The sequence below is a fragment of the Aphelocoma coerulescens genome, chromosome 3 (genome assembly GCF_041296385.1).
Source record: "Aphelocoma coerulescens isolate FSJ_1873_10779 chromosome 3, UR_Acoe_1.0, whole genome shotgun sequence".
Lineage (NCBI taxonomy): Eukaryota > Metazoa > Chordata > Aves > Passeriformes > Corvidae > Aphelocoma > Aphelocoma coerulescens.
Window position 1 is genome coordinate 17257257 of NC_091016.1, and position 144179 is coordinate 17401435.

Below are 144179 nucleotides of genomic sequence, written 5' to 3' on the forward strand. Positions count from 1 at the left end.
TAGTCCTTTAAGGCACAACAAGGGAAAAAAGCAACAAACAAAATGCAGTCAATCAAACCAGACATAAACTGAGAACTCTGTGTGTGTGTGTTTGTGTGTGTGTGTGTTTAGACGGGTTTGACAAAGGGAGAGAAAGGACAAGGATGAAAAGGAATGTGGCCTAAAAGCTTAACAGCACTCAAGCTTAACAGTAGTTAAACTGGAGCCGTGAGGAGTGGGGGGATTGGCCCAGGATCCATTGTTGATCGACGATCCTGTGAGTACAGGAAACTTGAGCTCGCTGGCTCTGAGAGGCCCCACTGGAGGTTGCCAGTGGCAGCTGCTGTGGTCCAGGAGAGCTTCGAGGGCTTCCTTTTGGGCCGCTGTTGATGGGCCACAAGACAGTGGGCTTCAGTCATAAAATGCTTCCTCATGGCCGCACTTTGGGTCCGCACCCTGTCTTTGGAAGTGCGAGAAGAAGGATGTTATGGCATTCAGGCAAGAAAAGTAGTTTCCAAGACTGTTCATAGAAAACCCCAGGATCTGGTTAGACAGCACAAGTTCCTGGGAGCACTCAGTGTTTTGGGCAAGCTCAAGAGGAGCTTAGTCCAGGGGCTGTTCATCAAGGCTGAGGCCTAACAAGCATTTCTGAGATCACAGTGTGGCCTGACAAGGCCAGGGAAGATTCACCACCCCAGTGTGAAGCATGAAGTTTTGATGTAGAGTAAAAAGCCATGGCCCAGTGGAACCCCGGGGCAGTTTCCTCAGGCCTGTGGGAGAATCCTACTGCAGATCCTTGTGCCACTGATTCCATCTCTCCCCACTTTTCTAAGTTCTTGGTGGCAAGGTCACTTAGGTTAGACACACAGCTCACAAGAAGTGCTCCTGTATTTCTCTATACAATGAATTAAAGTGCGATTACACATCCCAAATCTGCGTTTTCTTTCTGGCAATCTGACTGATTGGAGGAATTTCTGGAACAACAAACTTGCTTCCTCAAATATTTACTGTGCATGGTAATGAGCACAGAGAAAAGATTTAATGTTAAAAGCTTTGCCCAGGCAATGCTCCTTTGACAAGTTCCCTCCTTAGTTCTCCTTGGGAAGATCTGAAAGGTTCAATGACCCCAGCAAAAGCTCCTGCAGTGGCTGCCCGCCAGCAGAGCAGGGCTGTCAGCTGTGAACCAAGTGTTGCCACAGGCAGCAGCTTAGCCAGGGCAGCAAATCAGGAGCTAGGAAGGAGCTGATCTGAAGGCCAAACCTCCTTAGCTCCTTCCAAGAGCACTGCAACAATTCCTCATTCCAAGGAGGTGCAGTGCTGGACACCAGAGCTCTGTGTGAGGACTGGACACAAGTTTGCTCCCACGGAGTGCCGTGATGGTTTCTGCAGGAGCTGTGGGCTCCTGTGCCTGCTGGACACCATGAGGAGAGAAGGAGCCGAGTACACTGACACACCTTTGCCTTGAGCATAGCCCGGCCTTGACCAAACACACTGAAAGGTTTCCCTGAGGAGATTTACAGCCAGACGGACAATCTCACAAAGTCAGACCCGAAACCAGTCAGAATTTACCCGTGAGAATATTACAGTGAAATTTTGCAGCTTTAGTGAAACCCACAGAGAAGGCCAAGAAGATAATCAATGAGAGAAGATGTTCTGGACACAAGGGGAGGATGTTCTTGTTATGGGACATTAAGAGTGTACAAGGACGAACTTGTGGATAATATGTAGCAACTCTAGCTTTGCTTGTATAGCTAATTGTTTTACTGCCTGAATGGTCATTGTTTGTTAGACAGCCTTGTTGTTTGCTAAGCACCCAATCTTAGTTAGGCCACAGCATTTGTGAGGAGGTTTAAGAATAGCAATAGAGAAAATAAAAAATCTTTCTACCTCTCTCGACTATGGATTACGACTAGTGTGTGCTTTTATGTCCACCTCAACAACAGCCACATATGGTGACCCCAAGACGTGATCCGAAGAGCCTGCCTGGAGAGCAGGAAGCCTCCACGGAGAACAGGGGAGGCGGATTCAATGGGAAGGAGAGTAGCAAGGAGAGCTACCAAGATTCAGATCGGACTGCAACCTTTTAAAGGTGAGCCTGTTGATGACAGAATGGGAGCAACTACATCCCAAGAGGACAATTCAATAGTTAATATACAGACATCGATGTTAAAATGACGTGGCATAAATTATGATGAGCTGATATTGCAAAGACTGTTACTTTGGAGCAAAATCAAGGAATTGAGACCACATGTGTCAATGCTTTTAGTATACGGACATGGGAAGCAGTAGTATGGAATATTTTGGATCTTGCTTCTCAGGGGGATTATACTGTTAAAGAATTTATGATGACAAGGAGGTTAGTTTTAGACACTTTGAAAGAACTGAAAAAAGAGCAAGACGCTGCAGCAGCTGGCCCGGCAGAGAGAACAGACACAGATAGTGCTGGTGAGACTGGTAACATTGCAGTGGGAGGGGGTGGCAGGGCACAGGCTGGCAAAGACAGACCTGTATTGTTTCCAATACCCAAGTGCAGAGGGCTTTGCCTCCTCCCTTTGCACATTCTGCTTCTCGCTCCGCTTCTCCCCCCCGTCCCTACAAAACCCTTTGATCTATCTTTACCACCCGCCGGAAGGGGAGACATTGATGGAAAAGGTGAAAAAGGAGGGTGTGCCATCAGCACCCCCACTGCCCACTGCTGCATCCCCGCTGTTTGCTGCTACTAATCCTTTTATACAAGGAACAAAAGAATCCGTGCCAGAAAATCCAAATGATATCTTGCTTTATAGAGATACTTTAACTCTGCCACCCGTATCTGTAGCTCGGGGTATGCGAGATTCTGCCGCTGTTTGGAGAGTTATCAGACTCCAAGTGTTATCTGATAGAGATTTTGAAGCAGCAGTAAAGATCATTCGGCAGTCACCAGAGTCAAAAGAGCCACAAGACTCTGTAATTTCTGCTTTCCCGGTTATCAGAGGCAGGGGTCAAGCGCCCGATCAGCATGTTCCATTTAACTGGCAGGTATTATCTGAGCAACGCCAGCTTGCTACTAACTACGGTTTGGGATCCCCTGCTGTGACAAAAATGCTGAAATTCATAACAAGGGAAGAGTTAACTCCCTTTGATTTAAAGCAGATTGCTAGATTGGTTTGCACGCCAGTTCAGTATATGGTGTTTGAGACTGAGCAGAGGGCTTCTTGTGAAGAGACTGCTCTAAATAATATGCGATTGCCAATGGCTGATCCTCGGTTTGGCGCAGGTTTGCCTCAATTAATGGGGTTGCACCCTGTGGAGGAGCCTCAGCTGCAGGCTCGCCTGCACCCTTTGATCCTAGCGCAATCCCGTGATCATGCTTTGCAAGCTTTGTTTAAAGTAGCAAGTATGTCAGCTCCTGGGAAAAGCTACACAGCTATTAAACAGAGCCCCAATGAGACTTTTATAGCCTTTTTAGACCGCCTTCAGGATGCGATAGAAAAACAAATTGTAGATGCAGATGTAAAAGAAGCTTTAATTTTGCAAATGGCGCAAGACAATGCAAATGAGGAATGCAGGAAAGCTATTGATTTGCTGCCTATGAAAAAGTCCTCATTGAATGATACGATTAATGCACATGCAAAACTTGGGACTACACCACATCAAATGGCTATGCTAACCGAGTCTGTTACTACGGCTGTCACAGCAGCTATTAAATGACACATAACTGTTATAGCTGTGGACAGCCGGGCCATTTTAAATCTCAGTGTCCACACAGAACTCCATCCTCCAGAGCAACTGCAACTAACAACAACAAAGTAGCTCCGGGAGCAGTTCTGTGTAACCGATGTGGTAAACCAGGACATTATGTGAAACAACGTAAATCTCATTTCCAAGCCAATGGGCAGCCTCTCAAAAATCAGGGAAACTGCCAACGGAACGCAAGGGGACAGCGCGTGCAGACAAAAATGCTTCGCCAGGAACTGCTGCGCCCGGCACAGGTTTATGTGACAGGCCTGCCAGCGGAACAAAAGGCTCAGCAGGGATGGATGTTTGCACCACCAGCACGATGATTATAGACTCTCCTGAAGTTCAAAAAGTGCCTTTGGATGCACATGGACCTATAGGGCAAAACTTAAGTGCTTTGCTAATAGGAAGATCCAGTGCTACTTTGCAAGGGATTTTTGTGTATCCGGGAGTAACTGATGCAGACTTTACAGGACAAATATGTGCAATGGTTTCTACACCCACTCCTTCTGCAGTCAGACCTGCTCATACTCATATTGCTCAACTTGTACCTTTCAAGTCTTGTGTTCCCAGGACCGGACTTACAGAGAGAGGAGACCAAGGCTTCGGTTCTACTGGCGCGCCTCAGGTTTTCTGGACTCAACAACTTTCCGAGCAGAGACCGCAACTGATTTGTGAGCTAACACTGAAAGGGGCACAGCCACAGACTGTTAAGATCAAGATACAGGAGCAGATGCCACAGTGATCTCATTTCACGACTGGCCAAACTCATGTCCTGTCACTGCAGTGGGAAATTCAATTGCAGGTCTTGGGGGAATGACACAAAGTTATTTAAGTACACATTTTGTGCTTATAAAAACTCCAGACAACCAGGTTGCTACAGTTCACCATGTATGGGGACGTGATGTTTTGGCCACTTGGGGAGTTAAAACTGGACAAGTTTTTAATAGGGGTCATTGTGCAGGGCGGTTGCCACCCAGTAACACCTCTACGATGGTTAACTGACCGATCTCTGTGCAGGCACAATGGCCTTTAACACAACAGAAACTTGTCGTCCTGAACGATTTAGTTGATGAGCAGTTATCGCAAGGGTACACAGAGCCATCTGTCAGCCCTTGGAATACTTCTGTATTTGTGTGTAGATACAAAAATGCTGCTAGCAAGGATTTTCTTGCTATTTTCTAAGTCCGTGAGAGACTTTTCTCTCTCACAGAAGAGGTAGCAGGGAATGTAAACACCCAAGACACCTGCAACCTTGAAAAGTCTTGTTTGTGGTATAGTAGAAAAATATTTTGACAATGGATGTTTTAGGATTTTAGCCAATCACCCCAAGGGGTGGCTGATCCTTTGTCCAATTAGACTATGAAGAAAAAAGTCTATAAAAGAGTTTGTAAAATAATTAAATAAATCAATCTTGCTGCGCAGTTCCTGCCTGCTGGATCTTCTCTCCTCCTCCTCCCTATGGCTGCGGGACACAGTGATATACCCTAGGGCCCAGGCCTGCGGTAATATTTGTGATTCAAAAGAAATCAGGCAAACGGAGATTGGTGCACGATCCAAGATGCATTAATGCAGTCATGGAAAGTACGGGTGCACTGCAACCAGGCGTGCCATCTCCTACTATGACTCCTGCAACAGGGGACATTTTAGTTGTTGAAAGATTGCTTCTTTACAATTCCCTTACATCCTGATGATAGACCAAAATTTGCATTTTCAGTACCAGCTGTTAACAATGCTGAACCTGTAAAACAATATCAATGGAAAGTTTTACCACAAGGTATGAAAAACAGTCCAACTATCTGTCAAATGTATGTGGCCCAAGCTCGATCGCCTATCAGAGAACAATTCCCTAACAGTTATTGCTATCACTATATGGATGACATATTGATAACATCTCCTTGCAAACAGGATTTGCAATACATACAGCCAGAGCTTTTAAAGGCTCTGCACAAATATGGATTACAGATTGCACCTGAAAAAATCCAAACAGAAGCACCCTGGAAATATTTGGGATTAAAAATATTTGAACGTACCATATGCCCTCAAACTGTTCAATTTGACACTACAGTGCACACTCTAAATGACGCACAGAAATTGTTAGGAACCATTAATTGGCTGCGTCCCTATTTAGAACTCACTACTGCACAACTTTCTCCTCTGTTTAATATATTAGCAGGAGATTCAAATTTAAACTCACCAAGACAGATTACCCCTGAAGCTCAACAAGCCTTAGATAAGGTGCAACAAACTATTTCCAATTGCCATGTGTACCACCATGTGGACTCTGGCATTGATATCATTGTTTTTGTTGTAACTCCAGAATTTCATCCGACTATTTATTGCACAGTGTATTATTGTACCTATTGCACAGGTATTATTGCACAGTGGTCTGATCATTGGTCCCCTGACCCATTGCATATTCTCGAATGGATGTTTTTACCTCACAAACCTAAAAAACAGTCACTACAATTTTTGAATTGATTGCTCAGTTAATTATTAAGTGTAGACACTGATGCCTGCAAATTGCTGCCAAAGATCCTGCTATTCCTATTCAGCAAGATTATTTTGAGTGGTCCTTGGCCAATAGTTCTGCACTGCAGAACCCACTGCAGAGCTACACAGGACAAATGGATTACCCTTTTCCTAGTCATAGATTATTACAATCACTGAATACCACCCCATTATCAGCAAAACCTAAATTAAGTCGTACTCCTGTAGATGAACCTACAGTATTTACAGACGGGTCAGGAAAAACAAAAACAGCAATTGTCACCTGGAAAAATGAAGACAGATGGACGGATGGCAGACTTTGCAGGGTCAGGGTACTGGATCCGCACAATTGGTTGAATTAAAAGCAGTAACTAAGGCCTTTCATCATTTCAGTGAGCCTTTTAACCTAATTGTTGACTCAGCTTATGTTGCAGATGTTGTACAACGAGTAGATTGTTCCCTTTTAAAAGAAGTTAATAATGCTGATTTGTTTCTTTTGCTAAAGGCTTTATGGACAGCTGTTTTGGAACGCATGTATCCTTTTTATGTTTTGCATATTAGAAGCCATATAAACCTACCAGGATTTCTTGCAGAAGGTAATGCCTGTGCTGATGCATTAGCTGATTCTGTTTGGGCAGTTCCTCAGCCAGATGAACTAGCCCAGGCTAAAATATCTCATACCTTTTTTCATCAAAATGCATGCACATTGTGTAAACAGTTTTCACTAACGCCTACAGAAGCTCATGCTATTGTTAGTGCTTGCCCAGATTATCATAACTTTAGTGGACCTTTACCCTTAGGAGTAAATCCCCGTGGTCTTTTGGCCCTACAGCTTTGGCAGACTGATGTTACACACATTTCAGAATTTGGTCATCTTAAATATGTACATGTATCTATTGACACCTTTCCTCTGTTATATGGGCTTCTGCTCATGTTGGAGAAAAGGCCCGTGATGCAATTTTGCACCGGCAGCAAGCCTTTGCTGCTTCAGGCATACCTGCCTGTGTGAAAACTGACAATGGGCCAGCCTACGCCTCTCAGAAAGTTAGGAATTTTTTATGTTTGTGGGGTATCTCTCACAAATATGGTATTCCTCATTCTCCCACTGGTCAGGCTGTCGTGGAATGTGCTCATCACACACTTAAAACTGTTTTAGAAAAAACAAAAAGGGAGAATCCAAGGGGAAACCCCACTTTTGAAAGCTGTATATACCATAAATCACTTGACCAAACCGGATCATTCAAACAATCCCTCAATTTTAAATCATTTTTATTCCTTGCAGTCCACCAGTGAAACACATTTGCCTCAAGCTAAAGTATGGGTAAGGAATTTGCTTACCAGCCAGTGGGAAGGGCCCTGGGACCTTGTCACTTAGGGGCGTGGATACACTTGTGTTTCCACAGATACTGGACCTTGGTGAGTGCCAGAAAGGTGTGTGTGTCCTGATGTGTGGCAGAATATCCCACCACCTGTTAGGCCAGATCCCGAGGATAACAGCAACACAGGCTGATGACCTTGGCAGCGTAGTTTGAGCTACCTCCGACCAGAGAAAGCATCGAGCACCCATGACCAAGGAGGACTCTATTGCACTGTATATCCCTGTGATCAAGGGGTATTGGCTTGCATTGGGACGTACTAGAGTGCAAATGGCAACGAATAACAGAAAAATGCAGGTACCAATATGGTACTTGTCATTTTGCTGAGCTTAGTGCCTGCTATTTCTGCTTGGCCTGTCAGTCAGCCCAAATGTGGGTTACCCTGGCCAATGCGGCAGGGCAAGATACTCCCTGCTTAGCCACTGCTACTCCTGACAGTCCTTTTTCTACCTGCCTTGTTGGCTTGCCATTAGATGACTGACCAAAGCCTAGGACAGTTAGCAAGCTTTTACAATCACGCAATCACGCTGATGCTTGGGATCAATGGGTTTCATACCTTCCCCGTACAACTCTTGAGCCACAAGAAATAGAGCTTTTAGGATCCGTGAAAATGGACCATTGTGTTAAGTTTAATTACTCTGGATCTGTTCAGTCCAAAGTATGGGACCAAACACACTGAAAGGTTTCCTCCTTGGCCCATGTCTCGAAACGTCAGGCCAGCTGTGTGAGGGACAAAATGATGTTTTCGTTCAGGCATTGCAGGTAGCCATGAGAAGGAGTGCTCCTGTCACACAGGCAAAGATGGAACGAGCAGGAGGCCAGGCCTGCTGAGTGTGGGCGGGAGGAAAAGGGGAGTGAACCCACGCTTGTTACCGGCAGAGAAAGGGGAGGGGAAAGGAGCTGTTGCTTGGAGCCTGGTGGGCAGTGGGAAAGAATGTAAGTTCCTGAGCAGCCAGCACGTGGGAAAGGGGACAGGCAGCCCCACGGGCCGGGCAAAGGCATAAAGGTTTGTGCATTTGAGGGGGAGCTGTGCCTCATCAGGGAGATGCACGCAACTCAGCTGACTTGTTTATACTCATAAAGAGTTTTGCTTAGATGACTTTCTCCTCTTTCAGCCTTATGGGTGAGTGAATATTTCTCACAGCTGTTTGACAGCTCAGGTTGGTTTGTTGTCAGAGAATTTCCCTCAGAAATAGGAGGGTTATCTTCCTCTGTGCCTTCCTCTCAGCAGCCTTGGGGCTGTTGCTGTGTGAAGCCATCATAGGGGACTACTAAAATATGATCGCTGGCCAGCATTTTTCTCCTAGGAGAGCCCTGCATACTGTTCCACACATCTTTCCTAAAGGCCCAAACTAACTCCAGACTGCCTACAGCAGGTTTCCACAAAGGGCTGCAGAAATCCAGGACAGCTCCAAGTGAGTGTGGGAAGGGTTTTGTCCTGGTCCTGACAGAATTCTTAGTGATCTGAAGCAATTTCATTCAGATGTAGCATATGATCTATTCTATGGATATGTTTCAGGATGAGTTACAAGCTTTGGGAGCATGAGGTACAAGGCTGACAGGCAAAAGCAGGAGCATGTCCTCCAAAGTGATCAAATTAATTGTCTATTTTACTATTCTTGTATTTATTCCACATTAATTGCCAAGCCAAGCTTTTCCTGGAAATAGAACATGTGTGGGATCAACTGTGGTCCCTCACAGGGTCACCAGGGCTGGCAGTGACAAAGCAGGCAATCTGCTTCATTGGGAACCACTACAGAGCTATATCCCAGTGTGGGTTTCAGTAGCAGGGTATTATTAAGAGCTCCTTTCCTGCATGAGATACAAAAAGGAGGTCCCAAATGATCTTCATGCAAGCATGCAGTAAAGAACTGATCCTGCTGTCCTAATGAAGCTAATGCCTATAATGTGGAGCCTCCCAGGAGGCTGCTCTGCAGAGGTTCGGATGCGCCGGTGTCCCTTCATGCCAACAGCAAAGCTATTCATTTGGGAAGTCAAATGGGGACCAGGCAAACTCCAAACATCCCTTTGGCCCTGAATTCCAGCAAAGCTGTAGTCCAGCACTTCCTCTTCAGACAAGCAGCACAGAGCCAAGGGCTCCTGGGACTTTTGGGAAATGCCGATGCACATTCAGGCCTGTTGGGGGACTGGTGCGTAAGGACTGCACCTGCACAGCTTCTGGTGGATGTCAGCTGGAGGTTTCCACAGACAACAACAGCTGTCAAGGCACTCAGCGTTCTCTTGACTTGCAGAGGCAGAGACACAGTTGAGGAGAGTCCATGCCAGGGCTCAGCCTTACCTAAGTGAGCCATGGATGCTTCCAGCGCTTTCACAGCTGCGGCATAAACCCCGGGGTCCTTTGAGTTTAGGTTGTTTGTTATTCCTTCAACCAAACAGATGATCACCGGGTTTAAGGCATCTTTCAGGACGCCTATGATTTCAGCCAGCATGTCCAGCACCTTCTGCTTCACTTTCTTGTGCGTATCACCAAGTCTCGGGACAAAATCAATGTTGATGTGGACTCAGACGCTGTCCAGAGCTTGGTGCCCTTCATGAAGCCTTTGCCTTCTTTCTCTGGGTTGTTGATGCAGACTCCGAAGAAGCTGTAGAGAGTGCACAGAGCCTGTTGCACTCCATGAACCACTTGACTTCTTCCTCTGAGTTCCTGATAGGGAATCAGAAGTTATAGATCAGGTAAAAGGGAAGAAGTGAACAAGGTGAACTCATACCTTTACAATCAACCCATCTAATGGTTGAGGCATTCACCAGCAGAGAGCAGCAAGTCCAGGCGCCTGTGGCCGGGAGTGATCTGCTGCCTCCCAAAATTGCGAATGGCACAGGATTTCTCCCGGACCAAAGCTGCCAGCAACTAGGACTCTGGCTGCCCTTGGAGTGCCAGACACCACATCCAAACTGACATCAACAAACTCGGGAGCTGAGTTTGGTTTCCCATAGAAAAGGGCCAGCACTTGCCTCCAGGTGCCTTTGGCCGGTCCAGGTGCCTGCAGCTGGGAATGGGCTGCCACCTCCTAAATATATGAATGGCGCAGGATTTCTCCCAGACCAAAGCTGCCAGCAACTAGGACTCTGGCTGCCCTTGGAGTGCCGGATGCCACCTCCAAACTGACATCAAGAAAGTGGGGGGCTGAGGTTTTTTTTTCCATGGAAAAGGGCCAGCGTTTGCCTCCAGATGCCTGTGGTGGGGAGTGGCATGCCACCTCCTGAAATTGCAAATGGCATAGGATTTCTCCCAGACCAAAGGTGCCAGCAACTCGACTCTGGTTGCCCTTGGAATGCCAAACATCACCTCCAAACTGACATCAAGGAACTGGGGTGTAGGGAAAAGAAAACAATTGTAATTGATAGAACAAAGAGTATTTAGTTAGAAGGAAAAGACTTTTTAGTCGCGGCAGCAAAGATGCAACAAAGTTTTAAAAAATGTAACAAGTAGCAGGTGCACACTAGTTTGTAGAAAGAACCATTATATAAGCATTTATCTATGAGAGAAAAGTCTGATGTTGCTGTTTAGGGAATTGATCATGAGTATTTGTGGTTAGCAAGCTTGTTAACAATTCTACTATTGGCTATCCAGGCTCATGCTATTCTAACCCAATGGCAAAAATACTACAAAAGCTATGTACACTTTTAATAAACGTCTCTGGTTATACCACGACTGGGGACTGTGTTTCTTTTATGCACGTGCAAATGGCTCCCTGAACAGGGACAAACAATCTCCTGGGCAATCCTGGACTTGCAGCATATCTCGACTGTAGCGACGGTGAGCTTCAAGGATCGCCGAGGATGTCCTTTTAATCTCTGGCCAAGAAACACGTTAGCTTGTGACATGGTTTGGCAATCCCCACATAAAATGAACAACAATATATCTGAATTAGAAGCTTTTCATAAAGACTGCTTATTACATATAGCAAAAGAACAAAATCATAAAATTCAGGAAAAGAAACTAATACAACTCCTTATATGGTTGAAAACCTATTGTCCCTGGTACCCCCCTGACAGCTCCTATGACCTCGATCACTGGAAGTGAGTGGGGGATGCTTTAAAAGTACGTCAAACAGAGATGCCTGAGATTAACTCAGATGAATTTTTAACATGGAAAATTATATATTCTACATTACAAGCTTTTCACGATTCAGAAGATATAGTACTCCCAGCTGTAAATTCTCCTGCAGTCACTTCCCCCGCACTCACAGCACCACTTTCTTGTTCCGATTCACTTGCTTTGTGTGTGGAGGAGGGGACCCACGGAGAGGAAAAAGAAGGTGAACTTACAGAAAGAGTCTGTGATTCAGATTCTAAAATAGCGCCGCAACGGCTAAAAATTATGGCTGCAGCACCATCTACTGACACAAAGGTGCTAAAGCAGCCCTTCGTGACTGAATTTTCGCTGCTCCCTGAGCCAAGAGACTTTTTAGATACATGTAGAAAAACAGCTTTGCTTCAAGGGGATGTTGAATTGCTCCGTGCTTTGCCTGTGATCTATCAAGGCAATCAGCCTCATCACGAGCAAATTTCTTATGAAATGGCTAAAGAATTAAGAAAATCTATGAAAGAGAATGGTTTGAAATCTTCCGATACCTTGAGACTCATAGAAGCTATCTCAGAAAGCTATGTTATGTTACCTGCTGACTGGAAAGCTTTATGTAAATCAAATATGACAGCAGCACAATATTCTATATGGTGGATAGAGTATGGTGGGCTTTGTGAAAATCAAGCTCAGGCTAACATAAATACTGCTAATGCTGTGACAACAAGGGATCATTTGACGGAGCTCAGACAATGATAAGAGAACAGTTAAGAATGCCCCCAGAAGCTTTTAGCCAAGCAAGGGAGCTGGCCATAAGAGCTCTGAAAAGAGTACCGGATGTTAATAAAACTGAACCTGGCTTCTCTGCTATAGGGACCTCAAGGGCCCTACATTACTTCTACTGATTGTCTGCAAAAGCTGTGACAAGGCAAATTGATTTATCAGCTGCAGCAGAAGTTTTACTGAAATCCTTAGCTTATGAAAATGCTAATCCTGACTGTTGTAAGGCACTTGATCAAGACAGAAACAAACCTGTTGTTTCCTTAAATGATTTTATCAAAGCTTGTGCACATGTTGGTACAGAACAGTACAAAGCAGATTTACTAGCAACTGCCTTAGCTCAACAGCTACAGGTTGCTAAGGCAACAGTCAAATTTGGACAGGAGAGGAAGGTCATATGAGAAAGCAATGCTCAAAGAATAAACAAGGGAAGAAAAAAACTAGTAAACCGCATCCCAGATGCCAGAAAGGGTACCACTGGAGTAATGAATGTCATTCTAAATATGACAAAGATGGTAAACCTCTGCCACAGCAGGGAAACTCGAAGAGGGGCTCTGGATCCTGTGCCCCACAACAAAACAGGATCCAGCCACAGCAAACCCACACAGCTCAAGCTCAAGGTGCATCGGGGGACCCCAGGCAGTGCCAGGATGGATTTGGCAGTTTCCACCACAACAATAAATGACACATCAGCTCATCTAATCCCTACAGGTTTAAATGGATCCCTTCCTTTTAAATGTCATGTATTGTTCCTCTGGAGATCATCATCATCTAAAAGCAGACTTTTTATTTTACCAGGAATCATTGACTCTGATTCTAGGGGTGAAATAAAAATCATGGCTTGGACTCCTAATCCACCTTGTACTATTCCAGCACGATCATGCATTGCTCAACTAATACCACTCCCTATATTACTGGACACGCAGTCGATACCATCTGTCAGTGCTGACAGAGACACTGGAGGTTTTGGGATCACAGGCACTCCTAACATTTATTGGTCTAAACTTATTTCCGTACAGCACCCTTTTCTAACTTGTGTTACAGATGGCAAGTCTTTTAGAGGATTGACAGATACCAGAGCTGACCATCATCTGTGAATGGCCATCTATTGGCCCTTGACAACTCTATCAGCGATTTGTCACAGGCATCGGAGGTCAGCAGATGCCACAGCAGTCAGCTAAAGAACTCACGGTATATGGGCCAGAAGGGAAACAAACATGTCTTAAACCATATGTACTTTCTACTGCATTCTCACTGAGGGGAAGAGATCTGTTATCACAGTGGGGACTGACACTGACAACAAATTTTTAAAAGGGGTCACTGATGTGCAGCTGAGACTTAAACTCACGTGGAACACAAATACTCCTGTGTGGGTGGATCAGTTGCCCCTCAGAGGGAAACGGCTGCAACAAGCACAAAAGTTGCTCAAAGAACAATTAGATCTGAGAAAGGTAGTTCCTTCTACAAGCCCGTGGAACACCCCAATATTTGTGATTCCAAAAAAGATTGCCAAAATGAAGACTCTCACAAGATCTGAGAGCCATCAATGCACTAATAGCCCCGATGGGCGCTCAGCAACCCAGAATTCCTAATCCAGCAATGATTCCTGAAACACGGGAATTGTTAATCATGGACTTAAAAGATTGTTTATTGTCACAATTGCATTACACCCTGATGATGAACCTCATTTTGCTTTTTCATTACCATTTTTGAGCAACAGTGAACCCATGCAAAGGTATCACTGGGTTGTGTTACCACAAGGGATGAAAAACAGTCCTACAATATGCCAATTTGTGGTAGCATGTGCTTTACAACCGATGTGGTGACAATTTTCAAAGGTTTTGTTCTATCATTACATGGATGAGATACTGCTAGCAGCAGATGATCCTGTTGTATTGCAAAACTGGTTTGCCTTTTTGCGCCTTTCTCTTGACAGGTTTGGTCTTTGTATTGCAGCAGACAAGGTTCAAACTGTCCCACCATGGAAGTACCTAGGGTTTCTATTATTTGAACATAAAATGATTCCTCAGCCCATTGTGCTGAAGACCTCTATTAAAACACTAAATGATTTGCAAAAATTATTAGGAACTGTTAATTGGCTCAGACCTACCCTTGGTATCTCCACTGAGGAATTGTCATCCTTGTTTAATTTACTTAAGGGAGACACATTTCAACTTAATATCAGATTCTTTGTATGTAGTAATTATTTTAAATTGTATAGAACATTCCTTTTTAAAGCAAGTACACAACAAGGATTTGTTTATGCTGTTATCTACTCTGTAGGATTATGGTCAATGCCGATCTCACTGTTTTTATGTTATGCATCTCAGGTCTCACTCATCTTTGCCTGGACCTCTGGTGGAAGGCAATGCTGATGCTCTGACAGTGATGGCAACAGTTCCAAATCAAATAACACAAGCAAAGTTGTCTATTTTTATCACCAGAATGCAAAAGCTTTGCGTAAACAATTTGATCTTACCCTTTCTCAAGCCAGAAAAATTGTTCATTCTTGCCCTTGTGCAAGATTAACACCCTTTTGTGCTCGTTTAACGCCCTTACCTACTACAGTAGGTACAAACCCAAGAGGTTTGGGTGTCAATGAAGTCTGGCAGATGGATGTTACACACATTTTCTCTTTTGGCACTTTAAAATATGTGCATGTATCAGTTGACACATATTCCAAATTTTCTGTTGCCTCTGTTCATAAAGGGGAAAAGACAATACATGTCATTAAACACATGTTGCGAGCTATTGCTATCTTAGGTGTCCCAAAAGTAGTGAAAACTGATAATGGTCCAGCATATGTTTCACAACCAATGAAACCTTTTTTCATTCTTGGGGCATACGTCACTTAACTGGTATACCTCATTCCTCAACAGCTCAAGCTGTTGTGGAACAAACACATGCCCTTTTAAAGAATATGCATCTTAAACAAAAGAGGGGGAATCCCCTTGGTATAACACCTCAGGAACAATTGGACAAGGCAACATTTGTTTTAAATTTTTTAAATATTTCCAGATTTGATAACACAACAGCAAGAGGAAAAAAAGGCTTTCTCATTAATCTTAACAGATTCTCAGCCACCTGTCTATTCTAAAGACTTGCAGAGTGGACAATGGCTAGGCCCTATGTCTTTGCTAACATGGGGACATGGTATGGCTGTGTTTCTCTATCTACAGGACCCTATTGGCTACTTGTGAAGAACATCAAGCCCACCATAGAAGGGATGAAGACTTGAAGGCATCACAATTTTAGTTTGGTAATCAGTTGCAATGGGTTTGGGCACAACTTTTTGTCATCCTCAGCGTATTCTCGATGAATATGAACAAAGTATGGGTCCCACAACCAAAGATCAATGCTTGGCTCACATTGGCCAAAGCAATTAACCAATCTACCCTTTGTCAATCCATGACTAGTCCCAGTGATCCATTTCAGACATGTCTGGTCGGCATTCCTTTGTCGGAGAATGAATGGAACAAATTATACAATCAAACAGTACAAGATTGTACAATTTTAGGTAAGTGTAGATCACCGTGGTCATATTTGGGATCACAGCAATCTAATGCTGACCAATCTGTGGGATGGCATATGGGCAACACTGATGGAAGCATGAAAAAAGTAACTTCCCTGCTCTCTCACTGCAGCCTCAAGAGTTGGACATTTTAGGCTCTATAAAAGCTTCTGTGTGTTTTTACTTTAGTTATGCTAATGATCCTAAGGCAGTCAACAGAGGAGTTGATGTAAGTGGCACTGGCATTTATTGTAATGCTTCTGCCTGATGCAATTTTACTACTCCCTCACAAATCGCAACAGAGATCAATGCAATAAGCCTGCCTGATAACATATTTTTAATATGCAGCAACAGAGCATGGAAAGGCATTCCAAGTAACACAGTGGGACGTCCATGTACTTTTGGTCGTTTAACTGTGTTTCATCCCAGTCTGGAAACTTTAACTAATGACACTATGTCATAGGCAAAATAAACGTGATGCTAAGTCATTTGGTCCTGACTGCAATTCGGAGGTTGATTTCTGGAATCCTGCAAAGATTTTTTAGTTCCTTAGTTGCCTCTACTGGTACTGCACACTCCTTAAACACAATTAATGAACTAGGTTGTTGGCTTGCAAAAGAAAGTAATGCTACTAGTAATGTGTTAACAGGATTGTTAACAGATGTCAACTCAGTACGTCATGCAACACTGCAAAATAGAGCAGCAATAGACTTTTTACTGTTAGCCCAAGGACATGGATGTGAAGACTTTGACAGAATATGCTATATGAACCTGAGTGACCACTCCAAATCCATTCACAAAAGCATCCAGGAATTGAAGGAGCTGTTTGGAAAACTGCAGCAAAACCAGGGATGGGATCCTTTCGGCCTATTCTCCTGGCTGGAAAGATTTAATTTTGGACGTTGGGTCAAACACATAGTTGGTTTCGCTGTAGTAGGATTCATAGCACTTTTAATGATTATGTTATACCTACCATGTGTATTTTCTTGTATTCAATGGCTTATCAATCTGAATATAGAGCAGGTAATGCTTGCACAGACACTGTACTTGCTTTGCAATGCTTAGTAAAAAAGAAAGGGGGAGATGTAGGGAAAGAAAACAAAGGGATCTTGTAATTGATAGAACAAAGAGTATTTAGTTAGAAAGAAAAGACTTTTTAGTCAGGGCAGGAGAGATGCAACAAAGTTTTAAAAAATGTAACAAGTAGCAGGTGCACACTAGTTTGTAGAAAGAACCATTATATAAGCATTTATCTATGAGAGGAAAGTCTGATGTTGTTGTTTAGAGAATTGATCATGAATATTATTGGTAGCAAGCTTATTAACACTTACACTATTGGCTATCAGGCAGACGATTCCAGTGACCAATCACTCTTTCAGTGAACAATTTTTTCCTGATGTCTAACATAAACTTCCCCTGGCACAGCTTAAGACTGTGTCCTCTTCTTCTGTCAGTGGTTGCCTGGGAGAAGAAATGGACCCCCACCTGACCACAACCTCATTTCAGGTAGTTGCAGTGAATGATGAGGTCTCCCCTGAGCCTCCTTTTTTCCAGGCTAAACAACCCCAGTTCCCTCAACTGTTCTTCATAGGGCTTGTGTTCCAGGCCCTTCACCAGCCTTGTTGACCTCCTCTGGATGTGTTCAAGCATCTCAACGTCCTTCCTAAATTGAGGGGCTCAGAACTGGACACAGTACTTGTGGTGCTGCCTCACCAGTGCTGAGCACAGGGGAAGAATGATTTCCCTGGTCCTGCTGGTATTTCTGATACAGGCCAGCATGTCATTGGCCTTCTTGGTCACCTGGGCACACTGCTGGCTTATGTTCAGTCAGCTGTCAACCAGTGTCCCCAAGTGCCCCCCTTTCTGCCTGGCCACTGTCCAGCCACTCTGTCCCCAGCCTGTTGCACTGCAGGGGGTTGTTGTGGCCGAAGTGTAGGACTCCACACTTGGATTTGTTGAACCTCATATTGTTGGATTCGGCCCATCTAGCCTGTCCAGGTCCCTATGCAGAGGCCTCCTACCCTCCAGCAGATGGACACACGCTCCCAGCTTGGTGTTATCTGCAAATTTACTGATGGGGGACTCAGTCCCCTTATCCAGATCATCAATAAAGATGTTAAACAGGACTGGTCCCAGCACAGATCCCTGGGGGACACCACTAGTGACTGGCTACCAACTGGATGCAGCACCATTTGCCACCACTCCTTGGGCCCAGCCATCCAGCCAGTTCTTAACTCAGCATAGAGTGCCCCTGTCCAAGCTGTGGGCTGCCAGCTCTTCCAGGAGGATGCTGTGGGAGACCGTGTCAAAGGCCTTGCTGAAGTTCAGGTAGGCAACATCCACAGCCTTCCCTGAAGTCACCAGGTGGGTCACTTAGTCATAAAAGGAGATCAGGTTGGTCAGGCATGACCTGCCTCTCCATGCTGCGTGGGTCTGATCCCCTGGCCATCCTGTAGGCACCATGTGATGGCACCCAATATGATCTGTTCCATAATCTTACGGGGCACCGAGGTCAGGCTGACAGCCCTATAGTTTCCCAGATCCTCTTTCCAGCCCTTCTTGTGGATGGGTGTCACACTTGCCAGCTTCCAGTCATCTTGGACCTCCCCAGTGAGCCAGGACTGATGAAATGAGGTACAGCAGATCTGCAAGCTCATCTGCCAGCTCCCTCATCACCCTAGGATGGACTCCATCTGGTACCATAGACTTGTGAGCATCTAAGTGGCTCAGCAGGTCTCTGACTGCTTCCTCCTGGATAACAGGGGGCTATTCTGCTCTGTGGCACCATCTACCAGCCCAGGAGGCCAGTTGTCCTGAGGACAACCTGTCTTTCTGTTGAAAATTGAGGCAAAGAAGGTGTTAAGTACCTTTGCCTTTTCCTCATCTTCAGTTACTGAATTCCCTCCTGCATCTAATAGAGAATGCCATTAACGTATTTATAAAAATATTTTTTATTATCCTTCACAGAAGTGGCCAGATTGAGTTCTAATTGGGCTTTTTCCTCTCTATTTTTTTTCCTCTCTATTTTTTTTCCTACATGCCCTAGCAACTCCCTTAAACATTTCCTGAGATACCTGACCCTGCTTCCAAAGGTAATACACCCTCTTTTTTTTTCCTTAGTTGCTTCAAAAGCTCCTTGCCTACCCGGTCATTTTCCTCCTCAGCTTATCTTTCAGCACATAGGGACAGTCTGTGTCCGTGCCTTCAAGATTTCTGTTTTGAAGGAAGCCCATCCTTCCTGGACTCCTTTGTTTTTAAGGCCTGCTTCCCGAAGTAGTCTCCGAATAAGTCTCTTGAATATGCCAAAGTCTGCCCTCTGGAAAACCAGTGTGGAAGTTTTATTGATGCTCCTCCTTGTTTCATCAAATATTGAAAACTCTGTAATTCCATGATCATGATCACTGTGCCCCAGCCAGCCTCTAACCACCACATCTCCCACCAGCCCTTCTCTGTTTGCAAACAGCAGGTCTAGCGTAATCCCTCCCCTGGTAGGCTCACTCACCAGCTGTGACAAGAAGCTGTCCTCCATACACTCTAAGAACCTCCTAGACTGCCTCTTCTCTGCTGTGCTGGGTTCCCAGAAGGTATCTGGCAGGTTAAAGTCACCTACAAGAACAAGGGCTGTTGATCTTGAAACATCCTCCAGCTGCTTGTAGAATAAGTCATCCACCTCTTTATCCTGGTTGGGTGGTCTATAACAGACTTCCATCAGGGTGTCGTTGGCCTTCCCCCTGATTCTTACCCCTAGGCAATCGACCTTATCATCATTCATCTCAATTTCCATGGCATCAACAGCCTCCCTAACATACACAGCCACCCCTCCACCTTTTCTCCCTCACCTGTCTCTTCTGAAGAGTTTGTGGCCATCCAGTTCTGTGAGTTATCCCACCACCTTTCCATGATGGCAACTATGTCATTGCTTTCTTGCTGTACCATGGCTTCCAGCTCTTGTTTGTTACCCATGCTGTGTGCATTAGTGTACATGCACTTCAGCAGGGCTACAGATTTCACCCCTGACTCTGGCTTAACCTCCTTGGGTTTGTTTCTGGAGAGCCTACCTGCACCCCCTTCAAACCTAGTTTAAAGCCCTCTCAATCAGCTCACACATGGGCTAGAATCCTTTTGCCCTTATTAGTTAGATGGAGCCTGTCTGGCTCCAGCAGGCCAGGTGCCATGAAAATTGCCCCATCATCAAAGAACCCAAAGTTCTGCCAATGGCACCAGCCCATAATCCACTTGTCAATAATGTGGGTTCTCCTGTTCCTTTCATCATTTGTCCCTGCTACTGAAGAGACTGAGCAGAACAGCACCTGTGCTCCTGCCCCATCAGCCAATCAACCCAGAGCTCTGAAATCCCTTTTAATTGCCCTGGTACTCTTCTTTTCAATCCCATCACTGCCAGCCTGGTGTATCAGCAGTGGGCAATCATCAGAGGGCTGAATCAGCTCAGGAAGTCTCCTGGTGATATCCCATACCCAGGCTCCAGGGAGGCAGTAGACTTCCCTGTGGGATGGGTTTAGTTGACATATGGGGCCCTCTGTTTCCCTCAGAAAGGAGTCACCTACTACAACTACCCTCCTTTTCTTTTTAATGCTAGAGGTAGTGATCTGTCTGACAGACAAAGTGTAATTGGGAGGCTCTATGGGCAGATTGTTTTCTTCTGTGTCATCTGGCTGACCCTCTGAATCCAGGGCCTCATACCTATTCTGAAGGTAGGTGATGGGGGTCAGGAGGAATTTTTTATTAACTCCCCAAGTAGGTACCCATTTCCCCCCCCCCCCCGCTTCATCTACTGGATGGTAGGAAGGTCTCATCCTTCTGCCTGATGGTAGGAGGCATGCGAGTCCTCTGACTCCTGGTGGGCTTCTCTCAGGGATGGAAAGGTGAAACTCCACCAGTCTATTTCCCTTTCATTTTCCCTAATATTCCTTAGTCTTTCTACTTTCTCCTTAAGCTTTCCACCAGACAGAGGAGATCATTCACCTGTCCGCACCACACGCAGGCATCTTTTGCACCATCCCCTGGTACTACTGACAGCCTCAAACACTCCTTACAGGAAGGGATCCAGACAGACACACCCTTCTTGGGGGGTTCTGTTTTACTAGCTATAGCTTTTGATCACTTGGAGACCACTGCTGAAAAAAAACCCAAAAACAAACAAACAACCCCCCAGCACAAAATAAAAACCTCACAACCAGGAGAATGACTGTAACCCAGCCTGCTTACCCTGGCAGTGTAAACTGCCATGCCACAACCCTATATGCCCACTCCTGGTCACTGCCCTCCCTAGAGCCTTCTTTAAAGCACCTCCCTGTGCCTGAGTGGCTAACAAGAGGATGAGAACCGCCTGCTCAGTCCCTTTTGAAAACACCTCCGATGGCATGGATTGGGATGAAATGAGGTGCAGTGAAAAGCATAGAACTTTGCAAAAGTTATGCTCATTGAAATCAAGGAATGAAGTGAATTGAAGAGACAGGAGCAGTAATTGAGGAAATGAAATTGTGTTAATGCACCTCTCTGGTTGCCTGGGAAATATTATACTTAGATTAAATGAGGTGAGAGATCTAGCACTGAAACAGTTCTAAGGCCACAGAAAATGGGACCTTGAAGACAAGTAATTTTGCTAAATTTGGAACATTATGTTTAAACAAAACACAGGGAATTGAAGAGAGCCAAATATAGGAAAAGTCCTATACAATTCTTTGAGGACACATGGGATATTAGAGAAGTACCTGGAAGCACCCACTGTTTTGTGCAAATTTACAGTGTGAGGAAATGGTTGTGGTACTTGTGCTCAAAAATATAACTTATTTTCTTTTTGGTCCTGGTTCTCCCTTTTATAGTTGAATAGATGGAACTGGATACTTTAAGTTCTGAATATTTTCAGGATTACTCGTAGCTGTAAATAATAGGAAAAGACAGTAAGCCTGTAGTAAATCCCTTTTCTAAGAGTAAGTCTCTGAGTCAACCACCACAGAACCTCTTTTTATGTGCTGACAGTAAGAACCAGCATCAACATCTAACCACGTTTGCCCCCAGTTCACATGCCACAAACATCTGTTTGATGTAGATACTTATAATCCTGTTATTGCAGCTTGTTGATGCAGGTGGGAAGCACCTCGGTTTTTGTGGATCCTGTCACCTTGGGCCTTCAACTGTTTGCCCATATACCTAAAAGGCTGATATATTTTATATTGAAGTTACTAAAACAAGGTCTGGAATGCTGTGACTGTTTAGGTGCCAGCTAAGCCAGTTTCAGTTTGTGAATAAAAAACTTCAGATGTGGCTGAAGCAGCAGGTAAGCAGGACTTTTATCCTTTCATGGCTATAGTTTTATGAGAATCTTTTTGTTTAATACATGAGGTACATTTCAGCATGGAAGCAATGTATTCACTGCTGCTTGCTGTACACTCACCTGCTGCTAACAAGTGGTCATGAATTTACAGGAATGTTTCTTTGCAAAATCTCTTGCGAAGTTACAGTTGCAAATCCAACCTGTAACTTTTTTGGGGTTGGTGCATTGGCTGATTTGTCACTGAGCAAGGCTTGCACACCATTATTACAACTGAAGACTTACTTCTGGATTAAATCTCTTTGATCCAGTTATTAAAAACCTCCAGGCTTCACATGCATAAATCACAGGAGTCTATAATAAAGATGCCAAAGTATTCAGCCACTGTGGTTGTTCTCTCTCTCAGAGAGAAAAGAAACAGCCAAGTTGTTTGTTAATGCAGCTGTATTCTCTGTAGCAGTGTGCTGACACCTTTCAGTGCCTTCTAGCACAGAGGAAGTAATGCAATTCCAAATGATGCAGATGAGCATGTCCTGCATGTTACATTTTGATGACAAAAGGCACACCTACACAGCCCTCTCATGCTGCTCTGTCACTTGAAAGAAACGATGGAAACTAAAACAAAAGTTGTCTTCCTGCCAAGGTGTCTGTGTTAAGCACAGCCATGTTTCTTGCTCCTCCCTTGTCTTATGCAAGTCATATACACACGGTGAGCTAGACACCTAGCAGGCACCAAAAGGGATTACAATGGAGGGGGAAAAGAAACTATGTCCTCTGTAATCTGAACAGGGAAACACCAAAAATTAGGAACAATTACTTACAGAATTTTACTGTCTCCTAGATTTATGCAGCTTCTTGAAATTAAGAATGGAGAGACCTAATTTTAAGCATGTTACTAATTTCAAGAAAATATCATATATGAAGGTTCATTTATAAAAGATCACTAAATGCTCTAACAGGTTTTATAGTCATTTGTCTCACATTTTGATAAAGACTGCAACAGGTTAATAGGCTGTTTATTGCCATGGTTTATCACCAGCTATGATGTCTTCTACTGACATGCTTGTAACATTTCCAGTGTATCCCACACCATTTTAAGTATGTTAATAAAATACATTAATAACATGCAATCTTTATAAGCCCCCTCAAAAATGCAGCCAGGATATAGTCTTTATTGAAATAAGACCCAAATAGATGCTCTCTCTTGTATTTAATGGAGTGGATTTAATACAGAAAAAATTATGCTTCCAGCCAAAACCAGCCCCCTGTGTGTGCTGCTTGTGCAAATGACATTTGCCAGTTGTAATGTACTCAGCCTGTGAAATTCTAATAGCCACAGAAGGTTATCTATGGTGAGTGACTAATACCTTCTAAATTAAGGCCTGTAATTGCACTCCAGTGATTAATGCATTAAATTACCCATTTCTTATATGTACGACACTTACCAAATGTGTATCTTACTGTACCTCTGAGATCACCTATAATGTACAATAGGCAGGTGAAATACATGAGCATTTCCCCCAGGCTCCTTCTAAACCAGGCTTCCACCCACACAAGATCAACTCTGTAATAAGGTCATTATTTCTGGAGACACACATTCTCAGATCTTGCATAGGTAATGCCATTAAGTTCCTTTACCTTATGAGTCCCAGTTAAAATTATCATAATAAATGCCAAGAATGATTTGAGTTTTTTTCCCCTATGGATTTCACAACTAACATAGGAAAATCTATGATCTCTTTAATAAACCTCTAACTTAAAAAAAAAAAAAAAAAAAAAAAAAAGGACAGGGGAAAAAAAAAAACCAACAGTATTTTGGGAATAATTAAAGTGTTCTACAGAAAGATTTTTATCAAAGCAGTGAACTCAGCAGTTTGTCCACATAATGGAGAGAATAAGAAAGGATAAAATTCTACATGTACAAAGTTAATTATTCTCTCTTTATGACCGTAGAAGAATCCAAAATGAGCCTCTGCAAATTTTTTTCCTGGGTTAGGTAGCACTGATTTTGATCTCAGTCTGCTTCTGTGAGCTTTTTTCTTAGTGAGACTAAAGACTTTGGAGAGGCAGGTTTTTGCATTCATCTGCCTTTATAGCCTTGGCTACCACTGAGTTCAGTTACAAGTATGACTGTGTTAATTTGAGCACAGGATAGAAAAGCAAGATCAGTAAAGGCTAACTGAGAAAAGCCTGATCAACTGAATAAAGTGCTCTATCCATCTCAACAGAAGAATAATTCAACATATTACATTTTAGCTTGAAAATTATGATACTTTCATTTTAGCACACACTGAAACCGAAGTTTCTCTGTTGAAATTAACATAGTCAGATCTTGGCAAAAAGAAACCCTCAGAGCTGTGCTTACCCTGCTTTAGATTCTTAAAGCCAAAGTAAAAATAAGCAAAAGGATTGTGATGGAGAACTGATTCAGCTTGCTCTGCTTCTCTCCCAGATCTGAGTAGGCTGAAGGAGAAAAACATCCTTCCACAGTTTAATATGGATAAAATACAGCCCTGGGTTGTCTGACCTCCACAGCTGTACAGGACAAATCCCTGGTTTGGGCCTTGCTATCAAGCTAGCCAGATGTAGCAGCAGCTTCCCCCCGAGGCCACTTGGAGTAGAAGGAGACCTTTGTTCAGGCAGCGTCCACCAGCCAGCTGTTCCCTATATCCTGCAAAAAAAGGCTGACTGGGGATGAAACCTGGTTTTAACTCTAACCTAAATACCTTTCAAATGTTGGGGCTGTAGCAAAATGACCTGTGACAGCTTTTGTGTTACTGACTTGTCTGGCATCGGGATGCGAGTGTACACATGAAGCATTTTTGCAAGCTCAGGTTCTGCCATGGAAACCCCCTGGGAATCACACAGTGCATGTGGGATCGGGAAAGACAGGAGAGAGCCTCAAGACATAAGTTTGTGCAGTGTTAACAAAAAGGGGAGATAAAGGCAAAACAAAATCCACTGGTAACACCGTAAGGAATGTCCCATGAAACTGAAAACTGTACATGCTGACAATATGCCCGAATTGTGCATGCAGCTGGGATATAAAAGCTAGCACATCCATGACAGCCTTGTGTCCTTGTGACTCCAGTGGCACTCAAGACATCCGTCAGTTAATAGCATACTCACCCAGGATAGCGGCCTTGCTCCATCCTGGCCACTTCTCCAAACGTAAAAATTACACATGAATTGCGACAAGTCATGTTGTGCCACTCAAAAACACAACAGATGAGGGGAGTGTAAAACCAGCACATCACTTCTTGCACTCCCAGAACATTATTCTTTTAAGGATCTTCAGAGTGCTTCAGTTGCAAAGCATGTAACATCCTAGAGAAAAAGTCCTTAACATTTTTTCACATGGAAAGATTCCTGCAGGCATTAGAATAATAACCTGAAGTCTCAATACTAGATCACATTTTTGCCAAGAAGCAGGTGGAAGTAATCTTCTGTTCAAGAGGAAGGACTGCTGGGTGGCCACGTGAATTCCCAAGCTGGGAGGCAACCCATCAGGGTTTGATGTTGGCTAAGTGCCAGGCACCCACCAAAAAACTATTCACTCATTTTCCTCTGCTATAGCTAAGCAGACGAGGGGAAATTAAAATGAAAGCTTCGTGAGATAAGGATTGGGGGAAAAACATTTTAAGGGCAAAACAGGCTCAAAATTTAAACACTATAAAGAAAATGTATTATTAATAAAATTAAAAGTAAAAAGGGTAATGAGAACTAAAATAAAACTTTAGAACACCTATTTTCTTCCCAGCGCCTGTCTCTTTTTCCACCGACCGCACAAGGAGACAAACCATGGGGTTTTTAGTCAGTTTGTCACTTCTAAAAATCTTTCTTCAGTTCACTTAGGGAAAAGAGTTTCTTTCTTCTGCTGTTCTGTGGGATCCTTCCCACAGGAGATAGTTCTCTGCAAAATTTTCCAGAGTGGTTTTAACTTTCACAAACAGCAGCCCACCCGACCTGCTGTAACATGAGTCCCTCCCATGAACGGTGCAGTCTTCCCAAAACTGCCTAGCCTGGGTCATTTTAGTTCATGAGGTTTAGTCTTTTAAGGATAAGCTGTTCTAGTTTGGAAGAAAGGGTTCTGTGTCTCTGGAAGCAAGGCTCTTCTCTCTCTGTTCGAGTTCCTCACTAGATTTCAGCTTTTCAGCATCCACCTGCTCCAGCGTGAGCACTCTTTCTCATGGGCTGTGAGTGATCTCTGCCTCCTCCCATGCACCTCATGAATTACAGGAAAGTAATTTGTTGTATTATAGTCCTCACCACAGCTTGCAGAGAGATCTCAGCTCCAATGCTTGGAGCACCTCCTCCCTCTCCTTCTTTTCTGACCTCAGTGCTGCTATGTTGGTTTTCCTCATGTGTCCTCCCTTTTTTTCCATTTCTCTGACTCGGAAGAAAATTGTTGCCCGTAGGTATTATTGTTCTCAAGTTCTGTTAATTGAAAAGTTCTAATAGAGCTTCGCTGCGCTGAAAAGGTTGATCTCATCTGTGTTCCGTGTCGGGCAATTGTTCACCATGTTTTTGTCGCTGGCCATGTGGTCCCTACTGGCACCACACAGGCTGCGCTGGCCACTGGCTCCACTCAGTGCCTCTTCTCATGTGGGGCGCTGAAAAGGAAAAGCTGCTGCCGCCCCTGCCCTTCTGCCTGCAGCACAGCTGGTTAAAAGCAGCTAAGTGAGTACAGTTCATTGAGAGCCTTGCTGAGATGGCAGCGGTGCTGGTCTCGGCCGCGCGGCTGCCTGCAGCACTGGGATGGCCCAGCGACCCCCTCGCCACCCCTCAGAGGGTAGCAAGACAGAGAGCTTCCTATGCTTTTTCCTTTCTCAAATATGTCATCACAGAGGCGTTACCAACTTCTCTAATTGGGCCAGCCAATACGTCCATCGTTAGAGATTTCAGGGATTGGCTCTGCTGGGCATAGTGGAAGTTTCGAGGACCTTCTCTCTCCGAAGTAGCCTCAGTGTCTTCCTCTGCCCCCACTACAAGTCCAGGTTGTGTTAAACTAACACACAGCCCCTTTGCTGCTGCCTCTGGCTCACCAGAGAGCTGTGCCGGAGGCTGTGCTTCCCATGGCTACCATAGCCCTCTCCAGAGCCCATCCACTCCAGCTCCTGCCCCACAGCAGGGAATCACACTGATGGGGTGAATACAGAATAGAAAAATACAGCAATTGTGCTGCAGTGCCTTTCACCTCACCCAGTGCTCGGTTTAGCCAAACTCCACTAAGTGGTGCTTTGCCCTCCTGCTCTTATGCCAACAGCACCTGCCAGCCAGGAGTAACTGAAAAAAGTGCTTGGAGCAGGATGCCACGTCACTTCTGGCTTCATCCACACCTGAAAGTCCAACCTTTCAGGCATGAAATGTGTTTCACTTTTGTATGGCCTCTTCCTGTGTTTTTTCTGCCTGTTTTGATGTGACAGCAGTTTCTGCTCATTTTGTGCTATCAGCACAAGCCCTAAAACACTGCTCTTATCTACACCTGTTCCTGCCATGGAATGTTGCTGCCTAAAGAGAAGAGAGATGCTGCAGATGCCAAGAAGCTTCTGTGACTCATTGCCTGTGAAGGAACCATCACCTCACAAATCATTTTTGCCTGAAAACAGCATGCTTGCCATTTTCAGTAACATTGCTGATACTGTTTTCTTTGTACATTTGAGAGAATTTGGTGTCTGGTCACCTTTGCTCCTGCCTTTCCTGGCCAGTGCACCAGTACTGATGGAGCTGCCTGGGTCAAGGCCCAGCACAGATGGGCTACAACAGATAAACCTGTGTCTCTTTTGCCCTAATGTAAATGGCTCAAATCGGGAAATAGCCTTCAGCAGTGAACAGCTGTTGTTTTTAAGAGACCAGAATAAATTCTCTATGACCATGCCAAGGGGTAAAGCAGTTGCTTAACTGGAGCATTTCCCAGTTATCACAAATTTGTGCTTTTCAGGGTTTCTTGCATTTGCTACCTTCTTCAAGTTATATAGAAATAGTTGTGTTTGGCATCTGCACATGTGAGTCCATCTAGATTTGGAATTTAAAATTTATCACAACCTGCTTGGCAGCAGTTTCCCTGTAAGCTTTCAGCACATACTTCCAGCTCTCCACAGCCATTCTTTATTTCTTTTTCTGTGGCTCTGCTAATCAAAGCCTCAGCTCACTTCCCTTTTAAGGTCCAAACTCTCTTCACTCTGTAAAAGAGACAAATACTCATCAAATGTCAAAGGTATTTGAACTGTTGTGTTGGTGTAATCCTGATGATTACATAGGACTCTTTCTGACCAGCAGCTTGGGATTTGTGCCTTTCTCACTTAGTAAACAAATAATTTCCACAGAGCTCAAATATGTAATTGCAGGGCAGAGGCTGTTGCTTTCTAAGAAAAGCACTTATGAACACATCTTGCACTAAGTGTTGAGATTTCAGTGCAATCACGGGCTAACATTTTTCTGGTTTACAGGCTGGATTTCTTTCCAGGGTCCTAATTATGAGCATGAGATTTGGCTTCCCTATTGTGAACTTCCTGTTCCTCAAGTGCATGACTAATCTGAAGAGAAAAATGAATGCATGGGGACAACACAATGACAAGGCTACTCCTAAGCTTGATTTACTTATTTATTTATTAAAACTTTTGTTTAGTTTTCAATGGCACTCACTTTGGAGCTGATAGGACTTGAAAATATTCACTACTTCACAGAGCTGGGCCTGAAGTACATCCTGATGCAAAGATCTGACAGTGCTGAATGCTGCTGAGGCAAAAACTAAGAGGACTTGCAACCATTTCTAATAGGTCCAGCCTTGGCCAGCAGTAGGTCCATCTTTGGAGTCACCAGGAATTGGCTCTGCTATTCATGGAAAAAACTTCTAGCAACTTCTCACAGAAGCCATTCCTGTAGTCCCACCAGCTACCAAAACCAGGCAATACTAAACCAATACAATTTCATTGCACTTCATTTCATTCCATTCCAATTCATTTCATTGTTTTCAATTAATTTCAGAATGTTATATTTTATCAATTACATTTAATTTAATTCAATTTCCTTCCCTTTCTATCCATTACATTTCATTTCTTGATTTGTCATTTCATTTCCTTTAGTGAAATGAAAATTCTTCATTTCATGCAAGGAAATGAAATATCAAGATTTCAATGAGTATCATTTCAGTACATTTCACTGCACTTCTGTTCATTCCATTCCCTTTCATTGTTTTCACGTAATTTCACAATTTTCTTTTCTTTGCATTTCATTACATTAATTATATTTCCTTTCCCATCTTTTCATTTCACTTCATTTCTTGATTTCTCATTTCATTTCCTTTCATGAAATGAAATCTCAAGATTTGAATGAGTATCACTTCATTATGTTTTAATTCATTTCACTACACTTCAGTTCATTCCATTCCATGATTTCCTCTTCAATTCAGTATTTTCATTTTTTTTAATATGTATTTAATTTCATTTTGTTCTATTTCATCTCCTGTCTTTTCATTTCACTTCATTCCTTGAATTCTCATTTCATTTCCTCCCTTTTTATATATTCTAGAGGAGGCAGATTTTGATTTATATCTACTATCTCCTAGTGACATAAAATATGGTTTGGTGACACAGCTTCAATGAAGAAACTGAAGGTCAGGGGACAATTAATCACATTCTTGCCCATAATTTAATATGAAGATATGTAGGCATATCTAGGACACTTAGGCGCCCAAAAGTGAAGGCAGTGCCATTCTGGATTTATAAGTATCTCAGCGGGAAACTGTCTTAGTTTCACTTGCTTGTGTTTGCCTAGTGCAGCCAAAGGCTGTCGAGGATCTGTTGCACAGCCCTGTGTTGTGAAGGCTCAAGTGAATCCACACTACCACAGTGCATCCAGTCAGCCTCGAGTCACTGCAAATACTGTAATGCAAGTAAAATCAGAAGTCTGGGTACATTTTCCAGAGTCCAGTTTTGCTCTAAAGAAGTGTAATGATAAACCCCACCTTCGCTTGGAAGGCAGCACATGGCCTTTCTTCTTCTCCTGGGAATGAGATGGGGACTCCTGACGGCACAGTCAGAAAGAGCTCACTGCTAAAAGGGGCCCCAGCTCTCATCCACTTCACTGGAAACTGAGAGCAGTGTGTATATTCAGAGCCTTCTGTCTGAACAGCTCCTAGATTCAAAAATTCAGAGAACAGGAGCCTCCCAGACCAGAGAAAACTGAAAGAGGCATCATTACCTTTAATGATGCTTCTTGGAAATTTTTTCCCCCCACTTTTTCCATAAACCAGAGAGAAGGCTATCATCTAAGCCTTATTGTAGGTATGCCTATCCCCAGTAAGATGTATTTGTGATAGATCAGCCCAGCACCCTAAGCCTAATTGAAAAGCTGGACTCTTTACAGCTGTTACGATGTCTTTTTTAATGCCAGGCTTCAGCACTTCTGTAGCTCTGTCTACACTTGCACGCTGTTACAATGGGAATGGATAAGTAAGAAAACCTGCTAAGTTATTGTGGCAGTTCTCTTCCCAAGTGGTTGCCCAAAATCCAATGGAAAACCAAGCAGGAGGTGTACAAGCAGACAGCTCCCTTTTCCAGTTGGACTAACCCTCATTTTTGCTGCAGCACTTCAGTAAAAGCCAATTATACCGAACTCCAGTAATGGCTCTATCAGTGATAGACTGCAGACATTTATAGTCTTCATCAATGAACAGGCTAAGTGAAGCTAAATTGTTCTGCTAAACTTTTCAGTAAGTAATTAACCCTGAATTATTAACAACAGGCAGCTATGGTAATGGTTATGAAAGAAATAACAACTGGTTGCACAGTTATTAGCACGAGAGCACTGAACAAGGCAGGCGAGCAGCATGTGCTGCCATGGAATTAATAGAAGGGACAATGGTGGCAAATGTGATCCCCTGCAGGGCAGTACAGTTCCAGGGGTTCACAGAGCTGCTCAAAGATACTTGCTTTGGCAAGAGCAGCATGTACTCAGCAGTAGATGGATGGAAGTCAGAAGACTATGGTAATAAGGAACGTTAAAAATAAATCCAGCCTCATTAAGTTAAAAAAAAAAAAAAAAAAGGGAAAAAAGAAAGTATCTGAACCTGACAGCTCAGCAACTGGTAACTCTTTAGTTCAAGCAGTTATCCAGGGGCCAAGAAATTCATACTGGAGCACCAGGAAGCAGACAGATGAAGTGACCTGCTGTGCAGCCTGTGCTCCCGAACTGGACTGTATCAGTGCCAATTTTCTGAAGCTGTGAGCTTACCAGTTTCAGAAAGGAGGCAGTCTTTATAAAGGTCTTACCTTGAAACACCCTAAAATATTAGCAGATCCTTAAAACCCTTGGCTAGTGTGTTTGTATAGGAGCGTTCTCATGCACCTGCGAATACAGGGACTGTGAAAGCTGGCGAGCTGACAGTCCTGGGACCAAGGCATAGACACAGCACTCATGGAGCAGTGTGGACTCCCCTCACTGCCCCTCTCCACCCATATTCATGGACCATTTGCCAGCAGAGTGAGGAGCTCCATATCCCTTCTTATCCTCTCTGCTGAGAACTTAAATGAGCAAGGCAAATAAGAGCAACCTCTTATGAGGGAGGGAAAGTGTCCTGCTGGGTACTGCACTGCAATTAAGCAACTTGTTTTGCTTCTCAGCATGACTGGGGTGGCAGAATGAAACTGGAACAACAGTATTAGTGTCATGGTTTAGTATAGGTAAAGAAGGCTCCATTAGCCACGGAAGTGATTCTCTTGCAAAGAGGTGCTTACAGCTTCCTCTATGACCTGACAGAACCAATCAACTGGCTAGTTTGAATATCGGCCACTTTTTAAGCCCCTTAAGAAGCTCGACACGCCTCTGTGATCCACATTTAAGAACGAACAAACGCCGGGAAACCTCTGTTGCTTCCGGCCTTCGGGCAGGTCCCTGGGCCCGCGCGGCGCAGAGGGCCCGGGCCGGGGGCGGCCATGCCGGAGCCGCGCGGCCCCGCTCCCCCCGCAGCCCTCAGCGCGGGCAGCCCCGCAGCCCCGCTCCGTGCGGGCAGCGCGGCCCGGGCCCCGCCAGCCCCTCCTGGGCGGCCGGAGAGTCATCTGAGGCCGCTGCCCGGCAGAGATGTGACCAACAGCGAGAGGCGACTTCCAGCTGCGGGGCCGGGTGACAGTGATCCTTTCAGTGCTGTGAGTTTCCTCCAGAACAGGTGGAGCCTGCAGACATCAATCCTCTCCCGAGTCAGAGGAAAGGTGGAAGCAAGTGAAGGAAACACCATAGAGACACCAAAGTCAGTGAAGAAGGAAGAGCTGAAACCCTGAGGGAGGAGAAAGAGGAGGTGCTTCAAGCTTAGAAGCTGAAATTCTGTTGTAAAGCTATGGTGGTGATGGACTATGATACATCAGAGTACCCACTGTAATTTCATGAGAGCATGGGGGGTGGAGCGTTCAAATTGCGATTGTGAGCAAAAGTATCTGTGCTGAAACAAGCAAATGTTGAAGTAGCTGTGATTTGATGAGAAGCATGAACAGAGAGAGATGAAAGAGGAGGACCCTTGTGGGAAGGAGAAGACCTCTGTTCCTAGAGATGAAGATGCTCCCAGAGATAGGTGAAGAGAACCTTTGCTTCTGAACAGCTCAACCTTAAAATGGTACCCCATTAACAGAGATTGGACCCTTGAAAACAGTTGTGGGGAAAGCTGTAAGTTGGGGGAAGGGACTCTCACATGTGAGCAGAGAACCAATGCGGGCGGCTGGCTCGCTGTGACATTGAAGCCATGAGAGAACTGTTTCATGTGGAGATGTCTCCATAGCATGAGCAAGAGAGACTCCTCTCCCTAAGTGAACTGAACAAGGTTATTATAGAGGTGGTAAACAGACTGAACATCTCAAGGGTTGTCTTTTTACACTGTCACTGGGAGAAGGGAGAAAGGTGGGGGGAGAAGTGTTCTGAAGGTTTAGTCTGACTTTTTCTTTCTTTTAGGTCTGTTAATAAACTTAATTATATTCTTTTAAGTTTTGTGCCTGCTTTGCTTTCTCCTAATTCTTATCTCACAGAAGGAAAATAAGTAATGGATATTTTGAACCAAACCACTACACTTAGTTACCAAAAAACCCTGAGAGAGTAGAAGGATAAGCAGAGGAGAAATGAAGGCACAGTAAAATGGAAAAAGTGGATCCAAACCAAAACCAAGGCCCTTATTTTAAGCAGAATCAGTCTGATGACAGAAATGCAGAGGGGAAGGAAAAGAGCTGCTAGAGCCCCAAAACCAGGAAGCTTGTCCTTACCTCTTGACTTTCTTTTGAACCAGTTGTATTAAACGAACAGCTCCCTCTGTTCTTACTGGAGAACATGGGGAATTTATCCATGTCCCCTGGACTTTATTAAAATTTAAATCTTTTCTTCCTTCTCCAAGTTTCTGCTTAATATATTTTAGGAGGTGAATGCAATTTTCCTGGGTTATAAAATGTCCTCACATAGCAGCTGCCCCTGCCCTGCAGGGCAGCCCCTTTGCCTTGCTGAGGAAAGGTGCCTCAAGAATCCCAGACAGCCTCATCCATCCAACTTCTTTATGGGGTCTCTGTGAATTATTGAAAGTCTGCTCCGACACCTGGACAGAAGATAAGTCAATCTCAGCCCTTTCTGTTGCTGTTAAATAACCTATCTTCCTGTCCTAGAAAATGTAGGGCTGGAAGAACAGGCCGTGTGCCACTATATAATAGTAGTGAGGAGAGAAATCTCTAATGCATGAAGTGGGTCATATACATTATATGGGGAGAGAAGGATTAGTCTGCCTATTCTGGCTGCACACCCTGGCCTGGGAGTGATAGGCAAAGCAGGGCCCACGTCCTCTCCGCCACAGGGCTTCCCCTCCAGTGTAGTGGAATTCCTTTGGGAACTGTGTCGAAGGGACTGGATGTGTCCTTGACTATGGGAGATCCCCCTGGGCTTGGGGAAGATGTTTACTTGCCTTCTGATTCTTTCTGCCCCTGAGTCCTGCCTGGGCACCCACAGGAGATCAAGAACAGGAGCTTGAGACGTGCTTCTCTCATCTGTGCTGCTCCCCCTCTGACAGCTGACGTGCTAAGCTGTGCTGCCATCCGCAGCACAGAGCAGGGAGGAACAAACAGCTTTTGGGTATGGGAAGCAAGTTTTGCATAAACACAACAATGGACTCTGTGCTCCAACTGCCTGAGCTGCTGTTTCTCATTGAACTCAATAGGTGTCTTCAGATAACTGCCAAGAGAGGATTTACTTCACCTAATGCACAGGGAGTATTAGAAGGGCTGCATTCATTTAGCTGCCTAAGATAGACATGAAGACCAGAAAATCCCAAGTTTGGATTTGTCACAGAACAAAATTCTGAAATCAATGTCACTTTAATGCAACAGGGTTTAATTCACAGGATTTTACTGGAGTTCAGCCCACGCTACATGAAAGCTTCTGTTGGTGGAATAGAGAGTATTTCTGGCTGTGGTTTTGATGAGCACTGACCAGTGTGCCCAGTACCATCAGTTTGGAATTAGTCTATGGGCAAAACTGGGCATCAGCCAAGTTTAGTTTTCACAAGCTGGGAATTACGTAGAAACAGAGTGAGAAGGGGCCCCAAAGCTCACACTGTGCATCTCCCTCCAATGTTTTACTGGCCTCTGTTTATTTAAAACAGTCTTAAAAAACCTCTCAGTGGTTTTTACAGCATCTTCAGACCATCTTTCTCCTTGTAACCATCCCTGTGACTAGAATGTTTTTCCTAATATCTAACCTAATTCTCTCAAGCTTCAATTAAGTCTATTATTCTTGTCCTACTTATATGGATAAATTCCTTCTTTTTTGCAAAATATGCTTCTTACAGAAAACTGAATTTCTGTGTTCCCTTTGGTCTTCTGTTGTTCACACTGAACACTACATAATCTGTGACCTGTGGGGACAGGACAAGTTTTTCCAATTCTCTTTGCTTGATTCTCTCTGCTTGGCTGCCCTCCAGCTACACCACTTTTCCCTTGAAGAGGAAAAAAATTGCTCAACATTTGACACACTGCTCTAGCTGAGGCCTTACTAGTGCTGAGTGCAGCTGAAGGATTGCTTCATGCATTTAATAAGTTACAGTTCTGTGTAAACACCCCTGTGTTGACATTTAACATTTTCACAACAGTCAGGTTCTGTTGACTCATGCTCAGGTTGTGATTCACTCCCTGCAGAGCTCCTTGGATCTGCAGACCTTGGATCCCCACCCTTCACCCAGCACTCTGCAGGTCGAGCCCCCATTCATCAGTCAGTGTTGGATGCTGACACGTTGCTCACTTCTGCTCTTCTTTCTCATTTTTAGAAATACTGGCAGGGTGAAGCCAGTTATTGTTTTTCTTTCCTGGAGTTCTCAGGACACACCCTTCTTCTCTCTGCTGAAGGCACAAGGGTTGTCCATCTTCACTAACATGCTACTTCTCCCCTCACCAACAAGGGTTTTCCTGGATCTGGTTGAATTCACATCCAGTTAGCTCAAGGGAAAATAGCTTATGATCTGTGTAAGATGTGCTCATCCTCCCATCTGGTCTCATTTACACAGTGAACATCCTGCCATGATCATAGCACCCCTCTTGTCTCTTGAGGCCCTAAAAACATCCTGAGGTCTTAGGCCAGGGAGCTGTGGAGTTCTCCGGGATGTCCAGGTTGCTGGGCAGGCTGGGGGCACCTGGGGGCAGCCCCCAGCCCAGGGTGTCACCTTGTGGGTCGGGACACAGGTGTGGATCCAGGAGGAGGCAGTCCTCTCATGAGAATTCAAGCCCTATGTGGAAAAAAAATAGCATGAGAAAAAATCCTCTCTTTCTCCCCAAATATTCAAGCATGCAAAACCCCCAAACTCAACCACACAAACCATCCCTCCAAAACAACCTTTCAGGAAGTCTTATCCAACATAAGCAAAAAATGGTAAAACTCTCTTCCCTTTACAAACTGTATTTAACACAGTGTTATCAAAAGGCTATCAAGCAAAATTAATACATTCACATTTTCTGGTGTATTTGCAGTTCTGCACTTCTTAAAAAAAAATGGTCTAATAAGTCGTAAATTTACATTTCTTAAGTTACCCTGTCTGGCTCCCTTAATGAAATGACTGCAATACAGTACACACAACAGTGTAAATCCATAAAACCTCAGAGCTCCAAATATTAATCAAGAAGCTTTCATAACAGAAATTAATAATCGGAAGCAAAAAAATTTAATAAGGAATGAAATTTCACAATCCGCTAAAAGACCAGCAAAGATGGATTTCATAACATTTTTATAAGGCATTTAAAGTAAATTCAATACTTTTCAGTGGCATTATGAAACAGAAATCACATAACTGACTGGGGCCTTGGGATGTGCTTCAGTTCAGGGTTGGTTTTACAGCACTCCTGTCTTGTTTGACAGAGCGATAATTCCAAACATCAGCTGGTCGTGCAAGCACCTCTGGAAAGCTTGGTATCTAAAAAGGAAGAAGTAGCCAAGAAAGTACTAGCACACCTGATAGATACCTCTGGGATAAACCTGAAGATACAGCTGCAACTGGGACAATTCAGCAGAAAAAAATAACGCAAATATTGTGTAAGCAAGAATGGAGGATAATATGGAATATGTCTTATCTTTCAATACCAATCGCTGTGTTCTCATCAATCTTACCATAGGATAATTGACATAATTACTTCTGCTTGAAACAGTTTTTGGTCTACTATTGCTTCCTGCTGTCATGTAGAGTTGCTGACAGGATGCTAATAAACACTTTCCTTGAATGGTTGCAGCACATCTATTATTCCACTAGCCTGATTCATGAGTGGGGCCACTATATGCTACCACAATACAAATAAATCATTAAACAATCATGAAAAAATAACAGAGCAGCTTTCACTGATCCTCTAATTAGGGCAATAGAGATATTATTAATCTACTTTGTACATAAAATCAGAATTCAGTCATATTTTTCCCTTTGGTTTGGATTAGCCCACACGATGGCAGTCTCTGTCATTAACACACAGTGAGTTATTCCTTCAAACACTGCCAGTTTAACGTGTTTCATCTGCACAATACGAAAAATAACACAAGAAAATCTGCTTGAATTTCAGTAAGTACATGAAACAGCCAGGAATTTTCCTGACAAAAAACAAATAGCCTGTAACACCACGGAGTGAACCCCTCATACAGGTTTTAGCACAATGCTCTGGCACAGCCTGCAGAGCAGAGAAAGCCCTCAACAAAACCCACACTGCATCTGCAGAAGCTGCGCCCCTGCTGCAGCCATTCCGTGTGCCCTGCTTAACCAAAACCACTCTCTCATTTCCAGCTGTATAATGGATGTAAAGCTGAAAATGCCACAGGGCAGGTGTTCTGCTGCCTTCTCAGCCTTCAGGTACGAGCTGGCGAAAGAAGTGAGGAAGGGGAAAAAAAGGCCAACTACACAATAGTCAAAAGAACTGAAACTCAGCTTTATTGTTCTTTTTCTTAAAAAGTATCTACAATAATGGCTCAGAATACTACCACAATGTACAGGGACAAGGCAGTGCTCTGGGCTATGACTGTAGATTACTCTCATATATATATATTTAAGAGCTTAAGAAAGGTTGAAGCACGGCAGTTCAACATTTCTTAAGCATGTATTTCATAATTTTAACATCTTCTAGATCTCTCATATTACAGCAGGATTTATCAAATGCAATGTAGTCACAGAAGTCTTGCATAAATACAAATATTGATACTTTACTTTGAATATTGTCTATGATATAAATTCTGCCTTACCTTTAAAAAAAAATCTCCAGATCATTATGTGACCTGGGAGTCTTTCCTTTTCTTTCTCTTTAAGAGTTTTTAAATATATATATATATTTGTATATATTTGCTATCATACATCAAAGTATATATGAATCCCATCATTTCTGTTATATTTTCTGCAGACATGGTCTGAAGCAAAATCACCAACAACTAAATCAAAAACTTCCTGGTTATCATAGGAAAGCCAAAGAGGATCTTTCCTATTTTTTGTGTTTGTTTCAGTACTGGTATTTTTTTAAACTTGTAAGGATTCTTCATAAACTAGAGGTCCATAGATCACTTAAAGCAGTCTTTATAAGCAAATTTACATATTTTGACATGCTTTTGTGAGGCAGTTAGTATCAAAATCCAATAGCATTTCTTACAGAGCCGTATGACTTTCTGCGATGCAGATACACATTTCATTTCTAAAAAGCCACAGTTCTTTTTCTACATCTGCTCTCATCAAATCCCCAGGATTCATTCATAAAACTGCTGCTGTCCCAAATGCTGATGCTGTTATCCCTGCTGTGGATTAAGACATACACCCAACCTGGTGACATCACTGCGTGGAAGATTGATAAGTAGGAAAACACCCTCCCCAATTCCACAGAGAGTCTTCTCTATCTCTGAATCCTCATGATTCATGTCAACCCACAGTACAATGTGACGAAGACTCAACTCAGTGCAGGCTAAGGGTCTTCTTCCATCAAAGGAATCTCTAGGAGAAACAAAGAAATAGCATTGACTGCTGATTGCAATTTCCCTTTATGCTTTTGCAGAGTATTATGGTTAGCAATTCTACAAAACCAGAAACGGACATTGCAAATATCTGAACAAGATGTGGGGTATTGACAATTCTAGACCCACTCAGGCTCTAACACCTCTATGAAAATTAGATAACTAAAACTACACAGATTTTCTCCAACAAATTAGGGCCACAAAAACCTAAATGCAAACATCCTTGTTACTACATTAATCACTGAAACAGCATTCAGAAGTGGCAGGCACTTTTACTGGCAGTACTGTAATTTCTTCCTCTCCTCCTGGATGTCCTGTCCGCCTTGTGATACCAGTAAAATTATCCAAACCCCTCTGAAGCAGGATGACTTCCTCCACCCAGACCTCCACCCACACTGAATTTAGGACACTGGGCTTCAGCTCAGTGACTGTGGAGAGTGGGATATGAGCCTCTCCCTCTACATGTCTCAAGGAAAGCCATCTAGTTTCCTTAACAGGCTGAGCAGCACCACTCAGAACTCCATGAAATCACATCAGTACATGCCCATGTTTAACTTAAAGGCAGGCAGTAATACAGGGCAAGCTCCCTTCTGGCACCTGGACCTCTGGGTACATTCCCCTTATGCTGTGACTTCCATGTCCATGGCTTAAGGCTCATTTGCCTCAAATGGAAGGAACACTTTGCTGGATGCACAGACATGATGAGTTTGTTCATAAAGGCTGCTAATTTTGGCCAAGTATGAAAATATGATTTCTTTTCTCTTTCAAGGAGAAAATCCTGTTATTGGCTGTGAAAGCCAGGGTATGTGAGGGAGTTGTGAGCGTAGGAGTTGAGGAGCAGATGAACAAACCAGCACAGGCAAGATGAGGGTTGGCTTTGCTGCTGTATACAGGTGCTTGCTGACATCCCTGTTGATGAGACTGAGGTCTGGACAGGAGCCTTCTGGCCTGGCATTCAAATCACATGCACCACAGCTAGCAAGGATATATGACAGACATGAAACTCTATAACCATGGAGTTGTCAGATTAAAAAAAAAATTCCAAATTAAGGTGTGGACAAAACCATGGAGAAAGTACAAGCAAGCTGTCTGGGTGAACTCCTGCTCTGCCAGTACAAACAAATGATGTTCCCTGTTCACGGACTCACCGATTGCACCTATGCAAGACTCACCATCTGTGATATCGATCCGGGGACTCGTGGATGCAGCGTCCCCGTCAGTGCTCTGGGATATGTCAGTTTGATCTGAGCCGGGAAGCGCTGCCCCTTGGCATGTCAGGGATGGGTACAAACTTTGGAGCAGTTCAGAGGAACCCGACCTACTGCCACAGGACTCAAATTCGCTGGGCAGCGTGTCTGGAATCCTGGGACCAGGGTAAGCGGGAGGATTCTGATCTTCTGTCTGCAAAATATGCCCCTGGTCTGCGGCAGCTGAGTATCCGGGTGCCAGGGCATTCAAGCCACTGCTGACAGCTTCATCGTAGGAAGGCAGCATGACAGGAACACCATCCACCACCACGAAGTCAGGGTCGCCCATGGAGCCCTCCTGGTTGCCTCTATGTCAAACACAGACGGGTTATCACAGAGAGCAAGAGCATGTCAGCAGCACCTCGGAGCAACTGCTGAACTTCAGTAAACACAGCACTTTCTAGTCATGCCAAATGGAGCTACAGGGTCATTAACATTCACAGAAATGTCTGCCAAACTCTGCTTGGGTTGGCAGGTGGAATCTGTTACAATCGGAAAAAATGAAACCAGTAATGTGAAGAACAATTCCAACAAGGGAAGGTCAACAGGTATGTGGAAAAGATGAGGAGCCCCATTTTCTGTGCTGTGCACAATAGGTATCGTATAGAAGATCGCAGATGTACTTCACCAGCCAAAAGTGTCTGAACGCCTGGAATAACGTGTGCTAGAGCTGTGTTTACAGCCCAAGTAAACAGGCACTGAGATCACTACTGCTCGATGACAAGGCTTTGGTGGCAAGATTTGTGGCCTCCTTCAGGCCTTTCTTTCAAAGGATGGAGGCTTCCTTAATCAGTATTAAGCTGGTTTCTTTTTTAAGCAATTAATTGGGAAGGTCTGTTAAACCCTAAAAGTATGTGTTTAGTAGCCTATTAAACACAGTATAGTCCTGGCAGGAGGGACTTGGTCTCAGGTACCTTTAAGACATGAAAGCATCTGAAAAGGGGAGAACTGAAAGCCATTTCAGTAAGCTAGGCAAGTCCAGGCTGTAGGCCTCCCTCAGGAAGAGCACTGTGTGAATTAATGACAAATGCTCACAGCTGCATGGTATTTTATGGAAATAAACGAAGATGCTGGAGATGTTTATGAATTGTGATGAAAATAACACTAATGAAGGTAAAGCAAACCTTTTATATAAAATTGTCCATAGAGAAAAAAGAAATTCTTTCTTAAGACTTCCATTACTAAGTCTACAGTAGTTAAAAAATTAATTCCCCCAGCACCTGCAAACGAGTATTTAAAAACACTGTCAGCTATTTTTACAGGCAGAAGCAGCAATTCTCAGTAGAAGGGCAGTAATTACTCCCAGAGTGAATCTGGCAAACTTTGCCTTTTATCTTAGCTGCATGAAGGACTACCGCAGGTTTTTGCGGGTGCCCTTCCACACCAGTGGTTCAGGGACTTCTGCTCAGAGCAGAACAAAGTATCTGCAAGGCTCGTGAGCTGCTCCATCTCTCCAGCAAGGAGTGCTGAGTGTGAAAACTGAACCAAGGCCCTCTTTAAAATAAAAAAGAAAGCAGTACAAACCGTGGAAGGAAATGTGTCTTAAATTTGGTCTGGAACATCCTGGCTAAAATAACCAGCAGCAGTACTAACAGAACACTGGTAGCAGTAAATGCCACTATTTTCCATGTGGTCAGGAGGGTCTCCTGTGTATTTGGCCAGGTTTGTTCTGTAACAGAAAGACAATACAAGAGTTGTGCTTGTATATTCCTGTTGTTATTTTATATGAATACTTCAACAATACTTAGAAGTGCCAGTTAGGACCAGACATTTTTTATGGGCAACTTGTAAAAACCACACATAAACCCAATGCCATGTACCAAAAGCAGCCTTAACATTAAGCTGAGAGAGAGGCTAGATCTTGCTTTTTCCCCTTGACTGGTTTTTTATACATGCAATCATGACCCTAACTTGCATACATATAAAAATACATAGATGTTAAAAAACACATTTGAAGAGGTAATGATCAAAATGGTTTAGAATCATTCAGGATCTTGGGAACGCATTACATTTAGTAGCATCTTAAAATCAATGCTCATCATTTAACCGTGAAATAGATGAAGTTCAGCAGGCATTACCGACCTACAAATCTGCTCCAAAATGAGGGACTGTAGGAAGACAGGACTATTAGCATAGGAGTATCCCTTACCTGTTTTGACACAGTACACTTGGTAGGAGGGGAACCACTCTCCATACTGGCAGGTGATGTACTTGTAGTCGTTGGTGAGGGTGTAACCAGGGTCACAGTAGAACTCCACCACCGTCCCGTGGTTGTAGCGCTCGCAAGGCCGCGGGTGGCAGATGTAGTCTCCATGACTCACCATTGGAGGTAGTGGACAAACTTGGGCAAACAAACAAAGGGAAAAGGAGAAAGACATTAATGCCAGCAACCCACCACCAGGCAGCTTCAGTGAAGCTTCAGAGTGTCAAAATGCAGCAGGCACACTTCAGGCTCCCTCTCAGCTCCCTGCGGTTCTGGGCTTGTCTCAGTGGTACCAGGCCACTGCCCGGGGAGGCCAGGTGCCCATTCATACCAGTGGAGGGATGCACATGCCAGGCAGTCACTGAGGTGGGATCTGGGAAGCTTCCAATCCTCTGTGGGAAGAGGAGGGTGAGAGGAAGACAAAAAGAGACACATGCCCATCAGGTGGCTGCCTGGGGATGGAGCGGGGCAGTCCAAACAAGGAGACTCATGCTCCTCATGAAGCATTTATAATTGGGCTGTAACATGCTGGTTTCTGTTACATTAACATAATTAAATGGTTATATGCATTAATTAAATACCTTTTAAAAATAAGTTTGCCATCAGCAGTGCTGCAAGAGATGCAAAGCACCTAGTGTTGCTTAAGCATGTGCAGTCTGTATCACTGTAATTTTATTAAATTGAGCTTAAACTCTACTGGTGGTGTTTGTGATTTGTTATTTCTGAACAGCCTGACTGATCTCAGTGGGACCACTGGTGGAGTGAGGTCTTAAATATAGCAGAGGCTGAGCCTGTGTTAATTAAGTAGAGTGGTTTACTTAGGGTTAGGTAAATAAGAGAGAATTGCAACATAAACATGTGGGACTTTTCCTGTAGGCCCCGGAACAACATCCCAGGCAGATGAACTCCATGGAGAACTGAGGGAGCACTCTCTGGAAAACAGCAGTGGGGAAAGCAGCTTGCAAGCAGTATTTTTACAAGAGAGGAAACTTTTCCACTGTCTAAGTGTTAGTTGATTACTGTTTTCTTAAGTGCTTCTAGCACAGAGCAAAAAAACTCTACAAAGTGTAATGATGTTTCAAATGACTACATACTGACCCAAAAGGGGGCTTCAGTTACTGGATGGCTGCTTTTATTTCCCTTCAGAGGCAGTTCCCAGCTGGCTCAGTGCCTCATCTACAGGCTCTTCCCTTTACTTCATGCCTCTCTCATGCAGGCAAGACCTACTGCATTGATTTAAATAATGAAAATGACATCTCTTGGAAGAAGAATCTTCCCAGAAATTACAATTCAGCTGCTTCTTCCTGTGAATCTTGTTACATGAATAATGCATTTCATAAAAAAATACACAAGATATTAAATGAATCTTCAAGAGAGGCTGATTACAATGTGCAGCAATGTCTATTCCCCATCCTCCGGAGACACGGTTTTGTTTGCATTTTCACTGGCAAGGCTTAATAATAACTTGAAATCAGAGTAATCACATAAAAATTCACATCCTCAATGCTCTGCACACTTTCCAAAGTCTCTGGGCCCACAAGAAAGAAGTCAACTCAATACTGAAAACAATTTTCTTGAGGTTAGGGCGAGGTTGTCAGACTGAAATAGTAGGAAAGCACCTATTAATCATTCTTGTGTTAAAAAGAAAATGATCAGTGAAAGCCATTATCCTGGCCTACCATAAGGAAACCTGGTATATTTTTATTACCTGTGCTTAGAGCATGAGAACAAAGGAAGAGATTAATCTCCTCTGGAACTGAGTTTTTCCAGGCTCTGGCAGTGTGCAAGAGATGTGTAGATGCCCACAACCTTTCTAGCAATGAGCAAGTAGAGCACACCTTTTCCCAAAGAGCAACACTCAGAGAAACTAATTTTCCCCTCCAGCAATGTAGCCACTACATCATCCCTAACCTCTTAAAGTCATTGAGAACCACAGCAGCCTGCTGAATAAAAAAATCTGTCAAAGCTGGCATCCCAGCAATGTGGGTCAGCTCAAGAATGACACATTTCTAGGCAGATTTAAAGCAATACACTGTGGGGACAACCCAGATACGGAGCTGTCAGTCTGTTTACAAATGGAGGTGTATTTTATAACACCCAAAACCAAGAGTATCACTCCTTGTGTAGGATATGTCCCCAGTACTAAAGAGTGACACCCCTTCCACAGACACATCTGTATTTCAAGGGAAATGCTTGTCTATTGGTGCTGCCTGGAAACTTCTGCAAACAATTTTTTATTGTCCTGCCAAGTATTAGTCATGAATTACAGTCGAGGTTTAAGGGGTCATACCTGCCAACAGCTCCTGCAGGAAAATGCAACCAGCAGATGTAATGGAACAGGTTTGAAAATGAGGGCTTTTAGCTCAGCTGAAACAGTGCTTCATCCTTATGTCAACTGGACTGCAAGAGTCAGGGATTCTAACTCTCTCGGGGTATCACTCACCGCCTCCCGTGAACTTTACGTTCAACCAGTTTCAGGATCCCTTTAACACTTCCACGGGCAAACTGGCCCCATGCACAGGCTGCAGCACTCAGGTTCAAAGCCTCTTTTCACAAATCACGTGAAAGATACATCACAAACAACCCCAAAAGAACTCACTTTGAGCTCTGGGCAGTCAGTCGTACACTCCGTCCCTTTCTCAACTCACTTCATTCCCATGGTCATCCTGATCCAAGATCCTTTAAAGCCAGTGGAAGGACAGCCAGCAAGTGGGCCTTAAGTTTTGATCATAGAAAATAAAGATTATGGAAGTCTGGAAGGCTGCTGAACTCTCTTGGCTCCCAGCGACAGAAAATTTTTAGTGCAGAGGTGGTCACCTTATAGGGTCTGAACCCTTATTTATGCAGGATGCCAGTGTACGACACTGGTTACACGGATTAAAGGAATGTGCCAGATCAAATATGGAGGAAAACTCAGGTGGCAAACCTAAGGCCACTGAAGTTTTTTAGGAAAATTAAAATTGTAGCATTCCCAGTGATGAACCCTAATTGTGTTTGGAAATTACAGGCCACGGACTTCAGGCAAATGCATCAAACTGGCAGAATGAAAACAGCCACTGATTACAATGGAAGTGTATCTGACAAGTACATTTTCACTGCCAAATAGCAGTATGCACACTAATCGTAGAAATAAGGGAATTCTACTTCAGGAAGTTTTCACAGCTCAAAAAAAAACCCTAAGTGTTTTTCTTAAAAATGACACTAAATTTTTACTACCAATAGCTTTCAGCATCTTCACTTTATAAGGCTTTGGAGACTTTAATGCTCTAATTACAACATCTAGCATGGATAATCCAGTAGTATTTTCTGACAACCAGCATTAAAAGACCACATGCCTGTGCCCTTAACTTTGGAGCTTGGCAGAGGGACGGACATAATTCAAACAGAGTCTGCTGGTGGTTCTGCAGCAGGTGATCCTGGGTCTCTGGATCTGTCTTTGTACAGCAATTGCCCACAGACTGTATAGGGAGTTACAGGAACTTTATAGCTCAGCATTCTCAGCTGAAAAGTTGAATCGTTCATCAAAAAGAAAGAGCAATTGTGTTTATATGGCAAACAAATCCCTTCCTGGATGCTCAAGAGCCCTGTTACTCGAGGAAGTTGAAGGGAAGAATTCCTGATTTCATTTGGTGGACTTCCCTGCCTGCTCCTAGGAGCTGCTGGAGCTGAGGGCTCTCCACTGAGACCAGCTTTCTGCTCTGGCTGATTTTAATGAAGGACTCGCACTATCAAGAAGAGCTTAAAACCTGGGGAGTTGAGCTTTGTGTTACCAGCAATGTGACACTGTGGCCTGGAGCAGAGGCAAGGGCTGGTCTGCCCCATGGAGTGCCCTCTCCATCACAGCCTGGCAGTGCAAGAGCTGCATCCCTTGGAGTAGGGCCAGGGAAGGGTGGCACAGGCTGCGGGCACTTGAGGAAGTAATATGGTTCACCCAGTGATTTTTCCTACCCATTATGGTCAAGAAGTTTTTTAAACTCTGCCCAGAGGATGCTGCAGTAGTTCTGCAGTGTTGACACTGGAACTGGAGGAGGGAGGGAAGATTCTTTGGCATTAGCATATTCTCAATTAACATTGATGGCACAGAATAAAGACATTGCGTGACTTTTTAAAAGCCACTGGTAGAGAGATAACAGTGGAGTTACAGATATTTACACTGCTCAAAACCTGTTTTTCAGTCAGTGTTCAAAAGCTAGTGGGTTTAGTCTGTGGTCAAAGCAGACAGATTGTAAATCATTCAGGTTTTGCCCAGCGTTTTTTATGTGGGCCAAAAAATAAAAGCAAAAATGTCTTGCAGTACAGGACACTCACTTATAAAACAAAATAAGGGGTAGAAAGAAGCAAATTTATTTTTCACCTGTGTTTATTTCTCTCAAGCCAGTAGTCCACCTTTTGTGTAGGACATTAATTGCTTAGTTAGCAGAAAAGCCCAGTGTAAGGCCAGCCATTTCTGTTTGACACAGGGATTGACAGGATTAGAGACACTGCACCTAATAAAGAATAAACTCTTAATAAAATAAAAAATAAAGAATAAATTCTTCCAAACACATTGTGAATACCTGCTCATTATGCAAGGAGTGAGAACATATTAAGATGAAACTTCCAGATGAGAAAGACACAAATAAAAACCTACAAATTCCACTGCGCAGGAAAACGCTGGTGTGTCTCACTCAGAAGGGGACACATTGTCTGCTTTGCTCACAAACTAGAAAAGAACAAGAGCTTCTCCTGACCCTCACTTGTCATTCTTGTACACATCAGGATGCTAATGATCTGGAAACCTATCATCTGGAAATGATCTGGACACCTATCATCTGGCTACTGCATCCCAACCAATGTTTAACCCAAGCTCCATCAGACCACAGCTGTGCATGTCCCAGCAGGTCTGACCCCTCCCATCCAGGGTGGCCAGGTCCCCATCTGAAGCTTTACTGGCTGGTTTCTGGGGCCTAAAGGAGGGATGCTCTTCCATATACTGCCTTTGTACAAACACATGCTTGGGGATGCCAGATCTGAAAATTATATTTTTTACAGGAACATAGAAGATGAAGATTATGTTTGTTCCTTTTCCTGCTTCTTTATGAACACTGTGCTAACAAAACTTGTTTCTTGGTTCCCTCAGTGTCATCACCCTTCATACCTTCAGAATAAAACAAATCATCAACCAAGAAGTTTATCTTTCACATTCATAAGAATTCCTGTCCAGTTCACCTGACAGACCTGTCCATTTCCACAGGTATTACCAGCAAGTGAATCACACCTGCACTGCACAGTACAGAGCCTGAGGAAATTAATTCTGCATTTTGAATACTAAAAAAGGGATTTTTCTATTCTATACTTAGATTTCAATTTACAAAACCCAAAGTATTTTAATTCTAAAATAGCAAACCAAAAATTCTCGTTAAAATTTCAAGTATTTTAAGTAGGATGGAAGAAAAACTACTGGACTCAACTGCTCATATCCAATCAAAAGCTTGAAGAAGAAATTTAGAGGTTTGTAAAAGGAGGGAAATACCAAATCCAGCTGCTTTAAAATAATCCCTGTCAAAACACCTCATTCTAAGAACACCTGCTTAATGAGATTTTTTAAAATTACACTCTTCAGGAATGTAAGCAGAACAGGAAGCATTACTGGAGCAACTTTTCATTTATTGTCAACATTAGCTTAACAATATCCTAATGAAACATTCCTACAACAAATGCTGCTTGCACTGTGAAGGGAGACTTGGTGCATGTTACAGCTGTACTGGAACAAACTTGGAGGCCGTTGAATTTGTGTTCCGAAAGTGATGCCATGCTTTGAGGAACTTTTCTGATTACTCATTCCCACAGCAAAACAGCAGCACCAAGAGTAATAACAGAATAGAAAGTTTGATGGAAATAACTGAGCACTCATATATAGACTAAATCCTATTTAAGCCTGACTGAATATGTAATAAAGATACAAGATGCTTACTTGAACTCTCAAGTTGCCAGAGAATTTATTTCTTGAAAGCCTAGAGCAAGAGTTATTAGTAATACTGTATTCTTAGCCAATAGTATCCAAATTCTTTTCCCTTTCTTGATTACTTAACCATCACGATGCCACTTACATGTTTTCTTCTGAAAAGACACGTGACAGATAAGCAATTTCTTCTCAACCACTCAGCAAGTCAATGTTCAAGCAGCCAGGAACATACCCCAGGTCTCCTGGCTCCAGGCTGCTGGCTGTACCCCTAGGCAATCACCCCTGGGTAATTCTGAACCAGCTATGACTGTGAGGTAAGCCTTTCAATGTGCACACAGGGAGAAGAACTTCTCACCTTCTACAGAGTGTGAAATGAATTGAATAATTAAGTTTTTAAAGAAAAGCTGCTTCTCTGGTCTAGCTTTGACAAACAGCATCTTGCTGAGAATTGCAGTCACTGAAAGCAGCTGTATGAGCCTGAATGAAACAGTATAAAACTAGTTTCAAACATATTTTAAAAATAATTTAGTATTAGCTGATTCCAAAATGGAAACAGACAGTGATTTACAATCACTTATTCCTTCCTGGAATTCCAAATTACAGAGCAGCTTTTGCAGTTCCAGTCAGTTGAGCTCCTACAGGAGCATCATGCCAAATTCACACTCAACCTCAACAACTCTGCCCTTCCCAGCACAGTGTCCTGTGAAACACTGATATCAATGCTGAAGTCTTTAGTTTCAAATGCATTTCACAACAAATACAGGATGAACCACACCCCAAGTGATCTTTTTCCTATAAATTATTACTTAAACAGTGAAAGTTCCATTTAAACTACAAAACATTGATGACAAGTTTGCAGCTAGAGAGCTAGGACTTCTTTCAGCAAGAGGCCCACAGTTATATTTAAGGAAATATTTATATGCATTATTCAAATGTGAGTGCTTTGAGCACTGTGGTCTCATTTACAGCAGATCATTTTGTCTTTCTTCAATCACTTGCTTCCAGTTTTGTTTCTTCCTTCCCTCATGAGTGGTTGACTTTATGACCAGTAATGGTCTTTTTAGGACTTTGAGAAGCAGATGCTGGGGACTACACAGACACTTTGCAGGAAGGAATTAGAAAATTCCGATGTAAGTCAAGGCTTGGGTATTTGACAGGCATCCCAGGATAACCTCAGGACTGGAAAAGACCAAAATGCTTACAAGTATAATGGAGGTAGAGGGGAGAGAGAGAGCAGTCTGGAAGCTGCCTAAGAAAGCCAGACAGCCAAAGGCTCCAGTGAGGGATGTCTGAAGAAGCCAGTGCTCACTGTGAGCTGGATGTATCGGTGGGTTTTTATGTTACTTTAATCCCTCTGTTTTGAATAGCTTTTTCTTCTTTGTTATAAGCAAGAATCCCTTGAGCTTGTGTGGAGTTACCTACACCAGTCATCAGGAATTGATGGAGACAAGAATGCTGGAATAGACAAGCTGTATTCCAGGGCTTAGCTGAAGACTGAGGAAATCAAGGTAGACCACATTAGGTAAGAAAAAGCTCAAGAGCCCATTGGAGAGCTACAAGTTAAAAAGAAATGGGGAGGAAAACCAGCAGGTGATCTTACCACTGCAATTTCACAAGCCATCTTACAAGACCAGGAAGGCATGGAGGAGTGCTGTTTTCTGTTATTTATGTTCAGTTCCCAAGTGCCTGCCTACGCTGATTGGTGAAAGTGCCACCCTTTAAATATTGGTTTTTATCTCTGGAAATGAACAAGTGAGTAGAGTTCCTGATGCACAGAGTCCGTAGCTACAGTTCCCTCCATTTGTGGAAGATGTTCTGTGAGTGCACTGTGTGGCCAAATGTAATGAACATGTCCATAAAGGTATGCAATGTGTTACTTTCCCTGCCAAGCAGCCTTGTCAGATAGTTAGAGATTAGTATTATAAAACAGCCCTCAGGAAGAATTTTTGCCTGCTGTCCCCCACCTAATCTACAGTATATTTAAAGCAGTGTGGATAAAACACTACATGCATCTGGCTGCTAATGTGGAACTTCAGGGCAGAAATTATGCCTCCATGAAAACGTTGGGATGTCTGGCTGATTCTGGAAATCCTAAGGAGTTTCTGAAAGGTACAGAGGTAATAGAGCAGGTGTAAAACAATGATTTACTGTGGCAGTCCTGTGCAACAAGCAGTACCAAAGACATGAAAGAAACAGATTACAAGATGTTATTCTGTTGCTTTCTTGAAAAAGTATGAACAGTAGAGAAGGCATCTGTTTCAATCCCAGCCAAGACGAAGGAAGATTTCTGCAATGCAAAAAAGGAGCAGTCACATAGAAATATAATGCTATTTATGTTCTTTGGACAATGTCTTCAACTTGGAGCCTGTTCTCTAAACCCTCCACCCCTCACAACAAGAGCTGCAAAAAGCTCACTTTGTTGCATATCCGTTCTGCCTTGAATTTGGTCTGTTTTGTGTTTCACTTCGCAACACAGCTGCTGGACTTAAGAGATTGGATGACTATTTAGCAGCATGTCCACAGAAGAACATGACTTATCTGTCTAGCATTTCATGTCTCTCTGTGCTCCTTTTGAATTCAATTCTTTTCCACACCTCTTCATCTGTGGCTAAAAGTGGACAGATCAAGTTCAGCATTTTCCAACAGCACAAAAATCCAGATACCCCAAGTTAAAAGTGCTCACCTTCCACATTCCTACATGGATGCAAATAATTTCTGCACTCCTGGGTGATGAATGAATTAACTGTTGACAGGGCAGAAGCAAGCAGAATTACTGAATGACTTTTTCTAAAGAAAACTCTCCTCTTAAACTTCTTCATCAGACTTGCTTTCTGCTACAAGCACCCCCAGGGTGAGACACTGTCTGCCTATTTAATGCTTTGGGTATCAGACTAAAGGTGTCACTGACAGAAAGGTGTTGCCCTAGTAAAGGTCCTTAGACATATAGTTGTCTGGTGCTATTTGAGCATTTACTGCTGGTTGTAGTTTCTGAGTCACAAGTATTGCTGTAGGCAGTGAAATACCACTGTAGTCAGAGCTATTAGAAACCAGGCTATCAATATGTCCTATGTTAACATTAACTCAGTTAACCTGGATGACCTCTTCAGCAGCTGAGCAGTATTTAATTTATTCTCCCTCCTGCCTGCAAGCTGAGTAGGTGCAAACCTAAAACAGAATCCTGATATCTACCTCACTTAATTTCTCAATACCACAGTGTTTCATGACTTCCTTGTATTGCTGCCCTCTGCTCCCTCTACAGGACTTCTATCTGTTGGAGATGTGCTGCATCAACATTATCTTCCCTGAGGATACACATCAGTCTGTCATGTTGGAATTTATCTAAAGCCTTCTCAACGTCAGCAAAGAAACACAGAGAAGAATGTGTTTGTACCGATGTACAACACCTCAGGCTTAGGATTGCTTACTTCATCCCATCTCCTGAGCATAACTGATGACAGGCTGACTTCTATCCTTTTTTCTCAGAGTGCTGCTCTATGTTCCTTCAAGAACTTAAAAGATTTTAAGTGCCTAGTTTATCAAATAGATAGCTCGGTGTCAATCACTGTTCGTGGCATTAGGAACTGTTATAGAAGAATGCAGATTTGCGAAGTTTTCCTTCAAAGTATCTTGCACATAACTGGTTACAAAGTTTCAGCTATTCTGTTTTGAACTGTTTGAACTGTACAGAATTTCATCTGTAATATCACCCTCCTCTTTCATACTCTTTACTTGCTAGGCTATAAATCAGAATTATCAGCCCCTATGTGTCTGTCCCCAGGCTTATGAGCAGAAAAATTTTAAAGCTCTGTTCTGTATTCTTACCTGTCTCTCTGCAGTATTTTTTTCTCTGCAGCATACTTTGTTGGTTTTGATTCTCATCTGACTAACCCCTTTTTATTCTCCAGAAATCTCCTGGTGCCCAGGTAAGGGGGGTTTGGGATCCCTTGCACTTCTGGCTTTGTTGTACAAATTTCTTAATTCCTTCCTTATCCTACCTTTTTTCCATAGTTTCTATGATTTTCAGAATCCTTTCAGCACCTTTATGGTTGCTTAGCTTTGTATCTTTTCATCTACCCTCACAATCAGATGGTTTTATATTCCAGAGTTTGGAAATACCTTCATTTTTTTTTTCTGTGTTTTTAGTCTCTTCTGCTTATTGAACCTCCCCTTTGAAGTCTATTTCTCATGTTTATTTCATTTTAATTTCGAATCTACCCACAAAAATTTGAAATATTTTTTGTTTTACATTCTTTCAAGCTTAACCTCAACTAGAGGATCTGCTGGTCCCAGAAAGCAGAATGAAGTTTTTGATATTGCAATATATTTCATTCCTTGCAAGACCAGCTTTTCTGTTCAGCTGGGATGATACTGAAACAATAAATTCTAAGTAACAGGATCATGTATATTGTTTGCAAATTGAATCAACCTGTTTCCCCTTTTACTCTTAAATACAAAGCTGGGAATTCCCAATGACCCTATCCCTACAACTGCCTTACTTTTTAGCATTATAATCAAATTCTCCCAGCCTTTCCTCTCCTCATCTGCCTCCCTTGCCACTGTCCACCCAGTTCTTCATAAGAACTATTCCTTACATCTTCCTGGAAGACTTCCAGAGGGCATGAAAAATTGAAATACAGAGTCCAGATGGCAAGGAGTGTAATCATACGCAGGTCACATTCCCAAAGTACTCGTGGCCAAGTTTGGTTTGGGGTTTTTTGGGTTCAGGGTTTTTTGTTCTTTTTTTCTTGTTTCTCCAAATCCTCTGTGATAGCTTTATTCACCTTAAAGTACCTTATTATGAACATATCCTGGCTTTAAGTGTTTCATTTCACAGAGCTCCATACAGGTATGTTTTTAAGTGTTTGCTCTCCTCCAATGTTTTTGGAAGCCGTTTGATTTATTTTACAATTGATGTTTATATCCCATGTGATATTCTTCACTCTCATTAATTCTGCACCCATGTTTTGCATACCAGATTTTACAGAAGGCAATCACTAACATCAGTTTCTACAGATGGATAATTAACCCCAAATAGGTAATTTAAAAATCATATAAAAAAACCCAAAGCCCATTTTCCTTCAATTTTCTTGGAAGTGTCTATTGAGTTTCAGTACAAAAGAAGGTTTAAAAAGTTTCTGCATAATTGTAGAAGTCCACTAGAAAAAAAGGAAATTAAGAAAGTTAAAGAAGAAAATTCAGTGTGAAGATGCTTCATCTTATCCTCTAAATGACTGTAAAATCTTCCAGCACTGGTAAAACACCACTGTTTCTTTTACTGTCCTTATCTGATATCGCTCAACCATTTCAACTGAAGCCTCCCAAATGATTCAGCTTGAGGCAGGCACTCAAAAATCAATCCAAATGTTTTAAATCTGGCAAAGTACAACCATTTAAGAAGAGGATCCCACACCAGCTAACACTTGGCAATCTGAGCTAGAGGCATCCTTTTTTGCCAGAGCCATAACCACTGCCCTGGCCAGATGCAAACAGCTGTTTCTGAGCAGTCACTGCTCAGCTCTGCACTGCTGGCTGCCCTTCAGTGCCAGGTGACACAGTTTCTATGCACTGCTCTGACTAAAGCAGCACTGATTTCACTTATAAGAAAAAAACCTCCTTCTCTAACAGCAAAAATGAGTCTCTCACCCGAGCTAGTGGAAGCTCCGTGCTTGGCAATATTGAGGGTAAGGCTGGGAAGCACTAAAAAGCCTGATGTGCAATAGGAGCTGAGTGGTCCCTGGTGTGACCTTCTATTTAAATAGAGCTACAAACCCTTCATTCAGAATTTATTTTGCCCTAACAAAGAGGGGAAAATTCACCAGATTGACATGTAGTATTTCTGTGACTACAAACAAATTTAGGAAATCCCTTCTGTGGAGGCTTCAACAAGAACATACATCTAAATGAGGAAGCTGTAAGCAGCATTGTTTATAGGAGAATAAAAGCTCTCAAATGGTTTGCTATAGCTTCCTAGCAGTCATTTGCTTTTAACCATTACCATATTAAAATACTGAGCAGGAAATGTCATTACAATACATTTTTAATTGAACATGGAAAGAAATAAATGGAATTAATTTGTTATTTGCAGACTTCTTCTGTGAAAAATACTGCTTGGCGAGATTACACCGCACACATAAAAGGAATGCTGAAAAATGAGCTTGACATTGGAATGCGAGGTGGAGAATAAAAAAATACACAGGGGAAAGAGTTTCGTCCACTAATTAAGAGTAGTGAATTGTAACAAGATTCCTGGAGACTGGCACTCCTTGCATAAATCACTTGAACAAGCACTTTCAAACAAGGGCATCTTGAGTTGATTTACCCTATCTGGATTCATTTTGAACATCACTGCACACCTGCTGAAGTAGCCCTACGGCCGAGCTCACAAGGGGAGCTGTCAGGGGTGACCTTTCAGTGCTGCTGGAAGCTCTCTCTTCTGCCCCAAAACTGAGCCAAACCAGCTCTTGCAAGTGTTGTGCTCCAGACTTTGCTCTCCTGTGGTTCACTCAACGCATGCACTGATGGGATGTCCACGTGAAATCACCATGGAGAGGTCTGGCATTTAAAGAGAGCAGTAAGAAAGTGATTCAAAAGGAGGCCAAAGCAAAATCAGAACTCAGGAGGCCTCACTGATGGCCTTGGCCCAGCCTCTGGCACACACTGATGCCCCCATCACAGATCATCATAGCTGAGTGGGGATGATAAATTTTGACATGTTATTTAAAGTGTAGAACTGTCAGGGCAGAAGTTCTTGGCTCATGTTTTAAACTATCAAGGAAAAGAGCCTCTCTATGACTTTATAATACAAGCAAGAAACGAGCACATGAGCTTTCCCAGGTATTTTGATAGCAGCTGGAATGCTCACCTGTGTTAAGTGACAGTAAGACAACTTTTTCTGCTTCACACGCTTGAGTTTCATGCTCTTATCTTTCTAAATGAAGAATAGTCATTTTTATGAAATCAGTTATATTGTTTGGATTAAGCCTCAGTTATATTGTTTGGATTAAGCCTAACAGGGCCCTTCTGATTTTTTAATGTGTTTTCCAAGCTATAAACAACAACAAATAAGCCTTCCAAAAATGGCTTAGCTGAATGAGGATTAATCTTTCATGGTGAGCTAAATAAACAAACAAAAAATCATCTTGTTTTGTCATTCCAAAATTGAAAAGGCATTTTTGAATTTTGGAACTTGAATTGCCAGCTAAAAATAAGGATCATTTAATTATTTTTGTGTAGTTTATCACTTTGTTGATGCTTTTGGCAAATTTTTGCACTTCCAGAATGCTTAGCACTTAGTTCAGTGACATAAGCATCACATATGAATTCTTATAATTGCTTTTAGCTAAATTCTACATACAGATAGCTTCCTTACAGGCTTGAAATAGAACAAAAATGTAGTTCTTTTAGGGGAATGAAATGCAGAGGATGTTATCTGGATTCTCATTGACTCCCTAGGATGTTTCATTCAAGATGTCAAGATGGAGGAGAGTAGTTTATGCAGTTCTGGCAAAGTATGGAGCAATCTATCCAGTATCTCTGTTTTAAATATCTGGGATGCAAATATAAATGCACTACAACACCCTCCATCCCAGCTCTAGTCACAGGCTCTAGTCACTGAGCCTTTTGGCTCAGTAGGATTTACCTTTGTTTCACACTGAATCGTTTTTATGTTCCTCATCAATAAATTAGCTCAGTCGTTTTAGTTGTCAATCCTTCTTCTTTAAGGTTAACTACCATGAGAGAGCAAATACTCAGGTGTGCAGCACCATGTGGTGCTAAATAATGACTGCAGCTGGCACAGCCCTAACTAAGACCTTCTGTGGAGTATTTTTTAGCTTGTCACGGAAATCTGTACATTTGTGTAGGAGCTCTGACCAGGTGCACAGGGAGGTGAGTTATGTAACTTCTTCAGTGTTCTGCTCAAAAAGGCAGCAGAGAGTTTGTATTTTAAGGGCAAAGCAATCATTAGGAGCTTTCCCTCTTGCACTTGGGACACTGCGAGAGCAAACATTACTCAGGGAACACCAAGAGCTGAGGGTCCAGTGAAGCACAGCAGGCTGCACACAGCAGAACCCTGACAGGCTCTGCACAGCCACTGGAAACATCACAGCGAGTGGAACCATAGCCACTGCCCTGAGTTAAAATCACAGAGAGCATGCAGATCTTGCAAAATGGAAAGATAAACAAACAGTAAGACATTTACCTTCCACATCAAGGCACCTAGGTGGGCTATCTGACCAGATAAGGTTATACATGCACTCAAGGATCTCTGCCCCTTCTAGTTTATATCCAGGAAAGCACTGATAATACACCACTGTTCCTACGGGGAAGGAGGCCCCGAACTCAGATATGTTAATGTAACTATGAGGAAGAACCAATGGCCTCAGGCAACCTGCAAATTAAGAAGAGGGAGGTTTCTTTTATTATCAAGTGCTTATCTCAGTCATCTTCACACATCTCAGTTACAGTTTCTAAACTGAGGAGTGTGATATTTTTCATCCTCTCCACTATGAATGGCATGTCTGCATGATCTCCCTCAGATATATCTGCCTCATTATTCTGTTTCAAACCCTTTTGTGGTTTAGCCCACACGCTTTGCTAGCATGGGCTTCACTCCCAACAAATACAGGAAAGGTTTTCTGAAACTGACAGTATTTTGTTTAACAAACATTCACCGGTTCAGCAGATGGCAATTTCTTTTTGAGGTAGAATCTTTAATAAATAAAGATTGTCATTTATAGAAACGGTGAGTTTTATTCCTCCTCTTAAAAATGACAGGCATGTAAACCCTCTAAAATATTAAAACCATTCCTGTGACAAAGTGCATGCAATTGTAAAAGCTTTGCAGGCAGAATTAACGACTTTGAAATTCCAGTCTGAGAAAGTCTAAAGGGACATGACTCCCTAGGAGCAGCCCCATGATAAACATTAAGCGAGGTCTCAGACTAGGTTATCAAAAAGTTAAGGTACCTCTTATCACCAGAAATTGTAAGTGTAGTCAGAATCAGAGACTATGTTCCAGTTCTACTTCTGGAATTACTCCTGAGGCATTTGTATCATGGATGGTACTGAGCAGTGACAGTTAAATGGTCGCCAACCAAATTTGGGGCAACAAAGAGCAGTGAATTTAACAGATGGCATGTCTTTGTAACATGTCATTCCTCATGGCCCTAGAAATGAACCTCTGGGTAATACTTGATACTGTTTAATTTTTTAATTTGCAATAATGTGGAGAAAAGATGACTAGTAATCAGGGAATGAAAAATAATATTTCAGAATTATGTGACTAATGGAAGCTGAATTATGGCAGTCCATAAATAGGTTTCTTGCCAGTACTAGGAATTTGTAAAGGATGTTCATAGGACTCCCATAATTTTAAACCTGAGGAGGAAACAAAAATCAGTCTGAGAACTTCTTGTAAGTTACTGGCATTTAAAATAAAAGCCTCAGCAGCATTTCAAGTGGCCATTTCCTTGCAATGGTCTTTTGAGGGAGAGAAACAAAACCAAAAGAAAACATTGAGAAAAAGCTTGAAAGATTTTTGCAGCACGCTGTACCACCAGAGCAATGATTCTGATAGCTGTTTAAGCAGCTGGTTATGTCCCTGCTCAAATAAAGCTTCAAGCATCCTATCTGCTGGCTGCTGCTTGTACCCTGATCAAGAATGCCCCACACACAACACACTAACTCCTGCAAACTGAGCAGCCCATCAAGCAGGACAACATAAGCAGCCCCCAGTGGGACAGAAAGAGCACAGACTGCCCAAGCGAGACCAAGCTTACTCGTCTCTGAACTGTATCAGGGAAAATTTGGTCCTGCTGCCTCAGAATTTTAATGCTCATTATGTTCCTGGTCATGCAGGAGAGAGATTTATTTGAATCTGTATGACAGCCAAGCATTCGTGAAAATTCCTAGGTCTCCAAACAACTCAAGCTGCTCGAAAAACTTCATTTTGACATTTTTTTGCTAAGTAACTCACATCATTCCAGATCAGTAATTAATATTATTAGCTCATGGCAAAAATTGAGGTTAGATTCTTATACACTCTACAATCCTTTCCCACTGCTCTGGCAGGGAAAAAAGGCATCTTAGTGTCATAAGACTTCCCTGCCTGTTGTAATGAAAGGGCCATAGAAATGTAACTGACAGCCTACCTAGAGCAAGTAGACAAGTGGCTTTGGTCTTACAAGTGCTTGACATGGCAAAAAGAAATTTCTTGAGACAATTCTGCAGTAACTTTAAAGAATTTGGCAACATATGGCAGAGTCTTGAATCTGAACTGCCTATTCTCTGCCTGTCTAGTAATCACACCACTTGGGTCTTGTGCAATTGATTTCTTAACGTTTATTAGCACTGCTTTTATTTTGAAAAGCAGTTAATACTGACTATTGAGTAGGAGCAATTGATTGTGTTTTACAGTATAAACACAGCAACAGAAGTAACAAGCCAAAGGGTACTTGGGTTACTTCTGCTTACCCAGTAAATATTGTCCCCAAGTATTCACCTGGATCTTTGGCAAATACAGCATCTGCAAATCCATCTTTTAAGCATTCATCTCCCCCTACTGCAACAGCCTTAATCTACCTTAATTTGATGTGAGGTGCACCCCCACAGAAAGGGGCTGTACACTTCATACTGCCACACGTGATGCCATCACTGATAAGACATCCCAAAACTGCCATCCACTTTGCTATGGTTTTGCCAAACCTCCCCTTTGCTGTTAGGCCTGTTCAGAGACAATGTGTGCATCTAAAATGCTGAGCTAGCCTGGTAACATGTCTAAGTTTCTGCCGTAGTCTAAGGCAAGATCTTGGGGGACAGTCTGATGTGCTATCGCTCCTGAGAAATGTCCCAGCTCCTCTGTCTGCCTGCCCTGACTCTGCAAATTGGTGTGATGGTGTAATTTAAGTGCCTACAGAGCAGTGTTAGCTCTAGGAGGCGACAGATGGGTTTGAGGAAAGTTGGGACTAATCCTGTCTGCTCCTCAGTTAAAATCTCTCGCTGCTGTTCAGTGGGCCAAGCTTGTTACCAAGATGTGACTTGGTTAAAACAAAGTCAGTGGTACTCAGATGTGCTTATTAGAAATTTGAAAAAGGAGCCCAGGGTTATTGAATTTCCATTCACTAAAGCTGGCTTACCCCCAGCCGTTTCTCACAGTCCAAGCTGAGCTGGGATCCCATGCTGTTGATATTTCTAGTTCTACAGCTAATGGCTTCTCTGGCCAAAATCATTCCTGTGCACACCTTGAATTTTCAGTCAATACGTAAAGGTTTAATGGACTGTGAATCTAATCAACAGCTCTTGCTGAAAACTCTGACAGAATAACAGGTTCCAGCTTCTCTCCTCTACCCCTGCCTTGTGCACAAGGCAAAGAAAGATAAAGTGCAGTTAATCTTTTCAAAAATTAATTGGCGAAAAAATATAAGATGCCCATCAGAACTTCTGACTGATTACCTTGGTTGTTTTTTACTTTTTAATGCAGTGTATCTGTGTCAGATTTTAGCTCTGCAAACAAAAAAGCAGTATTTAGAGTAGTATTATAAGCATGGGAATGTTCAGGAAGCGACACATTTCCTGCAGTGAGCTAAGGGGGAGAGAAATCAAAAGAATCTTAGCAGCAGCACTATTCAAACACTGCATTGTGGAGCTTATCAGATCACTGACATTCTTACAACTGTAGGAAAAAATATTGGCAAACTATCACAAGATGCATGAGCTATAAAACAGGACGTGCTGGAGTACTAAACCTTGACATATGGGTAGATTATCCCATGTTCCATCGTCTTGACATATGGAAACCATGTTGTCTAAGTCAGGGTAACGGATCTGGAATCCTTCATGACAGCTGATTATTAACTTATCGCCAGTCCTGTATGTCTTGTTATGAACCTCTGCATCTTCAACATGTGGAACAAGGCAATCTGTGACTTCACGAGAAAAAGAAATAGTAACTTAATTAAAAAAGCATGGCTGGCTATTCAGTAATCAAGCTCTTAAACAAAAGTTAGCATTTAATGTAAGTGCTCTGCTTAACTGTTCGGAAAATACATGCATTTCAGTAAAGGTGTCCTTTCCCTAGTAAACCACCTTTTACAAAGTCTATAGCACTGCAGGAGAAGCTCAGGTGCTACAATAACGGATTGTTTCCCCAGCTTTTTTAAAACCAACAAAATTAGGAGCTGTTAGGAAGACTGTGGTTAATTTTGGCCATCCATGCATCACCTTTGCAAATTAGACCACAAAGTCTGACTATCCCAAGGTTCCATGTGAAGGCAGACTCTGACAGCACTAAGGACAGGACGAAAGAAAAGATAAAATACAGATATGGCACAAGGAACACAGAAAAACTGCAGTTTTAGCAGAGAGACAGATGAAAATCTGGTACATTTACACGGGTTTATCCAGCTCCATTCCACAGAGGTCATTACAAGAATGCCTTCACTTTAAACTCCTTGATTATGTTGTAAACCAGATAGTTTTATGTGCCTGCATTCATATGCCTTTAGAGGACATGATTTTTAGGGTCCTGAGCAGTATCCCAAGTGATTGTAGAAGCTCTGAAGAAGGGACTGCAAACCTGTAGTGATATACAGGAATGGGCTCTAGTACCTGTCTGCGACACATGCATCAGTCAGTCATGTATCTCACTCTACGTACCACTGCCAAAGACACCAAAATACAGAATAATACTCAGAACACTGAAAGATGTGTAAAGTGGAAGGGTGAAGCAGGGGAAAAATCCCCTAGTAATACTGAATAATTGAGAAACAAGCCATGAGGGTATGAGGGAATAGGCCGGGTGACTCGAAGTTCATCCTCATCATAAAGGCAACGTGAGATGAAACAGAAGAGAGGGAAAGATTAAATACTGGGGGAAAAATTTTGTTTGTCTGCCAGCAGTCATTCCATGACAGAGATGGTAATAAAAGTTTCCAGGCATCAAAACCCAAGACATTATTTCAAACAAAAGAAAGGCAGAAAAAGTATGACAAGCCTGTGTTATGCTGTTTTATTCCCCCAACACTTCTACCATGAGAAACAATTATCTTCATTTAGGAATACTGTATTTATTAAGGAAAAAAAAAGAAATCCCCCTTGAGACTTGCATAGAGGAGAAAGTTTCTGCCATTTTCATGAGTAATTCTTGCTAAAGAGGAAGAGGCAAAGCTAAATTTGTATTTAGCAATTAATTGCTAGTATGCACTAAGCAAAGTGGTAGTGACAGCTTGTTTGTTTAGAAGCACAAGTAGAAGAAAGATAAACTGTCATTTAGCACAGCACTCACAAACTAATAAGAGCTAATGTATTTCATTATGTTTTTATTTAGTTAGGCAAACTAGGGGGGATCTATTACTCTTAGACTTCATCACTAAATTTTACTAACGTGAAGGGGGACAGTGTTGCTCCCCCAGTTAAAACATACTTTGTACCTAGGGATGTTTTCTAAAATACTTTGTACTTAGCTAACTTTTTGGTATGGGGCCTCAGCATTGTATTAGTTAAAAATTCTCCCATTCCTCTTACTACTTTTTAGCTTCTTGGCAGCTGCTGCAGGTGCCTTCTGCTGCTGGTAGTGGGAAGGTCTGGCAGCCTGCCAGGCAGGCTGAGAAACTGCAGCAAGAAGTTTTCTTAGAATTTGTAAGTTTTCTTGTTCATTTATAAATGCACAAGTCTGGGAGGATCCATACCCTAACAGGCGGTTGTAAATAAAATACACTGGTGAGGGTGCAGACATCACTTTCAAAGATGGAACAGTTTCCTCTCTAGCAAGTTAATCAGCAGAGAAGACATCAGAAGATGCCCCTAAGTAATGCCTTACACTAAGCCATAAATGCTGTCATGAAGAGGCTGTCCTGGGCTCCCCATGAGGACGGGATGAGATAGATGGAGAACCTGCTTGGCAGCCACGCAGCAGGAGGCTGGAGATGGATGCCAGAAGATAACGTCAATGAACAAACAGCTCCCTCTCTTGATACAACATCTTTCTGTTGCTATACAAATAAAGGAGGTGTGTATACACACAGCACAGTAAAACATGAAATCTCACTTTCAAAGTGGGGGAAATTGATTCTGTAACAATGATCTATCACAGCGACTCCATCCCCATTATTCCAAGGAGCAGCTGTAGATGGGATCATTTTAATCGGGTAGATGCTGGCAGAGAGCAGCGATAAGTTGCTCACTGCACCGTCCTCCACCTGCCACATCCTGGCTGACTTTGATAACAGGCTTATTACAACCCCCAGCTAAATGCCAGACCAATGGGCCACAATATTACAGCTCTTTTGCCTGATGCCTTGCAAGCAAATGCTTTCCCACTGGCTGAATTCATATTGTTTAGCACTCAGTCAGGCATAAACTGCAGTAGCCGCCTCTCCACAAACAACTGGGTTAGCTGGCACCAATTCTGCTTGGAAAAGCTGGAAGGAGGTGACTGAATTTTAAAACGTCCTGTCCTAGAAAATAAACTACTTTATTCTAAGTCCTTCTCAGCAAATCCGTGGAAGCTGCTAAACCCTTTAAGGGAATACACGGTCTTTAACCAGCATCGAACAGCAAAAGCTATGACTTACACTCCTTTCTGGCAGTTTTACATGATCTGCTTATATCTACTGTGTGAGTATTAACATGGGCCAGCCAAAAGGACACATTTCTCATCTTGCAGGGGCAGAAAGAGGTGGGGTACAGCCAGTAGGCTCAACAGCCTGACAGGCACGAGGGCTCACCTTGACCTAACTTTCATGAAGATTTGTACATTAGAAGCTCTTGGCTTTAGCAAACCAAGTGTGTGTCCCATCACAGGAAGATTGGTCTGAAGAACAAAATTCATTAAACAGTACAGTTAGAGTGTTTTGCTCAAGTGCAGAACCTCTCAGAATGGTTTCTTGCAGCCCATGGGGAAGGAGGACCACCCTACCTCCTCCCAAGAGCAGTTGGACCACAATGGCTACTCAGAAGGAAGGCATGACCTAGACACCATGGAGACAGCCACACTATCCATGGGTACCAGCTGGCTTGGGATGGCTTGTATCTATTGCAGGTGAGCCCTTACCATCCAAAAATTGTCCCTGGTTCTGTGCTAATCCAAGAAAGTGCTTGTAGGATTTACTTGGGAGTACTACTGGATGTTGGCCAAAACCACGTCAAGGACCTTTCCAACACTGTAAGAGTGTGTACAGTTGAAGAACAGTGTCCCAATCTCTGCTCTGGCACTGTTTTGTTTATGATCTGTACATAAATTCAAATGCAGAGGCCTGGTGCTCCTGTGTATCTCACTGTGGACAGGTCTTTGAATTAGTCTTGAGTACATCGAATCACACCACTGACAGGCTGGAACAGAGAGAAACAGGGAGGAGGGATGAAAGAAATATAATGAAGAATTGGATTAATGCAGGGACAGCTCATCTACACCCTGTGCTCCTGAAATTAAACATTTAAGAGCAATATTGTCTCTTGGGTTTTTTTACTAGTGCTAAATCCACAGTACTGTGTTATTAGGATTGTTCCATGGATGGAAAACACAGTATTTTAGTGCATATTGAATAACACTTTCTCTTTACTGTTTTTGCTTGTACTACAACAGTGCAGAGAGACTTCACCTAAGACCTGTGGCCATTGACCTGTGGCCTGGTTACAAGTATCATAGAGTGCTTGTAACCAGGCTTAAGAATCAGAAAACACTGGGCAAGACAGATAAGAGATGGGGAAATAAAAATACTTTTGTCATCTCACAGACTCAGGGACAAAGGCAAAGCAAATGGAGGGCTAAATGTCCTACAGGAGAGCTGTAGCCAAACCATGTACTAGTCCACTACTTTCATTGCAGGTTTATCATCCCTGTCAGTGGGAGAATGAGGCACTGAGAACATCTCCAAGGTGTCTGCCTGCAGAAGCACAGGGAGAGGTGGGCACAGCTCTTCGCTTCGTTGCCATCTCCATGCAGACTGTAAATTTAGATTCAATCTCATAGGAAAGAGCTAGCATTTGTTCCAAGTAGGGCAACAGCCTCAGCAGCCACATTATCACAGTGGGAGAAGATTAGATTAAAGTGTGAACAACATGACATACTGCTCTTAAACAGTAAATACAAAATTCCTACCTCAGAGGTTTGGTATTTATGTGCATAACCGTATTAGAGCTGATGAAAGGTACAGTCACAACATGCTGTACATCAACATAAGAACATAACTCTAAGCACACAGATTTTTGACAGGGCATTTATTGGACACTGAGTCATGCAACTTCATTCTTGTCCTGACACTTAAAATCTCCTGCCTCTTAATGAGAAATGACAGACCTATAAAATCAAATTGATTGGGTGAAGAGCTCCAGGCAAATGTATTAGTTCTAAAATCAATTACATTCTGAAACAGGTTGCTCTGCTTCCTTTGGTAAATAGCATCCATTTGTGATTAGAGATTGTGCTAGTAAACACATAACGACAATTAAACGTACATAACATATAGACATAAAATTATCCTTCGCCGAATCCAAACTCCTGAGAATAAATGAACTCCAAACTATGGAGTGTTTTTACTGTTCAGGCTCAGCTGGCACTGCCTGACATTTATATATGCCGGGATGAGAGGCGTGTAGAGCATACCATAGCCCACAGAGCAGCCAGCCCCCGCCGTAAATGGTAAATGCAGCGTAAAGTTTATTCCACCTTGTGATAGGTAATGATGAATGGGAAAACATTAACTTCTCCCTTCTCCAGAAGTTGCTAGAAATTTCCAATTTCTTTCTATATATCATTACAGAATTTCTGCAATGAAGAGTTTTATGTATGTCATTAGGCAGCTGAGAATCACAAACCCTGTTGTAATTCTCTCTTAACTGGTCTCCAGATGTACCACGTTCCTACACTGTCCACCTCCCTACCATGGCCCTCTCTCACAACTCTGCTCCCAGTATGCAAAAGGATCAGTCTAAAAATCACTTAAGCCAATGCTTAAGCCTCATGGACTGCCACTGAGCCTCTGCTTGGTATTTCTTCTGAATCAGTGGTGCTACTGTGCATTGGAACTAAGAATTAATGCTGTAATCTAATACCTGAGGTATTATTATAATGTTAATCAGGAAAGTACTTAAGCACTTGCTTCACTAAATCCTAAACCAGGGTCCTACTCTTTGGTCCAAATAATAAGAAGCATTTTTGCATCTGCCTAATTTTGAGCACAGAACTTTAACAAGACTAATCACGTAATTACAGTTGTGCTCCTGCTTAAGTGCTTTGCTTGATCAGAGCATTGGCTAGCAATCCTTTTTAAGTGCTCTGTGCTGGAAAGTAATTATTATCTCTAAAGCAACTGCTGTCACATCATCAATCACATCCTCATCTTCCAATTTCTTTCTCTTTTGAAAACACCTGGCTCAAGTGTTGATCACACTGACATTGGTGGCAGTTTTGTTGCTGATGGCATTGTGATCAGAAACTTCCTCCACAGATTTCCACTGGGCTGGAGGGCCTGGGAAGATGTTTGAATACTTAATGAAACATACTAATGTTTATTTTAACAACTGCAGTGGATGATACAGGCAACATTTCAAAGATGCACATCAAGATTCCTAGCAGCTCCCTGCTGTGCTTAAGGAAACAGAATTTCCAAGCATTAAAGCTTTTTCTGGTAGTTCCAATAGCCAGTTTAGACACAGGCTGCTGTCACTCTACATGTATTTTTTCTTAAATAACCATGAGATGAGAGACAAAGTAATTTATGAAAAGTGGCTGCCACAGGAAGGGGCACTACGTTCATACACAGTTATTTTTAAAGGCATCAGGTTGTTCCTTTGAACCTGACCCACATGGCCCATATGATGAGGTGCTACTGGCACCCCCTTGCCTTTATTTCTAGACATCAGCTATCACCTCATGGGACAGCTCACAACTGTTCCCCTCACGGCTCTGTAGCCCATGGGCTCACACATGTCCAAGAGAACACATTTTACCTAAATTTCTCCTGCCAACAGGCCAGCTGCCTGAAAGCCATGGACTCCTTACCAGCTGCCTCTGGCTACCCTCTCCAATACCTCACACACCACATTCACACTGGCCACTGTTTAGGGTGGTTCCCTTCAGATGCACCTCCTGAGCACAGTTGTCCCAGGCCCTGCTTGTCCCTATTGTGGCTCATCCCTGTCCTGGCTTCCTAAGGGATTCTCACACCCAGCCCCCAGGAGCACAAACAAGTTCCTGCAGTTTTCATACACACTGAGTGATGCCTGATCCTATGCAGTGTGTTTGTGAGCCATGTAAGTCTTCAACTACCTCTGAATAAAGTGCATGTATTTATCGAATTTTAAATGCTGAAAGGCAACCCAAAATAGAATTTATCTTGCTCCACCATGAAGACAATGAGGCAATGGCTAATGTCTTCAGTGGAGAAGTCACAACACTAAAATGTAAACACTTTATTTAACTAACACTTTTCATGTCTGTTGACTTTAATAGCTCTGTTGACCAAAAATAAATCAACAACAAGGACAGGTTATATCTTTAATATACCTGGTGAAATAAATAACTTGTGCTGCTTGGGTGTACTTTGGCCAAAATTTACAGTTATGAAATTCAAATTAATCCTGCCTCTAAGACCTAGAAGAAGAAAGCAATGTAACATCCTAATTATTTAAAACCAAATACAATGTCAAATATACAATGAAAATAAATTGGTTTATGCCATAATAGTCTGAATTATCTCAGAGTAAACTTCTACCCTGGCTTTAAACTCCTGCAGTCTATGTGTATTTGATTTTCCTACTGACTCATGTACATGTCATAAAATACAATTGTTTAAAATTCCTGATTAGCAGGAGTAGTAGCACTGGAATTTGATTGTATTTTCCTAGTATAATATTGCAGAAAGGAATATTAAGTGGGCAGCTTTAATAAACAGTTAACTTACAGTGAAGGTTGTTTTCCTCTCTGCATCAATTTGTAACTAGTTAAAAGGGGACGTTATCTTCTGTTTTCACATTTCTTTATGTCCCTTTCAACACACAGCCTCTCATGGTACAAATTTAACTGACAAACGAGGATTATGTATGGAAAATTAAAGTATGTATCCAATAAGACACAATGAAATGAACTCCAGCCTTTTGTGTTTTGTCCAGAGATACACAGACATGGTACGTGGACAAGTGAGAAGAACTGACATGGTGAACAGCTTGAAGAAAACTGACTTACCTTCTTGTAGGCACACAGGTTTATCACTGGGTTTCCAGCTCAGGGAGCCATTAAAGTGTCTCACACAAAGTTTTTTGGAAGTACCATTGAGCCTGTATCCTTCTTGGCAATGGAACCGGACTACCACGCTTTCAAAGAAAACACCTGCGCTGGGTGTCTTGTAGCCATGTTCAGGAGCTCCAGGATCAGCACATGCTTGCAGGTCATCAAACCCTGCATCAGACAAGGACACAATCAAACTGTGCTCATTTACTCCTCATGTTTTTTCTATCTTTATCCATTATCTTCATGGGGACCTTGTATCTTCCATATTGACCACGAGCAACCTTGCTTGGGTACCAGGTACTCCAGACTTGGGAGAGGACCCACCCCCAGCTACAGCTGAAATGCTCAGGAGACAGAAATACTCCTGTCCTTTCATGCAGCTACTGGGGAAGCAAAAGTCAACCACACTCCTTGGCAGCTGCCCTGGATAAAAATAAAGCACTTGACCCAGCCTACCAGTGGGGATTGCTCAGTAATGTATCTGTAATTACTTTTGGGGACTGTGGGATTTTGGAGGTCTCGTGCAGTCACTAGTAAGAATAATAATGTGTCAGAAGCAGAGGGAAAGAGGAAATAAAGGGGCATGAAACTTAACTGCCATCCAAAGACACAGTAATTGAAATAGGAGAACTGCTAAGTACAGGGAGATTTCAAGATGGAAGGGAGATCTGCCACAGGGGAAAGGGACACTGAGACGCTGGATGAATGTGGCCTCCTTATCACTTTGGCTTGGTGGCCCTACCACACTTTGCAAACACTGTTCTAGGAATGCTGTATTACTGCACTGACACCAGAAGGGAGTTTGTAAAGCCCTTTACCTTCACAAAATTAACTGTAAAATAACAAACTAAACCCCAACAGTTTCAATCATTAAATGTGACTGTTTATCACTTTATCAAACTCATTTCAATGCCATTTGCATAAGCGGAAGCTTTTTTTTTACTGCAAAGCAGCAAAGGTTTCGTGCAGCACTGAACAAGCGCTGCATACAGAAAGAGTAAATAGCCTTGGAACAGGAACAGCAGGGGGGCAATTAATACCAGCGGGAGGGATGCCTGGAAAATGTGAAAATCATTGCATGGTAGTTTTAATGTTTTGATTTAAAAAGAATAGTATCAGGGAGCCTCAGCTACTTCCTGGATGATAAGAATGAGATGCCTCCATGGTGCAGTCAGAGAGAAGGAAGATATTACAGTAAAGGACTTTTTGAAATAAATCTCCATTTCCCGAGGCTAAATCATTCCCTCCGCCAAGGGCTCGTTGTGATGCTGTGGCAGCCAAATGGAGAGCTCTGAAGGTGATGAAGGGCTCTTGCACTTGAGCACTAAATGCCTCTGCTCAGTCCCCTGGCTGACAGCTGCTAGTGAGGAATACAGGAGGCCCACACCAAGCCACTGTGTCCTATGTCCCATTACCTGCTCCTGCGAGCAGGGGCAGGACACACTCTGGGGTCATCAGGGTGGATTACACATGTCTGATTTCCAGGTCCTGCGCTGAACTCCCCAACCAGGCTACAATTCCCAGTAGGTGACGTGATGGACAGAACCCAACCCGAATTCCATGACAAACAGCCACTCTCTGCCCCTCTGCAGTGCTCCAACACCCATGGACCTCCCTCTGCACCAGCATCCCCTCTCTTGGCTGAAACAGCACAACAGCAGCAGAGCATCTGCTCCTGTGCAGCTTCACTCCTCCATCCAGTGCAGTTTATCCTGGGAACTGAAAGGTCAGTGCAGTGACCAAAGATATCCCTGACCTCCACGCCCGCTGATCTGCCACAGCTCAAGTCCTCCAGTGCAAATCACCCAGACTCTCTGTCATTTGCCAATGGGATGAACAAGGAGAAGCACAGTCATTATGATCATGGGATCACACGCTGCAGGCAATACTTATTAACAGAGAAGGGCTGTCCATTTTTACTAGAGATTAAAAAGAAGTTTCTTATGCTTCAGACAGCAAACCCACGTTCTTTAATAATGTCAGTGAAGATCTTAATTATTTCCCATTAAACCAAGGGCTAACATGACATTTAGATCAATTTTGTTACTTCAGTAATCTCGGAATTTGCAGTCAGGTGAGGAATATTGTAACCCACCTTGAGATATGTGTCCTTTCTCACTAGCTGCATCAGGGAAAAGTACACTACTGCCTACTACTTTGCCTCTGCAACAACATAAAAAAGGAAAGGTGCTGAGGTCACACACAATTTGCCTGGTAAAAAAAAAAAAGAGCCAAGCTCATTTCTCAGTTTTTATTAAGTCAAATATGCAAAGTTAGAGATTTTGTGCCTGTCAGCACAAAACCAAACATGGGAGGCAAGAATGTTTTCTTCCCTGGTGCAGGCTAATTCTGTGACCCTACTGCCACTTTTCTGGTGACCTTTCACAAGCAAAGATTTCCATTCCTCCTAGGGATACTTTTGCAGTGTGTTGGTCTCTCTTCTTCTTGAGTGCAGTTAGTGAGCAGACAAATCTATCCCCAAGGGGAATTCCCAAGTAGAAACTGGAACACGAATAGGAAAATTGAATTATGCACCCTCTAGTTTCTATAGAGCCAGTAGCCAGCTGTTATTTAGCTACTGCATAAGAGATGAAACACGGATTCGGCACAGGATCACTGCCTCCTTGCTTGTTCCTGAAGCAAGGAAGAAGGAAAAAGCCTTAGGGAAGAGCCAGTCAGGCAGATTACACATGCAATATGGTAATATCTCATAGTAAAGCCAAGAAGGCAAAGCAAACAAAACCCTAACCCCATCTTTGCTCCATAGATACCAACAGTAGACTTGGCCCAAACCCAAGTCCTACTGGAATCAGTGGAAGGCACATGTATGTCAAGCTTCTTCATGAAGGGGCAGATGACCCGGGCACAAAGCAGTGAAGCCAAGGCTGTGCTTTGGCTGGGAAGGAGGAAGGACATGTATGAGGGAGGTGTGGAGAGGCTGCCCCTGTGCTGAGGATCTCCAGTGCACAACAAGCACTGCAGGTGTTCCAAAGGAGCAACTGCCACCATCCAGAGAAGCCAGGAGCTGCTCTGATTTTCACCAGGGCTGCTCCTCTCTTGCACGAGAGCTGTGCTGAAGTTTCAACAGCTTATTTAGCTGACAGCTAAGTGCATCAGTCTTTTCCAATTCAAGGATGAAACTTCTGCTACAATATTCAAGAACAATAGTGCTGAGACATTCCTGAGAATTGCCATCTTCCAGTTCTTCTTAATGATAGCAGACTTGGACCCTTTACATAATAATCCTTTCCATATAATCTCATCTAATTAAGCTCCACTCCATCAAAAATCTGTAAATATACATCTTCAATGAGAAACAGCTTGGTAATTTATTTTTTTCTCACAATCCTTGGTTTCTTTTACTTTTCAAAACTATGCATTTAAGAGCAGCTACTCCAAGTTGTGATACAGTAACTTTCCAATGGTAGGAGTAATCCTACATTATAGATGAGATGCCATAGACAGACATCTTATGCTTCAATCCCTTTAGAACCTGATGAAAACAGCCAAAAAACTTCTCAGCCACAGCCACAATATAAGTCTTTGGAAGGGAAAGCCAACCTTTTGGCTCTAATAAAAAGGTGCTATCCTTCAGGAAAAGTATATCAAATAAGATAAAAAGTAACTTAGAACTACAACGGATTCCGTTTCTTTACAAACCCTTCAGCAAGTCTTTTGGGAAAAGAAGATTACTGGCCTTTATCTCTTGGTTAAAAGGAGGGAAGGGGAAATCATCATCACTACCTACCAGTAAAAACTGTACAACACACTTGTTAAATAAAGTAGTAAACTTTCATGTTTACTATGTTACCTATACAGTATACCTATACAGCCATCATAATCAATACTACATCATTAGCAGCAACTTTATGGGATGCTATTGCTGGAACTGACTATTTCAGTAATCAAAACAGGTTAATATTTGGTCCAAGTTGCAGACTTTCTGTATCATGGCACCTTTAAGGGATATTGTGTAAAATATCATGGACACTAACGCCTTCTTGGCAAGGGTAATGAGCACATAAGGTCATCACCAGCAAAGCATGCAGTTGACACAGAATATATTTTGGGTTTGGTATTTACCAATTTCCCATATTTCTACTGTTGAACCAACCAGAAAATAGCAATGCTCTTAATCTGGATAACCCTCAAGCACATTAGGTAAAACAGGTGCCTGTTTTACCTAAATTACTCGGTACTGTCAGTCAGGTAACATAATGTAAAATTAATGAGAAGATTGAAAAATAAGCAATGCCCTCCTTGGGATATAAAATGAACCACTGCAAATAACTTGATCGGATTGCTCCTAGAATTCTTCACTGCACATTCTAAAACATAAAATGATTCATCTCCTCCCCAATGAAAAGCCTGAAATGCTGAAATCCAAGGGAAAAATTACGTATGCATGATGACAAGAAATCATGATAGCCACAACTGAGCTTCAGACATGCCTAAAAAGGCAGGAGGAAGAATCCCTCAGTTCATCCTATAAACCTGTTTTTCTCTGCTTCTTTTTCTCAGTTTCATGTTTTGTTTTCCTTGTTTCCCTCTCCCTTGCCTCCGTATCTTACCACTCCTTATAAATTCATGGTGCTGGCAAGGTGATTTCTAATCTAGATTTGATGGACTTCTTTGCCTCTAAAGCCGCTGTAAAACATTTCACTGACACACTGATGATGCATGTGAGCTCAGAACTGGCTGCACTCATTCTTGAACAGAAGTATCACTCATTTCAGTTTGTTACATACAGCCAGTGAATGAGAAGTGACATACAATGTGCAATAATATTCAAGATACAGAGTATTTTCAGTGTTTGTCTTCAGTAGGATGGAGAACGGGCTTCTTGTACATCAACACCTGCATTTGAGTTCACTAAATCTGTCTCAGTCAGAAGCAGAGGGAGGCAGAGGCTTCACAGACTGTGGCAGGGCCAGACTGCCTGCATGCACATCTTATAAGGAGTCTGTAAGCACTGCAGGAGCAGGTTATCTTAGGCCAGCTCTTAGTAAAAAAAACATTCTGGGACTAAAACAGAAGGGCCACAAGTGCAAACACGCCAAGGGCTTGCTTGTCTTGTACAAAGGAAAAGTCGTTTTCATCCCTTTAGGAGTTTCTGCCCCGTTTCTGTGGAACCCAGGCTGTGTGCCTCTGGCTGTTTATGCTTCCTTGCTGCCACTGATGTTAATTGAACTATCCATGTACCCCAGGAACAAGAAAAGGAAGGATGTGCTTCGATTAGCATCTAGACTTGGAAGTGTAATTTAATTATAAGGCTATGATTTCATTAGTGAAATGCCCGCTAAAATCTAAACTCTCCTTAATCCCTGAAGGGTCACTAACGCTTAAGCTTCCCTGAAACTTCAGCAGCTTTGTAAAACCCTGCCCTGTTTAAGATGTGAATCACCCTTGCTATCCTTCTAGAACATGCTCCCAACTCCCAGCATGGCTGGATATCCCTCCTCACTTGGCTAAGCCTTACCCAGGGCAGCCTAACAAGCCTCTGAAAGAAACAGAGAAGTTCAAATTACTTTGTAGGAGAAACAGAACAGCAAAAAAGACCTCCAAGGACAGGTATTTTGCTTAAGTCACAAGCTGATCTATCAAATCAAGAACACCATTAAGCTTATCCTTCAAATAACACAAGAGCATCATAGCAGAAAAAAGAAAATCAGTGTGTAATGCAGCTCATGAGCACCCAACTGACCCATCCGCAGGAAAAAATGAACATGCAAGCCCTGCATGAAGGGCAACAGACTCCAAGAGAGGCAATCGGTCATTCAAAAGGTTGAAAGGTTGACTCATTTGTAATTCCTAATTTTTCTAATCTTTCACCTTCTCTCACAACCCTGGCCTCCCACCTGTGTTCTCTATCATCCTTCACCACAACCCACCCTAAGCCAACCCACCACTTGCCCTTGCACTCTCCTCTAAGACTGCCATGCTCCTAAATCTTGCCCACCGCCAGGCTCACCACCTCCTTTTCTCCTCTTCTCAATGGGCACTCGGAAAGGGGCAGTCACTCAGATGCTCCTAAGGGTGACAATCAGCTCAACCTTAAAATCCCTACTCAGGTATGAAAAGTCCCTGGGCATTTTTGTGCTAAAACAAACTGACATCTCCCCTAGAAAGCCTGAGAATCACTGCTCTCTCCAGAGCGGGCACAGGGGAAGGAATGTGAGAAGCCATAAGCAGCATAAAGTGTCCTCAGAGAACAAAATGGGTCTTCTAGGAACCACCCAGGGACTGCTTTTGCCTGGGAATACCACCAGGGAGAAAGGGGCACAAGCTGCAGCATCAGCAGGGCAGGTTCCTGGGCCTTGCATAGATGACTGCAGATGTAATAACAGCATCTTTATTTCAGGGGTCACGCCTCCAATTAGTTACTTGAATTACCACTCAACACTCACGGCTGACAGCACACCCCAGCTGGTGCCTGACCAGTGTCATGCAGCAGGGAACAAGGTGAATTTCCTAGCCACGGAAACCATCACCAGTTTTAATTTTGAACGTGAACCTTGATCCAGGATTCTTTTATTGCCTTGACATTAGGCTAATGCACGAGGAAAAACCACTTGAAATTGGTGGAAAAGGAAGGCAGATCAGAATACAATCACAAAGCACTTCAGTAAACCCACAGCAAACTAAAAAGATGCATTTGTTTCTTCTGGAAAAGAAGTTTCTTCTAATTAACATCTTAAACAGTACAAGCCTATCCCGTTAATCGTAACTTCTCACAATTAATACAGCTATGTCATCTTTGTAAATAAGCCATTTCATTTATAATGCAAGAAGCATTTGTTACTCCCAGGCTTTTGTAATCCAGCAAGTCTGACTGCATAATTTATGAACCCTTATGAAATGTCATACGCTGCTCTGTGATCCTCTGAACTTGCCATCACTTAAATGAAAAACAAAAGGCAGAAAGCAAATTTGCTGATAGAGCTCACTTCTTCTGTGTTGTTGTTACAGAAAGTTACCATGGCTATCTTGGGATATGATTCAGGGTGAATAAAAGCCAATTTACCACACAATAAATCCCTCAACCTCCTCCCAGCTCCTAAACTTTTAAACTAGATATTTATTTTTCTAACACAGCCATTGAAAATGATAAAACTGGTACTCTGAGGCCTAGACTGGGGTGAGTTCAAATCAAGTAGTAGGCAGAAATAATTAAAAACCTGAAGACAAAGTTTGGTCAGCTTTCTGCAAATATAAGGTGAATATTTTCTGAATCTCCATTTACTCAGCTGGTTCAGTTTAATGATTAGTTCTATTCAAGCTGCAAACTCCACCAGAAATTTTAAAAAGTATAAAACCAGAGAGGCTTTTTCCTATTCTGTGAAAAAGAAGTATGTGAGAATAAATTACTTCTTCAATTTCCAATAATATTTCATGTTTCTAAGTTAATTTAAAATAAAAAATGTGCTTAAATAAGCTTATCTGTGTGCATATTTATTGTCCTTAACGTAATTTAAAATACTTCCAAATGATTCTTCTTGGAAATGGTAGGTCCACATTTCTCACTTGAGCCTTTAACATCTACGAATTCTAATTTCTATCTATTTTGTTTATTCTAATTTCTATTTAATTTACTTATTCCATCTATAAATTCTAAACATGGTTTGACAAGGATGACTAATTTTTGAAACAATCCAATTTTAAAAAATAACCAACCACCACCTTTTACCATAATAAAAACAAGAATGCAGTAAATGCACACTAAGCGCTCTATATGCTTCAGAAAATGAGCAAATACCTAACACGTCCTCCTATTCATTTTGCTGATAAGGCACTGTAATAAAGATGATATTTGCCAATGTGTGCTTGTGGACTGGTGACCCATAAGCATCATCATAAGGAATTAAATCTGTACAAATCCAGAATATAAAATATTAATACATCACTTATGCCAAGAGTTCCTTTTTACTGATTTAAATGAATAAGTGAGCTCATTACTTGGATTTAAACCAACCAACCCCATTTCTGTTTTCATCCTCAGATGTAACATTTTATATATTAGGTGTCTAAGTATTTCATTAGAGTTGCAATACTGTCAGTGTGGGAATCCAGCCTTAGGTCACTAAACTGGATTAATAACAACATAGAAAGCTACTAATAAAAATGTGACAAATAAAATAAAACAATATTTCCATAATTTCAAGAATGTTATGGGCCTGCTGTGTTTTTCAAAAAGCAGTATCTAAGTACTGTTGTTTATCTGTCCCATATTTTTAGCACTCTGGAAAAAATTAATTACCATGAGTTAGTTTAAACAATCTTAGTCTAGACAGGCAACCCTTAGGAAATATAGCAAAAAAAAAACCTGTAAAAAATGAATCATGAGCTAGTTACTATAGTAATACTTCTTCTAGGCCAATAGCATATAATATTATTCACCACAGCAAATCCAAAGTGATGAAATGTCACACTGTTCAGCAGAGATCCTTGTTTCTATAAGATGCAGGAATCAAATACTCAGGGGTAAGAGTTGGGGGGTTGATATTTATGCTCTCATCAGCTACAGACTTCCCTAGATAACACTATATTTTTATTGTATGCCACAGTATGGTAATCCAACAATTTTTTGCTTTTCAGCTGTGCTGTATAAATTGATTTTATACTTTCCCAAGACCAGGCAGAACTGGATATGGGGACAATCAGGATTAATGCATGAATATTGTAATATTAAACTTTTAAATGGAGTGCACACTAGAGAAGACTGAGAGACAAGGGATTTAAAAAGCTGGTACATACTAAAACAGGAGAGCAGACAGACTCTGTTTCCAGCTTTTGCACTGATTCCTTATCACAGATCCTCTGATGCTTCTGGATACTCTGACAGCTCTTATGCCCTACAGTGATTTTTCCCTATATGCACCTACCCACGAAACCACGGCCTTTCCTCTTAAATGGGGACCTTGTCACAGCCAGCCATTTTTTATTCACCTTTTCCTCTCTGTATGTTTTACTTGCAGGTACTTACTTGCTTAGCCTTGCACAGCTGGGACATTACTTACCTACAGGTGTAGAAGGTGTAAAGGAAGACGAGGTGGCTTTGTGGGTTCACCGGGTATTTCCTGCATGAGGACTGGCATTGCACCTTCCACATTTGCTTCAGATCACCCTGCAAAGCATTTCTACTCAAGTAAAGCTTTTAGAAAGCAAGCAGGTAATATCCACTGGGAAAAAACAATATCCTTATTGACTTTGGTCATAATCTGGACCTAAGGATTACTGATTTCCTTCTATATTGAAAAGTGCCTGTATGTTTCTGTGCTCTGCTTGTACTGTCAGCATCAAGCACAGATTTTAGTTTGCCGTCTTCCTTCATGAGAATGCATTTTCTGAAGAAAAATGACACATAATCATGTTGCTATTTTCCAAGTATGTGATAAACCCCAAAATTGCATAGAAAGGCAGCAGGAGTCCAGTTGGGCACAATAATGAAGTATTGTCATCATATCCAAACACTTTTAACTTAAATTACTCATTTAAAGTGCTCTGTCCTGTGAGTTATTCTGCCCATACCGAGAAGACTGGAAAAATTAGTGGGAGGCTAAGATGATGCAGAGGCTTTTTTCCCCCTTTTCTTTTTGATTCATAATTGCGTTCAACTTAATCCTCATGTGCCCATTTTCTTCGTAAAGTCCTTCCAAGGAATTCCCAATGGATAGAAAGCGATGGGAGGCTGCTCACAGCATCGGAACAAGCAACTCAGAGCAAAGTCCCAGAAGAGCCAGTGAGCAAGATGGAAACATTTATAATTAAAACACTGTGCAACTACACAGCCATCATGCTTAACCGCCTAAAAAAAAAAATCCAGAAAAATGTCAGTGACAAATACCACTGGCACACTCAATTTCTGTGGCATCAGCCAGAAGTCCTTAGTGCACAAAGTCCCCTCTGGTCCAGTATTTCCTATTTCAATGCAATGTGACTTCTAGTTTTCTAGTCAGTTTTCTATCAATTCTCCAATTCTTCTACAAATCCAAATCTTCACAAATACATTCCCTGGTGACAGTTTACAAAAGTCAAGGTGGACAATATCTGCTATATTTTCTATCCTTGGAAAGGAGCTGTTTTCTCAGGAGATTAACAGATTAGTCTCAAACAACCTTTCTTTTAATACAACTATGTTTTATTTTATATCATACCTCCAAGATTTTTAACCTCACCACCTTAAAGCTCCAAAATCTTAAATTATTGAAGCGAGAGAACCAGAAAAACCTGATTTTTTTTTGATGACACCTCTAAAAACTACAGACTCCATAATGTACTCGGCATTGACAACACTGAAGTCAAGACTGTCAGATCAAGTCTAATACAATTTATGTAACATACACACATCACTATTAGTCAGCTGAAAGAGTGAGAGTTAAGAGTATTCTTCTGCACAGATAATAGGTATTGCTGAGCTACCTGATGCTCAAAATATTTTCGTAAGAGCCAATCTGAAAATCACATATGCTAGTTAATTTTAAAGATTATGGGCTTTTGTTCTTCAGAAAGCATTCACATCCATAACTTTCACGAAAATAGGTTCTCATCATTTTGAGGAAATAGAGGAAGAACAAGCTGTTATTAAATTTTTATGGTACTGTAAGTTGATTAACTGGGAACTAGGAAAGGTCTAGAGATAGTAAAGTGATAGTTCTTTGTTCTTATTCAAGGGACAGGAGTTTTAACCACATACATAAGCAATTTATTTAAAACTTATTTTTCTTAATAGATATTCATTTGAGGATTTCTGCAGCCTCTCTTTCCCCAGAGTGTTAGATGGTTCTTTTCAGAGGAACAGCTGCAGCAAACCTAGTTAAAATAAAGAGCAGGCAGCACACAGATCCATACATATGCTTTGCGAGAAACAGGCAGCATGTCCAGATTTATATGTGTGCCAGTCCCCCAGGATATCGTAATTGTGTTTGTTCTTTTAATAACTTTAGGCTCCAGTGATCAGAATAAAAATTCTATGCTGAAGCTAATGCTTCATCCTTAGTTCACCTCACTACCCTGAATTATATAGTAAGCAGACTTAAATAAATGCAGGAGTCTGGCTCCTTCCTTACACCAGACTCCAGCCACACACATAATAGGTTGCCTGATTTAATTCAGGGTCTCTCTCTTCAAATCTTACTTTGTTTTTACAACGTATTTGTCTCAGCTGTTTCTTTCCATGCACAGCTTTCTGAGCCGCCTTCCAGCGTTTGGTGAATTGCAGTCTCCCTGATAGGAGCAGCACATCAAGATTCCTGACTTGCAAGAGCAGTTGGGTTATTTAGACAATCTCGTTCTTCCTAATTATTATATCTACACTTTACATTTACAACCTCTTTCTACAAATTTATCCTGAATAACTGAGATAGTTGAGCAGCTTTGTAAGTAGGCATGGCCTTTCAGCAGCTATTGTGACTACAGCATGCCAGTCATCATCTAATGGTTACATATAATTTTTTAATTCCTATAACCAGGCTGCAGATTACCTTGAGGACAGGCTTACAGACTACCAGTTTCCATGAGGGGCACTGAGACAAACAGGGGTCGTAAGTGGCACGGGCTAATGGGACAGTGGTGAGCAGAAAGCGTTTGCAAACCCCAGTCAGTCAGTGCCTAGTCCAATGTGTCACACGACAGAACGGCTAAAAGCGAGCTGAACGTGCCTAAATATACTCCCACTTTCAGTTTCTGACCACCTTAGAGATATTTTTTTTTCATGATCTGACACCGTCTTGGACCTTGTTTGAGACCAGAGATAACTGTTTTAGGAAGGTCAGAAATTACAGAATCATACAATGGTTTGGGTTGGAAGGAATTTTAAAGACAATCTAGTTCCAGCCCCATGGAACCATGGGCAGGGACACCATTCCACTAGCCCAGGTTGCTCCTGGCCTTGAACACTTCCAGGGATGGGGCATCCACAGCTTCTCTGGGCAACCTGTGTCAGTGTCTCACCACCCAATTCTTGCAAAATTCTTGGAGGTCTTGCTGGATTAAGCAAGACTACTTATCTTTGCTACACATGAAATACATGGGTATTTTTTTGCCTCCAATAACTCAAAACCAGTTTCACATAAAACTCTGAGCTTGATTGTTGACAATGCCAGTGGACAAAAAATATTGATATGGTCCCTGAACCAGTTCCCTGACCACCACATTATGTTGACCCTTTTCTCTTCATCATTACCTGTCTTACTGTCCTCCTGAGAACAATACGCCCCTTTTTTTTCCATATCTCCTCTATCCTCACCCAGCTTTTTTTCTGTGGCTCTGCTTTCCTTTCTTTTCTTTGTGGAGTTCAAGCCCATTAGCCTGTTCTTCCTCAACACATTCTCCATTTTTTCTGTGTCCTAATCTTCTTCCACATTCTCCCCAGGATATAGTTTTGGTGGCTTTGTTTTTTCTCAAGCTTGAATTTATCTTTTTACGACACCTTCCTATACCCCCATTTTCCCCCCTTCAAGTCTAGCTGTCTCTTAAACCCCACCTCGAAACCACACCTAATTCATCTATCCTTTGCCAGACCAAGATGTTTTCCCCTTTGAGGATTGTTCTCCATCAGGTCTGAGTTTAGGCAGTAAAATCCACAGGCAAGAAAGCATCTTGCCTCACTTGGTGGTCTCTGACATAGTCTGCCCTAACCTTGGACTGAAAATGTTCATCTTCTAACGATTTGTTCCTGGGAAAAAGCCACCTTTCTTAACACTTGATTAATTTTCTGTCAATATGTTGCTGTACCTATAAACAGAGAGACTCCCATTGATCTGACCTGGCTTACTGTTAAGAAATACTCATTCCTGGGATGAAAAGAAGTCTCTCTGCTCCTGAGTTCTGACTCAAGCCACTTGGTAGCCCACATGCTGCTCACCAAAGACATATCAATCATCACACATCAGGCAGGAGTGATCTCCACAGGTAGTTACAAGTTCCCTCACTGAGGTATCACACATGGCTTGCCCTAAAGATCTTTCCCACTCACAAAGCAGGCCTGTCCTCCAAGCATTTAGACCTACTGCTCTTGCAAAATGCAACATCTTGTGCCTTATCAGCAACCTGCTGAAACTAGGCATGGATATGAGAACGATAACTCTGTATTGTTTTCAATTTTCTACTATCTCAGTGAAAAAACTGTATAGCTATATGTCCTTGTGCATCTTAAAGCTCAGCACATTTCCTGTGTCATAGATACAATTAAGTACACAGCACACCACATGCACAATTCCAACTGGAAATTGAGTGAAGACTGAGGTAAAATAACTGTAGCCCATGGAAAAACTGAGGAAACTGCTACTTCTCAAAGTCCCTGTATGCAATTCTGGCTGAAACATCTCAGCTTTCTCTCAGGAGGCAAGGGATGCTCTCTCAGCGTTATCAGCTGTTCTACATGGTATGGAGAAAATACCAGAACAGATACTCCAAACTGGGATGAGTTCAGCATTTTTTTTTACAGTTCATTTAATAAGCAATCAGGTAAACTTAATCTGATGCCAGAAACCCACATGGTTACACTTACTTTTGAAATCCAGCATACCCAAATGAGGGAGGAAATTGCTTTAGAGTGATTTATAACGGCAATGAAGAATTATATTCTTTTTGGTAATGACATTGTGTGATACATTTTCTCTTTGGGGAGAAAGCTTCTGAAGTCTTTTAATCTGTCTCATCTACTGCTACAGACTCCAGCGAAACTGTGAAATCCTCACGAGCACCACAACTGTATAAAAATCCAGTAATAACCCACAAGCTTCTCAGCATTTTGGTTGTATTTTGGTTGTGGTTTTTTGTTGTAGATTCTAGGCTCCATCAAACTTCCATGGAAAATCTGCCAGTTTTATAACCCACTGGGCCATTTAAAGGGCTTTTGCTGTAAATTACGGTTGCTATGTTTGTGGGCAGCTTTCAGAGTGGAAAGGGAGAGGCAGAACACAATGATGGGGGAGCGCAGCTTGTTCATGACCTTCAGAAAATGAATGAACCGGACAGCACAAGCTCCCAGTGTGCAAACGGGAATGGCACTGCTTAAAACCAGTCCTTGCTTTGGGAAATGGGGGAGTCAGTGCCACTTCTAGGGCTGGCAGACGCTGCCTGGAGCTGGTGTCTGTCCCATCCCCCTTGCACAGGTAGCGTGTGACAGCTGAGCTGCACCAACAGCCTGTGTACACTCTTTGCCTGTGAGATGAAATGCATTAGCTTCAACTTCCTGCAGCCACACCATTTGCCAGATGGATTCCTTACAAACAGCAGAACCCAACTGCTGAATTATTTTACATATGCTTGGAAAGCCTCGGAGGAAAATAAACACAAAATAAATAACGGGAATTGAGTGATGCATTTTTGAGCACAACAGACCCCATCATTATTTCAAAAAACCTCTTGTGTGTTACAATTCTATTTTAAAAAAAGTCAAAAACCAAAGTAGTTTCCCACTCTAAGTGAGGTAACAGGTCTAATTTTCACTCAGTAAAAATCCTGAATCCTTTTCCTATCTAAGCACCTTGTTCATTAGCAATGGTGTACAAATGTGTTAAAGTAAAGCTCATGTTGTGTTGCAAATTCTTCAGCTCTGCCTGCAAGAAATTCCCTTTTCCCTCTTCACTATGAATTTACATTGCTGCTTCTGTACAACAACAGCTATTATTCTTATAATTACCACTACTACTTTTTCTTTTGGTTTGGGCTTTCAATCTTAGAGGGTGCTCTGCTTTTTTCTGCTTTAAAAAAAAAAATACCAACAAATCCAAATGAAATTAATGCAGCCACGAGAGGGAGCCACTGATGTCTTTGTAGAGAAGAAAAAGCTACAGACAGTGACAGAGAAATTAATGAAAATAATTATAGTTGAGAAATTGAATTCCAAGAAGTAGTGTCTTTGCCTGAAGACCAAATTCTATTTCAGTGTCAGGTTTTGTGAAAAGATGTAATTTATGGCATAACTGCCTCCTTTCAGTATGGAAAGTATTCAGAGGAAGGACAAAAATCTGACTAGGATGAGAACAACTTCGATTAACTTAATCTAAAAATGCAGCAACTCTTCAGCCCCGGTGAGTAGCAGAAGCAATTCAAGTTACTACAAGAGAGCCAGCCCTTTGCAAGTAGATATTAATATATAAATGCCAGAGGGTAGTAGAATAGTACCAAATTTTCCTTATCTAGACATAAACTTTTTTAAGGATTTTGCAAAAGAAAACATGCAGCTTCTTTCCTGTGTGGGAAGTCTGTGTGAACACAGGTTTTACATATGTCACGGCTGCCTTAGCAAGAAGGGGGATGAAACCAGAGCTCTCCAGAAAAGACAGCGGAGCTTTCTCAGACCTCTCAAAATCTTGCATAACCCTATCATGTTCCCTAGACAGCTGACCTTCAAAATGCCATAAAAATAGGCAATATTAAAAGTACACTTCTACAGAGTAGCATCTGCGCTTTCTATCCTATTCCTGCCATGGCTCTTCAGAAGAAATCTGCCTTAAAGCATATTTTGCTTAGAGGATAAAAAAAGGATGCAGTATGTTTTCAACTAGTATCTCCAACAGTACATTTAGTGAAATATTCATCACTTGTTCTAGTCCCTGAACTACTTCTGAATTGCTTATGTCATTTTTTAGAAGATACTCACCACAAAAAGACTTTTTATGTTGATATTTCTTAACTATCATCCTTCTAACCAAGAAATTTTGCCAGAGGGGCTTTACTTCACAATTACAAAAACTTATGTTTCAGTTTCCTTGGTCTGGAACTGTGACACTTCCCCTTTTTCTTCCTATTAATGGAGGAAAATACTGCCAGGGAAATACCAGACTGATTTCTATGATGTATGGTACTTACCACACTCCCTCAAGATGCTTCTCGTGCATGCTAGGGGACTCAGTTCTGGGTTTTTCTTTCCCGTAACTGACACAAACATGCTACTGGAACCCACACCAGTTACACTGGTCAGTTGAAGCTATCTTTCTTTCTCATATCCAAAATAACTCTGCACAGGCAACCCAAGAAGTAACACATTAAGCACAATTAGGTATTTAAAACATCTTGTCCTAACATCTCTTGAAATCTGTAGCTATTAAGCCAGAGATAAAACAAGAATGGAAAATTTCAGTTAAATGCTTCAGTACAAAGTTACAGGGCACTGAAAACAAGGATTCCTACTGAAGCAGCTTTAGCTACAAGCCTCACTGCCAACTCCACCTTCCCCAACACAGCACAACCCCTCTCGACTACACATCTGCTCATCACACCTAATATAATCCCAGTTATATAAGCAGCTCCAGCACACGGCACTTGATATAAATGTTGATGTCATGGTGATTTTTAAAAACAACATTTCTATTAACATTCTGTCTTCAGCCTTCCCAGCTGGCTGACTGCAGACCATTTCCCAAGATGTTCCAGTTCTTCCCTGCAGAGCTTTCTCATGTATCTTAATAATAATTCATAACATTTCTATTGCACCTTTTACTTTGACTCCCACTGACATATTCAGCTGTGACTTTCAGAGCAGCAGTAATACTGTTGTAGCTGTGATTGCCTTCAGGATACACCAAGGCAACACTTGTCAGGAAAAGAAATATATTTTACTAGATCAATTAAGATAATTACAAAAAACAGACCATCTCGCAGTCACACAAAGCCTTCCTCACAAAGTCTGCTGTATTGTCTCTCCTGCAGTTATGAACTAGAAAATGCCTGCTTAATGGTGTGCTGGCCAGAATTGACTGGGAATATAACCTAACCTCGTTACAGGAGTTGTAAGTTTGCAAAGATTTTATATTTAGAACCGGGGCAAAATCTAATCGAACTAGAAACATATTTTCAAAAGCACTTTTCCTCTGCCTCTCATCATTAGACTCTTCACTGACCTCTTTCACCTTTTCATATACATGTGGATCAGTGAGTAACTATTTACATTTTATGCTGAAAATTAAGAGGCCAAGAAATGCAAGCCAGACAAAGAAGAGAATGTAGATCAATCTAATGCTAAAGCAATCAAGGAGAAAATGAGGTAAAATCACTTTGCAGCTCTGTTCCTAGCATTTTCCATCCCCAGTTTCAGGAAGAACGAGTACAACAAGCAATCACATGCCATCATAAATTAGCCTACCTCTTACAGCATACACACAAAACCAAAATACAGTGAGCAAGCATCACTGAATATAGTCTAAAAAAGCATAAAAAATGCTTTCCTTTTGGCATGGGTGTAAACTGCTATGAAGTAAAATAACAGAACACTTAGTAGAAGGTGATTGAAAATTTCACCCATCACCCCAGCAGCAGTCTCCAAGGAGTTAAATTCTACAACCAATTAAATTCTACAACCAAGCACAGTTCAACTTCCACAATCTCATACAAAACTGGCACCTCCGATGAGACCACGGAGGTCATGAGGAGACCATGTGGGATAAAGACATCTGAGCAACCAGAAAATGCATTTTACACGTGTGAGTTCATTTAATTATCTACTTAGATGGCAGGAATCTCTTGTCACTGTTGAACTAAGGTCACTGAATCATGAGCTTAAAATACAGTATTCTTCAACCCTCTGTCCAGATTCAAGGTTTCAAGGCCATCATGGCTTTTATGCAACCCACTACGAGATGCTGCCAACAGAGCAGCCATTTCATTGCTACACAGAGAAAATGTATCCCCACGTTCAGAACCAGATTTGGGAAGAAATGTCTCAGAACGCACGTATGTCTATGAAATCAGTCACCTTGCAACTTCAGAAAATCTTCATTTCTGTGTGGTGTGTTCTTGCCCTATTTGAGAGATGGTTGATTTTATCTGTGCAATGGAGAATTACATCTAGGACTGATTGCCAGACAACACCTAACTGTAACAGCCAGCATATTCCACTGAAAGCCAGCTCATTTGACCTTCTGCATCTTGTTTTAACCCAGCCGAGAACACTCCTGCTATGCCATCTGTTCCTATCACGGAAGCAGCAACACAAGGACACTGAGGAAGATGAGCTGTGCCTTAGCAGTTTGGTCCTACTTGAGCCAAGGCAGCATACGGTCACGTTGCGTGTTCATCAAGACACCAATGCAACAAACTTCCTAATTTCAGCAGAGGATGGTAGCCAGGCTAAGCTAAAAACAACTGTGCCACTCATAACAGCAATAACAAGGATGGTAACAGCAACAGCAAACCACAATAGCACTGCCATGCCTAATGTCTTCATAGTTTTAATTTTCTGTCATTACATTGCACTACAGATCTTTAACTCTGTATTGAAAGGGTTGCTGAATTGTTTCACCCTGACCAAGTGCTCCATTCATTCTGGACTAAAGCTAGAAGAGATATGAAAGGGGAGGAAGGGTAGTTGCATGTGGCCAAAATTAAGTCTTTCTTAGGCCATATTTTCAGGCTGGAATCATTCAGGCTCTTGAACATGAGCAAAAACGTCCACATGCATGTTTACAAACCTTGCTGGATACACGTAACATTTCAAATAGCAAGTCTGAGATCTTCATCTGCTTCTTCATGTTACGAGTACACCACAGTATTGCACCCAACTTGCCATAGGTCCACATACTTTGGACACGACCTGCACATCACATTCAGCCATTCCATAACTATACAATGTCTGGATAACAGAGTCTGTCTCCCATACTTCCCATTTTCCTGACAGGACTGATGACAGGGAGGCTTCCTCTGATGTATGTTGATATGTGGTATATCACAGAACAGCAGAACTGTTGAGGCTGGAAGGGACCTTCTGATCATCTTGGCCAAAGCTTCAGCTCAACCAGGGACAGCGAGAGCAGGCTGCCCTGGACTGTGTCCAGTAAGGCTTAGAATATCTCCTCAGATGGAGACTCCACCACCTCTCTGGGAAACCAGTGCTTGGTCACCCTCACAATGGAAAACTATTTCCTGATGCTCAGAGGAAACCTCCTGTGTTTCAGTTTGTGCCTGTTACCTCCTGTGCTGCCACTGGACACCATGAAAACCTGGCTCTGTCTTCTTTGTCGTCCTGAATTCAGGTTATTTTTACACATCAGTAAGAGCTTCCCTGAGCTTTCTCTCTTTCGGGCTGAGCAGTCTCAGCTCTCTTGACCTCTTCTCACCAGAAACAAGCCCCAGTGCCTCTCTCTTCCCAGTGCAGCCCAGGATGCTGTTGGCTGCCTTTGCTGCAAGGGCACACTGCTGGTTCATGGTCACCTTCTTGTCCACCAGGACCCAAAGCTCCCTCTCTCCCGAGCTGCCTTCTATCTGCTCAGCCCCAGACTGACTAATATGATTTGTAAGTGTCTGAAAATGAAATCCCCTTTAAAATGAGTGCCTGCATAACACCAGACTTGGATGTTGATGCATAAATGGCAAAGAAAAAAGACATCCTTTAGACTTAGACCAGGCAGTGGAATTTGTTACAGCCAACTGTGAAGTGTTGATGAGTCAAACATGAGGCTTAAAGTGGAGTGCTCAGCTTGCAGCTACCCTGACTTAAAATATTCCTCTCAGACATTCACATAGGACCAGAACAGACAGCTACAGTCTTCTGCTTTGAAAACATCTCCCTGGTGTAGTTTGATAAGATTCAACTCTCCCCATACAACAAAAGAACATAAATACGCATGAATACCAGTTTAATGCCTCCTATGAAACACAACTCATCTGCAACTTTATATATCCGTCACTTCAAACACAAGAGATGAAACTTTCACTGGGCTATGTCAATTCCCAGGTCTATCCAAGGAAAAAGAGAATCCTTGAAAAGGAAAATAGTCTACAGAATTTGCTACATCGTGAAGATTGCTTCCAATCAAAGGCAAGTGGTCAGTAGCCTGTTGCAGTCTGAAGTGTCCTCTAGATTCTTAATTCAATACCCATATGGCTTCTGTAACTATAAAGACTCCTTCCACTGTTAAAGGCTTCTTCCATGACTTGAAGTCATGGCCAAAGCCCACCACATCTTTCTCTGGATCAACTCTGGATCAACTACCCTACCACACTGTACACGGAGGCAAACAGGGAAGCTACAGAGTTCACAACTAACAGAAAGAAGAACACATTCCCAATGACCCCGTATGCCAGGAGCCAAAATCAAACTGATCTTCCAAATCAAGTAGTGAGAAGGTTGCATGCTGTCCTGCAACTGCCCCTTCATGGCCCTAGCAGTGTTCTTAGGACCAAGATTCCAAAGACAAGACCTGCAATACAACAGATGCAGGTGACAAAGGGTGTCAGAATTCCACCTCTTCTGCTGAAATCTCACATATGGAATATGACTCTGATCTCAAAACTTCCTATTACCAGAATGAAACAGAAGACTCATGTCACAATAGCTCACAATCCTATTCGAATTTTCTCAATGAGAATAAATGGAAAAAGCAACAATAAAAATTTAGCTACACTGCACTCTTGCTTACTGCACTGCACAGGAAAGGGGGAATATGGTCAGTGGCTCCTTTTCTGACCTCTTTTTTTCCCAGACAGCTCTAGTCTTAGACATCTTTACAGATGCACAAAGACATCTAGACAGATGCACAAAGGCTAACAGGTTAAAAAATTGAAAGTATAAGTGCATGGTTCACAGTATTTCTGCAGTTCTCTCTCAATGCAAAATTCTACCGAGTATCAGTCAGATTAATTCTTTTGTTGAAAAAGGAATGCAGGGTTGATTACCTATGGCCCCTGCATCTCAAAGGACTGTACCTAGTACAAGGACAGACTGTAAGCCACAAGTGATCATATCCTCCTTCCAGGAGATTGAGAAGACAGTGATTTAGTAACTGTTAGTCTTCAAGAGGCATTCAAAACAAAGAATATCTTGAGTCTTCTGTTTTGAGGTTGATGCTAAAGAAATATGTGATTTATTTAACATACTTCACAATTTAAATCTTTATGACTCCAGACCCATTATATAAGGCAGAACTTTCTAGAGTCTGAAACAGAGCAATCAGAAACCATGTGTGCATGATTGCTTATAAAACCAAAATGTTGTATAAAACACATACAGGGCACTAAGGAAACTGAGGTGGGAGACCAGCTCCACTAATTTCTTCAGCCTACACAGACATATGCCCAAAGGATAAAACTATCATCTTCTAGATATTGTATGTATTCTGTACCATTTTAATTTCTAAACAGTCAGATCTTTTGCCTAAGGAGTCTTCCCACATGGCTAAAACGACTCTGAAAAAAATCATATATTCCTTTCAAAATTGAATAGAAACACCATTTGCTAGCAATTACTTCAGCTATTTATTCCTCCAGATTTCAAACATAAAGCCACAGCTTTGCACCCCTGAAAAAAACTCACCCTGCAGGCAGGACATGGGTGGGATTCTCACCACTGTGTCCCAGTGAACCAAGGTTCATCTCCAAGGTGAACAGGGACATCTCCGCTGCTCCTGCGTGACAAGTCCCACAGGCGGTGGAATCACAGTGGATCAGCCCATTTGAGGCAGAGCAGGGACAGGCACTGCCCTCATTTCACAGAGCAGCTGTTTGGTGTGGCCATACAGACTTGAGAACAAGACAAATCCAACCCTATGGCAACTGATTCTCCTGGAGAACCATGGTGAGGCCAGAGCAGGGATGGCATCTGTGAGCAGAAGTGGTGACCACTTCTGAATGGGATGAGTGCCCTCCTGCACATACAGAAGATATATTCATGAATAAGGGAGAGGTGCTCATCCTGGATAATCAGTCTTAGGAACTGTCACCTGCTTGGGTGGAGTGGATAGAAGATCCACGCTTAAATAAATATAACCTGTTTGATTTAAAAAATCACTGCCTCCAGCAAACACTTAAGTATATATTTACTTGAAGAACAGAAGAATGAGTAGGCAGAATACAATATTTCACTCAATTCCAGAAGCACATTGTATAAAAATCCCACAAATACAAGCCTGAAGCAATGTCAAGATTATTTCACTGCCTACTAAAAACCTGCAATTTTGCTGTTAAGCTTGATGTCTGGAGCAAGATTCATTAATGGTCTAACAAGAGGTGAAACCACTCACAGAACACAGTAGGTTTTGGTAGAAAGGGACACATGACCTTACCCAGAGGCCGTGGGAGAGGTTCTCAATTCAGAGTCAGAAGCCAGATACAAAAGCAGGGAAACAACACTAAGGGCCACTGCTGTTCAAAGGGCAAGAGGATGCATGCACTGCCCTGGTTTAGCAGGCCCCAGGTCTGTGAGCAGGGCTGCAGACAGAGTAAAGCAGAACTGAACAGTGTGGCTGAAGAGGAGTCCTCTCATGGGCTTGGCTAAGGGCATCAGACTCTGTAGTTCCAGGTCTTAACATATATCCAGTTAGAAACCTTTTCAGCTTAGGTCATTCAACATGTAGCGTATACAGCATTATCTATTGACAAATAACCTTTACAACATCTAAGCACAGGAGAACATCTACTAAAAAACCATCAGATTTAATATTTTTCCTGCTTGCAGCTGATTTGTTATGTGACTTGAACTTTATATTTAAATCCAGTGTGTGTGTGCACAGTATGTCACTTGGTATTTGCTTTGGTTTTTTAAAAATGTTGTTAAGTGAAAAATGTTCTGCTGTACAAGCCAAAGATGCTGAACACAGTAAGCTACTGTCAGTCTTAAAACACATACTAACTCTTCAACTGCTCCATTGCATAAATAGGTATTTAGAGGCTGTTTAAAAGCAGATTATTTATATAACAGTTCATAATAAATCCTGTAGCAACACTACCATTTTCATACAAATTTGTACCGGATGCCTTTTAAAAATATACTCCTTTTGTCTAATATACTTACATAAAGGTAAAAGAGTTCAGAAAACAAAGTATTATTGAGCTGTGCAGTTTTCAATATACATCAACTTCAATTTTGTGAATATACTGGGTCAGATTCAGCTGTGTCCTACGTCCAGAGCTGTCAGAATATTCTATAATTAGTATTTCTTGCCTTTGCAGAACACTGGGCAGATGGTCCAGAGATTTCAGTACAGTGGCCAGAAGTCCCCACTAATGGTGCCATGTGACTGAGGTGTCTTAGGCCAGGATCCAGTTTCAAAAAATGGTACAAAATAACAACTTCCATGGACTTTTACTAGAAATTTGGGATAAATCACCTCTGAAAATGAAGTCCTTCAATTAAATCAGTGGTCTCCACTGCTTTTTTTTTTTTTTACATTAATAACATTTGATCTTGAAATGCCACCTCATGTGTCAGGGCTCAGCCCCAAGCAAAGATTTTTCATTAAATGGGAAAATAAATGCTCAGAGGACAAACTCTAGAACCTAAAAGAAATTCAAGCCATCAGCTGTGCAAATAAACTGGAGTCATAATCTAGCCTTCAGAGAGACCCAGGTCTCCCCTGTTCAGTTTTATAAGTTACAGCATCAAGTAGGGCAGAAAATTTTTTTTGTGGAGGCATCAGCCTGCTACAACTGAAGTCTCTTGAACGGAAGTAACAATTTCTAAACTGGCATTAAGGTAAAGAAAATTGGAAAGTCAGCTAAATTTTGTATTTTCAAATGCTTTCAATATATCTCTAAAAGTATGATCCTAAATGGCTCATCCATGGGACAGCCTGTGCAGAGCCTGGAGTTGGACTTCCACAATCCTTGTGGGCCCCTTCCAACTCAGGATATTCTACAATAAGAAATTGTTCCCTGAAAGTTTGGAAACTGAATTTCTCTACTTAATTGTGACATTTTACTTCTGGTGCAGAACTCCTGTGGTCCTCACTGAACCAGGTAACATTCATAAAATACACAGAGAGGCCACAGCAGCCTTCTGTGCCAACTGGTGCTAGATGTAAAACTTCCAGGGACAGCAGAACAATTCCCTCTCCTTGCTGATTCAGCATCAGCTTTTCCTTCAATACTGACAGCAATTACTGGGAATTAGTGTCAAGTGGCCTAGGGCTGTGAGACAGACAGGTATCCCACAAGAGAATGGTTAAGAGAAGGCCTCCAGGTGAAAGGAGCCTCAGATTTGGAGCTAACAAGTGCTGACCTACTGAAGGAAGAAGGATCGATGATCAAGTACAAATCTCTGTCGTACTCAGCCCCCTTGAATATACAACCATTCAATATTAATTTGCCCTTTTTTTACAAGCTGACATTTCAACCCCCTGCTCCTATTTCTGGCTGCATAACTTTGCATCCTGTGTTCCCCATGTATAAAGAACAGGATTCTTGTGTACAAGTATATTTTTTCCTCCAGCAACGCATAAAGGAGTGGGTGTTCACATATGTGTAAGGCATATGTGTGAGCATTCACCCACATTAACACTTTTGGGTTGTCAGTGGCTAGGTCTGTGTGCAAGTAATCATAAGACAGGTTGAGACACAACACGGAAATCTGTCCCATCTGCAAAATTGAGTCAATCATGTGCTGTCAGCAGAGATTTAGCTCACAAAAGCTTGAGTCTTACAACATGTTATTGACTTAAAGGCCATGCTGATAAAGAAAATGGTGTAAATTAAGCCATTTCTCACCACAGTAATACATCCTTTATTTAAATGTCTAACAGAGGAACAAGCAAACAAAAACCACGGCTGTCCAAAAATGTCAGGTCTGTAATTCAGTGACCACTGCTAAAACCAAGGGGACTGGGATTCTTTGGGCAACTCGCCTTACACACATCAGGGATACTATCTGGGGTTTTTTTACCTGCCAGCTCAGGGCTTTTTGCATCCAAACAGTGTATTGCAGTTGACACAATTTCTTCTCTCTGAAGACCAGAGAGAACAGAAATCTTCTGAGTTGTGCTTCTCTGTCTGCTCAGGGGATCTGAGGAAGCAGGGAGAACAGATGGGCAAAGTAGCACGTGCAAAATCATCTCTGAACCCAGCAAGTCACTCAACAGAAGATCTAGAAGGGACCCTTCAGCTGTCACTTTCCCAGAGGTATCACATAACATTTTTGAGGCTGGGCTTTTGTTTTGTTTTTTGGGTTGTTTTTTTTTTTTTTTTTTTTAATCACAGGTATTTTAATGTATTAAGCTGAAAATGAGAATATCTGTGGGACTTTTGGTATTGACAGCATTCAGTTAGTCCAAACAACCAACAGGCTCTATCCACTGGGCTGCAAATTATGACCTTCCAGGAAAGGGCTAGGACTCCAGAGCTGCCCAATTCTGCTACACAGAAATCACTACAATGAGCACGGGTAGGGCACAGCTGAGTTCTGTTCCCACCATGGCATTTTATTTCCTGAGTCTGGGTAGCTCCTCACAAGAAAAAGGATTTACATCCCAGCAGCATTTACCACCCACAGACCCTGACAGATTTAGCAAGAGGTACAGTGATTCAGTACACAGAGGGTGGATTAAAAATAGTGACGTTGTGGCTAAGTTGCCTCCACTGTGTCTCTAAACACTGACAGCCTCAAAGCAGCCACTTATGACACTTGAAAACGGCCTGTGCTATTGGAATTGTGTGTCCACACACCAAGGTCATGAAGCATTTCCCGGACAGGGGAGGCAATGAGGCCAGAAAAAAGAAAAATCTGGCCAAAAACCTGATTGTACAGATAGTTACTGAACAAAACCACTACTTCCTACTCTATGCATTACAGCTTTAAAAACAAATGAGTCAAGAAGGCAAGTGGAGAGAGCAGCACAGCACAAACTCAGTAGCATCACTGTGCCCCAGGACACAATAAAATGGATAGAGAAGAGCTCAAATATACAGAGACTGTTCTACTTCCACTATCTGCAATCAGTATGTTTGTTCTGGGATAAAACAAACATCCATAATCAATACTGAAGGAATGCTGGACTGTGCCTCATATACTTGAGCAACTGATCAAGAAATAATTCATCCCTGTGCAAATCTTACCCTTGTAAGTCTGCCAAGGTCAGTGTCACTTTAGGTTATCAGCTGTTGGAAGTGCTGGCTAAGTTAAACTGCCTAGAGCAAGCTTTAAACTTACATACCCAACTTCTTTGACAAAATGTCTGTGTCTTACTTTATCTGAATTTGCAATCCCCTGATAATGCAAGGCACATTCTTCCCCTGTACTCCTTATTCTCTGCCCTAACTTCCCTTTTTGGCTCAGATAAGTCTTCCGTACGTAGCAGACCGAGACTTCACTACAGAGAACATACAAACGTCACTCAGTTGATATTCACCATATGTCCTCCTTAAGACATAATTCAAATTAGATTTAAATCCTGATAAGGTGGTTTATTTCCATTAAAAGGCTGCTGTATGTGCAGTTTCCCAAAGTGATTAAAAACATTCTTTTTTCTTCAACTTACCATAAAACCAGTAATCTCCTTGTCAAGTATGCTCCATCATCATGATGAGCCACAGATTAGGACCCAAACCCCACTATTCAGTAACCTGAATGCAGGATTTTGCTTTGGTCACAGTCTTAGCAAGTGTCCCAAAGGCAGTAGCACCTCTCTGTTTACCCTGTACCTTAACAGTAGGTCAGGCCCTTTGTTTCACTGAAAGTTTATGGACTTTAAGCTTATTTCAATGCTTAAGCTATTTCTAAAGCAGTTCTTAAACTCCAAAGTCACTTCACTGCTTTTTTAAGGTGTAAACATTTTCCTTCAAATCTGACAGTATCACCACTCACCTTTAGTAAGAAATTCAATGTTAGAAACTGGAACTGCTTGGGTGCAAGAGAGATTTTAATGACCAGGTAATCCCCAAGTAACCCTGGCAGGAGCACAGAGGCCATGCAGCCTGGTAGGCTTTGCAGCACTCCATGAGATTAGGAACAAAAGCTTTCAGAAATCAGAGCACTTTTGCAAACTGAATCTGGATCAGTTATTCCATGGGAAAATGTGATTTTTCCTTTATTATACCAGTACTACCAAATGTCTCACCTCCAAAAATTATTCTTTAAACATACAATAATTAGCACTCTAAAGGAAAATGGAGGAAATATTTATACTTTGAATAGCACAAACCAAATTCACAGACTTCTGTGTTGCTGTTTCAGTTCAATCTGTCACATTTTCTACTTTGGCTGTTTCCAGCGACAATTCAAGTTGCAAAGTCTCTGTCCAATGTCAGGGCTTGTATAGAACCAGAAGAGCAGAGAGCCATTCTCTCAAGGAATGAGGCTATCATGAATAGAAACCAAACAGATGCATGGTATCTTGGAGAAGTCTGGTTAAAAACAGAAAGATGAACATTAAACCTCTCAGGAATATCAGATTGTTCAACAAAAGGCACAGCTGGTATGGAAAGATGAACCTTTGCTCCACTGTCTCCCCTTCAGAGCTAAAAATAATAGTGAGTCATGCCAGTAGCAGTGTTGCTATTTAGCTTTACAAATTCAGGTCATTAGGCTTGGATGTACAGAATCACTCCCTTCCAACCACAGATCATATGAACTGATAGTAAGGAACACTCAGGACTGGGCACTGACCAGCCTTTGCTTTCAAAACCCACAAAAATAGCCTAGAACAAACCAAATGAATACAGTCCAGTTCAATAAGAGAGTCAAGACTGAAACTACCATTACAACTAGGAAGAAAAGGGAAGCTTTAAATAAAGCTCTGAATAATACATCCCTCGACTACCTTTTTCCCCATCTAGCACATCCCTGTCTCGTTTTTCTGTCTCTTTTTTTTTTGTATTTCTGATCAAGGCAAATGGTTAAAAAGTGTGCGTGAAGACATTTTTTAAAAGCTAGCTGATCTAGACAGCACAGAGACCAGATGATCTGGAGAAGGCTGAATGGGAGCCAAATTATAAAAAGAGACATATTAAACATTTTTAAATTGCCTTGTAGCTTCCCAGAGAATCTCCCAGAAAAGGCACTAGTCCACCTGTTCATTTTATTTTCAGGTAAGTACTTTTAAAAATAGGTCAGAGGAAGAGATAAGAATGGACTGGCAAGGATGTAAGGGAGAAAGAATGAGTGGTCTTCAGATGCTGAGAGGAGAGGCTGTACATCAAACCAGAAGGACCAGCATCATCTTGTGTTCCAGAAAAAGCAGATTTTCCTCATCCCTGCACGTAAATTGAGGGGAGCATTGGTTTAGAACTGCTTCATGAGGCCAAATCTCTTCATTACATAAAAACGCTTCTCACCCTTATGTTCTCCATTCCCAAGGTCAAGTGTAGGAGGTAATACAGAGGATCCTGATTTGCTCTTGTAGGAAATTTGGCAGCGCTCCTGGTGACCAGAGTCCCCACGGCCTGAATGACTGCCTTGAGCGAGATAGGAAATTCAGAGGAGAAATGGAAAGCAGATGAATAGGAAAATCCCTACATCATCCTATTTCCAAACACGTTCAGATCAGGGAAAAACCAGCAAATGGATTTCCAAGCTAACAAACAGCAGTCTCATGTTAACATTCACAGTAAGCTGCCAGTCCCATTGGCTCCTGAAACCCTGCTGCAGCTCCCTGCACTGCCTTGGGTTTGTACTTCAGAGGAGATTTTACGATAACAGAACCACTTGAATGCAAGGACAGAAAATATTAGCATATGGAAAATATTTTTTCTAACAATGTATCCCTATATGCACTACCAAAGGACTTTTTCCTCTCCAATAAAACAACCAAAGAATTAAACTGAGATTAAGTATGGCAAAAAGAGGTCATAAACAGCAAATGCTAAGATGACTACAGAGTTGCAACTGGGAGCTGCCACATTGCTCCTTTGGAAAAAAATAATTTTCAGATCAGATTTATAAAATATATAAAAACTCAGATTTATAACTGTTTTCCCTGAAAGTCTGCATTTTTAAATCACAGCTTTAAACAGGCCAGGATGGCAAATGTCATGAATCATTACCTGTGATACTAATGCACTGCAGCAAAACCTCTAGTTGACATAATTCTGAGCTACTCTAAATGAGAGCCCCCTTACATTTATTAATATTCTAATAACACTGGCATTCTAAAAAAAAAGTTTAAAATACTCTTTTTTTCAGTCCTGTAACTTTGGCCTGCTCACATACTGACTTCTTGAGCAGCACAGATCTACCTGCCCAGAGGTTTCTCAGACAGCCTGCTGGAAGAACCAAGAAAACTCTTCCACATGCAGAACCCAGGGTTAAAAAGTACACCTATTAGCAGCATCCAGGAACACACCTCCTAGTACATCAAGGCTACTGCAGAAAGGCATCTTTCATCTTGGTTTTGACAAAATTCCTCTCTCCACAGCGAACGCAATTTATCTGACGGACTTCTTTGAAATGACAAATGAAGTCCGTCTCTGTAACGATACTGAATATGAAATAAAAATGAAATAGAATCTAAATATACCCGCTCTCCATCCCTCACATGAATCCAGTATCACTCTTGTGCCTAAACAGAAGCATTAGAGGCAGCGCTCATCCATTTTTCAGTGTAAAAGGCAACCTTGCAAATGTTAAGAACAAGCGTAAGAACCTTGGAACGTCTGTCAATGAGAGCAGCGTATTTTTCACCATTTCATTGCTGGGTGGTTGGGTTTTTTCATTTCTTACTCTTATTCAGCATATAAGAGTAAGAAATACATCTATTTATCTGCCTCCCTACCCATGCAGCTACCCTTAAGATTAATAAGGGGCATGCTAAGTGCATCAGTGCATGGCTACATGCAAAGACAGCTATGTACCCCTTCCTTCATCCCTCCTTTATAACCTGATGCCCCTTCCTACAATTTCTTCCACTGGCACCTCTTACAGCCACTGTGCAGAGGTCTGTCCCATCATGACCTAATTTCCAAGAGATCATGGGTATAATGGAGTTGGGCTTCATAAACGCACATTGTGCAATCATTCATATATTTTATCTGCTGAATATTTTCACTGGGATTTTCCCTTTGTATTAAAATGACCAGCCCAGTCTTCAAAAAATCAGTCCTAGACTGTACCTTTCTTGTGCTGGTCTCCAAGACAGACACAGTGGATAAGGGCAGCAGTGACAGATGATGCACAATCTACCAGCAGGGAAGGACTCTGCTAGACCTGAAAGCTGGATTCTTCCATCTGAGCAAACATTTCTGAGCGTGAAAAGAGAAAGGGGCAAGGCCTGAAACAACAGCCTTGCTTTTAGGGACATGCATCCCATAGCACAGAGAGAGGGGGAGGCTTAAAATGTGGGTACTGTGCTGTCCCAACCATGTCACCCCTCCAGCTCACCCGTGCAACTCCAGATGGTATTAACTTGGAATTATGTCTAACGAAAAGAGAGGCTGCATCCCCCATACTTCTTCACTGGCCCCAGAGAAGAACCTCAGGCCTCACAGAAGAGAAAGGAGTGCAGAGAAGAGAGCATGTGATTGTATGAGTCAGCAATGGGAAGAACTGCCCAGGATGATCATCTCTGAACCCAAGGAGGGGTAGGGCAGGATTGTGGATGCAGCAGTGTGGTGCTCCCTCAGAATGGCTGCGACTGTACTTTCTGGGCATATGGTGCCCCTTCATAGGGGAGAAGAATGTTCTGCACTTTACAAGATCAAGACAAATGTCTGTGTATTTTCATTTTTACTATTGCTCATGATAACACCATTTTATCTTAATTCCTTCAAGATTACTGCAAAGCTGGTAATTGCAATCAAGCTATTTTATAAGTCCAATTTACAGGAGACCAAATTATTTATTATTTATTTGCAGTTCTAAGTGGATCATTTGTGTTTTCTCTGAGTAAGATGATGTGTACAAAATATCCCTAAAAATGTCAACTAAGTGGAGAGATACAGAAAAAATGCTTCTCTGTCTCATAAGTACCCGTGGCTTTCAGAATACAAATCATTCTTACACAAACACAGCAATAGCATGGTAGGCTTCCACAGAGTATTAGAAATACATAAAAAAACCACACTGCATGCCATGAAGTTCTTACAGCTAAAAGATTTACGCAAGCCAAGTAGTGATGTTGACTTCAGTTCCCACACCATCACAGACCTCCTCTTACTAATTCAGCTCTTAGTGCTGCTCCAAATCTAACTTCCATTCTAACTTAACCAAGCAACTCCTCCCCACACACTCTCTAATACCCCCCACCTCTCCCCCTGCCATTCCTGAATGACACAATCTTTCTGGATACCCACAATTAGCAACCATTTCACTGGAAATGGGAACTCAGGCACTGGGGGTGACAGCTGTTAAGCAGCTGCTTATAAAAATTCCAGTTAAAATTGTTTGTTTGCAAACACACATGGAAGTCTTAAGCTATTGACTGGCTTTTGTGTGGATCTAATCTATTACCACGGGGCTGTTCAGTATATACAACTTCACTCAGTCTACAGAAGTAAAATACGAATTCACTTGGGTGCAATTTACCGTGGCAATAACCATACTGTTTACATCATGATCAAGTACAAAGAGTTGGTCTAATATCCCCAAGGAGAACAGACTGTGTAAATAAGCATCTTTTATGGGAGGGCTCTCAGATTTATTCCTGATGCTTTCCAATTGTGACTTTGGAAAATCCTTGCAAGCCCTCCTGAACTAGCAAGGCAAAGCTGACCTTTCTGATAGCTGCTGGTAAGATATCAGATCTCGTGTTAAATACAAACTTAGCTGTGACCTCAACTAAACCAGAAAAATGGAAGTTCCACCATCAAGAATCACAGCAGCTCCTTCTGCGCAGGCAGCGACACATGAACAGCAGGCCATTACAGCTAAACCTCAGCTCCCCGGCTGTTAGTTCATCCAAAACTTTTCAAAGACACTTTGCTGGACTGGGGAAGTCTGAATTCTTCCAGCCTGACCCAGGAAAGTGACAGGAGCAGCCAGAATGGCCCAAGACACAGCACTGGTTGATTTGCACTGACAGGCAGCACAGTGGAGGAAGTAACGCTTGGGAATCCGACACTAGAGACAGAAATGCTTTGAGTCCTGTGCTACAGCAATGATGATTTGAGTTGGACTTGACAAAAACATTTTTAATGGTTAAGACAATGAAGCACTGGGATAGACTGTAGAGTTTCCAACCTAAAGTCTCAGATGGTAACATGCCTGAGGTAAATGTGTGACTCCCATGTTCTGGGCAGGAGGATAAACTACAGGTGCTTCTGAGCTTTTTCACTCCTATTTCTGTGACCCTGCTCTCAAGTATGTTGTCCCATGTTTTGAAAGATGGAAATGAAATTTCTGTTCCATAGTTTTTTTACTGTACACACTCACTGGTGCTAATGACAGAAGTGAGAACAGGACCCCGTGTTCACAGGCTTCTTTTTCTGAGCATCTTCTCCCTCCCAGCAGGTATGGCAGCTTTTCCCTTGAATCTGTATAGTGTCTCCAGCCTCCTGACAGATCAACAGCTATGAGTTCTGCTGCCTTTCTGCAGTACCAAAAAAGATCTGAAGGCTTTGCATTTTCAAAGACAACCTCCTCTTTTTGGCATGTTCTCTTGGTCTCCAGAATGGGAGTCCAGTGATACAATGATTCCTCTGGTTCGTGTGCATGCCATACCCCATTTTTTCTTTAGCAATGTACAAGACAGTTTATTTTTAGGCTATTATCTCGTGATATCCTCAATAACCCAACTTCTACATAATCTAACCCTTAGAAACATAACCTATTTTCTTCCTCAGGCTGTTGTAAGCTCTGCTTCCTCTTTTCAGTTTCCAGATTTTGTAAATTTCTACTAGCTGCAGAATTTGGCTTTACACAGAAACTCTGCTGCATCCTTAGCCCTGCTTCACCATGTGCAGAAAGGATCAAGTACCAGACCTGATTCATCCTTCTGTGTCCTCTGCATTACATCTTAGGTTTTCATGAGCAAACACTTGCAAGATGAACCCATATTTTTATGGGAGCACATTACACATCCACTGATTTCTAAAGTGGGATGGGAGTATAAGGCAACGGCACTCGTGCCACAGCCTGCACGGAGCAGCCTGGTCATGCAATGATCTTCTCCTCTCTAACTGTTTAAGTATGCTAGAATTAATTTAAAATCACATGCAATATTTCTCTAATGTTGCCCTTTTGTGCAAACTGTGATCATGAACCACGTGACTGAGCAAGGCAGAAATACCCTTCCTGTTAATATGGGCTTTACACCATGAGAAACCTGCATAATACCATTTTTGGGGGCTCTACCCTAACTCATAACACTTTTTTTTGTTGTTATTCTGAAGATGTTTTTGGTGTCTGGAAAAATGCCATGTGCTATCTCACATAAAGGAGTCAGGCAAATAAACTACACTGGAAAAACTCTCTCTGTGATTTGCTTAAGTAGCAATTTAAGTGAATAGGAAATCAGCTGCTCATCTCAATTAGAAGACAGTCACAGCCAAAAAATCCTATTATAGAGGCCATATTATAAAAATGTGGGTTAGGAATTTCCCTAAATTCTATTTACAGAAGAAAGTGCCGGATGAAGATCCAAAGGATCTCTTCCCTGTCTATGGCAACATTTGTTTCTTACGTGAAATGTGTCTTCAAGACATTTAATCTTTCTAAAGTCATTTCTCCATCTACAAAGGGACATAATAAAACTTATGTTCCTTTAAAAGTGCTTTAAACACCATGGATGAGAAGAGCTAAATGAAAAAAAAGTGACATTTTTATTACTATTAAGCTACCACAAGCAAGATTATTTGTCAAAATTATGAGCTTAATGAGATATGTTTATCAAAAGTAAGTAGGGATGCTGGCAGAAAAGCCCCTATACTACTTTCTAAAGTTGGTCATACTGACAAAATAAATTAATACAGAAATGTTCCTGATAAATTCTGGAACCACCCTAGCTAAAAAAAGGTTGGTACAATCTCTTAAGAACAAGCACAAGGGCAACCCAGGATGGACACTACTCATAAAAGATTCTAGGGTAACAAATGTGGAAACACGTTTGCCCCACAGGATCTCAGTGAGCACAGATGGCACCACCAAACCCTTCCACTGTTAACAGTACATGGAGAAAAAAACATCCCAATTCGGATAAATCCTATCAGCAACCCAGCTGTTCAGGAAAAGCCATTGGAAGCCCCTTCTCAAAAGCAGGAGGCCAAACTTGGTGTCAGCAGAAGCAATGGGGTAACACAGTCAGATAGAAGGTGAATGCGGACACCAAAAACTGGTGTTATAAACCACACCACTGTGAGAATTAATAGATGTAATGCCCGTAATTGGTTTCATAATGCTCTGCTCCTGCCACCTCAAAAGAAGTGGCTGAGGAGATACAAAAACCAAGTGAGGAGATGCCAGTTTCACAGTTAAATTGCTGAATTTGGTAAGATACTTGTACCTTCAGTCCCCTTAATATGTTAGCAAAGCAAAATTTTCCACTTAGTGAATCAAATTGTACACACTACACCGCTTTATCCCTCGAGCTCATTTTCTGACTAAGCAATGCTCACCAGTAAGTGTAGCCCGGGCTTCATTCACATTTGCACCGGCACACAGCAAATATGAATTCAGGCCACACTTTGTTGTCCTTTTCCTGCCTAAAACCTCATGAATATGCACAGCACAAGTGCAAGGTTTCCTACTTCTAATAATGTGTATTTTGTTATAAAAATAAATGAACTGCAATCATAGGTAGACAATATTTGGGAAAAAAAATTGAGTACATGATCAATGCTGTAGAAAAAATCTCTAAGAATCTGTAAAAGTTAAAAAAGATAGCATCCTTCTTGTTCTGCTAAGAATATTTAATTATTAAACCCCACAAATACCAACAACAAAAATCATGAATATTAAAGAACCTTCTACTTTGGTAAAGCTCAGTTTATACTTTGCTAAAATTCCTATTTCTCATTCCGGTAACATTTTCTTTGGGAGGTTCTCAAACTCCCTCATAACACGCCCACAAAATACATTGCTTATCCACTTTACAGATGAGAAAATCAAGCAAAGCATAATTAATTAATTCTCCTAAAGTTGTAATCATCCCTAATATAGAGATCAAAGATATTCTATTGCAATCCTGGGAGTAAGGGAGCAAAGCAGAGACGCAAAGTTAACCTCAGTCTCCAAATGGCATGGCACATCAGTGATAAAGCTCCTTCTTGCAGAGTGCTCAGAAACTGATTTAACATTAATCTATCAAATATGCCCACCTCTCTCAAGGCTGTAGGCAGACGGATGTGCCACTAAGACAAATGATGAACTGCCATCCTCTGATGTCACTGGCCTTGCCACTTGCAATCAGAACAGCACCGGAACGGTACTTAACTCCCGAGAACAGAGGTTGCACGAGGTACATCTGGGACTGAGATCCTGTCACAGTGGGAAGAATCACTTCCTTCCAAAACACTGAGCTTCTCCAATAAACTGGAGGTTAGAAACAATCCTGCAAAATAACTGATGATTTCATCAAATGTACAGGGAACTCGAGGCTGAAATGTCTATTTTGCTTGACAAGCAAAGCAGACGCACTGAGACGGAGACAGTAAAATACATTAACTACAGACTTAGTGAGAGGGTATCAGAAAACATTCTGAGTTTTCAGAAAGCCTTCTTTATAATCCCAAAATCACATGTAAGGCAGTTATGGCAAATCTTTGGCTGGCTTTTCCGGAAACAACTACAGGTTACCAAAAAGTCAGCCCTATCGTAGGCCTGCATCATCAGCACACACAAAAACTTGTATTACTCCAGGGAAACAAGTCCACCATCCTCAGAACCCTGAGGAATGTGTTTTTAATGGCCACTACATCCAAAGTCAGTGGTTAGTTACCATAACCAAGGCATAACCAAAATTTCAATCAAATGCAATACAATCAAAGAGCAGTAACAATCCAGCCTTGGTACAGAAAAAGAAGCCCACCACTAATCTCTGTGGAATCACTAAAATTCAATATATTTGAAGGTTTCACAACATGCCAGATTTCCTTACCATCATGCACAATGTACTTCCCAGTTTAAAAGCACCAGCGATGTGCAGGGATGTTGCCTGCAGAACACGCAGCCAGGGAAACACCACAAATTGACTGCAATGCCAAAAAAAGCAGCAACACGGAATAGGAACATCTGGCCAGGTAACAACCCTGCAGGACCACACCTGGGACCTATGGGGAACCAGAAGCTGAATATAACCCAGCAGCATCCCACATGACAGCACAGGTACCCTGGATGTCTGAGCAGGAGCAGAGCTCTAAGGCACAGGCAGATACTCCTCAGCTCTGTTTCAGTGCCAGTGAGGTGCATTCCCCAGGGAAGTGGTTCCATGAGAGCAAGCTCATGGTCTGAATAACCAGCAATCCAGAAAGCACAACAAAATCTTAGGAAAAGTTCGGAGAAACTGGAGCCATCCAGGCTTTGGAGGAACTGGAGTGTGCATTTCTGCAGAGGAAGATCAAAGAGATGGAAAAGAACAAGAAAACCAGCCAGAAAGCTGACCCTGCTCAAGGCCAGGAGGCAAGACAAGGTCATGGCCCCTCCAAGCCTGTGGTGATGTGTGCTGCAGCCCTGAGATTCCCCAATGGGCCCTGGAGAAGAACACAGTTCACCCAACTGACCCATGACAACAAAGCAGACACATGCCCAAGTCATGTCTGAACAGAAGACCACATAACAAACCTCAAAAGCAGAAGCTTACTGAACTCTTTTTCTGCCTCTCCTTTTAGATTTCATCATCCTCCACTATTTTAATATAGTTTCAAGAATTTGAAATAGATTTAAAAATTTATTGTTACAGCTATTATCTCCATACTACTGATTTCATAGCGAACTCTGTACAATGCCTTAAAACTCCAAAGTAAGTTGTCATCAGCTCCATCCACTATGCATTTCATTTCTCCTCACACCAGCCTTCCCAGCATGCTCCTACCTCATCTCTTTTTTTTGTCCCCCCTGACGAGGACCAGCTGAGGAAGCTGGGGAGGCTCAGCCTGGAGAAAAGGAGGCTGAGGAGGGACCTTATCATTCATTACAACCACCTGAAAGGAGGATGTAGCCAGGTGGGGGATGGTCTCCTTCCCCTGGTAACAACCAATAGGACAGGAGGAAACGGCCTCAAGTGGCTCCAGAGGAGGTTTCAATTGGATATCAGAAAAAATTTCTTCACCAGAAGGGTGGTCAAGCACTGGAACAGGCTGCCCAGGGAGGTGGATGAGTCAGCCACCCTCGGGGTATTTAAAAGGCATGTAGATGTGGCACTTGGGCCCACAGTTCAGTAGTGGGCTTGGCAGTGCTGGGTTAACACTTCAGCTCGATGATCTTAAAGGTCTTTTCCAACCTAAATGATTCTGTGCTTCTGAAAACAAAAATGTTTAGATGAAAGCCACAAGCTGAAGTATGAGAGACACACTTTATCCTCCCTATCAGCAGAGTTTTAAATACATCAGGGAGGACTGAGGGATATTGATAGCTGAAAGGTTTGCTCATTTGAGTTCACTTCTACAGCACATTTTTCGCTAGATCCACTTTTGCGAAAGTCAAAGTGTAATAAACAAAGTTACTCTCTGTAGAGTTATTGACAGGAAAAAAAGAGTTATAAGTAGTATTGATTTGGGGTGAAATGGTAGAACGTGACAATCAATAGAGCTTAGTCAGATATAAAATAGAAGGAGTCACACAAGTCATGACAGGATTATTACAGGAGACAAATCCTGGTATCAGCCACGGAAGGGAAGAAGCTGTAAATGGGATCCAAAATGTAAGCTGTGGATTACTTTATAGAAAAATAACCCTAAACTATTTATTTTAATGTTTTAATATGTGAGGTAGTTTTTATTTCAGCATATTGTCAGTGTTGTTTTTCTAAAGCTTTTGAAACAAATTCTTTCCACCTCCATAGTATTTTCATTAAATGTCATCAAAGCTCTTTTCAAATCTCTGAGAGAAGTATGATTATCCTTATTTAACAGATAATGAGAAGATAGAAAGAGGCTGGGGCTACATTTTCCGAACCAGTCAGTAATGCCGCGTGCCTTGTGTCTAAATACACAAATCCATAAAATGAGAGTCCTACAGAAACAATATTTTCAAAGTCCTGGGAAATCACAACTTTAGTCAACAGCTGCTTACAAGTTCCCAGACTCTGGGTCACAGGCTGGGGAGCCAAAAGCTGAGCCCTCACAGCAAACACAGCAAGCTGTGTAAGCACAATGAGCTCGCTCACATATACAACAGAACCTAAAATAGGGATGCTAATTCACAGTCCTCTGTTCTAATTACAAAGCTCATTATTTTTACCACTCGAATGACTCAGGGTGAAGGGAACCCAACAACCACAATATTCTACCACATGAAAGGACTGTACATTTGCTGGGATTTACACAGTGCCTACCTTCTGAGCACAGCCACACTGGAAAATAATAGCAATAGTCAGAACAGCAATGAATGTTTTTCACCGCTGATTATGCCCATGCACAATCGTTCAGTGCATTGCCTTTTACTAGACACTGGACCAAAAAAACCCCCAAATTATTGAAAGATACTAAAGTGCCTTACAAATGAAATTTGATACAGAATTAGTTACACTACCAAGGTGAAAGGCAGCAGCATTAATAATGATCAACATCGCACAACAATTTATTGCAGGCTATGATGAAAACTATTCCATCCGAGGGAGATATAAGCCATATTTTGAAGAACCTCTTGCACTGATCAGCTAAATAAATGCTGACAATCAAACTGTGGGATATGCAGAGCCTCAGGGAGGAGGGGGCCTTGGAACAGCTTCATTTTTATGAATGGAGCCATAAGAAGGAGGTTAGAGAAGGACAGGAGCACATACAACTCCAATCCCAAGAAAGGCACAGGACAGGCTGAATAGCACCACCACACCGAAACATGAGCTGGCCAGGAAATCAAGGGTTACACAGTTGGAACAAAATAATTTTTTTTTTAAAGCCATTAATTTCTAAAGAGGGATATGTACTGACTGCAACAGTTTAAAAGCTTGTTTAGCTGGAATCACATTTGCAGTCACAGTATTTCTATTGGAAAATGGCATTATTGTTTCCAGAGAGAAAACTAGGACTGAATCACATCAGGAGGAGGATGGACAAGATGACCTTTTGAAGTCTTCTTCAGCCGTATTCCTGTAAATCCATATTCAGTGACAGAAAACACATCTGGATTGGAGCTGCTGGGGCTTAGGCATTCAAGTCAGAAAATTTTGGCATAAGTCTTTGGCATGAGAAGAAGCCCAAGCAATTTTTATATTGGGCTCTGTCTGCCATTAGTGATGCGATTCAATCATAAAATGGCTTATTCCCCCAACACAAATATGTAATACCATGCCAGAGTAGGAATGTGAAGCTGCTCTCATTATCACAGCTAAGTTCATTTTACAGCAAAGCAGTTTACTTTAAGACTTTTCCAGTAATCCAAGTCTAATTACGGAATCAATTTAAAACAATTTTGTAATTAAAAGTACCTGCTGAAAATATCTCACAGGCTCAATAATTTAAATTATAGTGTTAAAAATGTAATTAAAATTAAAAAGGCCAAATGAGGCTGGGTCGCTCCTCCACTAGGAGAGTGCTGAAGGACGTTGCATTTGCAGACCCGAATCGCCAGCTTCCTCCCCAAATTCCTGCTTTCCCCAGCTGCATGGGGATTTCGCACTAAGAGTCATCCAAGAGATGTCTGAGCGGACCGCGGCGGGGCAAGGCTTTTTTGTTTTCTAATTTAAAAAATTGCGCTGTTTCAAAATGAAGCTGTACTTAGAGAGGGCCAGTGCTCCCTAGCCGGGGCCGGGGTGAGGCTCCCTCCTGCCGGGGCTCCCCGCGCAGGGTGCCAAAGGCTGCGCGCCCCGGCGCAGGGGTGCGGTGGGGAGCGCAGGGGGGGAACTTTCCCCGCTCCCCCCGGGTCGGGGCTGCGGGGGCGGCTGGGGAGGGGGTGGCGCGGGCCGGGCGGAGGAGGGGACCGGGGACGGGGCCGGGGCCCCTCACTCACTCACCGCCCGCCGCCAGCCCCGGGCCGAGGCTCAGCGCCAACTGCAGCCACAGCGCCGCGGCCAGCGCCCGCCGCCGCGCCGCCGGGAGGGCACCGCCGCCGCTCGCCTGCTTCCCATGACACATCTTCTGCCCGCCAAAGGCATCCGGTTCGCCGCCACCTGCAACGAGAGAGCCGCTCCGCCTCGCCGCTGCCCGGGGCTCCGCGCCGGCTCCGCGGGTCGCCCCCGCCGCCCCCGCCACCCGCGGCGCGGCTGCCCCCGCGCCGCCCCCCGCCAGCCCCGGGACGCGCTCCCGCCCGCCCCGCCGCCCTTCCGACCCCGCGGCTCCCCCGGCCGTGCCCCCCCCCCCCCCGCCGCTACCTGCGGGGGCCCCCCCGCCAGAGCCGGCGGTACCTCCGCGGCTGCTGCCGCCGCCTCCGCCGCTGCGGCTCGGCAGCCTGCCGGGGCCGGGCGGAGCGCACACGCACACACTCGCACACACTCGCACACCACACACGCACACAGGGACGCGCACACCGCAGCCGGCCGGCCCTACCTGGGAGCGGGGCAGCGGCAGCCGCAGCGCGCACCTGCCCGGCCCGCCCGCCCGGCCGGCGCGGAGCGGAGGCGCGGGGAGCCGTGCGCGGCGGGAGCGCGGGCAGCCCCGGCGCGCCGAGCACGCATGGCAGCCGCGGGCACGGCTGCGCCGCCGCTCCGCGCTGTCCCGCCCGGGCACCCCGCGGCAGCCCGGCCCGGAGGGGCACCCCATGCCCCGCGCCGGGGGGCGCCCCAACACCGCCAAGGGCAGGGGAAGGCGAAGTTAAGGCTTCGCTCCCGGTAGTTTCTGCTCGTTTTCACCTCAAACGGGGTTTCGTGGTGCGCAGCTCTGACGGAGCATCTTTGGAATGTCCTGTGCTTCGTCACGTAGGCAGAACGTTAGACATGAGACACAGTTCAGCAGCGCTGGTGGCAGTGCCACATCTTTCACAGTTTTTGGGAGTGGGAAGGTGTATTCCTGAGCACTCGCACCCGTCGGCTGCCACTGGGGAAAGGCAGGACGCCTGGGCCTGCTGGCTGGAGCAATTTGCTGTTAGGAATCAGCATCCAGCTCTATTTAGTGAATCTGTGAAATTCACTACCACGAATCACTGAATCAGAGACACTCTCTCCTGGCTCCCGCAGCTGCGGTAGCTCCGTGTTTCCTGGTGCCATTCCCAGTGTGCTGTTAGGGGTATTGCCCCTTTGCCCACAACTAGGCACTGCAGCTCTTCCCTTGCTCAGAGGTAGCAGAGGGGGTCCTCGAGTTGAAGAGGACTCTGCTAAGCAGATTAAGGTATCTGGAGCACTCCTGGGATGCAGCAAGGGGAACAAAACCAGGGACAAGGGAAGACACATTTGTAATGAAACATACCTAGGCTCAATGCAAACACAGACCCAAAGGTACGTGGGATCCTATTAACATCATGTGGAAATAGCACATCCCAAAGCTTTGAAGTTAATAGTAAACACTGGTAAAGTTGGCGTTCTTTTCAAGTGTCTCAGCTACCTGATGCTGTCTCCTCCATGTTAAAACTTAAGGCTCTTCAGGAGGGATTTTAGTTCAAATCATGTACCAGTTCAAAGGCCAGTGTAAGAAGCATAGTTCTTTATCTGCCTTGGAGAAAATGGGCATCTCACAGCGAAATGCAGGTATTCTGCTAAGAATGGGGAAGTATGTGGCAAATTTTCAGTGAAGAGAATGTATTATTTCTGAAATACCTTTGCTGCTCCTTTTAAACAGGGAAATTTGGAAACTATAGAACTTTTTCACCGAGCATCATTTCCTGATCAGGTAAGTTTTCACGTCCCCAGCCAGCCCAAAGAGGGAGTTCAGGTCAGTAACAGCCCTCTTGAGCTGTGCAAATACAGCACAGGCACAGTTACATTATAGAGATGTTCTTCAGAGGCAGTAAGCCATTGACTACTAACAAGTGGCAGGACAGAGCAATAATGCAGCAATTCCTGTTATCTGTAATAAGAGGATCTTTATGTTAATGGTTTGGTAGATTTGATTTTTGAAATCAAAATAGCAAAAGATAATGTCCCGAGCAATCTGACATTATTCCTGTTCTCCATCAATTAAATTGCAAAGTGCTGGATGCAATGTCTACTTTCAGTGTGGATGGAGCACCCGGGTACACCCTTCTGAGGAGGAAGAGGCAAATGAACTAACGTCTGTCAGTGTTGATAGGAGCTACTTATCCCTTGTTTCTGCCATTTACTCCTATCCCCACGTGTGCAGCTGCACCTCGGACACCATCCAGCCTGAGGAAGGACAAGTGAGTACTCCAGGCACCCCTCAGCCACCTCACGTGAGTAGGAGCACCACCACTTCAAACAGCACCAGGAAATCAAGGTTTGCTTGTGCAGCAGCTGCTCTTCAAAATCTTAATGAACTGTAACAATTCACCTCTTACTGAGCAGGGCATGTATGTAGGATGCAAGGTGGTGGCAGTGGCTGGGGGGATGCCCCGCCTCCCCAGTTGATGAAGGAATTAATTTAGCGGGGATTCCTATCAGCCAAGAGCAGGGAAGGGCTCCTGCAGCCCACGAAAGCTGGGCTAAACAGAGTGAGGAGCAGCAAAAACTGGAGAAGGATGAAGCCTGAGGCAACCCCGACCACAGAGTGGCAGAGGGGAAGGAGCTGCTTCGCTTTGGCTTGGGCTTTGTTTCTGGAAGAGATGGATGGATGCATTGCCTGAAGGGCTACAACCGCTCTGTGACCAAATCTGACATCTGTAATCAATTTTAGTGCATCCTCCTGAGCTGAAGTGGGGCCAGAGCAGTGATCAGTGAGCTGGACCTGAAGCTCTTGAGCTGCTGTTACATAGCACAGACTGCAAAATATGGGAGGATTTGTCCCCTGGTTGTCCCACCAGTGTTTCAAGGCCACAGATGTCATGATTTCTGTGCCTTCCTACACTTGGCTGCCCCTCCACTTCTATTTTTAGGCAAGTTCCAGATGAGCCTCAGACCTGTGGGGACTAACCCTGAATTGCATCTGGTGGGGATAAACCCTCCCTGGTGCTGGTGCAGGCGGGCTGGAAACAAGTCAGAGAGATTATGTGACATTTTTTTGCTTCATATGTACTCACAAAGTTGCTTCCATCTCCCTGCACTGCTTGTGCAGCTAAAAATGCCACCCCTCAGAATGAGGATGAAAAGTGCCAGTGCTCATCTGCACCCTCCAGACCCGGGTTCCTGTTGTTTGGGCCCAGGAACATCGAGGTGGTGCTGGGAGCGGGGAGAGATCATGTCTTCCTCATGGCAGGTTGTGGGTGCTGCCATGTGGTGAGAGGTGTTCCTGGCCAGCTTCGCTCTCCTTGGAGGGAGAGGCTTCAGCTCTGCTCCAGCTGGTGCACACAGTCGGCTCCTGGCTGCTTCTAGCAAGTGCAGGGTGGGCATCCCAGCCAGATTCTGGCTGGCTGTGGGCTTACAGCTTATCTTCTCCTGGGGTTTTGCAATCACCTTCATGAATAAACAATTGTGTGTATAACTCCTGTAGTTGCAGGATTTTAGTTTATTCTTGCCATACACATTCATCTGCTTCATTCTCTTATTTTTATCTTCTCATGTGCACTCTTTTATTTGTTAATCTTATTCCAAGGCCTGTACTGGGTAAAAAGCTAGATTGAAAAATTTGGTTAAATGCATCCAACCCAAAAAGTGGCCCCTCACTCCAAGAGCAGTAACATTGACTCCGCTCAGGACTAGGAATATGAAGGCCGTGCCCACCCTACACAGCATTTACCCTGAGTCCTTAATATAATATAATAATTTTCTCTGTGTGTGAAGGTGAGGAAGTGTCTTTTGAAACATCCAAGGCAATGTGAGAGTCCATGGCATCACCAGTCCAAGTGGTGCCCTTGCAACATGAACCTGTGTTGCACAGCTACTGCCATGGCACATGAAAGTGCTTGAGAATGCTCAGAAACCAGGACAAAAGTGGCACAGGAGCAGCCAAATCTGCTGTAGTCTCATTGACACTGCTCACTGGGAAGGTGTCTGGACTAAATTATTTCCAGAACTGCCAACAGGTATTGTTTCAAAAGGGAACAAATTCGTTCACTCCAAAAAAGAGCTAGGGAATGAATGAGCTCACTCAGTCCTCCACCATCCTGACAGGAAAGGGAGGAGAATTGGGGAAAAAAGAGAAGATGTTCATGGGTTGAGATCAGAACAGTTTAATAATTAAGAACAGTTTAATAATTGAAACAAAGTAAAATATAGCAAGAATACTAATGATAATAATAATTAGAATTAAAAGGATGAACACACACAGAGAGAGAGAGAGAGAGAGAGAGAGAGGAAGAAGCCCCCAGAGAAACAAGTGATGCACAACACAGTTGCTCACCACACTCTGACCAATGCCCAGTAAGGATTGGTCCCTCCTGGCCAATTCTCCCCAGTTTATGTCCTGAGCATGAGTCTCTGTGGTGTGCAATATCCCTTTGGCCAGTTCAGGTCAGCTGTCCTGCCTGTGCTCCCTCATGGCTTCTTGTGCAGCTCCTCGCTGGCAGAGTATGGGAGACAGAAAAGTCTTGATTTAGAGTAAGCACTACTCAGCAACAACCAAAACATCAGTGTGTTGTCAACACTGTTCTCATACTGACCCCAGAACAGTGCACTTACCAGCCACTAAGAAGAAAATCAGCTCTATCCCAGCCAAAACCAGGACAAGAGTCAGCTGGAAAGGAAGCTTTGAGGTCCAAATTCTTGGGCTACCTAACACTCTGGTCTGCCTCAGTGCATGAGTGGTCATGGGCATCTTTAATTTTCTAGCAAAATGTAACCCAAAATATTGGGTATTGGATTAATCAGTTGGGGGTTTTAATTATCACATTAAGACAATCATTCTCCATGTTTTACCTGCTCAAAAACAAGGCCAGAAGGGATTGTCCTGATGATGTGGCTGCTGGGTAGGCAAGTTTCATCCTTAAACTGGACTCCAGAAAGGGTGAAAATGAAGTGGTGAGGATTGTAGCTGAGGGTCATGAGAGAATTTATCTGTGGCAGTGTGAGACTGTAAAAAAAAAAGACCCCAAGGCATGTTAGTGACAGTCAAATGAGTAAAGGGGTGGTCAGTCCTTGGGGAAAAGAACAGCTTAACACAGAAGACTGCAATTAATTATTTTAAAATATAAAATGGCAATGACTGGCATTGAGATTTGGCTGCAGAGCATCATTCCAGGCTGAAAGGACATATTGTTGCAAAACATCCTCCAGACCTCCTGGCCACAGACCAGCTTCCCATTTCATCGGCCACAAGGAAGAGCTGTTGCCTTGAGCTCACAGGTATCATGGTGTAAACAAAATTCTGCATGCAAAATTAAAAAGAAGAACTCAAGCATCATCTAACAAAATGCAGGGAGTTGCTAAAGGGAGTTCTGAATGCCTTGGAAGGCACAAAACTATTCAGTGCTAAGATTTCATTATGACCTTGTTGTGTCCTTATGAAAGATAATAGCCTGAGATATGCTGTATTACTTGTATTCTTAACAGGCTCAAGCTTTCAAGCATTCTCAAGTAAAAACTTGTTTGTTGAACTCCCTTATGTATCAGATAAGGCATTCAGTCACTTCCTTCACACCCAGAGTACACCGTATTTCCCTTTGAACTTAGAAATATTAATGAGCTGATATTTCACAAAAATAGGATGTGCATGGGTGACCTGGGCAGATACACATAATTAAACCATGTAGGCAATAAATAGATGCTTTGCAAAGAAAGGTTTTGTCTTCTTAGGTGTTAGTGGTGTTGTCTTACTGTTAATATTCAGGAATTAATGAGTTCCTGAGTGCTTTCCAATCTATTGCCAAGGGTGCTCTGGTTCCCAAAAGGGTACTCCTGCAGAGCTTCTTCTTCACCATGGCATTGCCTTTGCTTGATTCTGCAGGAGACTGACCCCCTACACGTCTCTGGTTAGATTTGCACTGGAAGCCTTGATTTCATCATTTGCCTCCATCCATGTCTAAAAAGGCCAGCTCTCTCACCTACCTCAGCCTGAAGAGGGTGGTTGCTGGACACAAAGTAATTGCAGGGATTGCAGGAAAGCAATTCTGAACAGAATACTTTAAAGTGATTGCTTATAAGAGAGGCTTCCCCTCACAAGTGTGCTTTCAAAAACAGGTAAGCAATTAGGAGGATAATTATTTTGATGAATTCTCAACCACTAACAGTTACGATGGCTCAAGAAAAGCAGCCCTAAAATTGTAGAGTCCTGATTCTGCAGATGCTAAACAGTGCTGGCTCCTTTTGACTGCTGCCAAATTCAAAGGAGAGCTGAAGGCATTCATTTTCTCACAAAGTCAGGATTTAAGAAAAACCTTTCTCTTCCCTAAACATAATCACTCTTGTTTGAAGGGAGATGGGGGCACCCTGAAGAAAATGACAGGAATATGAAAGGAGAATTCTTTTTCCTTCACTGAGCCTTTAGTACTGACAGCCATAAACTCACATCTGGGACCAATACACAAACATTAATAACCAGCCATCAGTGTAGTTTTACCAATTAGTGCTAATTACATTTCATTAGAAAAACTGGCAGCATAGGGAGGGTGGAGTTTGAACTACTTTTTTGTTTAGTACTGACCTACATAACTAATGAAAAGTTTTATTTAACAGAAAACCACGCTTTATTTTTATTTCCATCAACATGGTTTAGAGGACATCACAGAAATAAATGATACCTGGCTAATTGGAGAACTGGACCAAATCACATTTACTGGGAGGCCAATTCTTCAGCTGAACACATGGGGGTTTTTGTATTCTTCTGATTACAGCCAAATTGAACTTGCCACTAGTCCTGTGACTACATTTGGCCCTTGCTTTCCAGTAAACAGTAATTTCCAGCAGAAGAATGTAAAATGAAACAATTCCAGGAGCTGAAACAATTTAAATCGGTTATGAGTGCTTTTCATTTCATCCCCTCAGACCAGAAGAGGCTCGAAAACACAAAATGCAATATGTAGTGTTTTATTTGAAACACCATTCTAAGCCCTGAATGGTATTCGTCACCCTTAAGTACAAACTCATGATGAATTTCCCTATGCCCACAGCCCACTTGGCACAGTTGATTTCCTGTGCATTATGATACCTGAAGTTCTGCATAAGGGGACCCCAGTGTCTTTCACCTCCAGCTCACAAGTTCATTACTCACTGGTCTGTTTAAATTAAGGTGCTCAGCCCCATCCATTTACATCCTGGAAAAGTCCCCAAATCCTACTTTCTGACCTTTTCATCAGTCTGGAAGAGGCAGGCTGAGGAGACACACACCTGACTGCCACAGTGCCTTTGGGGTGGGCAGCACAGCCCCTGGCACAGGGAACTGCACGGGGACTGCAAGATATAAATTCCTTCCCACCACTGTCTGAACTTACAGGTACAAGCAAGTACTTCAGACCTGCCCCAAAGGTATATATACCCCCCAAAGAAATCCACATTCAAAATTGCAGCCTCCAGACCCCAACTCAGCTGCAGTTTAAGTCAAAGGCACTTCACTCTTCCTTAGCAAAAATTCCCAGGAGTTTGCAGTCGTGTTTCAGGCTGTGGGCTCAGCCCTGGCTGCAGGGATCTTGTGGCTTGTCTAGGTACGGTTGTACCTCTGTGTGCTGGCTTTCACAGAAGCTTTCACAATGCTTCTGATAAGAAAAATGTCTTTCAAACCAGAGGGGTTGTGCCTTCCTTTGTCCAAACAGAGCAGCTGAGCTATCCACTCAGGTGCAGGAGAAATCGGCTTCCACGGCCCTTGGATTCTGGCCCTTGCATCTCATGTCTCTGCAGAGTTGGTGTAGACAGAGTATGTTTGCCTAGAAGCATTTAACTAAACCATGTAGAAATGTAAAAATTTGTGCACTACCTTTTTCCTTGCATGGAGAGCAGCTTTATGTATTCCTTGAGGACACAAGGAAAGAAGAATAAGGAATTGCAGTAGAGTCCCCATGAGAAAGGAGAATGAGAGAGCTGAAGCAGATGTGTTCAAACATATTCTTTGAAAGGCTGTGACAAAAATAGAGCAGCTGGTTGAGAACCCTTCCAGTGCAAATATCTGTACCTTAACAATCCTAAAGGTAGAGTAAGAGAAAAAATTAAAATGTCACCATTTTATAGCACTGCATAATGACTTCCTAAGATGTTGAGATTTTTCATATTGCGTCCTAACTAAATGCCGTGCAAAACCTTAGCTTCATAACATATGGTCAAATACGAATTCAGAGAATTAAGAATTAATTTACATGCATCTTATGTATTCCATGTCACATTTTTATGTTTCTTGATAGGCATACAGCAATTTGCATTAACTTCATTTCATAGCAAAACCATGGAAAAGCTGCAAGAGGGTGGTTCTATCAGTGTTACAGTAGAATTTTTGTAACTTCCTTTGGCATCTGTTCTGATGCATACACTAAAAACCACAGTATCAGGCTCCAAAACTTTTCCAAAATTCTACAATGTGAAGTAACATCCATATAGCGTGGACTAGTGCAGCCAGAAGAAAGGGAGCAGAAAGAAAGATCCTAGACAGAACTCGATATGAACAGACCTTGAAGAAGCAGAGATTTGGATTTGAGCTGTTCTCATCTTTAATTTCCATTATTATTTTCTACCTTTTGCACACAGACACAAAAATAACTCTCTTCTGCTGTAGCCACATTACCACTGAATTGTGCCAATTGTATCAGCTGTTCATCTGGCTCTCAGTACAGGCAACAGTTCAGGTTTGTTCAGGTTCCTCCCCGCATGTGATCCTTTTCTTCCTTTCTGCTGATGCATTTTTGTAGTTAAATATCTGTCAGCTCTTATCAGGTGAAATAATAACAAATCTAAAGCTGTCTGGAAAATACATGATCACCATTACTGCTTGCTGTTGCCACCCTGAAATTCATAGCAACAAGAGGATTAGCTTGAATTGAAGACTAAACTAGATTAGGTTCGATCAGCTATTCTCCTTTAGCAAAAGAAACTCTAAACAAAACAAAACTCCCCCCAAAAAAACCAAAAATAACAAATAACATCAGTAGTTCCTAAAAGGAGGGGTGCAAGTAGGTCAGGAGAAGTCCAGCCAGCCCTGAAGGTTATGCATCGGGGTTGTGACTTTGGTGGCTGTCCCTGCCCTCTCTGATCCACAGAGGCAAAGCTGTGGGTGGAGAGCAACTGAAGGCAGGAGAAGAGGGTGAGGAAAAAGGGAATTGTTGGAACTGGGGTGAGTTACCCTGTGATAATCTGTTTGGGAACAGAAAACATGGGAGTGAGAGTAAACCCTCCACGGTCTGGAGAAAGAGAGGGCAGCAGCCTGCCAGGGACACTTTACATGAGGCAGCAGCATGAATTGGAAAGGTCTCTGAAATGGTACTGCTTTCCTCTTTTCTTCATGTCCCTGCCTTTTCTGCACAAGGTCTACTGCACCCTCTGGGGAGCGACAACAGCTCCCCAGAGCAAGGGCTGAAACCCAGCCTAGCTGCACAGAAAAAGGAATTCTGCCTTTTTTTGTCATGCATAAGATGACTTTCAGATATTTAGATCCCCATGGGAGTCATCTAATTCTTCATGCTTGCTAACGAAAAGCAAATCCAGCCAGGTCTAGTCTTCCTCAACAGATTAATTATCATAATATTAATTATTCCTTTTTATTAAGTTTAGTGCCATTTAAAGCTTTGCCCTCCTTTGTACTTAGGTGCTAAGGTTATATTATCTATATATGATTGTTTTGTTTAAAGTGCAGAACACAAACTGAAACATAAACTAACTTTTCTGGCAATGCCAACACATTTTTGGTGGATAAAACATCAGGTATTAAATACATGGATGGGACAATGTGTGGTGGTTAGACGGCAAGAACTTCACATGATAAACTTTCAAAATCTAATGCTAATTAGATCTTCATCTGCTCAGACCTTCCATGTGTCCCTGACCTCTCTATTTTCTCAGTTGCCCCAGTATATTCTGTATGCTGAAGCACATTAGTGTCTGGTTAAACCAAAGTTTCCAGGACATCCAGTTTTCATGTGTTGGTTTGTTCAAATACTCGCTTACTTTCCATGTGAGAATAAGATCTCCAACTATCCAAATTGAATTTGTCAACTTCAGCTCCCAAACAATGATTTCTCAGAGTTTTTTTCACTTAGATTTCCCCTTACCCTCATTTGGAGTCCCTTCATAACTGTACTTTTTCTCACGAAAATACTTCAATAGCACATTTGAAGCACTTCACAAGATTCTTAAAGGTAAGAGCAAGGTCTTCAAATTTCTCACACTGAGAGTGTTAAGAAGGAGCTTTTTTGAGCAGCTCCAGGGCCACCTGGCACAGGGGAGGCTGAGCAGGGGCAGGACCTCTAGATGGTCTAGATGATCATTCTATGATTCTATGATTCGATTCTGTGACAGGGGCATGCCTGAGCTGGTGGCCCATGTGATCTGGACATGTTCCAGCCACCTCTGTGCTCACCACTACTGTGGCACTAAAGGGAAAGCACTGCTGGGCAGAGAAGGCCTTGGCTGAGCTTGCTCCTGCATCATGGGAAGCAAGAAGAGGGGGGTTTTGAGTCCCCACCTTTGCTAGCCACTGCCACCAGCTTGGCTCTGCTGAACTGTGCAGGGAGGCAGAAGCATGTGCCAGGGTGGAAAAGGCTTTGCTCCATCCTGATGGGAAAGGGCAGGAAAAAATGGACATTTCTCTAAAAAGAGGTGGTTCCTTCTCTTCTTTGGAGCTATAAACTTCAGGCTTGGTTTCACTATTGAGAATATTCCTAGCAGCCCCTTTTTCAAAGGGATTTCTCCATGCTGAGTGATGGCAGCCACCAGCCCCAACGCTCAGCTGTCCTGCCCAGTGGTTCCTCCCTAAAAAGTCCCTAAAGAAAAGCCCAAACTGCCTTGCGCCCAGCCTGAAAGGAACTGAAAACGTTTGCTGTCATGTCTTTTTGTCCCTCCTTAATTCCCCACACTTTATAAATTCTCATCTATAATTGATCGTTATATGTTGCCCTTGCTTATTGATTGTATATCACTGCTTATTCCTAATTGCTGCTTTCATTTTTATTTTTTTTTCAGAATCTGGCTTTCAGGAAATGCTGTCATCTTTCTTGGCACTGGAATCACGGCGTTTTGGCTGTTTAATGAGCTCTTCTTGAAAGAGCTCACAGTTCTCCATCACATTTTCTCCTTCTGAGTTTTTTTTTCCTCACTGTCACTCTCTTCATCTGTGGGAAACTAGTCCTTCTGAAACACTATAAATGTGTAAAAGTCTGTTTTCTTTTTGCCCACTGTAAATACTGGCAAGCAGTGATTACCATTCCATGGTTGACCACTTAGATTTACCTGTAACAGAAGGGTCCAGACTAGAGTAGGAGTGGAGTGGGTCTTTGAGGTTAGGAAGTTAGCCTTGTAACTTCTAGAAAAATAGTGCCTTTGGAATAGTCTTGAAGGATATTGCAGCTCTTTCCTTACACAAAGATTATGAAGAAATGGGGGACTGTGAAATTTTGTTGTAACTGATTTGAATCCAGGAGTTCTTGTTCAGTCTATCACAGTCAAGTCAGAAATCATTTTTCTAACACTGGAGACTGTTTGGGTAGCAGGTTGTATTTCAGCTGATGATTTATTTATAAATCTGAGGAAAAGGATTATTTATGACTGCAAATGCAGGATAAATTGTAAAATTTTACCTGTAACCAGAGTTACAAAGCTTCAGCATATATTTTATTCACAAGATTCCTTCCTTTTACATTATTTAGCAAACATAACATTATCTCATTATATGTGGTCTTTGCCCCAAAGAGTTTGCAGTCTCATTCAGGCACTGAAGATTTTTTAGCAGAGGAAAGCATAATGAAGTAATTAGCTTTGAAATAAACAGACATCATTGCAGATTAGAGAGGATGCACATTAATTAAGGCATCATCCAGAACCCTTTTCCTGCAAGGCACACTTTTCTGCACCAACCATGGCTAAAGATGATACAGACAGGACTTCACTGAAAGCAGAGACATTTCCCTTTGGACTATGACCGTGAAGTCATTCTATCCATGCCAAGATCAGAAGTCCATCAGTAAAACTGAAAGGAGAGTGATTTCAATAGCCATACATTATGTTTAGCTCTCCTTACAATATACTCAGAGCACTTCCCCGTGGTTTGATTTTGCTGGGAGCTGAAGCCACTGAGGTGCTCAGTCCTCTGGCAGAGTTACAGCACTGGGAATTATTGCACCACAGTTCAGTGCCATTTACCACGCCTTGTCATACAGACAGTCCCTGAATTCAAATGGGAAGAATAATTTCATTAAATCATTTTTGTAACTGCATAATTTTAGTAATTAAAACCTTTACTTATACCTATTCAGGAATGAGCAGAATATTATATTAGTGTACTGCACATTAAATTTTTAAGGTTGACTGGTAAATTTAGGGGTGATGCAAGACATACACCTTTGAGGAGAAAAATGGTCAAACAGCATTTTGATTAGTACAAATATGTGGGAATTGTCTCCTCAAATTTAGTTTGGTGGGAACAGATGGGCTTTTTCACGTACCTGATTTTGTGGCGATTTTGCTGTGCTTCAGATGTTTCTGAGGCACAGGTGTTTCTAGGCAACATTTAGAGAATTCCCTGAGGAAAAACACCAGCATAGGAAAAGCAAAACTAAAAGCTGCCTGACCCAGCCCCTGTACTGAGTTAGCATGTTGTCTACTTCTTCACTCATTCAAGGCTAGACAAATACACTTATTTATCTCTTTGGGCTTTGTGTCAAGCTTTTAGGTTATGATTTCCAAAAACAGTGGGAAACCCAAACAGAGCAAAGCCCAAGAGCTATGTAAGGGAGCGCTGAAATGAAAACGTTCATCAAATACTGATAATCATTCAGTCATCTCCATAAGCATGGACAGGATATGGAAAACAAATGCAACAAAGCAGATGCAGTACATTAAAATCCTGATTTTATATATATATATATTTTATCCTGCCAAAAGAAAATGGATATCTCACACACACACAAAAATTACATGTAAGGGAGCAAGGCTCAATACAGATTTAATCAAAATGTCTGATCCCAGGTTAGCTTAAAGGAAAATGAGAGAAATCATCTCACCTTTCATAATTCATTAGAAATGTAAGTTAGACACTACAATTGATTCAGATGAGTACATGACACTTTTTTCATTGCCTCTTGGCTTTCTCTGCCAGAAAACTCTTATATCTCAACTTCTTACAAGATTGTTAAATTACTAGTCAGAAGAACAAACCTTTCAAAAGATTTAGAGGTTTTACCTTCTGGATTATATACCATGGTAATTTAATGCTAACAAGCTGCAGTGCTGACTAAGGCAATTTGATTCATAGGAATTTATGGGCTATTCAGAATATATCCTAAAGCATGATTACAATTATCTGACGAATTGTTCTGTGAGGAGGGGGCCTGATGTTGCATCCGTGTCCTTCAAGCTTCTTCCCATTCCAGGCATCCCAACTTTCTGCCTCCTTCAGCAGCTGCTGGCTGTGGCCGGAGCAGAGCTGCAAACATCCCAGCCTTTGCTGCTGGGGCCAGACAAAACCTGCAGTGGGTTGATTCTACACCTAAAACCAGCATGCACAAAAGCAGGAACAACTGTTTAATAATCCTGGTAGAAAGAGGCTTTCCTTTCCTGGTACCTTCAGAATTCTGTTTATTCTCATTGCTATCCAAGCAAAGGCAGGATTGCCACAACAGCTTTAGGCACCTGCTGGAAACCGAGATCACAAGTCCTTTGTAATTCATGGAGATTTGCCTTTGGCCCCAGTAGTTAGAGGATCGTTATTGAAATCTTTCAGCACTCTGTTTGCTCCTGTTTGCACTAGCACGGGTTATCTTCACTGTACTTCCTATGCTTGATCACAGGTAAGTACACATTCCAGCATTACAAGCAGGAAAGTCCTTGGGAATATACAATTCTGAGGATATACAATTTACAGCTTCACCTTATCTGCTGTGACTATAAGGTAACAAATCGTAAAGAAAAAAACACAACAACAAAAGAGTACAGTGGGGTGAAATTCTGTTTTCTCACCCTGGAATCACTCCCAGGAGCTACGCAGCAGAAGTAAGTGGATTTAAACTCAAGTAGATTAGAGCAGATTTAGTTCCTAGACTGTAACTCATATCTGCCTCTTATCTCATCATTGTCATGGTTGCACTATACTGTTAAAACTATTGAGGAATGATACCTTCATTTAACATTGCCCACAGATCTGTAACTCCAACTGTACAACCACCAGGTTTTAGCTGCTGCTGATTTGGGCTTCTACTTCGGTTCTTTTAGGAAAAAAAGATATTCATAGCCCTAACATTTTTCCTAATCATCATCCAAAGTGCTTCTAACTCCTACCGGCACCGCCTTCCTTCAACTCTGATGAAGCAACATCTTGAATGGCTTTGGAAAAGGAGAAATGCAAAGTGGCTTCTGTTCTTTTAGTAGCAAAGCAAGTCAGCTTCCTAGGTCCTCTGATCTGAGCCACTTTCTTTTCGGCCTCTGCAATGTCTTTATCACCTCTGGCTGTTACATTACAAATTCACCTGTGATAATCATTCTGGAGTCATTTTAAGCTCTTATTTCTTGGTGTTCAGGTGCAATTGTTGTCAGTAATTCTAAAATAGAAGAGTTCCTGCACTCTGAGAAGGTACACTGCTTAGTGCCCTGAGACTGAGTCTCCCCTGGCTGAATTCTCTTTGTGTTTAGACTGGCCCTGCCAGCTCCCCACTGAAAAGTTTGCTGCCAGTTTTGTTTATCAGGGGCTGCAATAATTAATTTCCTATTACTTTCCTGTGATGATGGATTAACCTTTTCAAGGATCTGAGGGAAGACTCCAGCTGTGAAAAGCACAACCACAGTGGACATTGCCATTGCAGGCAACAAGGAGGTCTGAGAGTCTGCTGCCTGCTCAGAGAATCCCCAAGCGAGCATTTCCATGTAAAGTGCTTCACACCATGCTCAATTGCCTAGAATCACAGATTGGAAAGTTAAAGGCTGTGCATTGACACCAATACAATAAAAGATTTTTATGCACAATGGAAGAAATACTTGACCACTCTGCAGTATTTGTAGGAGAAATAATCTGCAATACCATTCCAACTGCAAAAGGAGGAAATCTGTTAAAACCAATCACATTATAATGTTTATGCTTATGTCTTGCATAAATTTCTTGCTCTCTATAAAGTTTGACTCTGATGAGAAGGAAAGCTGTGTTAGGAATGATTATGTGCTTATTTTCATAGAAATGATCCACCAATTTCTGAAGAAAACAACAGAAAAACCTGCATGAAAGATACCAGCTCTGACATCACGTTGCTACACTCATTTTCTTCTTGTAGCAGGTTCAGTTCATAACCAGGCAGAAACACCAATTTAGTGTAGTGGTTAGGTTCAAAATATCCATTACTTATTTATTTTCTTTCTGTGAGATAAGAATTAGGAGAAAGCAAAGCAGGCACAAAACTCAAAAGAATATAAAGAAGTTTATTAACAAACCTAAAAGAAATAAAAAAAAAATCAGACTAAACCTTCAGAACACTTCTCCTCCCCCCACCTTTCTCCCTTCTCCCACTGACAATGTAAAAAGACAACCCTTGAGATGTTCAGTCTGTTTACCACCTCTATAATAACCTTGTTCAGTTCACTTAGGGAGAGGAGTCTCTCTTGCTCATGCTATGGAGACATCTCCACATGAAACAGTTCTCTCATGGCTTCAATGTCACAGCGAGCCAGCTGCTCGAGTTGGTTCTCTGCTCACATGTGAGAGTCCCTTCCCCCAACTTATAACTTTCCCTACAACTGTTTTCAAGGGTCCAATCTTTGTTAATGGGGTACCATTTTAAGGTTGAGCTGTTCAGAAGCAAAGGTTCTCTTCACCTATCTCTGAGACCATCTTCATCTCTAGGAATAGAGGCCCTCCTCCTCCCCTGGGAGGAAGGGTCCTCATCGCTTTCATCTCTAGGAACAGAGGTCTTCTCCTTCCTTGGGAGCAAGGGTCCTCATCAAATCACAGCTACAGTCATTTGCTTATTTCAGCACAGATACTTTCACTCACAATTGCAATTTGAACGCTCCACCCCCCATGCTCTCATGAAATTACAGTGGGTACTCTGATGTATCATAGTCCATCACCACCATAGCTTTACAACAGAATTTCAGCTTCTAAGCTTGAAGCATCTTCTCTTTCTCCTCCCTCAGGGTTTCAGCTCTTCCTTCTTCACTGACTTTGGTGTCTCTATGGTGTTTTCTTCACTTGCTTCCACCTTTCCTCTGACTCGGGAGAGGATTGATGTCTGCAGGCTCCATCTGTTCTGGAGGAAACTCACAGCACTAAAAGGATCACTGTCACCCGGCCCCGCAGCTGGAAGTCGCCTCTCGCTGTTGGTCACATCTCTGCCGGGCAGCGGCCTCAGATGACTCTTTGGCCGCCCTGGAGGAGGGGATGGTGGGGAGCCGGGCCGCGCTGCCCGCACGGAGCGGGGCTCTGGGCGGCCGCGGATGGAACAGGGCCGCGCCACGGCTGACCCGGCCCGGCCCCACTGGGCCGCCTGCAGGCCCCCCCATTACCTGTCCAAAAGCCAGAAAACAAGGGCACTTCCCCAGGCTCTGTTCGTTCTTAAATGTGGATCACAGAGGCGTGTCAAGCTTCTTAAGTGGCTTAAAAAGTTACCAGTATTCAAACTAGCCAGTTCATAGGTTCTGTCAGGTCATAGAGGAAGCTGTAAGCACCTCTTTGCAAGAGAATCACTTCCGTGGCTGATGGAGCCTTCTTTACCAAAAAAAACAAACTATGCTAAACCATGACACTTCTACAAACACCAAAGTCTTGAGATAAATCTGAACGTTCTTTAGTCTTTTAGACAAAAATGAACATACTCAATTGTGAAATTATAAGTTTGATACTGAAATCTCAAAAGCTATGGAAAAAACTTCCTTTTGTGGCAATATTTGGGTTTATGTTTTGTTTAGGGTGCAGTTGCTGAAGAAGCTGATCTATGAGAGCAAAGCAGTCAGATATGTATTCATTTTGAGACAGAAGCCAGCGAGCTGCTCATTCTCTCACTTTACTATTTCTTCACTGGCTAAAACACATAATAGCAAAAAAACCCAACCCAAGCCCCTGAACTAAACAAAACACGGATGCATTTCTACATTTTATTTAAATAAGCATTTGTTTGAAACCTTGCAAGCCTTCATATCCAGCAACACTAAAAAGCCTAAAGCAGAAAACACATAAAAAAGCAATCATAACTCACATCCCAGGTACAAAAGGATGCTGCTCTCCCTGTGCAGTTCACTGAGCCTTGTTCAAATAACTTCTGAAAACACTGCCCCACATGCTACTGCAAATCCCAGAACAAAGAGTAAAAAAGTTACTTCATATGCATTTCAACAGTCTCATCTAGTTGGGCTTGAAGAGAATTAGGTGTTTTCTAAGTATCTTGGACAGGATACTCAAAATTTAAATCCAGAGAGGGTCATTAGGCATCATCAAAAATTTTAATATTTTCCCTCTTTAGTGTTTTGTTTGCAGTAGATGGTGAAGTTCTCATACTCCCTAGTGCCGAGATCTTGGTCTTCTAGATAATACCCTGCAGATTTGCTAGACAGGGAGATAAGTGTGCAGTTTCATGGGGGGTGTATCAGTGCTCCCACTGCTATGAGGATACTCACTGTGTACATAAATGGTTTTCTGTTTTGTAGGAATTTGAATATCTCGGTACTCATACCATTTATTTACTTTCAAAATCTGTATGGCTGAATTATATGGCACAAACCAAATCTTTTATATTTAAATAGAGCAAACAGGGAATGCCACAGTGGTATGATTTCTTTTTATAATAGGAACGTTGTTTGCTGCAACCTTTGCAATAGAAAGGTAAGTGGATGAGCTTGCATGTTATTAATTCCTTTTCATTGTAGAAAAACGTAGTGATAATGTATTTTTCTTTGCCTTGATAAAATGAGCTTGAGTTGTCTTTAGTTGAATCCCTAAACATCAGGGGAACTCTGTTCAGCTGAACTGGTCATGCTGAGTCATAACAATTCAGAAGTTGAGCAGACAGAAATCTAATTATCCCACAACCCTCACCACAGATCAAGTCTCTCTGGGCAAAGGTTGGTGAATATGACTAAATGACAGTGGAAATCTTATCCATTCAGCTCCTTCTAGCTAGTTATTGCACTAGGGATCAAGTAACAGTCTCAAACTCTGTTTTTCGCATTGCCTCCTGCAATTTCAAAGCAGCCAGATGTAATCTGAAGATACAGATGAATCTGTATCCTTTTTAGATGGCATTGTGCAAATTATGCCTGCTTTATCCACAAAAATTGCAGCCAAGAGGAATCATGTACTTAATACTATCAATGTAGTGAGGCTGCCTCTTCAGGGGAGGTGTAGCTAACAGGCAGGGCAGATTACGCCAGCAGAGCACTTCCCTGCAAACCAAACACTTTGAAGTGCTCGTGCCTCCTTGTGGCTGTTCAGCAGGTGGGATCAGGCTCCTTTTGCAGAAATCCTCTCCTCTCCCTTCGATGATGATCACCGGACCTGGCATGCAGCCCAGCACTGAGAGTAACACCAACATATTCCCAATGCTTTCCTGGTGGTCTGGACACTTCTACAAGCAAAACTCTAAGAAAAGAATCACTGAAACTTCTCAAGAAACTTCAGACCCTGTGGTTGAGGTATCTGGAAGACATGGGGTACGAGGCAGATTTTAATAGAGTGAGGGAATAGAATGAAACAAAGCACCCCCTGAACCTACTGAAGAAGACACACTTAGTTGATTAACTCCTCATGGATGTCCCGGAACAAGTAAAGCTAGAGGATGGATTTGGATACTGATAAATCTACATTGGGGAACCATCCAATCATCCTGTTGTGGTCTGCTGAAGGTCCGAGAAGGTGTTAAGAACCTTGAGAGAAAAGCAAATAAATAACATTTCCAATCTGAAGTAGATTGCTGAAATCTAATTAGAAGTATGTCCCACCTCAAAAAAAAAAAAAAAAAAGAGTTTCATCATTTCAGCAGTTTCCTAAGATATCTATGATGTCTTGCATAACACACAGATCACTGTCTCACTCCTAAAGGTCATTGACCATTAATTAAAATTTCATTGTACATCCATCTTTCAAGGGATGTCTTCTCAGCTCGCCATCTGGAAGGTTAATAACGCACAGATTCCCGGGCCGTGCTGCAATGCTCGGATCCAAAGATGGATTTCAGACACCACCAATTGCAGCAGCTGTTCAGAACTGTGTTTTGGGTGGTTCACAAAGGAAGGGCCCTTCTGAAAGTTTGGACTCAGTGTCAAGGCTTTCACAGGGTCCCATTCCAGTGCTGGAGATGCCAATGTTGATGACTCGAGTGCTGGGCATGTAAATTATCAGAAATGGTCATGTGAAAAGATAACAAGGGATTCCTTGTGGCCCTCTGGGTGGAGGGAGAAACTGAGTCACCGTCTGGGGCTGCTTTGACAAGCAAACAGCTTCAGCCAGTTTTGGTGCAACTTTCCCTTACACAACATTGAGCCTCAGAGTTGGAATTCAGGGGCAAGTAATAACACAGACAGGTTACATCTTCTGTTTTAGCACCAGAGAGAGGAAGATTAGCAAAAGCTTCCTGAACAGTGGACTTTCATAGCTTCTCTGTGACTCTTTTGAGTGTTTTGGGGGAATTGATGATACACTCCCAGCTATGGCTCTGGAAATACAAACCCCCTGGGATGGCATTCCTAAGCATGTTAAATGCAAGCTCCTTCAATGGTCTCAGCTCTCTCTTTCCCAAAGAACATCCCACCTCATTCTCTCTTTAAGCATTAAATAACTGGTGTTTGCTTCTGCCTGGCATTTGTAAAGGTCTCCAAAGTAACAAATCCTGAGCTTGAATATCGGTGTGTGGCTTTGTGTTCCTCTTATGACCCCAACCCTTGCCTAAGAGGTGCAGAGGACCACAGTGACACATAACCCAGGAATGCTGTTCATGCTTGGAAAAAGGTGCTGCACACCTTACCCTACAACCCGTGTAGGGCTGCAGTCTTTTAGCACACACAGATCATCAGCCACGGAGGGACAAAGACGCTTGATCAAGCTGAGCTGTCCCCTGTGCACCAACTCTTGTTTCCTGGTAACATGTTACAACCCATATAATAGAAAAACAGCATCCAGAACTGTGGGCAACGTTCCCCAGAGAGGAAAAATTTGCAGCTAGAGAAAAGGCTGCTATTTGGTACATTATTCTGGCACTGCTTAGCATTTTGTTCTATTTTTGCTTGGGAAGACAGCTTGTGATGAAGAGTGTCTCACCTTATCAGGGATGGACAGCAGCTGCTGCACTGGGATGGGAGGTCTTTAGGTGATCAGCTGCACTGGGAATAATTTGAAGAGATGAGAGTTAATTAGTACAGGATAAACCAAGAAGGGATCTGATTAGCCAGAGTACTAAAAGCCAATTACTTCCAGAACACAGCTAAATGGCTTTACAAAGCTAAAAAAAGACAGCATCTGATAGCTTTTCTAACACATGAGCTCTGATCTCTAAGAAAACAACCTCTTCTTGCCCTTCCCCAGAAAATTTAGTTCTGGATGAGGGCAGACTTGGGAGACAGTTTTCTTTTTCTTTTTTTTTTTTTCTTAAGTAATTTCTACAAAGGTTTGTAAGATACCCAGCTGCTCCTGAGCAGGCTTTCACGTGCAGAAATCTCATCACTGCAAAACATGATTTTTTTGGAGAACCACTGTTAAGAGCAAATTGATCTCACTTGCAAAGTCAAGTTGTCCTTTCTTTAAGTGGAGCTGGCACTCAGGCAACTTGGTCACCCTGGGAATTTCACCAGGTCAGCCTCCTAACAGCTGGTCCCCTCTTCTCTGGCAAGATGAAAATGTCCTGTATGTAACAAATGACCTGATGATTTTCTTCCCATGGGTTGGAAATTAAAATATCTACTAACTCTCTTTGTGACCCCCAGCTGAAACATTAAGAAATGCATTTCTGGACATTCAGACATATTCAGTATCTTGCATAACGTATATAAAAACAAAAGGATGCTCAAGGCGGGCAGAGCTAAAAATGTGAGCAAGAATTGGACCATCTGTGGGCTGGTGTGTGGCTGCCTCTGTGGCTGCTATACTTAATTCCAGTTGGACTGTCAGCTCCTTCCTTGTAAGCATACTGTCAGTGTAAATTGACAGGAATCCCCGGGATCCAAGCCTCGGAATGTATTCCCTTGTGCAGCACTAATTGTTCACAACAGGGCAGATATGGCAGGAGAGGATGTTTGACTAATTGCATATCAAATTGCACCCAAGCCAAAAAAGCAGCCACAGAAGAGGCAGTGTGCAATTTCAGATAGGGTGAAATGGGATCACATGAATGCACGAACTCCGCCACTTGGGTTCTGCTTAAATTCTCCCTGTAAATACCCAGCAGAATTTGCAGAGCTGTAAGCCGGTGCTCTGCGTGAATGTGAATTGCATCCCTAGCATGTATGAACTGTGCCTTGGATAATTCATGAGAATAGCCACACGGGGTCATACCAAAGGTTCATTTAGCTCAGCATCCTGTCTCTGAGGCTGAACAGTGAAAGGTGTGCAGGAAAAAAGCATGAGAAATGGGATAAGCATAGCATGCTCCTTCCCCTGGTGTACTCTCTCTCTGCTGACAGTCACTAGTTCAGTCTTCTGCAGGCTGTTCCTGCTTCCCAGAGCTTAATGGGCCATGAGAGACCTTTCTTACTGATTCTGTCTAATTGCTTCTTCTGCCCATTCTTGCTTCTATCCAGAACATCCCATGGCAAGGAGGTGTACAGTTTAATTATATGTTGTGTGCAGATGTTCTTAGTTTCATTTATCGTGATTAATACTTTCATGTCTTTCTCACTAATTCCTGAGTTATAATAAAGAGTGAACAATCTTTTCTTACTCGTTTTTGCAATTTGCTCTTCCTCCCATAGATTGCTTTGTGTTATTTGGAGAAAATTAAACCTTCAGGTGTCTCATCTCAAATAATAAACTGATAAGGGATCACACCTATTTGTTAACTTCCAGCTGTGAATAGTGGACCTGTTCTGAATTCCAGGTGCTAGAAATGGCCTCTCTTTAGTGTTCAGGCTTTGAATACAAATTAGAGCGTGAACCTGCCTCCAGCATTATTATCCATTGGACTACTGGGATTTAAAAACTCTTTGTATCTTGCCTGGTTACTATGGCCATTCTCAAAGTCTGCTATGTCTGTGCTTTGTACCAGACCTGTAAGTATAAGGCTGCCTAAAAGGTGCAGCATTTCAGTGAAAATCTCTCCATGTTCAGACACAGAGGTTTCAGTAGGCCCCCAGATGGGAAGACCAAAAGGAACCCGAAAACCTTGGCTCTGAAAGAAAAACAATCCTGTTCCCCTTTTCCTCCTCATCTTCACACATAATATTGTCCAAAATGCTCCAAAAGGTCTCCCTCTGCAACTCCTCCACCCATCATTGTCTTCTGCATCTTATTCAAAGTCTCATAGATATCCTGTCTCACTTTATGCAGTGCACCTGTCTCCTAATACTGTACCAGATGCATCTTCCTGATTGCTTGCCATGGGCAACAGTCATTTTTCCTTTCTCAAGGGAAAGCTGCATTCATACATCAATTCTCCACCTTCATGCCAGAGTCCCTCTCCCTCGCTTCTTGTTTTCAAAGCCCCTCATACGAAACACACAGTGTGTAAGAAATGACAGAAGATCAGAGCATCTGCATTTTGTATTCCTCCAGCAATGGCTTGAGTGGCTGCACAAAAAACAAACCTGGAGTTTTGAGGTCCCCCGCTCTCATCACCCCCATATCTCTGCTTCTGTTAAAGACTTTATTCCCATTTGTCTTGTCTGAATTGGAGTCACAAAGCAGGAAAAAGTGATATTTACAGTGCTCCAGCTCTCATTGCCAGTGTCTGGGAATATTAACAAGTCAGTGCACCCTGACAATGGTTCATTTCAAGTGTGGAGCATTACCATTCTCATCAAGGGCAAAGAACCTAGTGCAGTTCACGACCTCAGGTGCTTTAAGCTCTTTTCTAAAATTACATTTCTGCAGACAGCAAACCATTGAGTTGAGTCATTCCATGCAAACTGAATGAAATCTTCCAGTTGCAGTTCTGTGTGATCAATAGGGGGTGCATCATCTGAGGAGAATATTTTAAACCATCCCATGTGGAAGTGTATCTCTGGCAGCCTGGGTAGTGGCTGGACTCCACCACAGAGCAAAGGGCCAGGGCAGCCCCCTTCTCCTCCTTCTGCTGCTGATCCCTCCTGCTGCAAAAGAAAGGAGAGCAAGAGCCCATCAGTGGAGACAACCAGGCAGTGCTCCCAGCTCTGCCCTGCCCAGGGCTGCACCATGCAGCAGGATGGGCAGGGAACCAACAGCTGGAACCATGGCTGTGGCCTGGAGCCTCCTGAGAGCTGGCACATGACCAGGACAGCCTAGCCCAGTCCTTGTCTGCCCTCCTCCAAGCTGTGTCCCCCACAGAACCATGTCCAGTGGATGCTCTTGTTCTTCCAGATGTCCTCCATCCATCCACCCCTGCATGGCAACACTCAGGGCACAAGAGAACACAGCTCCTCCCAGCTTCAGCTGGGGAACAGGGACCCATGTGCCCTGTTCTGGGGACAGAGCTGGGGCAGGCAGCACCTGGAGTGCTCATCACTCTTGAAGGGTCCCAGGGATTTCTCTCTCTCCTGCTGCAGCATAATGGGCACCAACTTCCTCTAGGCAAAGGGCAGCAGCAGCCTCATCCTCAGTTCTGCAGATGTGTTTGTTCAGAAGAAAAGAAGACACACCCTGCCTTTTTTTTTCCAAAATTCACCTGGTGAGCAGCAAGGACTCCCACCATTTTCAGATGGGGCTGTCAGAGCCCTTTGCTTGGAATCATCCTGCAGGAACCAGGCTGTGCTTAGAGAAAGCCCCACAGCAGAAAGGGTCTCTGGTGAGCTGCCACCCAGCACCAGCAGCCTGAGTGTGGCAGAGCTGGAACCCTCTGCCCTCTGGGACTCTCTCACCCACATGGCAGATTTCCTCCCACCATCACCACCAAGGCTGTGCCAGTGTTCCTGGTGGCTTTCCAACCCTCTATGCTCCCTGAGTGGCATGGCAGGACCCTCTCTCCCTTCTTCCCACACAAGCTCACCCCACTGGCCACATATCACCTCAGCACAGCCAGAGGCAGCTGAAAAGCGTCCTTGCTGCTGCCATCCTCCCCTTCTTTTTCCTCCCCCACTGCCTTCTTTCCTCCACTCAGCACCCACAGTTCTCGGGACAGAGCTCAGACCAGAGGGACACACAGCATGGTCGCAGCTCATCTCTTTCTCAGGGAATGTTATGGATGGCAGACACACAAGGGGGAAATCAGGACACAGCCGAGGGGAAGGATCACCTCCCTCCACCTGTTGGGCTTCATTTCCCCTTGCCTCGGGCTTCACTGCTTGTCCTGGCCTCTGATGCCACTTTGGGCCACCAGCCTTCAGGCCCAGCCACTGAGCCAGTTTTCAACCCACCTCCCATTCTGCTCAGCCTACCCACACTTCTTCAGCTTCTCCATGAGACTGTTCTGTCCTCCTGAAGTGGACAGTGGCCACTGCACTCCCCTCATGTCCCAGCCCAGTCATTTCACCACAGAAGATTACCAGGTTTGGCAAGCAGGGTTTCTCTTGCTGAATTCATGCTGTCTCCTACCTCCAATCACCTTCACGTCCTTCATGCCTCCAGGACGTGCTATGGTTTTCCCAGCATCTCCACAACCATGGGATCCCCTTTACTTACCAAATATAATAACAAGTTCAGGGTACCTGGTGAGCTTGGCCTTAATGTTTTGTGTTTGGTTTTTTTTTTTCCCTAAGCCTCTCCAAGAATGTGACAGTGAACACTTCAGCAAACATTTAACAAGATGTGTGGGCTCTGTCCTCATTAGTCTAAACAAGAGAGGCGAAGCAGCAGATGCATGCAGAGCAGGCATTGCTGAACGACATGAAGTTAATTTGAGCTTGGAAGAGGGGAGCCTTTGACTGGCAGACAGCCCTACATACTAAAGGCACTGATGTGAACCAGCACGTGAGAACCCTCAGCCACATTGCATTGCCTGTTGCCCCAGGGTCCTTCACTGGAATATGATTTTGAAATACCCCAAAAAACCAAGGGCAACTGGAACAGAAATTTTAGATCGACTTGTCATCAAAGCTGTTTTGAAACCTGAATTCACCTTGTGTTTGAGAGCTTATTTCCTTGAGCTACGTTCACAGCACCCACTATAAAATTCTGCTTCCAGAGCATTTTTTCCTTGCAGACTTGCTGTACAATCACCCACATTTTACAGAAAGAGAACGGAGATACAGGGGGAGACTTGCTCAAGGTCAGAGTGGGCTGGTGTGATAGAAATGGAAAAAGCACAGAAACAATGTGGGAAAGATGGGTCTGATCTATACAGAAGGGACTTGAATGACAGTGATTTATACAAGTATTTATACCAAGCCTGAAATGAAAACACAGTGTCAAGACTATTTACATTATCACTTCTTTTTATTCTTAATAAAGGCAATGATGTGGCTTGAAAAATAGAATTACTCTGACCTTAAACATTGACTTGATATTTTCCTAAGGGATTTTTAACTTCTGATTATTATTCCTTACACTTTCTCATCTCATCTTCCCCCTTCATTAACTGCTATTTATTTATGACACTACCCACATCTGAGCTGCCAGGATGTCTCCTGTGAGCAATCCCCCCAAAGTATTTTCCACGGAGGCTTAGGAGCAGACCTCTTCCTTAGCCTAACCACAAATACCTCCCTCTAATACAAGAAGATCCAAATATAGTCACTATTTTCGGGGAAGTTCATGAACACTAAGGGGGTCACATGCAGCATTTTGTAGAAAAACATTAAAATAGACCTGTCTGTTTTTCAGCTTGGGGGTAGCATGAAGTCTCAAGGTGACACCACAGTTCCCTTCAGATGCACAGGACTTCCCCAGGAGCACCTGGGGCCAGCAAGCACCATTGCAGTGTAACAGCCTGATACACAGAGGGGAAAGAAAACCCATTTTGCTGAAAAGAACCCGAGACACAGGCATCAACTGTGATGTGCTCGGAGCCCCCCTGAGAGGCACCACATTACGCCACCGGCGACAGTCCAGAGACAGCAGTGGTGCACATCTTGCCCTCAGATTCTTCATAGGATCACAGGGATTTGAATACAGACTCCAGATTCAAGCTGCAAGAATAAAACTGTCTCTGCTTCCTTGTGTAGATCTGTCTTGGCCAAGAATGATATGACAAGAATCCCATACTGAAAAAAAAATGATAAAAGCACATGAAAACTCTGTGGCCCAGGGAGGAGAATAAAGAGAAAGACCCTCTGTGATGCTACAGACAAGACCACTGTGCCTGTGTGGAGCAGATGAGTAAAAACATATCTTTTAAATTAGTCCCCTGGCAAATGTATGGCTCTTGTTCAGTCCTACTGCACAGGACATAAAGTATCTGCCTGGACCCTGTGGTTGCCCAGCACACTCTGTAGAGGAGCCATTTGTCAGGCGTCCCTAACGTATGTCAGCAGCTGGAGAGGAGTCAGAGCTGAGGGTCACGACATCTCACTGCTTCAGTTCTATCCCTAATGCAGAAAGACAGTGGGATCACGTGAGTTGGATCCCAGATAGTGCAGCTCCCAGCACCATTCTGGTTCCCAATTTGGGCTGTCCAGGCCTGCCATGAACTCAAAAGTCAGTATGATAGAAGTGCTGAGAGTTTGTTGATCTGCGTAATTTTGACTTTGGTTATACTGCTGTTGTGGGCAGAATGGGAGCTTAGACAAAGTTTATTAGAGAAGCTCTCCTGTTGAGTCATGAGGGACAGAAAGAACCCCTTTGCTTTTTAAACTCCTTCCCAGAGAGTAATCCAGGTGCTGCTGGATCCAAGCTTAGCCCCAGACTTTGCCAATGATTTATGGCTAAAGGATTAACATAGGTGTAATAGAACCTTTATACAAATTTGTCCCACAGGATAAAGGATGGCGAACCAAATATATTTACACAAAAATAAATTATAATGACTAAACTAAAAGATCTTAATCAAAATTATTTACTACACAGTATGGGAAGCTGTAACTATTAGTATTGTACACTATTTTGAAGTAATATTGAAGCAATTATATTGCAGCAAGCAAAACCAATTATTAAGTAGAGATTGATGTTATTCACCCGTGCCAACACTGTGGGCAAATTGCTTTCACTCAGCCTCAAGGAATAACCTTGAGGGCTGTACCTATTCCAGGGAGGAATCTCCAAACACACTCCAAGAAAGAGTACATTAAAAGGTGTGAGCACTGGCGCAGGTTTCCCAGAGAAGCTGTGGATGCCCCATCCCTGGAGAGTACAAGGTCAGGTTGGATGGAGCTCCGAGCAACCTGGCCTAGTGGAAGGTGTCCCTGCCCATGGCAGGGGGGTTGGAACTGGATGGTCCTTAAGGTCCCTTCCAACCCAAACCATTCCATGATTCTATGAAGACCCTGCTGTTAAAAAGTGGGACTGGGTTTATATATAAAGTGATTTTCTGTCCATTGTCGTATGTCTCCAGGCCAGATGTGTCAGCTCAGCATCTTTAGATAAGTTATCAGCAGTATCACTTGCTTGTCCCTTCATATCAGGTACTTTATCAGGTCTGCCACATCTTCACCTCACTGTCAGGATGTTTATCTTTGGGAATGATGAGTCAGGCTGTTTTCAGCATCATTCAACACCAAAAGCAGTGTGGCAGCCCCCGTCTCCATCCACTGCTGATAGCATTGCAAACAGGGTGTTGTTCAAGTTGTTCTCCCCCCCACACCAGGCAGAGCACCCTGCTACTGCTGCCCATCTGAGCACTCACTGGAAACTACTCTGACTAGAGCCTCAAGTCTATAATTCACTCCTGCTCCCAACAACCTTGAATTCAGATCAAACTTTTGGAAAACATGTAATAGCGTTTGCCAATTAAGTCATTAGGCTCAGTTATCTTTAATAGATGTAACTTTTACTGGAAAAACTACAAACAGCTGTTGAGAGTGGAGATCTCATACTACAAGTGATAAAATATTGCTAATTGGGCAATGTTTTATTTTCTTAGGGTGAAAATATGACTGCTGGGAGGATACTAATCAGTCTGATTCCTGCAGCTCCTTCTGAACTCCTGCCTCTTGAGCTTTGCCACTCTCTCTCTCTTCAGAGAAAAACGTCTGCAAAAGGAGGGAACATTAGCTAACCTTGTGCTTCTCTTGGAGCTCATCAGCAAGTGTGATTTATAGCTAGAAGGGAGAAAATCCTTGCATGAGCCCAAAGGGTGACCTGAAGGATTGCTGTAACGTAGTGTCTCCTATACAGTTTGTGATAGGGGTTACTTGCCCCCATTTGTTCCAAAATTGAAATTTGTGTCCAGTTTGTAGCATGCCAGGCCAGGTGGGGAATAATTTGCTGGCCTAAGACAGTTACCATTACATTGAATATCCTTGCTTCTCCTTTATTGTTTAAAAGGCAAAACCATGAGGGATTTTTGCTTGAAGATTATATTAAAATCATGTCAATGTTTTGATTTCAAACACCTTTCCTGTAAATTAAAATTTTGAGGAAAAAGAAATTGCATCAATTCATTGATATTCCCATTCTGCTTCAGCTCTCCTCTGAGACTGAAAATGCAGTAAACCTGATTTGTTTCAACACAGAGTCACTTTCTCACAAAAAGAGCATTTTGAAGGATTGTTTCTCAAGTAGCTGTTACAGAGGCAGGCTGAGAGCTTCCCAAAATCTCCCTCTGCCCACTCTGGTACTTCACCATTACTGTAACCCTCCTCTCTCCAACTTGTCAGTGCCATTCCTATCACTGGAATATCAAAATAAAGGGGCTGCTTTATCATCCAGCAGACTCTGGGCTTATCAAAATGGTTGAGGGAGCTGCTTTGGAGCATAGCTGCATATAGGAGAGCTGAGTCACAAACTCCAGGTTTGCATTTGGGTTGAACTTGGAGATAATCTGGAATAGCTGAGGTGACTGTAACAACCCCAATGGGAGGCACGTGCAGCTGTGGGATGGCATCAGGCAGTGCTAAATGAAAAGAGAAAAATTCCCTGGCTTTCCCTGCACAGTGAGCCTTGTTCATCAGGACTTCAGGAGGTCAGGGAGGTGCAGGTAATGACACAGAGAGACACTCAGCATCAGCTGCTGCTCAAGCACTCACAGGTTTATCTGCAAAATTAATATATTCAGTCCTGATAAAGTAATCCAAGACAAGATAGGAGACAATCAGATCTGGTCTTATTAGTATGTGATACAATTAATTTAAAATTACTTATTTGTGAAACTGTGATGATCAATGTTGTGGTTTTTCTCCAGATGACAGGGTTATTAGTTAGCTTCAGGCTGCCTGAGGGTATGCAGCAGGCAGACACTGTAGTTAAATAGCAGGCATGTACATGCCACACAAATTACATTAATACCCCTTCCCTTCTTTCTCTCCGTTATACCCCCTGGCCATATCTCCTTGGTCTTTTATATGTTTGACCTCTGGCATATATTAAAAACCACTGACAAACAAAGGTCAGTACAGTCACTTACTACTGCTTTTGAACAATATTAATCAGAATTTAATTTCAGCTGCTGCAACACAGTGTGAAATAGAAGCACTTTCTTCAAACACTGAATTTTCTCTCCCAGCCTCCTAGATTTCATTAAAATTACCCAACTGAGCTTTATCTTGAAATGTTCAGGTCTCATTCACAAAATTTTTAACAAACAAGAGAAAAAAAATTCTGTGATTCTGTGAGAGGACACATAGAGTCAGTCCTTGATTCATTTCCCCCATGCCAGGGCTCACCCAAAGCCTCTGCCTGGGTAGAGGTTTGCATCAAAGCAGTTGATGTGAGTTGGGATTGGGCTCATGCTTGGGATCCATCCTGTGCTGATAGTTTGATTCTGCACTCATCTCTGTAAGGCAGCTCCAGCACTGGTGGAAGTCACTGCCAGCTCAGCTGTATTGAATATAAAGTGAGGGGCATCCCTTCCTGGCTGGCAATAAAGGATACAGCCACCTGGAAAGCCAGGGGCAATGCTTTATTCTAATTGACTTTTCAGACATCATGGAGCCCTCTGTCATATTCCGATTTTTTTCCTAAAGAGAAAAAGATATGTATTCCTATAAAATCCAAATAAGGCTTATGTTACATTTTAAATGGTGCCTACGGATTTTAGTGTGTTTCAGTGAAGTTCTTTTTAAAACAAATTCACAACATTCTTTGTACCTGCTCAGAAATCAGCTCAAATTTAAAGTTTAGTGTCAACAAAATCAATACCTAGGAGCTTTTGCAATCTGTCCATGTTTCTTTAAAGACAGGAGGTGCTACATCCAGGATAGAAATGGACATAATAAATCCCACACATTTAAAAAAAAAAAAAAGTGTTAACTAGAGTTTCAACAATCAAAGTGAGACCATTACAGCAAGGACAGATCAGACTCTGTCACTCAAGTCTCTCTGGGAGAGGGGATGCTTGCAACACCTCTCCATCATTTATACATCTTTAGCTCAATCTGGCCATGTTTCTTAACCAGGTTTCTCCATAGAAGACCTTTAAAATGGGGAGGACACCCCTGTGAGGGTCTTTCCCCTTTATTCTCCTCTGATAGAGCTTGTTCTGAATTCCCAGGCAGCCCTTATCTCTCCAGCAGCACCATGCCCCAGCCAGACGAGAGCACATTATGGCAGAGTCCGAGGGCAGCTGGAGCTTTCCTCTGCTTGGGAGCAACTGAGCTGGAAAGAAAACTTGCAGAAAAGCTCTGCCTAAAAATATCCAGGCCCTGCCAAAAGGAGCTGGCACGTTATCATTTCACTAGTCCTGTCATGCACAAGTACTCACTGGATCTCTGCAGTTAAACATTTCCAGCCTTGAAATTGCTTTTGAAAGCTAGTGATACTAACTCCTTCATCTGAGTAGGAACTGGTGACATTCCCTTGCCTCTTCCCTGTGTATTGAGTCATGATCCTCATAGTCCAAAACTCATGTCCAAAACTAAAATGAATCATGTTTATTATTTTTAGAGCTAGCCACTGGCACTGGCATATGTGAGTATATTCAACAAGGTTATTTTAAGGATTAGAGCACCTTCCTAATCTGAACTGGAAAGAATGAACTGTTTTATTAGCTGATCTGACCTTTGCTTGTATTTGAGTCAAGCTTGTGACTTCAGTGATAACTCATGGTTTATTGCCTTTTATTCCTGTTACTCCTATAAACCTTGAAAGTGTGGTCCAGATTTTATTTCCCTTCTTTATCACCAGGGAGATCATGTACTGAGTTCCCAAACATTTATATGCTGCAAATTCACTTAAATCAAAGATGCCACTCAGGGTCCAGGCTGGGAAAAGCTATCAAGGCCTGTTTAGTTTGGTGGAACCTGTATTCAACACAATGGTCTGGGATATCTGCCCAGGCTGATGGGTGGCATTGAGACAGCTAAGAACTCTTTCACCTGGGAACTGAGCATATCGTTTTATATGGATATTGTGGGTGACAGAAGACACAGAGCTCTGCCAGCCTGCATGCAGAAGAACTTTTCCTTTTTGAAAGAGGACTCTCTGCTAAAACTCAACACCGAGATGCATGGTGCTGCAATCCCAGCATAACAGACTGTCACTTATCAAGAGAGATCCCAAAGCAATCAGATGGGTCTGGAGGCTCAGGCATACCTTGTTGCTGTTTTATACTGGTTTTAATCAGGCTGTGCTGAAAGGCAATTTTTGGATTTCACTGTTTGTGCAGGGCTCATGGATGTGGCACCTGGTACCCGTCTTATCCAATTTCAAAGCAGATCTGTCTCACAGATCTTGGTTGCTGGAATGGATGACAGGGAAAATCTCGGGCCAAAGCCATGTGTTGCTGGGAGTGTGTTAAAAGGGCTAGATGAAAAGGAAGCATTACAGCTGTATATCATCATCACCAAGAAACATGTTTGCAGACAGATATATTTGTCCCTTTGGGCACCCAGATGCTTCCCCTCTGGGGACTGATCCCTGTCAGGATAGCTTTTTAAATTCTAGTGGCTTTTTATTCCATCCCACAAGTAATTTTCTAGAGCTGTTAGAAATCACGAGTTAGGAAGGGATGCTTTCAGGTGATCTGGGGTCTATAGTCACCATTATCATCAGATCTGAAAATCAGAGCTCCATGCTGTGCTTCCTGAGCGAGCCCTGGGGACCCAGGGAGGTTGTTCTCAATTGGCAGAGACCAGGATTATATGACATAAATTTAATACATGCCTTAGTGCCCTCAAGCCCACACATGATAAGTTATTTTTATAGAAAAAACCCAATTATGCTTTCCTAAGTTGTCTTCTGCTTTAGAATAATTGTTTCTAATCAAAAATACTTCAGCTAATTCAATAATTGTCCAGAACTGGGCTTTGCAAATACCTTTCACAGTTTGATTGCCTTATAAATCTATAAACAAAGAATAAACATATGACTTATTACTCTGTAGCAACTATTTAGGATGCAGTAAAAGCAGCAAATGAGGGAGGAGGAAAAGTGAAATCTTTCTGAGAGGCCACAAGTTCCTTCTGCTCTCTGGCATGTCAGCTCCCCTCTGCTCAGCAAAGCAGAAGCTGGCAGGAGGCTCCTGGCAACCCAGAAGGGTGAAATTCAAAGCACTGGTGGTACCTGCACAGCAGATGGGGACAAGTCTATTTGAGGTGACATGGTGCAAGCAATGGCCTCCTGGAAGGGATCTCTGGTCAATCCAGTGGACCATCCTGTCTCAAAGTGTCCAAGATTGAGTGTTTCAGAGTAGCCACACAGACAGAGAGTTATTTTAAACTTCACAGCAGGTTTTCTCTCAATCTCTAATTTTAGTGGTCAGCTCAAAGCCTGAAATCATGAAGTTTGGTAATTTTCAAAGGGTGGTTTAGCAATGAAGATTAAAACAAAACCACTGATTGCCCTTTTGTCCATGCAAATGTCTGACCCCTCTTCTCATCTTGCCAAATACTGCAGACCAACAACATCCAGTTACAACAAACTTTGCATTTTAGTTAGAATTTGTAAAATCTATTTCCTTTGATCAGGTTTAGGTGTGTTACTTCAATATTATACTGACCATCTTCTCCTGGAGTACAGCAGATATTTTCTTGAGAGAGCTCCTAGCAAACCCATTGGCTAAGAAGTTAGGTTTTACAAAATTTGAAAACAAAGGAGGAAAAAGAGATACAAAATCTACCAACTATTACTATGAAATTTTTGGCTGGTTTCAGCAAAATATGGGGATAGCACCAAAAGGATTCAGACTCCCTCTACTTACCAGGAGTGGTGGAAACCCAGAGGCACCAATGCTGTGTTAAAGCACACTGGTGCCATTGAAAGATGTGGAATACACTTCAGATATTTAACTTCAGTATGAGTGAAAGGGAAAATGCACCACTACCTAGCAGATGTATTTGGCAGCACTGGGATGTGTGTTCCCTGGCAATCAGACTCCTTATTTTGGGTTACCTGGCTTTTTACTGCTGGTTGTAATTACTCCTGCATGGTTTTATTGCATGCCTGCCTATGCCACTGTGTATTCCAGTTACAGTGGTGGGATAAATGGGGGTGTCTGGAGGTGCAGGTTCCTCCTGTCTGTCAGATCATTTGGGGGTGATTGTGCTCCTTGTTTCAGGAGCATGCCATAAAGACTTAATTATTCCCCAAATTAGATGATACTGAAGAACACACAGCCTAGCTCCTGGGTATTGTAGGACCAACAAAACTGGGGATGTGCACTGCCAATGGTTTCCTCTGGCTCTTGTTTACTGGAGATCTTAACAATGCCCTTCCATCACCCAGCAAGTGTCTCCATAATAGTCCCATGGCTCCAGTGGCTCTGCTTAGCCAGGAACTCCATGTGAGTGAGGGTATCCATCTGGGCCTGGGAGATGTTGCTGCAGCAGATGAAGGCTCTGCCAAGCATTCCCCGAGCAGTCTGTGAGGGCTAGCACAAAATTAGTCTGGGGACTGTGCTGATACAATGACAGCCAGAATAATCTGAGCAATAGATAAAGAACCAAGAGTGGTTCCCCAGTGTAATTAGGAAGTGCACTGTTATGCAATTAAGAAAATTAATTAGATGTAGAAGTAGGGAGTGTAGGTTGAAGGCATGTTGCAGCACAAACTTGTCTAGCTCTGTGGTACTTCTGAGATCTGCTGGTGGTATAATTGGTTTTACAGTGTCTGAATGAGCTGTATTCCCAGATTTCTCTGTTGACCACTCCCATGTCATGGAACGTAATTTACTACATACAGCAGAAAACTTCAGCCTATCAGAACCAGTATCAAAATATGCTGAGCACTTTTTGCTCAATGCAGTGAACCTCTTTAGTCTAGCCAGAATCACTCCTCCTCTAGCTGAGTTCTGATTTAGCTGTCTCCATCCCTCCATGAAATGATCATGTACTTAGCAATGGAAACACCAAGTATCCTCAAGCCAGCTAGCACTGTGTTACCAGCTCCTTTTGAATGAAATGAATGAGACCTGGCCAACAGTATTGTACTTACCTTTTTCTCCCAGGAATCCCAAACCAGAAGAGCTCATTCAGAGGAAAAGAAAGTTGAAACAAAATAAAAAATCATTCTCCTGGTATCTGGGGAGATTTCATCTGCTGTATGCGTAGGAATCCAGAGAAGCAATACCATGGTTTGACAAATACCGTGATTATTCAAGACATGCTCATGTATATGTTGTTCACAAAATGTACCTTGTGTTAAAAGAAATGTACATCCCTGGTGACAGTAGGACATCATCATTACATAGCTCCATTATATCACAGAATGGTGACAGGACATCAGGTACTGAAGGGAGATTCTTCTGAGGACAGGCAAAATTAAATCTGTCAATGCCAGGGTAATCTATGATAATAACCCACATCATTTTAAAAATCATTATTTTTTTCTTCTTACTCATGTTACTGGTATCACCATAGAGTGCAAGCTGTAAACTCTGAAACTGATTGTTATTTTCTCTCTCCATAAAGCTTGTTCATTGTTTGTACTCTAGTCAGCTTGGACACTAAAATTTGGTTAGATAATTTCTCATTCAAGCTTTCATGCACCAGACCAGCGTGTCTGAAATTCAAACATTTATCAGCATGTATAAAGGCACACACACAAAAAAAATCCCAACACAAAACTGAGATGAGTTCAAATTAAATTAACATGTAGAAAGCTGGCACTCTCTGCTGGAATCAACTTCATTATTATGAAGTTTACTACTGCTGTTTCAGATAGCTCCTTCTCTCAGGGTTTTGGCTAAAGGTGCTTTACAAATTAGAGGTCAGGTTGGTACTTTATAATTTTCTCATTTTTCCTTTAATCTCTTTTCTTTTTCCCATGTAATTAATTCTATGGTGATTCTTTCTGAAACTGCAAACATTTTCCTCGTTTCCTGTAGTCACAGTTGACATCTGCCAGGCAAAGCTTCCCCAGCAAAGATTCTCTAACTCAAAGCAGATGGGAGGATCCTTCATGTGACACAACGTGCACACTGGAATATCCCTTGGGAATGCTGCTGCATGCCAACACAGAGACCCTGTGGCATGCCCCACTGCCTGCTACAGCAGCAATCACCACCACTCATCAATCCCATGTTTGACGAGCACCGCATTTCCTGAGCTCCAACTCCACGCAAATTAATAAGCAAATACGATAATCTTTTAAAATGTAGCAAAACACAATTTGAAATAAACTGTGTTGGTCACAAAGCCCCTTTAAATTCCCAAAAGATCATACCTGCTCTGGTATGTGTACTGGGTAAATTTGCACAGTGGTCTAAGAGTGTGATTACAGCTTGGGAAAACACACACAGTTTTAAGCTGGCTGGCTTAGTGACTGCAGCAGATATCTTACTCGTATCAATTACCAAGTAAAGCTCTTTAAATAAAAAGAAGTATTTTCTTTCCTGATCAAGCCTACGTGGATGACCTTAAAGACAGGTAACATTGAAGTCCAGGTATCCAGAGAGCTATGCCCAAGAACTGGCCAAGGAGTGCTGGCTAATCAAGTAGTTAAGGTGTGTAGAGAAGGTAAGACAGAGAAATGAGAAATCTCTGGAAATGCCAAACCCTGTGCTATCTGTAGCAAATCCGTGGCAAAAGGATGCCCTTCATTACTAAAGAAAACACTGATGACTTTACCATTAAAGCAATGTCACACTGCCTTGGTCTACTCTCCTTCTCCTTTGAAAGCTTCATCAGACAAGCAAGTAACCCAACTCCTTCCTTTCAGGGCTGTTAAAGGCAATGAGAGCTACTGGTTTAGTAAGAAACCAGTTTCTGTGTCTAAATACAGGCCCTCAACGGCAAGGAGGTTGGTTGCTTATTTTCTCTTCATAGTCTGTGATGCCACTGCCAGGGCAGTGACATTTGTGGTGGGAAGTTCAGCGGTGTCCCCCTGGAGCCACAGGGCTGAGTAAAGTCACAGAGAAAACACCACTTACATTGAAATGTGTTTACTGTACTCATGTATCTATGGTGCAGTGAAGACACACCTTTGGGAAGATTTGTGGTGCTTTCTACGTGGACAGACTAAAAGTTTTCTTGGGGACTCTGTGGGAAGTCTGTGCTCCACATACCTGTGTTCTGTGAGCTGTTTCAAAGTGGCCTCAGTAGAGCACCCAGGTGATGTTTGCCAGTGCCTGTAGCTATTCCTGCTGCTCCACCTCAGAAACTGGTGGTGATGTGGCAGGTCTGGAGCACAGTACAGACCCTGTTATCTGGGTATGGCTTGTGTCTTGACTGGCAGGGATTGAACAACTGAGGATGATAATGAAAGTCCCCCTTCAAAACCAGCCTCAATGTTTTTTTACATATAACAAAGGAACACTGAAACATTTGACTGTATCAGCTGAAAAGAAGCATACAGCAGAGATAAAGATGTGACAGTCTGTGCATTTAGGAGAATAAGAGAGAGACTATCAAAAAGGATATGGGAATTTAGGGAAGCCTGAAATGCTTTAAGACATGGGAAGAAGGCCCTCACTGTTATCTTCTCTGTAAGAGCGAGATCAAGCTACACCATTTAAACTAGCCTAGGAAATCCTAATTTGGTGAGGGATCACATGGAGGAGCAGACCAGCTAGCTTGAACTTAAATTACCTTTGAGTTTGGTGGGTTGTTTTTTT

At 42.7% G+C, this 144179-nt stretch overlaps 1 protein-coding gene across 1 annotated transcript; it reads right to left on the reverse strand.

Moving 5' to 3' along the window:
* Positions 1–38526: 38526 nt before the first annotated feature.
* Positions 38527–107585, reverse strand: SUSD4 (sushi domain containing 4). The gene is made up of 9 exons (XM_069009247.1): positions 107504–107585; positions 106972–107127; positions 67241–67453; positions 59805–59984; positions 56261–56449; positions 42063–42254; positions 41438–41582; positions 39839–40221; positions 38527–38646 (listed from the first exon to the last, which is right to left on the reverse strand). Exons 2-9 carry the CDS (start codon positions 107090–107092, stop codon positions 38618–38620), a joined length of 1452 nt encoding a protein of 483 aa, XP_068865348.1. The 5' UTR covers positions 107093–107127; positions 107504–107585; the 3' UTR covers positions 38527–38617.
* Positions 107586–144179: the final 36594 nt, after the last annotated feature.

Coding starts and splice junctions, on each gene's coding strand:
- SUSD4 (XM_069009247.1), bottom strand. CDS start 107,092: ATGTGTCATGGGAAGCAGGCGAGCGGCGGCGGTGCCCTCCCGGCGGCG. Junction 42,255..56,260: donor TAGGTGCCTTGATGTGGAAG/GTAAATGTCTTA, acceptor TGTTTGCCCAAG/TTTGTCCACTACCTCCAATG. Junction 40,222..41,437: donor AAGACACATTTCCTTCCACG/GTTTGTACTGCT, acceptor TGTTTGACATAG/AGGCAACCAGGAGGGCTCCA.